The 144179-nt window shown below is 44.3% G+C and overlaps 1 long non-coding RNA gene across 2 annotated transcripts; it reads left to right on the top strand.

Annotated features, from left to right (window-relative positions):
• Positions 1 to 26439: 26439 nt before the first annotated feature.
• LOC142768591 (uncharacterized) lies at positions 26440 to 102729 on the top strand. Of its 2 annotated transcripts, none has more exons than XR_012885347.1 (4): positions 26440 to 26566; positions 96854 to 96942; positions 100486 to 100617; positions 102537 to 102729. It is a non-coding gene; the product is annotated as an uncharacterized LOC142768591 (long non-coding RNA). The 2 variants fall into 2 exon arrangements; XR_012885348.1 differs by lacking the exon at positions 26440 to 26566 and adding an exon at positions 27045 to 27155.
• Positions 102730 to 144179: the final 41450 nt, after the last annotated feature.

Below are 144179 nucleotides of genomic sequence, written 5' to 3'. Positions count from 1 at the left end.
GCCTTATGTATGGAACTTTGTCATTGTTAAGCGCAATTGGTTCATTTCGATCTTCTTGTTTTTCGCAATGTTTCGCGCAATCTCCTCTACAATGTCTTCAACAAATATAGTTGGCAAATAAAAAGAACTAATTCATCAACGAACATAAATCTCCCCTCAACCTACTCTTTCTTTAGTATGCGCCAGATGCATCTTTAATAGATCAGTGAATGTCTGCTCTGAGAAATTTCTGCCTAGATTAAGTAGCTCAAGAAAATTTTTCAAATTTTTCTTTGTGATATTTTTCAACGTCAATTTCAATTTTAGTTTACTTCCATCAGAATTAAGGAAGGAGGATAAAAACCTTTATCAGTACTAGCACCTCAACCTGTGTCGTGGTGCAACGAGAACAAAAAGTTGCGAACTTGCCGCAATATAGTGGACCACACCGATAGCTTGTGCACTTTTCCACAAGGAGTCCCGAGGTCATCTTTTTTTTTTGTTCTGTTTAGAAAGGCATATTCGGTCCATACAGGCTGAGCGCATTATCTCGTAGCTGGGCGCCAGCTCCGTAATTAACTAGAACATAACAGAGACGGCGGCCTTGCGGGTCACCGCAGAATAAGCCTTTGCCGGTTGATCAATGTTTTACGTTAATGAGGTATCGTGTAGGGTTATTGTGTGATAGGTATATGAAGAGTCTGTTTTTTTTTTTTGTTGTTCTGTCTTGTTTACATCATTGAATGCGTGACGTATTGCTTGCTAACTGAAAGTCTGGCTCAACAGATTGATTAATATGTGGGGTTATCTGGCTTACCAGAGGTCAGCCCCAAGATAACAGGTAATGAATTTTTGTGCATCCATTTTCGCGCACAACTGAACACTCGAGCACATTTCATGGGCGTCCGCTTATGAGTTATTCAGGAAGTCTCGACCTAATCAGCCTGGCTGTATGCATTTTGATTCTACCACAAAAAGCGCGATTCGTGACACGGAACCAGCTTTTCCTTGCTTCGTCACTTGTTTACGTCAAGATAAGAGAAGTGTCGCTGTAAAATGTACGTGCATGTACCGCACTCATTTTTACTATGTGACTGACACCCTCTAAGCTGTCCTTAGCAGCAGATCAGTGGCTTCCCCCTAAGTGAATAATAATCTTCACGCACAGCAAGCCATTCATCACTGGCAGATATCACGAGTAGAGATAAAAGAAATCCTGCCTTCTCCACGAAGTGGATAATGATGACTTGTGTGAAGCCAGAAAGCTAATGAGTCACCTACCTTATGCAGCTGCGCCGCATTTACGGTGGAGGCGGAAAAGCCTGAGCTCCCTGTACTTATACTTAGATGCACATTAAAAAGCCCAAAGTGGTCCAAAATTCCTGAGGCCTGCAATGCAGCGTCTACCATAAACATGTAGTGATTTCGGTATGACAAACACCAACAATTACTATTCAAACAAGTTAAGATATTTCATTCTGGCATAAAATTGCCTATTCTTTTCCTACCACCCTCCCTTTGCCTTTTCTCTCGCATTTTTTGTAATATCTTTTAATTTCTTGGAATTTCGTTGGCAGCTCAGGTTGACTCATGTATATGTGTCCCGTTTTGGGTATTGTATATTAGCTTCAACAGCAGTCCACGACTTGCGCCTGCTGCCATGTGTGTCCTGTGACATGTCTTGGCTGGAAAGCACGGTAGTTTGCCACCACTGCTGCCGAAATATATCAATTTACTATGGAAATATTTGCATTCCACTGACTGCTGCATCGTTACTTTCACAAGAGAGTACACACTGACCATCTAACAGATTGTTACCAAACGCGAGAAATTTGCGTGCAATATCACGTTATACTTGGCGAGAGAGAGAGAGAGAGAATAAACATTTATTAATAACAAATGCACACAGAGCCTTCATTGGGTGGGGCCCTCAGTCCAGGGCTCCATTGCCTTGCGCGTCCCTGCGAGCCCGCTGGATCAGCTGCTGCTGTTCCTGCTGGCGTAAGCTGAGAAAAGCAGACTCCCAAAAGGAAGGGGTGGGATTGGGAATGGGAGGAACGCCCTGTGGGGCAGAGCATTCCCACGTGGAGCGGTACACCGTCGGTACGGATCCACAGAAGGGGCAGTAAGAGGGGTAGAGAGTCGGATGAAAGCAATTTAGCATATAAAGGCAAGGAAATGAATTGGTCTGTAGTTGCCGCCAAGCGACAGCATCTGCTCTGTTAAGTGAAGGATGAGGGGAAGGATATTTATAACGGCCCTGTCGGTAGTACTCCAGCGTGGCCTTGTAGTTTAGTGGTTCTGTCGATGCGTCGTCTGGATTGGACAGCTCTTCCAATGGAGCCCGGCCGGTCAGCTCTTGGGCAACCGCATGAACGCGTTCATTACTATGGAGAGAGGCATGTACAGGAGTCCAGACGATACGCACAGGACGTAATGCAGACGGTGAGACAGAAGAGAGGATATTGTGTGTATGTGCAGCCACAAGTCCTTGAGCGAAAGCACGGCAAGCAGCTTGTGAATCTGTTACAATGGTGACAGGGGAGTCATGTGACAGTGTCGTAGCGTGAACAATTGCCAGAGCGAGAGCTCTCTCCTCTGCCAGACCACTGTCTGTAGTGCGAAGTGTGGCAGACGCCACAAGGGCGTCTGTGTCATCTGTCACGGCTAAACACATGGCTGACTTCTCTGGGTAGCGTGCTGCATCAGTGTAAAGTACTTGTAAGTCTGAGGTACCATCACCAAAGACGCGTGTCATAGCCTGAACTCGGGCACGTCGACGACCGGCGTGGCGGGAGGGATTCATAATGCGTGGAATCGGAGGCACTTGATGAGTGCGCGGACCGTAGAAGCAAGTTTATGTCGCGGAACTTGTGCGCGTTTTTGAGGAATCGGGTAGCCAAGACGAGACAGGATGGCGCAGCCCGGACGGGTCTGCCTGAGCCGTTGGAGCTGACTGTTGTGCTGGGCCTCGATGAGTTCGGTTATGGTGTTGTGGACTCCTAATTGAGGGAGGCGTTGTGTAGATGCGTGTGGAGGGAAGCCAATAGCCGCCTTCACAGCTATTCGTAGAAGGATGTCCATCTTTTTTATTTGAGCTAGCGTGAGACTGTGAAAGGGAAGATGATAGGTGAGCCGACTAACTATGAGTGGTTGTACTAAGCGGAGGACATCCTTCTCACAGAGGCCTCTCCTGCGATTGGTGATGCGTTGGATCATGTGTGTAATTTGAGTTATCTGCTGAGCCAGAAGGTGTGTAGTGTGCGAGGCCTTGCCGTTGGACTGAAGGTAGAGGCCTAAAATGCGAATTCGTGGTACCAGAGGAATAGGATGGCCATCAAGAAACAGCTAAATGTCAGGAGAATCAGCGGTTTTGCGGCGCCGCTTGTATACCAATAAGAACTGTGACTTATCCACTAGGCACGTAAGGCTGTCGGCAGCAGCATAGCCTTGTGCCACAGACACAGCTTCTTGTAGGGCGTCCTGAATGGTTCCGTCTGATCCTTTGGTTGCCCAAATTGTAATGTCATCTGCATAGATGGCATGCTGGATGTTGGGAACCTGTTGTAATAGGGAAGGGAGTTTAGCCATAACCACGTTGAACAAAGTGGGCGAGAGAACCGAGCCCTGTGGTGTTCCTCTGCCTGCGAGACGAATGATGTCCGAACGGAGGTCTCCAATCCCAATAGTGGCCATGCGGTCAGAAAGAAAGGACCGGACGTATTTGTAGATACGTGAGCCACACTGAGATGAAGTGAGATTGTCAAGAATAAGGTCGTGGGAGACGCTGTCAAAAGCACCCGTCATATCCAGGGCCAGAATATCTCGGACCTGCTTGAAGTGGGGCTATCTAACACGCCCTCCTTAAGCTGTAATAATACGTCCTGTGTAGAGATACCAGGACGGTAGCCGAATATTGTATCAGGAAAAAAGTGATTGTCTTCGAGAAATGGTTGTAGTCGAGAGAGGACAATGCGTTCAAAGAGTTTAGCTACACATGAAGTTAAGTATATAGGGCGAAGATTCGGGGGGGATAGCGGCCTGCCAGGCTTTGGAATAAGTATGATTTCTGCGTGTCGGCACTCCTGTGGTAGCGTGCCGTTTTTCCAATGTTCGTTGTAAAAAGCGGGTAAATATTCGATGGACTGGTAATATAAATTACGCAGAAGTGTGTACGTAATCTCGTCTGTACCGGGTGCTGTGTTGCGCTTACTGCTTTGCAAAGCTGCCCTAACCTCTGCTTCTGTTAGGGCAGCTTTATATACTCGGCGAAAAATGATAGGAACAAAGAAGATCAGACTCGAAAATTTTCAAAACAAATACGTGTTATGAAATCGTCGGACGAGATGTAAAGACACCAAAATGGCCAGCTTAGACCTGCTTCAGCTGCCTGAGAAGCGACACGGCAAAAAATTTGGTATTTTTGTCACGTTTGGCGATGTTGGATTGTGTGTATCACAACATGGATCAACAAACAATTCTCGCAAATTCGCGTCAAAAATAGTCCTCTAACTGTCCGATGATGAACGTCAAGAATATAGAGAAGATTAAAATGTGACCAGCGCAAAGCCCATGACATGTACAATCGGAGTGAAAAAAATTCCAACCACATAAGGAATACCGCACAAGAATTAAAGTGGTCATGACATGGTGAACCAGAAACTTGTTTTCAGCAAAAAACTAGTGGTTGAGTGTCTGTAATACAGGTATGAACAGTGGGCCGTAAAAGCATATTCGGGGTAAAAGAAGACGTAGAAGTGGCCAGCTCTAGAGCCCGCCCACCACTGGTGGCCGACATTTTGCTATAGCGCGTACGACCTGCAGAGTTCGTAGGAGTGGAAGAATTGCTTTCTACACTGCCGCTGCAAATCGTTCGATTTCACGTGCAGTTGACAATAGGACAATATATTTTGCTGGAATGCAGCCGCTAGTTCCACCAACTGCTTGTTACTTCACGGCTTGTGAGTGCGGTATAGCCTGACTCATAGGCCGCTCACGTGTTCATCTATTGTCCGAATATAAATGAAGTGCTTGAACAAATGCCCACGAAAAAACAACAGAAATCTGAGAAAAGTCACACAAGTAAACAAGCAAATTGAATAACACTGCACACAGCTTTGCGTATAGCTATGCAATGAGGTGCAAAACTATGGACAAAAACACAAGCACGACCAAGACAAGGAGGTTTCCTAGACACTTACTCGACCCAGACAACACCAACGCAGCATCGAGAGCCAAGACGACTAAGATGAAGCACCAATACAAGGCCAACATGAGAGTAATGGCCCCGCCGTGGTGGTCTAGTGGCTAAGGTACTCGGCTGCTGACCCGCAGGGCGCGGGTTCAAATCCCGGCTGCAGCGGCTGCATTTCCGATGGAGGCGGAAATGTTGTAGGCCCGTGGCTCAGATTTGGGTGCGCGTTAAAGATCCCCAGGTGGTCGAAATTTCCGGAGCCTTCCACTACGGCGTCTCTCATAATGAAATGGTGGCTTTGGGACGTTAAACGCTACATATCAATGAGAGTAATGGGAGAAGATCTTGTATAATTGTAGCTTGCGAAACCTCCGCACAAAAATCACAAGGAGTAAGAAGGCTCATTTAATGAAGATCTGGATATGAACTACTAAAAACAAGAAATAAGAGCTGCCTTGCTGAACCTCAAGACCAAAGTAATCACCGAGCCTGATAGGCTGTTGAAAATGATTCTCCGGAACCTAGACAGTCAGGTGACAAAGACCTCATAGATTACATCAACACGTGTTGGACGAACGGCAAAATACCAGAATAATGGAAAACGTCAGAAGTGGTCCTCATACCTAAGCCCGGAAAGCTGCGAGCCATTCAGCATATGGGGCCAATATATCTTACTTCGTGTGTCTGTAAAGTTAAGAAGCATGTTTTTCTTAAAAGGATCAACGGGCATATGGAAGCAACAAATGCGTATTCCAGCTCCATATTAGGCTTAAGATGAGGACTGTTGACCCAAAATGTTATGATTCGGATATAGCAACAAATTATTTACGTATTAGGAGGAGTGGTCCGCGCCATGCTAGGGTTACACTTTAAAAAAGCTTTCCCCAGTGCTCATCACTCGACCATAGCGCTCAATAACTTGAGTTCACCTGTTGCAAGGCAGCGTCAAACACTGACGTTTCACGCTAATGAAAAAAAAAAGCCAGCAGATCTCAGACATTTTGGAATTTGAGTTAAGGCAAAGCAGCAGCCAGCAAAAATTAAATTATGCTGTGCATATCATGCTTTCTATGTATGGACCTGTCAATTATGTTTTCATACAACCACGTCACGCAATACTAATTTTGGTGTGTATCAGCTAGCGAAAAAGTCGCCGAAGTCCCCTAAGAAATACTTCGCTTTAAAAAAAATAACGGGATTAAGGGCAGGACCCCGTCGTCTACATTTCAGAATCACTGTGTTGTGCGTACATGAAAGCAGAAGCCATCCATGCTGAACTGAGAAAATCGATTTCATCTCGTTATGCGAAAATCGAAACCGAGTACCATGCGACTCAGAGAAACTCAATTTTACTCGTCTTCTCTTGTTTATTTCAAGCTTCAGTGAAACATCTCCACGGGAAAGAAAATAGAGCCCGTACCAAAAATGTCCGGAGTTCCGTGGAGAGTTCAACCATAATTTATTGTTCATTCATTTTCTTTTAAAATCATACCCATAGCATTCCCCTTGATAAAAAATATAAAGAAAATAAGAACGTTTAGTAAGTTCTCGTGCTTCCGCTGCATTGCACTCTCCAAATCTCTCCTTTTGCGTTCCTCCTAGAGGAAAAAAGTGTCGCAACACCATCACGACTTCTGAAAGGCGACGTCTGCTGATGACACTCTATAAAGGTACAAATGCTAGTATGATGTCTCAGCAGAAAGGATACATGGCTGAGCATAGAACTGGTCTTAGAGTATGACACTGCGTTCCTGTGATTTGCAGACAGGTTGGTGGAGGCAGCCCACAAAGATTTGGCACATCAGTGCTACGTTCATGACAGCCAGTTTGCCCTAAGGGGATTCTTTCTTGGTGCTTTGTCTAAACTTCGCAATATGTGGCTGCTTGATGTTCACTCCATTCTCTTGGTTACTATTTTGAGAAGTAACAAACTGTGGCGCGGGCTGTATGCAATATTTTAGTAACTCGGCAGACATTCGTACGTCTGGCTCTGCCCTACCAAGAGTCTTGAAAGGCAGATGGAGCGTTCGAGTCCTCCGGCTGTCCTAGTATTCTACAAGTACTCACAAAACATTAAAATCATTAGTAGTATACTACAAAAGCCGCCATTATTTAAATACTGAAGGATTGTAAATTTGTTTAAAATGCTTAATCTCATCAAGAAATTCATGTTTACCATCTGCACTCACTTTGTAGAGTATTTCAAAGTTTTTTTCTTTTTTTCTGCTGATGAATGAAAGTTTTTCGTTGTTTCTTGGCAACTATTGCAGCAATGCATTGCTCTCATGATTGCGCAGCGGTCCTTTCGAACATCGATCCCTAAAATCATCGTGTTACTAGGCGCATTTTTGGGCCGTATATACCCTCGAGCCTAATAAATTACACAATTCAATTTCCCACAAAATGAATAAGATCAGCAAGTTGAGTGGCGTGCTGGCAACTTTTTGCAAAGTCACAGAGCTATGTAAAATTCTATAAGTAACTTTAGCAGTCTAAGAGCTCCAGAGCAAATCGGAATTCGTCGATAGATAAAGTTGAGAGAAACGCGATAAAACCTGAGCTAGTGATGCATGCTGATGCATAACATTGGATCATTAGTGCACAAAACTAATTCTGTCTTCAAAAATCTCAATAATGCAATCACTGTGCTAATTATAAGACGCCAGAAAGACCTTGCTAGGCTACCTGTGATTGTGAAAGCAGCAAAGACCCTGGTCATATTTGAGATTACATTACAGCATTGCTTCGCAATGTTTCAGCGAACCTGATTTGTTGAGGGTGCCCCTACGAAGCTGATATCTTCACATGCCAAAGGAGGCACATATGTGCTAAAAACCGTGGTTTCGCAAGGGCGACGTCATTTCGATGGCGCCCGGAATGAGTCACTCGCCGCCCAGAGAGTTATGTGTCGCAATATCAAGTACGTTCACTGAAACGAACGAGGGAGTGATGGTGTACAGAGCCTGGTACGCGCTGGCTATAAATCAAACATGCACTTTGAGTTGGGTCGGTGTCACATACGAAGTTTATTCATTCTGAAGAGGTACAGAGTTGTCCTCAACGTTTGACACTAATAGTGCTCTTACTCGAGAAAGGTTCAAAGAGTTACATTGATGTGAGAGACAGCGCCACTGCGTGTTGTCTGCGAATTGCAAAGCGCACAAGACTTGCATTTCAAACAGTACTGTTACGAAAGAAATGCTCGGCCGATAGTGTCTACACCCACTTTTTGTGCCGCCCAATAACTACTGGAAGTGATTGCTTAGCAGATCGCAGTTTCAGTAGGTGCTCTCTTTTTTCACCTAATTTTAAGTGAACCTCACGAATATCACATCCGTGTCCGTCGGTGATGGACGTGGACCCCCACGGACGTCCGCCAGTTACGGCGGCGTCGGCGGTGGCCACATCCAGGAAGCGTACAGGACTCTACAGCGACTACGACAGCGAGGGCACTCTTGTTTACTCAATGAGCAGCGAAGAGCCTTCTGACGACGACGATTTTAAGCTGGTGCTGAGCCGTAAAGCGAAGAGGCGGAACGTCAGGACATCTTCGTCATCGAGTACGTTGAACGACAGAGTGCCAAGGAGACCCGTGACAAACACTATCCTTTTTGTCCCTGAGGTACCGGATGGTAACATGAAGCGCCTCGACAGGCAATCTGTTTCGGTAATGCTGGAAGGACTCGTGCCAAACGAGATCACAGACATCAGAGTGAACACGCGTAAGAACGTATTGGCCATCGACGTTTTGCATGCTGTGGCACCTAATGTAATGCGCGACGTCAACCAGTTGGGGGGAATGAAAGTTCGCTCCTACATTCCTCTGAGCTCTAACGTCGTCACTGGAGTCATCTACGATGTGGATACTGCCATTCCCAGCTCCGAATTCGATGTTCTGGTCAAACCGGTAAATGAAGCCAGCGTCATCGCAAAAGTTGTCCGTTCGGGAAACTCACGCTGCTTGAAGATCATGTTCAAGGGCGACTCTCTTCCTTCACACGTAAAGGTGGACCATTTTCGGCATTCATTGCGACCTTTCATACCGAAGCTCTTACAGTGTTATAAGTGCATGAAGATGGGCCACGTGAGAAGCATATGCGGAAATAGAACGGTGTGTCCTCGTTACGCGGAAGCCGATTCTGCAGATGACTGCGAAGCAACTACCCTCAAATGCTCGAATTGTCATGGGTCACATGCAGCTTCGTCAAAAGAATGCCCCAAAATTCAAAGAGAAATAGCGGTATTGAAACAAATGGTCAGAGACAATTCGTCGCATCGAGACGCTGCCAGGACTGTCCGAAAGAGGCGTCATCGTCGCCGCAGTTCATCAAAGAATGCCGCAGACGCTGCATCGAAAGCACCACTCCACCACCCTTCTCTTCCACCGCCCTTGCCTCCCAGACCGAAGGCGGCCAGCGCGGTCAACAAACAAACGTGCAGCACTGTTGCAGATGAATCAGTTTGGCCTTCATTGCCGAAATCACAGCCACCTGCAAATCCCAAGCGCACATCGACAATCACATCACTCCAGCCAGCCGCTGACAAGCTGCCTGAGGAGGACACAGAAGTCATCAGAATGTTTCGAACACTGCTGGATGCCATGCGAAAGCTGTGCACCAGCCTGAAGTCTCCACTTGCTCAGAGTGCACTACAAGTACTGGATGCCCTAAGTCCAATATTTGCAAGTCTCCAGTAGCAACCACGGCTCGACCAATTTTCTCCCTCCGCAACGAGGTCCGACAAGCGTCGATAATGCAGTGGAACACGAGAGACCTGAGATCCCGCATCTCTTCGTTCCGTCGGTATATATTCAAGAATCATATTCCTATGATAGTTATATGTGAACCAAACGTGCAACAACCTCCTAAACTATCAGGGTATGAATTTTTCTTTTCTTCAACGTGCGAGAAACGCAGCAAGGTGGTTGTTTACATTCGCACAGATTACACATATGTGCATCATGCAGTTCAACCGCATGATGGCAATCAATATGTCTGCTTACGTGTTAAAAAGAAAAAGTGTCATTCACACTCATTGGTGTCTACATATCACTATCCGGATGGTTTGAACAAGACTGACTACGAGACATACTGACAACAACTACGGGCCCGTGGGTTTTAACTGGAGACTTCAACGCACATCACTTAATCTGGGGTAGTTTGACGATCAACGCTAAAGGAAGAAACCTCGTGTCATTCGCTTCCAAGCATGACCTATGTTTCCTAAATGATGGCAGTCCTGCATATCAGCGGGGCCTTACGTACAGCAGTTGCCTCGATTTGACTCTGGTATCCAGAAACTTCCGGTCGCAAGTGCACTGGTTTTCAGAAATCGAAATGCATGGGAGTGACCACATTCCAACTTATATGCGAATAAGGGGTCTTACTAACTCCTTTCCTAAGACCACAATAGAAAGAATTGATTGGTCCAAGTTTCAGCGACTCATGGAAAATATATGCCGTGAAGACCCTGACCAGAACTTGGAGGATGTCATCAAAGAGGCAATGAGAGAAGCTTCCTGTCTCCTCCCGTTCGCCGGCAAGCGTTCAGATTTCGACGTTGAACTGGAAAAACTGTGCGCGCTTCGCCGAAGGGCGGAAAGAAGATACAGGCGGACGAAAGAAATATGCGACTTGAGACTGGCACGATGCATACAGAAAAAAGTCCAACGACGTTTAGACAAACTTGAACAGGAACGCTGGAAATCATTCTGCGAATCATTGGATCCCCGAAAGCCGTTGTTACGCATCTGGAGCACTATTCGTGGCCTGCGCTCGACTCCCCAACAAAGACATCCTTTCATGGCTTTAGCCCTACATTCAGGCCACACCCAACTTGAAGTGGCAAATGAGTTTTGTACGCAAGTCGCTGGTGTGTCCGCCTTGTCCGCTGGCACCAATAGGAGTGTTGTTCCTGAACCCCGCATCTACGAAATGGACAATCTTTTCACTATAGAAGAACTTGACGCATCTTTGGCGGCTTCCCGACGATAATCTTCACCAGGACCCGATGGCATCACCTACGCCGCTCTAGCCAACCTTCAACAGGAGGCAAGGGGACAGTTGTTAAGCTATTACAACCACTCATGGCTGGCGGGCTATGTTCCCCAGGATTGGAAGATAAGTCGACTTGTGCCACTGCTCAAAGCAGGAAAGTCACCATTTGATTTGACATCATTTCGCCCTGTTGCCCTCGCAAGTTGCGTAGGAAAAGTCATGGAAAGGATGATTCATACACGCCTAGAATGGTACCTTGAGCGCTATAACGTATACCCAAACTGCATGACGGGTTTTCGGCGAGGTAGGTCATCTCTTGACAACGCGATTGATCTCACAACATTTATTCAGCAACAGAAGAGCCTCAAGCGCATACCACTGGCACTCTTCCTCGACGTCAAAGGGGCTTATCATAACGTAACTCATAAAGTCATCCTAGACTCGTTGGAAGCTGTTGAAATCGGTGGTCGGATGTTCCAATGGATCCAGGATTATTTGACGAGAAGGTCTTTTTTTGTACAAACCTCAGATGGACCTACCACCAGTTACTATAACTCCAGTGGCGTCCCTCAGGGCGCCGTATTAAGTTCCACTTTATTTAACCTCGTGATGGTAGGACTTCGTGAAATATTGCCAAGTGCCATCCTCATATCCATATATGCTGACGATATTTGTCTATGGACTTCGGCTGTAACTCGTCTACAAGTACGTGCAAGAGTCCAGCAGGCTGCCACCCTGACATGCTCATATCTCCGCATGCAAGGTCTTTCCGTCTCAACGGAGAAATGTGCATTGGTCGCGTTTACCCGCAGAGCCATGACACAATACCCCGTTACCATCAATGGACAAAATATTTCATACCAGAAGAACCATTGCTTCCTGGGTGTGATTATTGACATCGACCTTTCGTGGAGTTCTCACTGCAATTACCTGAAAAGAAGGCTAACTTCCATTGTCCATAAAATGCTGTTCCTCTGCGGAAAATCTTGGGGCGCATCGATAAGGTCAATGATGCAGCTATACAGGGCACTGTTTCTGGGATTTTTGCGCTACAGCTTGCCGTTACTGACAAGCACGTGCAAGACGAACATCCGCACTCTCGAAAGTCTGCAAGGACAAGCACTACGCGTGTGCTTAGGATTGCCGCTATGCACGTCAACCTACGGGGCAATTATGTTCGCAAGAGAGCATCCAATTAGAACATACATCACCACTGACAATTTGAGAGCCCACATAAGACACCTCTGCCGAGTTCCTGGTCACCATGTTGCAGTGTTGCCACTTGAAAGACCACACGCGATCTTTTCAAAGAATATTTCTGCCCATAGAGAATGCCTCCATTTTGGCTTCACTCCCGCAACAAGACCAGCGTCACCCCCGTGGTGCCTACAACAACCACAGGTGTGCCTCAATAATCCGGGAATAACGAACAAGAGCCATCATTCAACAGTGGTCCTACGACAGGTGACATTGTCGCTACTCAATGACAAATACGGCCAGAAGACCCACATTTACACCGATAGATCGGTCTTGGCTAACAGCTCCACAGGTGCTGTTGTAATCCCAGCGTACCAGGTCACTATAAAGCTCAAACTGTCGCATAGGACAACATCTACAGCAGTGGAGCTTGCCGCCTTAGGTGCTGCTATACTTTACACCGCGGAAGCCCGACCTCAAAAACGGGCTGTGTTCTGTGACTCCAAGGCATCCCTTCAGAGCTTGCAATCAGCTTTACGACAGAGGGAGCATAAACAACTAGTGAATGAAATAAGAGAAGTGATTCACGAAGTTTTATCGAAAGGACATGACTTGGTGTTCCAGTGGTTACCGGCACATTGTGGTATTGTCGGTAATGACCTTGCTGATAATGCTGCCCGATCCGCCCACGCGGACGCCCAGACAACCCCGATTCCATTGTCGAGAACCGACGCTGCAAGGGGCCTTCACTCGTTCGCTAATACCATGTCGGAAACTTGGCTGAGTGACCCCAGTGTCAGGAACCGCCGCTTACACAAATTGGACCCATCGAGAAAGGTTCAAGTTCCATCGGACCTCTCCCACCAGGATGCAACTTTACTGTGCCGCCTGTGGTTAGGAGTAGCTTTTACAAATGCGCACTCCTTTCGCATAGGAATGGCGGACAGCTCCCGATGTGAATCGTGCGACACTGACGAGACAATAGAACGTCTACTGTGTTCATGTGAACGTTTCGCGAGCGAACGCAACTTGCTACGCGAAACGTTGGAGACACTAGACAGTAGACCTTTTTCCGAAGAGAAGATACTTGGCTCATGGCTCTACGCGTCGCTGGCCAGCAAAGCGACGCGGGCATTGCTAAGTTTTCTAAAGACGACCGGACTACGTGACCGCTTATAAGCGTGCAATGGACAAAGTCACATCTACACACACGTTGGCCTTCACTTCTTTCTCTCTTCTCCTTTAATCCCCTCACCCCTTCCCCCAGTGCGGGGTAGCAAACGGGACGTGCGTGTGGTTGACCTCCCTGCCTTTCATTTCTTCTCTTCCTCCTTCTCCTCCTCCTTCTCCTCCAATAAGTACTGATGACTGGTTTTTCAGCGGAAAAGAAAGCTTCAAAACACAGGGATGTCTTAATTAGAATAATTAATACGTATTCATAAAACAGAACAAAACAATCTAAAAAAGGGTGTTCAATTTGAACATTTCAAATATCGAGAGGAATGTGCTCAATATATAACTAGAGTCTCGGCAGGTACTCTCTATACTTAGAATACGTGCGCACACATCTTGTACACGCACGGTTAAGCATGCGAAACGGAGGAAACGTGCGGGAAGATCCCAACAGGTGGAAAACTGAACAAGACAATACGCTTCTCCTAAATGTCGTTTTTTATGTTCAGTCTTGAGCGTTTTCTAATTAAAGCACCCTAATGAAGCAGATAGCTCATCAAACTAATATACAGTCTGAAAAAAATTATATGTTTAAAAGTTTTGTATGAAATTTGTCCTCTTCGCAGTTACCATGTGGTCATCGCATGAATAGTAACATGGAAAAACATTACCCCAATTCTACTGATAAATAACGTGCATCGCCCCATACCGACTCTTGTGTTATTAACGCGATTGCGTTATTAACCATTGTTACTAATATTGCCAACATTTATGTCCTATTCATTCATAATATTATCATCTATAAAGCATTACGCTGCTCAAATTGTAGTTTTGCTGCCTCTTACCATATGTCGACGCGAAATTTTTATTAGCTTATAAAAATATGGCAACCACCACAGACACAGACTGCCAGAGCCGTTAAAAACATTATTTTTCCTCGCTTTCTACTCAATTACATTGCTTCCGTTTCGCTTGGCAACAACTCGCACTCCTCAAAACGGCTAGCATCTGTTTAGACCAAACATAGTTTAGTCTAAACAATGTTTATACTAAACCTGGACGAGTACTTTGTTTAGAATAAACTTGACGAGTACTAACTTGACATTGCTTATTAGGGAGAGGACAATAGAAAGATCTTCGTGAAGTGGAACCTGTGCAGTTCCCGCTGAAAGCGGAGTTAACTAAAATGTTCGCAACTGAGCAAGCAGCATAGGCACGTCGTCATAAAAAAAGAGCACATAAACTTAGACATAGGTGGGCTTAACGACTTATCTGCACTACAACCACTGCACGCAACTTATATTTTTTTCTTTACATTTTCACTATAATTACGTTTATGTGTTACGACGATTCAACCTTATAATATGTGTGTTCAGTAAAAAGAATAACGTAAAGCAATTTATTTGCAACAATCTCGACGTTGATGTTTACCTTTTTACAGCGTTATTTTTGAGGGTATTGCCATGTTTCCGAGTGTTACTGAAGTTGTATTTACTAATTAGGCACACAAGTGTCAGAACACTTATTACAGGGGAAAATAGTTGATACGTATGACTTGTATATGTTGAGTTAGAAAAGTTATCGCAACAAGATGCTAGAGTTGTGGTTAGGGCTTTACTTGTTGTGACCGGAACAGCGCAAGACAACACTCTGCCCTAATATATTTCGATGTAAACCTTCAATATACCACACAGTGCGAGACTTCCCAATGACTACGACCGCCACACGACAAAAAAAATATGACACTCTGAATGGGTCCGGCAATGACTAGAGGATCGAAATTGAATGCTGCAACAAGCACACTCCTTGATAATTCAGCTGCGTGACTATCGGTCCTAGATATGTGAACACCCCCAAAATGTCGAAAAAACAATCATTCGAACTTGGGAAAGCAAGCAAGCAGGAACGAAAACTTCTTTCCGCAGCAATAATGAAAACATTTTGGTGGGTCGCACAGATCCCGTAAGGTTTAGACCACCAAAAACCGCATCAGTCATTTCATTGCGTCATCATGACACACCTACTGCATAAAGTTGTCTAAACTTCGTTTTTATTTTCAAGCTAAGTGCACATCATCGTCTGAAAACGTGTCTTCCACGCAGAGGGCCAAGCGTCACATGAGTGAGATCAGGTGTAAATCTACTTAAGAATTAATAATATACCATACACAGCCCAACAAAATCACACAGCCCACAACAACGTAAATTGCCAACTCGTCATGGAGTTAGTGGCAGCTTAGTACGCCGCGCTATCTGTGGCTGTCCCCCCATCGTGTGCACCGAATTACCTGAAAGTGAAACCCAGTCCGCCGAGGTGGAGCAGTGGTTATTGTGCTCGGCTGTCCACTGCGAGGTCGTTAGTTCGATCGCATAGGTGGTGGTCACATTTCGACATAATCCTAATGCTATAATCTTGTGTACGATTGCAGTGAGTGACAAAGAACACTAAGTGTTTGAATTATTCGGAGTCCTTCACTGTGGCGTCACTCGTAGTTATATCGTGCTTTTGCAAAGCGAAAACTCACATAATATTGTTATTCAAGTGTAGCGCAATACTGTGACCACGAACCATTCATACAAAAGCCTTAACGATCACCCACTCTTATAACTACACGCATTTTCATCATTCATGTCGAACCGACACTAGCGTATGCTATCGCTCTACTTTCGCGGATTGAATACTGAATTCAGTTACTCTTTCGAGCGCACTTCCTTTACATTCGTATTAGTGCCACTCTTCCTTGAACAAGGTACAAAAGAAAACAGGCAACAAACTGTCGTATTTTTCTTTTAGCCCCCCAAGAGACACCAGAATGTTCTCAGGCGCGTACGCATGCGTTCATTAATCTTCATGGTCCCCCAACCTATCGACCGAAAGGTAAACAACCAAGTCGCAAATCCTCGTCGGTGTCCTGCCACCCAGACACGTACCAAAAGTATTCACTCCAGGTGGCATTTGCTACCATTGCAGCTTCAGATAATTAGGAAGGAGCAAACAGGATCAATATTGGATCATACCTCATCCGCAACCCTTTCCTCCCGAGACTACTGCAAACTTGCAGCAGGACGTTTCCGAGAATTCCGAGACAGTTGCGTGCATCACAGCCAGGATGCCATTTTGGAAGTCATTTCAGAAGACAGCACTAGAATTGATAACGGTGACATATTTGTCAAAGATTAAACAGAGGTATGCACAGCGCATTTCTACACCACTTGAAAGGAGACAGGAAACATTCTATAGGTTGCCGAACGCACGAAGAAAATCTTCAAGTTTCAGACGAGTTAATTTAGTATCTTATTCCACAAAATCACTTCCTGCTTGTAGGGAGAAGTATGATTCTTGACATTTTGATAAAAATTACCACCTTCCTTGAAGTCGAACTTCCCTAACACACGAGGGAGTCCGAAGACGATTGTACTCCAGCATTTTGTTGACATCGGTGAGGTGCACTTTTATATATATACTTTATGCACTATACTGTTTACATTTTTTCTAGCACAAAAAGATTTGAAACACATGAAACGAGAAATGAATAAAAGCCACATGCGTGCATGCAAAGGTTATCATTTATCGAGCACATCTCTTGAGTGTCACCTGGAGATTGTCATTGCTTCTCAAGTCTCACCCTGTGTAGTTTACCCGCTCCTAAATCCCATAGTTCTATTAAATCTCCTTTGGGACATAGCGTCCCTCGTGCCTGAATATGCAATTACCTGCTATCACTTGACGTCAGTAATAATGTCTAACAAAAAACACCTAAATAATGCGAGCTACACAATTGTTGTGGTGTTTATGTCTTCAAACATTTGGGCTAGTGAAGTACAGTAAGCGAGTTTTCAGATTGATACGCTAAAAGAAAACAACAGCAAAGGAAGCGAGTAAATGATTATGATGAGGCGAAGTTGTGTGCCTCAAATCGGAGATTGCGGCCTTCTATTTTGTTTGTTCTGGTTAGCAGCCACATGATAAACATTTTTCTCATAATATAATAATAATAATAATAATAATAATAATAATAAATATTATTAATACATCAATATCCTTGATAACGTTAATAAATAATATCATTGACAATACTAACAATAATATGTCAAGGATATAACGTCCCAGAAGTACCGTATGATTATGAGAGACGCCGTAGTAGAGGCGTCCGGAAATTTTGACCTCTTGGAGTTTTTTTTTAACATGGACCCTATTAACCAGGGCCTATAGAGGTTTCAACTTCAACGAAAATGCAGCGGCCACAGCCAATATTCCACCCCACGATCTTCGCGTTAGCAGTCGAGTACCTTAACCACTAGACCACCGCAACAGTTTGTTTGATTGTTTGATTTCCTTTGCTTTGTTTTTCACAGATGTTTCGGGTTACTATGTACATTACATCTACTGTAGACGCCGGGCAGAGGATACTGAATGAAGGGACATTTTGCGGCGCGCAATGACTTCACCCCTGAAACTTCAGTGAAGATTACGACACTGCTAAATAGTATAGCCAAGCGCTGGAACAACGCCAACTGCATTGGACGTTTAGCTTTCCGCACTCGTAGCAATGTCACTGTTTCAGGGGTTTGACGAGGGCACTCTAAGTTCATACCAGAAAGAACATCCACGTCATATTATCCCGAGAGCGTTATAAATGGCAGAATATTATTCAGCATCGATCACTTTTCGAAGAAGAAACAAGTTGATAGAAAACGTAACTGATTATCTCGAGACTCAGTAGACGTGCCCTGTGGGTGGCGGTAATGGCTGGCACGCATGTAGCAATCTGCTTTCCTCGTGTTGACAATCGAAGACATTTCAAGCATAGTGGCATCTCTGCGGAATCACCATGAGGAAAGCCTCTGCTTATTAAACAAACGACGTATTGTTTTCTTAATAGTATGCACCAACACGTCCACTCACGCAATTCTATAAATACCAGTGATTTTAAATTAGGGTTGCATACGATGAGTATGACTCGCTTTGCAACATAGCCGGCCAAGATAATGTGGAGTTACAACGAAATCAATTGGGTATCCAAAGTTTCTGTGTGTCACTTAGCAAATAAAGTTTCGAAAAACATCAGTACTCACCCAACCATTGAGGGCGGTACAACTGCCTAATAAATATTCAAAGTTTGAATGTGAACAGAACCCAAGCACGCGCTACCCATTCTCTTGATCCATTAAAGAAAACCACAAGGAGGCCTATCCTGCAGCTATGAATTTTACGCAGTAGACTGCTGTACTATTACAAGGTAACGGTTATTACAGGACAGGACAAATTTGCCTATTCGTGCAACCGTTTGGGCACCATTAATTTATTCTACGCAGAAAATATACATTGCAACTGCGTCTACACACCTCTTGCAATCGAGCATTCAATATTGAAAGCTCTTAAAAAAAACGTATTGTCAGCAAGTTTAGCATTAACTAGTATTCAAACATATGCTATTGCTTAATCGATACACCGGTAGATAAGTGCCTAATCGATTCACCGGGAGATAGTTCTCTCATTACAGTGTTTTGGCAGAAAAAGAGAATCAAAATAGCTAAATAAATTGAAAATGCAGAAGAGCTTTCCCGAAGACAATAAAAATTAGTCCTCAACACACGTAGCACAAAGGGAGACTTCTCTAAACCTGTGTCATTATTTTGTCGGATAGATACGGGACCGAGGAGAAATTGTCATCCGCTTATTCGTATTGAACAGCCGTAAGGGAAGAATATTGTATTTAGCACCATCGACCGGCCGCTTAATTAGCTAACGCGTATGTCTAGACCGAACGACTTTTTGAATTTTGAACCTTAGTGACTACGCTGTATACGGCATAGCTGAGGACGAGTGCACTGTGACATTGGACTAAAGGGAGGCTACAAGAATGCCGATGTGTGAGGACAGGCAGAAAACAAAACGGTTGGTACTAGTATTGCAGTTTTACCCTTCGCGAAGATAAGTAACTAAAGAAATCGGTAGTAATGACTGATATGATTGATATTTGGCGTCTAAGGTTTCAAAACCATCATATGTATATCATAGACGCCGTAGTGGAGGACTCCGGAACTTCGACCACCTGGGGTTCTTTAGCATGCACCTGAATCTGAGCACATGGGCCTACAGCACTTTTGCCTCCATCGGAAATGCAGCCACCACTGCCATGAAATAAATGAGTAGTGCAATACCCTCGTACGTATCTAATATGCGGTGGCTGGTTGCTCTAATCGGAAAAGAGGTCTATGGATTTCACTTCAGAAGCCGTGACTTCTTTTGCAGGAGCTGTACACGGAGTTGTAAGAGAGGCCATCCGTGTAGTTATTGGAGCCTCGAAGCATTCGCTCAATGATCAAAAGAATGTTCTCTTTAAAAACGGTAGATAGAACCACATATCCTCAACTCGTTTATTTTTCTTTTTGCTGCTCCCTGTTTCTAGTGCAAGAAAATGGAGTTTTAGTCTGCACCGTCTGCGAGGGGCACTTTGTTTGGGGAGGAGGGTCATCAATTATCCTGGAACGTTTTATTATATATATATATATATATATATATATATATAATATATATATATATATATATATATACGCTGAGAAAGCCGGAAAGAGAGGGGCGGGAAAAATATCAGGAGAAAGTAGACACGGATAGAGCCAACCCAAACAAGATAGCTTGTTCCTTCGCCAATCCCCGCCTACGCCACAGGGCAGCAGCTCGGTCTGCACGTGTTCTTTTCATTCGGGCTGAAGGCGGCCAACTACGGATAAAAGAGCCAAGATTGGATGAACTAATCACGTGTGCTTAGTATATCCTCTTCTCAGAACCCCGTCGGCTACGCGCGATGTAAACATGAATTGTACATGCAAGCCCGATGGGCAAGCCACCGCGTGTGTCAGTTTTTGAGAGAAAAAAAAAAAAGAAAATTTTGAGCACACCGCTTTTTCACCGACCTAATAAATCCAGCAAAAAAAAAACTCTGTACTACGAAGGGCTCAGGAAGAGAACAAAAAGAAAATGACAGTCGCTCTCTGTAAGGAGTTCTGGCGCAGTTTTCACTGACACGCATTTCCGGATAATATTCATGACGCCTTCCCGTGTTTGTATAGCAAGTTATACATGCATGTAATGCATGTACAGACTTTTTATGGTGATGGAATACCAGACCTTAGCAGAGATAGGAAAGTATTCTGGTGTACAGATATCGAAAGGCATGCGTTCGAAGCATCAAACACAGGGATTGAGATACATTTATCTGAAAGGTAACAGAATATTTCAGAGATACTTCGGACAAACCAGATAATAAGATCAAGGATTACAATTACAGGAATACAGACACTGATATACATGCTTTTTCCAGGGATGCTAATGCTTTGTATAAACATTAACAATTACTAATTATAATAAAAAACTTGAGAAAATAATGCATTTAATAACACTGATTTACAAACTTCATCTATTCTGCTGAGAAGATTTCTACGTAAGCTGCGCTTTCCCAACCACACCTATTCGGTTAAGCTGTCGTCTCAATAACGTCGATACGGCTTAAACGCAACATCCGTGAACTCACGAAATGCTTTCTATTGAAAAAAATTAGGGGTGCTTCACCTGATTTGAGACATGGCGAATTTTATCGGAGGCACTCAGAAATACGACTCACGATCTTATAACGTGAGGTTTCTCAGACGCTTGACCTTACGGGTCATTCTTCGCGCATGGAAAACCTTTTGCTATACCTACCCTGTGTCAGCGACGAGAGGGCCCGTTTGCTTAGCATAGCAGAGAAAAGTAATTTTTTTTCCTAACAGCACGATGGCTCTTTTCCGACAAAAAAGGAAGTAATGACATACCAGCGGAGTAGCCAGTACTGTGATACAATCAACACATTATGGAATTATTTCGCATTGAGATAGAAACATGAAGGAATACAAGACAACCGTATTTTTGTAGTACGAAGCCACAAAAGTTTCACACATCTGATTTCCAATAAAAACACCTTCTTCAAATGTGTCATGATAGAGAGGTACTGATACTCAAAAGTATCACTGCGATATTACTGCGATACTAACTACTCAGTCGTGCAATTTATGCGGTCATGCAAAATACAAATCACTGAATAATTGTCTCGGAATAGACAAATACATGCGGTATGTGGTCATGAAGCGAAAATAAAAAAAGTACCTCAGACTGTCTTATGGACGTAGTTCTTCGACTGTAGTGTACGTTCACATAAGAATTGTATTTTTAGGAGACGGCCAAGCTCTTGGCCAGGGAACATTTCCAGTTAGAGAGAGATTTGTTGAAAGCCTTGAAAAGAAAGACCTACTTTTCTTATTGCTTCTCGCTAAAACACCTCTTGAATTCAATTTTTTTTTGTGGGGGGGATGGGCCCAGGTTACTTGGGCACCCACCCTCCTGGCCTTGCCATACACATCATTTCTGGAAAGATTTTACCCGCCACGCAGGGGAAACAATGAGGTGCAACTGTAAGCGCTCAACAACGTAAGTCATCCAATGAGGACTCGAGTTATGCCCAAGTGTCAGAGAACGCTAAAATAATAATATAACAATGCAACGTACTGGTCTTTTACGTTCCAAAACAAAGATAAAATTACGAAGCACGCCGCATAGGTGAACATCAATGATATTTTTTTTAACGCGCACTCGTATCACACAGAAGGCAAGTCTACTGAAATGCGACCACTAAAGGATGCAGTTATGTCGCGACTTTCGAGGCAGCAGCAGAGCACTGTAACTACTTTGTCACCCAGGCGAACCTGAGTAAATGAAGGCAGGGAAATTACGTAGAGGAACTCTTTGGTTGTGTGACTTCTACTTCAGAGAAGGAAAGAGGACATGAAACGATGAAAGAGGAGAACAGTCTGTGATGACACTACAAAACAGTCAGTAAAGCTTGCTACTTTATTCCGGCAGGTCACCCCTAAACTCCGTGATTTATCCCAAAAGATAGGAGTTAAACAATATACGTTTTAAACAGGACGAAACAACAACGTATCTGCAGTGTGATGCATTTCGATTGATGTTCTAACCGTCTTTAGGTTGTGGTCAGCGTCGGAGATCGCGCCTCCGCACCCCCCCCCCCCCATAACATAAACCACTGGAGGTTGTTCAAGACGTACACATAAGCCTGGTGTAAGAGATAACAAATAGAGGAAGGTTGCCCCTCAAAAAGTGAAAAAAAAACCCTCTACAACGTCATAGATCAGATGCTCATCATGGTATGTACAAGCAGCGCTAACTTTGTACATGATCGGAATGTATTGTAATATCTTTCGCTCGCAGTTAAGGTGTCCAGAATCCGGATGCTGACCAGAAAGCTCGAGCCGTATCGGTTGCACATACATCAAAGGCAGCAAAGTGCTAGATGCCAGCATACTCTGGTATATCAGTCCACGTTAAATTTCATTAGCTGGCCAAATTTTCGAAGCCCTTCTCTCTCGCGAGAAGCAATAAATCATAACGAGTGTAATTTTGTTACATGGCCCTCACAAAAAAGGTTGTTTGGCCTGTCTTACACTCATATCTAGGGTTTTCCCATGTAAAACAAGAAGTATAATGTTATGTTCGCCTACAATATTATTGTTATTATTAATTTTATTATTGTCGTTGTTGTTGCTGTAAAGTAAGTTAGTTCTACCATTTCTTCAGTGTATTGCCGTTACCCTCCTAGCATTGTACCATACCCAGTGAGAACGTGTTGAATGTATGAATTGAATCATTGTAGGAATGAATGGACGTCTCCACCCGCATGACTGATTCAGACACAAAGACAATGAAGAAAAAGCTATAATTATAGCCTTTTATAGACGGCACACGTTTGATTTGAACCGATTTCTTCGCACCCTGAAAATTTTGAATCGTATTCTAGCGCTCAGTGTTTTATTGAACATAGCGGAAGATTTTTTCGTAACCGACGCAAAGCACTCGTTTTCATCCTAGGCTTAACTGCGTGAGCAAACTCCTTTCTGGGATAAGTTCAAAGGCAGGAGAGCAAGAAAGAAATGCGTCTCAGTCACAGGCGCTCCACTAAGAACGAAAATGCGTCATGTAATTGACGGATCTTCTTTATACGCACAAACACACACAGACACACAATAGAGAGAGAGAGAGAGAGATTTCACCAGAGTTCCAAAGTCAATAGCCCAATAGATCCACGAATTCAGACCGAAGTGAAGGGCTCTTAGGACAATATAAGTTGAGCCTTTCTTACTTTCTCTTCAGCTAAACGTGGCTCAGACTTGCATAACAAAAGCTATCTATGTCGATGCTTGCAGGGGCCCTAAAAAACAGAATTTCATGCCTCTCATATGCGCGGGCTTCGAAGGAGCCCTTGTTTTCGGGTTCAACACTCTCGTCCTTAATCCGCGCTCATGAAACCTGAAGAATGAGAAAATAAAAAGACCATCCTGAGTGTTTTGTTTGTTTCCATTTTTGTAAAAAGAGAGCTTTTAAACAGAACTTGCCTTTTGCTTCACTTTAGTTAACACTAAAACATATCCAGACCCGAATGTGTAAGTTGGAAATGTAATATCTTATCTCACAAGAGAATGAAAGTCTATTGAATGAATATTCATCAATTCCATATGATGCACTCTCATTTCTTTTCAACAATAGGTGTTGTGACGTCTGTGTTAATTGGAAGCAGGGAGATTTTTAAGACAAGCGTAAATTATGTTCAAATGTAACTGGCCCATCTCCCATGTAAAATTGATGGCTAAATTAGTTTCGTTTCCATTTAATTCAATTACTGGCATGCCTATGCGACAGCCTCAAGTATAGCATTACCATTTCTGATCTAAGTATGATAGACAAATAATTACAGTGACCAAAACATTTCTCAGTCGCTGTTGATCACTAATTTTAACAGCGTGCAAATTGAACACGTAGTTTTAAGAGTGAATAATGAAATATGAGACTATACTAAGGCTACAACTAAGACAATAAGCCTGTATATATTATACCATGGTTTCAATTAGCCAGCAACACGTTGTAGGGGCGTATGCTGCTTGCAAATCACAGGTCATCATGCGAACAAAACACACACACACACACACACATTTATATATATATATATATATATATATATATATATATATATATATATATATATATATGTATACTTTTTTGTGATGACCATTAGAGATTGGAACCGGCTGCAAGACAAGCAAGTGTGCTGTATAAACGAAGAATTGTTTTATTTCAGTCTGTAACCCCCCTGCTGTAACGCCTTTTTGAGCAAAGCGGGGCACTCACCGAATAAAATAAAGAAATATATATATATATATATATATATATATATATATATATATATATATATATATATATACATATATATATATATATATATATATATATATACATACATACATATATATATATATATACATACATACATATATATATATATATATATATACATACATACATATATATATATATATATATATATATATATATATATATATATATATATATATGAAATCGTAAGGAACGTAACGAATGATTATTCTATGAATTTTGCCCATAGATATACAAGTCTGTTAGTAAAGGGGCTTAAAATAAAATATACGTGCGACTACTGCACATCCACAAGTGTCGGCCACTAAACAAGGTTTTAAAGAATTAGCTTTGCCTGTTTGAAGCTGTTTCTGCTTATATGAGTCCGTTTTGTAGGTGATCCCATTGGATTAGCATACACATTGCCGTAATACAATTCAGCTCGATTAAAAAAAACGGATTGCAGATAACAGCAGAACTCCGATGGTGTTGACAAGCGATAATCCCTTGTACTGTACTCTTTTTCTGTAAATGTTTCACTATACGTGTATTAGAGAAGTCGTCGAGGTGATCGTCACAGGTATATATCAATATCGCATCAAGACTCGTGGTTCTATCGCGTCTGTTGCTTCGGTTTTAAAGGGGTGAAAGACAAATCTTTAGGTAGTTGCTTGGTCATCATAAAGCAATAGCAGTGCACCATTTTCGAAGCCCGTCTAAAGGAACTTTTTGTCTGCCCTTTTGAAGTCTGCGCTGCATTTGCCTTAGGATGAACAGATGAAAGCCGTCAATACTAAATAGTTTTTTGTCTCAACGACCCCTTAGTCTTAATGTGGTATGTGCCGCATTGTGTTCTCCCATAGCTAAACTCAATTCCATTTACATAGTTTACCAGAGAAAGCTGTGCAAGCAAATGATGTATACATGATTTTTTGGTATTTTTAGACAGGTAAAATGTCCAATATAATTTCGCTTGTTAGTTGGCCATTGTTATATGTTTGTGCTTGGAGTAATTGATTGTGCCATTTCTGTGACGACCCTCAAAAGAGGTTTAGCTTATGATTAAATAATAAAATAAATATCGAAATGAATTAGCCGGCACATTAAGGGAACCTGAGGTTAAAAGTGCCCTTCTCAGGTATGTATATAAAAACGTTATTAATATCCTACAGAGTGCGTCTCATCACGCAACCAGCCGCTCCAATGTATATGCACCAAAAAGTCACACCACTCGGCCACATCGTCAGCCTGCTGGATAGCCCAGAGTTGGTCGACCAGAAGGGCTCTATACAGAGTTGGTCGGCCAGAAGGGCTCATCCAACGTGGCAGAGTCGTTAGACTCAAGTGTCACCGGGCACACAGCCAGAGCATGTGTTCTGACGTGGACGGTCAAAACAAATTATGAGTGTGCCACCTTATGATTGCACCGTTATTGCTAGCAGAGTTGAAGCTAACAAAGATAACATTGTTTGAATGACAGCAATACTGTCACGTAATTAGTCGCGTGCGAGCTGCCTCGGGCTAAAAATTAAGGCTGAAACGACTGGCCACGTCAACAGCTCACTCAAACTGGTCTGACAGGCTCGGCGACAGCAACTTCCCGAAATATGTCGCTTGCTCGAAGCAATTCAGTGCACGCTCACTCGGGGAACTAATTAGGAACAGACACGCGCTACTCGCACGCTTTCGAAACGAGAAAAGCTAAACAAATGCAGCTTCGTTAACAGCACACAAGGCTCATGCAAGCGGTCCTCCGGCGCTTTTGGTAAGTGTTTTCGAGCAGTGTTTACTTTGAATGGTGACGTGGAGCGCATTTTAGGCGCGTTTACGGAGTCGCCTCTTGAGTCGACGGATTGATTGATTGATATGTGGGGTTTAACGTCCCAAAACCACTCTATGATTATGAGAGACGCCGTAGTGGAGGGCTCCGGAAATTTAGACCACCTGGGGTTCTTTAATTGAGTCGACGGAGTTATTTTTCCTTATTTTTCTTAACACGTCGCAGATGTTGCTACAAAATTACATCCCGCGGATGACAACGTGCATCGATAACAGAGCGGCACACCTTTTGATGGTAACTGCATACGTACGTCGAGCTAAACTGGCTTCGCAATTAGCAACTCAAGGCAATGTATTCAAGTTGCTCTCATTTCAGGCATCGCACTTACGATTATGACAGTAGGAGAGGGTTTTTTCAGCCGGCTTCCCTGGGTCGGTCGTCGTGTCTTTTGCCGAGCCGCTTTTAAGAAGATCAAGCCAGGCGACTCAAAACATGGTGTGAGGTCCCTGGTGGACACGCAGAGACCAGAAGCAGTTCCGTTGATGCACGAAGTCAGACATTGCCTGAAAAAAAGGTAGCTAGTCATTTTTACGTGCTGTTGGTTTTCTTGGTCCCGAAGGAGTCTATCTACCGAGTGGTCTCATCATAATGTTGGAGAAAAAAGATAGCTCTTCAAGATAGCATGAAAAACGTTTTGTTGAGCTTGACAACAAGGGCGTATAGGAGACTACACTGTCCTCGGGTAAAACGTTCATCGGCCAAACAGGGCGCTGCCTGAAGAGCCGACTGAGGGAACACGAAAGAAATCTTAAAAATGAAAGGAGAATTCACCTCGTTGACCACGGCATGACATGCTCGCATTGTGAACCGTGATTCTGGTTTGGAAAACTCTTACATGGAAGTACGTGAAAAATGCCTCGCGTTCTGTTATACGAAAATACTTTATTTTAGGTCCAGCAGTTGACTTAGGGTGAGGTGTAGGAAACGGTGATGCCCTCCAGTCCCTTCCCAAGCTCCGTCGATAATGATAACGGCGTTGGAAACATTTTGTTTTTGATCAGGAAAGCAAGGGAGGGGTGTGTAAGTGACACTTCCACTTTTTCTGTACAGTAGTGAAGTTTAATTTTTATTTTGCGCCTTGTTTGAGTTCACTTTTCGTTTTTATCTACAGTTGTTGTTGTGATGATGCCCCTGCGCAGTATGTTAATGTGTGAAGGCGTGCATCTGCCTTCAATAAAATCAGTGTGTACCAGAGCTCATCTCTTTCTTCCTGTATAATTGGTTCAGTTGCGCAACTCAGAATGGTTTTTATGTCAAAACACCAAGTCGCCCACAGACAACTCTTTTAAAGTATTTGGAGAGCCGAATATGACGACAGCAACGTGATGTACTCTAAAAAAACGGAAGAAATGAAGCACTCGTTTTTTTTTTGTTTCAAATAAGGAAGTACTTCGTGTGCCGACAGTTCAGGCACCTTATTTACGACGTTGCTTCAGACTGCGGCGCAGCGCCTTAACGCAGAACGCTACTTTCTTTTCTGTGGTATGTTCATAATGTTACTCTTATTTGTTTCTTTTTTTCTTGTTGTCAAATCTAGCGCTAATTGCTCGTTCTTCGGTGCCGCTGACGCTAAGGGCTCAACTGTCAAAGGATCACCCTGTAATGACACGATTTCAGCGAGGCAGCGTGAAGCTCCACTGTTTTTTCTCCGCGCGAAACGTATACGATCACGACGTCCGGGACGACGAGCGGCTTATGAACGGCTCTCTTTCTTGCTTGTTTTCAACTGCGGTGTGCTAGAGAAGTGTTTATCGGCAACACGGTTCTCCCAAATTAACGCGTGAACATTTAATAAAACCCACCTCTCCCGTTTCCCCCTCCCCCCCCCACCCAATTGCGGCTTTGACAAGGCACTTGCGATGAGGTATAACAAAGCACTTTCGATAAAAAAAGAAAACAGAAACGCTTTTTTCTCGACACTGAGGCGCCATTTCAAACACCTTCCATCGCCTCCTTACGGAAACGCTTTACACATTCTCAACTCCTTTTCAGCAAAAAAGTGACTAAGGCTTCCTCGGAAACGAGTTGCTTTCACGTGCGAATGCTTCTGTATTCAGAGTTCAGTGACAGTGTGCTGTTGAATACAACTTGGTTTTCGATTCTTTAAAAATGCGCTTTTTCGAGGGCAAGCTGTTTTTGAATTATTCAAAGAATGGTTGGAAGACACCTGACGTACGTTTAGTGTAATTTTTCTGTATTTTTATTTTTCTGTGTTGCTGCACTTAGTTGCATTTAGTTCGCGACTGTACCTCTTCTGTCTCTATTTATGGTGGGTTTGATTTTTGCTTCTAAGTGCCGGCCTGTCCAAGAGCAGTGGCCGCTTCATTGTTGGGAAGCTAAGCACAGTACTACTTCAATGAGAACATTTAAAAAAACGGAAAAAAACGCCATAAACAGAAATTTTTCACCACGTTAACAGACATTCGAAGTAAAAATTTACGCTTACTTAGAAACGCTTGTCGGGGAACCAGTTGCTAAAAAACCTTAAACTGGGCTAGAGTCGGGACATCAGAGCAGGAGGATAGAGGGCAATCACAGCGTTCATCTTGTTTTTTTCTATACCAGCGTTCCGTCTGTATCCCATTCGAAGCTTTCATAACGCCTACTGAAGCGTGCCCAATATGATATCATACGGGGTTTCGACACACTGTAACAAAAATATTCAGTTATGTCAATAGTTTCTGCTTATCGCTATTGCCCACAGCTACGTACAAAGCAGAATCTATCACTGAAACGAAGCTCTAAAGAAGAGAAGAAAAACGAGAAAAAAGGGAAGGCAGTGAGGTTAACCAGATGCTAATGTCCGGTATGCTACCCTACACTGGGGTTTGGGAATTTTTACGCATGCAGAATTACGATCCCTTCATCCTAGGTTAAGCTTACGGCTCCCAACAAAACTACGACGAGGTGACGCTACTGTTCTGTGCAAATTATGGTTGGGCGCCGCGTTTACCTGTGAGTACGTGTCTCGCATAGGGATGGCCGAGAACGCCCCCCATTTACATTTCGGAGATGAAGAGACAATTCGACACGTTCTATGTGATTGCCCGTGTTATAATCTACAAAGACAGTACCTTTCTAATACATTCGACAAGTTAGGTGACTAGCCGCTGTCAGAAAGAAGTATACTGCGCCATGGACTCATCCCTCATTATTACAGAAGGCCGTGCAAGCGCTATTGGGCTTCTTGCGAACTACTCACCTGTCGGAAGAACTCTGAGTGGATTAGTTTTGTGAACTTCTGTGTCCGCGTTTCACTCTTATTTATTCACCTATTTCTCATTTTTACGCTTTGAAAGTATTGATCTAAGTTTATCCGAAGAATGAAAAATGATGTGCCACCTCGACCCGATGTGCGTGCCAAGGTATGAAAACTATTCAAAGTTGGATGACAAAATGTTGATTACCGCGTAAAGAATGACATAGTATTGTGAAATACATACCAGTAGAACATATGTCCTCTGAAACGCTGACAAAATCTAGGTTTCGTGCATATGATGAGCATGTGGAGTACATACTTGCGTTGGAACGCCAAACATCAATAACTTTGCCGTGAGTAAATTTTACTTGGAGAATGCAGCAGAAAAGCAGTCCCTATACTAACGACTGGTTCTTCGATGTCACCTTAGAGCACCTCAAACAACTCGATGTGAAGATATGTGAACTACAGCGTTGAATCGTATGGCACACACCCACACCATGAGGCCAGGTTTTCACTCGGGACTCACTCGCTGAGCCAGACCTCTCACAAAAGCTGGAAGTGTATCTACGTTGCAATTTGGGAGGCTAACATACGAACCGTTTCTTTCAAACCTGACAAGTTTAACAAGTAAGGGAGCTGACAATACTTTTTTATTACGTTTCCTGCGAATCTCCGTAGTTATCAGTAGAAAAACGAGCAAATATTCCACTCTTAGAACGCACAAAACGTGTTATGTGTCTTCTTGCGCACTGCTGATTAGAGCGAGCAGTACAATCTAGTCTATCAGAACGTGAATCGGTGTTTGTGAGGAAATGTTTCAAAATACTGCATGGTGGAAGAAATATGCACAAAAAATGAAGGTCGCAAAAAGTGCCATCTAGCAGGTCAGTATATACGACTGATAACTCCGAGAGTTTATATACAATAAGAAACATATGAAGTACTCGCGAGAAGAATAATAATAATAATAGTAGTAATAATAACAAATATGAGATACGTCGTAATGCCGGGCTCCAGCAATTTCGTCCACCAGGGGTTCTTCAACATACGCCCAAATATGAACACACAGGCCAACAGCATTTTCGCCTCCATCGATAACGCAGCCGCCACTGCCGCAATTTGTTCCCACGACCTACAGGTCAGCAGCCAAGTGTCTTAGTCACAGACTACCATGGCGCGGCACGCGACAAACTTAGAAACTAAAAATAAGCTTGAAAAAAATACAGCGTTTATGGACAAGAGCTTAACATTGCAGCATAACCCGCAACGGTTTTGTAAAAAAACAGATAGGTTGCCATGCGTAAACCACATTGCTGGCTTAGGTTCAGTTATTCTTTGGTGCATGGCGATAATAAACCTCTTTCTCATGGAAATATAGTTACCAGCAGTTTGCGAGGGTACTAACTCCTACCCCCCAAGTTTTACGAGCAAGAACAGTGATATGTATATTTTGTGTAATCTGTTGCTCTTCAGCATACAATAACATCGCACAGCACACAGATCTTTAGGATTTTGCCTCCATCGAAATTCGACTGCTATGGCTTCGATCTAACTTGTGACTTTCGGATCAGCAGTCGATTGCAGTACTCGCCCTGCTCCAGGGGTGAATAAACTTGATTTGCCAGTCAGCGCTCTTCATATACACTTTGTGATTCGCGTAAATTTGTTTGAGTCTCAACTGCAGTTAATTGTAATGAAATTTCTTAACGCTCAGAGAATATGGAAGAGAAAGATTTTCGTGAAACGGGCAAAGTAGCGTGACCAACCATCATATACTGAAAGAATGAGTATGGGCCAGAGAAGGTGCATAAAAAAAGTGTCGTGTTCAGAAATCAGTCATTGGCATTCATCAGTTATTTTTCTTTTTATTTTTCTTAAAGACTCCGGGGTTCTCTGGTACTATTACGCGTTACCTTGAGCGAAGTGGCGCAGCAACTCAAATGACTAAACACTGGGCGGCACGCACATTGAAAGCAAAAGAAGTGCTGCCGATGACAGGGAAAAAGCTCGACTTTACAGGTGACTTCCGAGAACTGCTTGATTCACGGCGTTCTTAAGCCGGTTCCAACAAGCGCGATCAATACGCGCTCGTCGCAGGACACGTACGAACCGCTGGCACGCTTTAGCGCACAAAGCAAAAGCTATACGTTGAGGTTTTCACCGTGCACCTGGTTCGCGGAAGAGCTGGGAAGTCCGGGGTCGGTCTCTTGAAACGCACCTGGCGTCGACTGGGGCGTTGTCTTTTGACGCTGGAATTACGAAATTAGTGGAAGGCTTACGTTCACGCTTGACAGCACTTCTTCGTTTCGAATGATGAAATGGCAAACGCGATGAGGATAACTACCCGATGCTCCTTTTCACACCCCTAATTGTCATCTTAGGAGTTATTTTTACTCAATACTGTCGCACTAAAAGATGGAGTAGAATGCAGAAAAACGCAGTCCGTTGAAACGAACGAACGAAATGATTTCAATATTAGCTTCGAAGGTTGTAGTCAAATGGCACTAGTTAGTCTTTCTCGCTACTAATAGAAATTTATTTGTGACAATTAGGGGTCCCATATTTCGGACATGAAGCTTCCAGAGGGCCCGTATGTCTTATATTCACTGTGATCATCATACACTGACACTGGTTACTAAATATTCACAGATATATTTAATTAGGGGCAGCAGAACTGACCGAATAAAATAGCAAGTGTGAGAGTGAATCGGCTGTAAATGATAACATACCTCATGATTTTTTCCGGAAATTGTAGGTCTTGCAGATGCTTAGGATGGGAGCTTCAGTTGAGCTAGAACTCGATGAAGTCTAACTCTACCGCAGTTTGTTATTCGATGTCTAGCCCACCCTCGACCTCATAGAGGTCAAAAATAAGTGTTCGCCTTTCTCTGCTTTGAGCATATAGTTTCAAACATTCCTGTCAGAAAATTTTCTTCATGTTCCAAGCATTGTGCTAGTCAATTTTCATGCCATGCAGACAGCGAGTAGAAGCCTACGGCATTTTAGGGGAGAAGTTTCAAAGGGTCGAGCCTTGTCCCTCCGACGTCCTTTGTCCTGGCTTGGACGTGCTGGAAGCAGCGGCCGGGAACACGCCCGTAGAAAAGGAAAGCGGTAATTGCGCGTGCGCTCGTGGCAAGCTGTTTATTTTGGTGTGGCGCTCCAAGAGCTATAAAGCACGCTTGCTCCCGGCTGACGCTTTTGTGTTCATGGAGTGTACTTCGTTAAGAATGAAGACAGGACGGCTTGCAGCGCGGCTGCGCGGGAACTCAGTCCAGAGTTTTGGGCTCGCAGAGCGGCTGCAGCATGGCAGCCCAGACAAGCGTGGATCTAGACTTGCGGGTTCGCGAAGCTGCAGTGATGTGGGAGTGCCCAGGACAGTAGAGAACACCACAACCCTTTCATCGAAGCTCCTTGGCGCTCTGTGGAGCGCCGCTTTTGTCGACCAAACCAGGGCAACCCAGCACTACCGTGAGGCGGTGTCGGGGCAAGTCCTGGACGGTCCCTCACAGGACGCCTAGGCCCGGCCCCCTAAACCTGCGAATTTATTCAATGACGTTTATTCCTCTTCCTCCCCCTCATTTGGGAAGTAGAATCCACCCACAAAGTTATGAAAACCAACAATGATCAATCAAGCAACGCTACTACAAAATTGCATTTCATGATTATACTTTAATCACACGCTATTACTATACTTTAGACTATTTTCTGGTTATCTGTATATTACATTAACTCATCCCGATATATACTACTGCGTTTACAAGTGAACTCATCGTGAGAAGTAATGACCTCTCTCAGCTCTTCTTTATAACTGCGTTATTTGACCATGTTCCCGCTTCTCTACGTGAAGCAGAAACATGGTCAAATGGTGGTGGTGATTTTGCTACTCTATATAGCAGTGAAATTACCACCTTGCCAACTACTTGGGATGCAAACACATGCTGAAAAATATTTCACAGCTATAATTCAGAAGCCTACAGCAGCTCCGTCATGTGCAATTTCCTATCATTGAATTTTCCCTATTCTTCCTTGCAATTCTTTTTTACTGTTATTTATAGTCGTTCTGCTGCAGTCTTTTTAGGCCTGAACACCGCTATCATGGATTGCAACAATGCGCTGCCGTCCGGTCGTTACAACCAGTTACTTGGTAATACGCCTGCTGCAGCCTACTCACGCGCAATCATTTGTCTTTGCTCTTTCTCAGCGCATGACATCGTTTCGTCTTTCGCCATTAGTTGATCGATATTTGGAGTTTAACGTCCCAAAACCACTATATGACTATGAGAGACGCCGTAGTGGAAGGCTCCGGAAATTTCGACCACCTGGGGTTCTTTAACGTGCACCCAAATCTGAGCACACGGGCCTACAACATTTCCGCCTCCATCGGAAATGCAGCCGCCGCAGCCGGGATTTGATCTTGCAACCTGCGGGTCAGCAGCCGAGTACCTTATCCCCTAGACCACCGCAGCGGGGCATCTTTCGCCATTTAGGCTGTTTATTTCGCCTCACCAAGCCATATATCATCGCCAGGTCCAATAAACAGCAAAAAAGTTAAAGTAACCTGTACGCATCGCATTCGTTTGGATTTAGGGAAGCATCAAAATGAGAGTAAACTGACTAAAAAAATTTCAGCACATCTAGGAAGTGAATGATGATGATTGAGGTAAAGCGTCCGTAAGTCCGTCCATGGTTCCATCCGTCCGTTCATTCTTAACCTTAATGTAACGGTTAGTTCATAACCATAAAATTCTCACGGCTTTCCGAGACGATGCTGGAGGGGAGAGGGGGAGGAAAGGCGCTTAATATACGCTTAATATGCGCCGCGTGTACGCATACGTGACGCTGAGAGCTACGAACGGGTTATGAACGCCTCTCTTGTTTACTTTCTCTGGAGATTGTTCGCAAAATATTTATTCAAAAACCGTGAACTGCGAGAATGAGGGCGTAAAATTATTCAAATCCCACTTCCCGTCTCGTAAGTCAGCTGCGAAATATTGAGCAAACACGGCGTGGCAAGCAATTTGCCTGAATAGCTTCCGTTTTCATTGTGACGATGACCCAGAATTTTCACCAGCTTTTATCGCCTCATTACGGAAACTATATATGTTTCCTCGACTCACCGTTGCAGAGAAGTGCCTGAGGGTTGCTCGCCAAAGAGCTTATACCGTATCAAAATTTTTCTGGCGTTCAAACTTCAGTAATGTGCTATGGAGTATTCCTCGGTTTCGTTTTGTTTATTATGACATTTCAGAAAACAAAGCGGTCCTAGTATAAACAAACTACTTACTAAAGAACGCGATAATGAGGTCCTGCTTTTTTTCTATGTTAAGTTTCCTTGATTATCAGACTTCCCAAGCTGATGTTGTCTTGCGATATTAGCTTGTATGTGCGTATTTATGATGCTTCATCGTCTTTTTTTTAGTGTCTGCTGGTCCAAGGCTTAGCGGGTTGGTTGCTGAGAATATAATATTTGTCACACAGATTTGATTCCCTTTCTGGGCAGATCTCACTCAGCACAGAACAAATGAAAAAAAAAGAAAATAACTTGCGCATCTAATTACATTCTGGGCATTTAGTTTACCCATTCTCTTCATCTATACATTATCATCGTTATCATGTGTTGCTCATGCATCCTGATCGTTGTCGCGTAGGATCATCATCTTGGTTCGTTCATCGTAGCTGTGGGCTGCTGGTTCCTCAGGCCTAATAAAGGTCTTCTAAACAAAGATTTCATACGTGGTGGAGGGTGCTATTTGATCCCTCGTCGTCATCTAGCCCGCTATACCCCCTGGAGCTTACATCAGGTCGCCGCTTGGGCCAGGTGTCCGGAAATATGTCGCAGTAAGATGAGGTTGGTGCTGCAACCATTCCCACTCCGCCACCGCGTTCCACGCCTTCTCCCGTCATTAACAGCCTCCAGCGTGAGCCCCATTCCTTCGCTGGTATGCGCAGCGAAGATGTGGAGGAGTAGCTGGGTGATTTCGAACGTGATGATGCCGCTAACCGGTGGAATAACACCTAAAAACTCGCTCACGTCTCATTCTACCTCACGGGTGTCGCGAAGGCCTGGTTCATCAACCAGCTCATCGACATTCCAACACAGTACTGCAACTTCTCCAGCGCGCCCTTACAATTTTATTTCAGTCACAGTTGAGGGAGTGGACATTGATGCCTTGGTGGACACTGGGGCTACGTTTTCTGTTAATTGCGCTAATTTGTGTGCCCGTCTTCAAAAAGTCATGACGCCTTATGATGGACCAGTACTGGTTGCAGCCAAGGGAACAACGATTCGCGCTTCCACTCTCTGTATTGCCCGTGTGCTAATCAACGACATTCTTCACCATATAGAATTTGCTGTGCTATCCCCGTGCTCCCTTCAACTCATTCTAGGCTGGGATTTTCTTTCCTCTGCGTCTGCGGCTATTTGTTGTGCACAACGTGTAGTCCATCTTACTGACACAGACCACTTGCTCAGCAATGAAACCTACAGGCCACTTCGACTCACCGCTGCTGTAGACATCAAGCTACTACCACACGAAGAGCAATTAGTCTCAGTTTTGTCCAACGACGTCGACTCTGGTGACATTTTGGTCACTCCGTCGCCCAGATGCCTTATTCATTAAAGGCATAGCTCTCACATCCGGTGTGACTTGCTTCAACAATGAATCAGCTGTCCTCGCTGCTACGAACACCACATCAGATGAAATTTTTACTGCCGCGGGGCACTACTGTCGTCTGCGTTGCTGATCTGGAGCATGTTTACGTTGTGCCTCTTACACCTGTCTCCTCTAAAGGTCATTCTGTTGATCATGCTGCTTCCTCGGCCTTTACAGCAGCCATCAACAGAAACTTGGCAAACTCACAGAAGCAGCAGCTGCTTGATTTGTTGATAACACATGCAAATTCTTTTCTACTCTAATCATCCACCCTGGGCCAGACTATACCGCTACAGCACATCGTATTCAGACCGGCGGAACATCCGATGTGCACCGTCGTCCGTACCGTGTCTATGTAGCCGAACGAAAAATCATTGAGGAAAACGTAGACGATATGCTGCAACGGGCAATAATCCGACCCTCATCCGTTCCTTGGTCGTCTCCTATCGCTCTGGTGCGTAAAAATGGTTCACTACGATTTCGCGTTGATTACCCGGCACTCAATAACATCACCAGAAAGAACGTATACCCTAAGCCTTGCACCGACGACGCCCTCGTTTTCTCACAAGGTGCTGAATTCTTTTCAAGCCTCGACTTGCGTTCCGGCTATTGGCAAATCCCCATGCACGAAGATGATAAAGAAAAAACTGCGTTTGCAACATCATATGGCCTATACGAATTCATTGTTATGCCGTTCGGTCTATGCAATGCGCCCGCGACTTTTGAGCGCACGATTGACATCATGCTGCGTGGCCTGGAATGGAAGACTTGGCTATGTTACCTCGATAACATTGTTGTCTTTTGATCGACGTGTTTTCTCGACATTTGCAACGCTTGGAGGAGGTCCTCAGTTGTCTTGCCGGCACTGGCTTTCAAATTAACGCCTAGGAGTGCCATTTCGCCAGCAGATCTACCAAGGTCCTCAATCATGTCGACAGCAAGGATAGAATTCGTCTAGACCCCGATAAAACTGCTGCGGTGCTTTGCTTCCCTCGCCCTGACAAACCGAAAGATTGGCGAAGTTTCGTTGGTGTCACCTCCTACTTTCGGCGATTCATATGAAACTTCACCTCCATAGCTGCACCGCTCCATAAGCTACTTTCTTCTGGTATGCCCTTTGAGTCGTCTCAGGAATGTGAATCGGCTTTCGACATATTGAAGAGTGCCCCAATGACATACCCTCTACTTTCTCATTTTCACGGTGATGCAGCGACCTTTCTGCACACAGGAGCAATCGGGCATGGTTTAGGAGCCGTGCTCCTGCAACGCGACAACTCTTCGAGAGAGCGAGTCGTTGCATACGCCAGCCGCGTCCTCTCTGCAGCCTAGAGGAACTACACGATCATTGAGCAGGAGTGCCTCGCCATCCTTTGGTCAGTGCAGAAATTTCTTCCCTATCTGCACTGCCGCCATTTCAGCATTGTGGCCAACCATCACGCTTTATGTTGGCTTTCGACGCTCAAGAACTCTCCGGGACGCCTTGGCCGCTGGATTCTACGCCTCCAAGAGTATGATTTCGATATCATATTACAAGTGTGACAGATGTGACAATATACAAGTGTGACAATATACAAGTGTGACAAAAAGCATAGTGACGCTGACGCTTTTTTTCGCTGCCCACTACCAGCAGCTCCACTCAGCGTTTCCACAATTACTTTGCACAACACACCCTCGGAGTCCACGTCTATGCCGATTCGTGTCTCACCTCTGTAGACCGGCTGCCTTTGAACGACCACCACGATTTTTCTTCTCGACAGCTGGCTGACTCATGCTGTCGCCGTAATATAGGCTACCTCACTGGCAGTTCCCGTCGACCTAATGCGAGGCTCCGTCGCCAACTCTCGTTATTCAAGCGGGACAACTCGGTGCTGTACCACAAAATTTACCATCCTGACGGTCAGCGCTGGGTTCCCGTTCTACACCGATTGCTTCGGTCCGAAGTCCTTAGAGCGCTTCATGACGATTCGACTGCTGGTCACTGGTCACTTTGGTTTCTATAAAACCTGCGATCACCTGAGAAGTCGGTTTTATTGGCCATTCATTACCACTAGCGTAGCTCGGCACGTCGGGTCCTGCACTGCCTGCCAATCTAGAAAACTACCAGCGTCTGCTCCCGCCGGTACACTACAGCCTCTTCCGTGCCCATCCACCCCAATCGAAGTTGTAGGCGTTGGTCTTTATGGCTCCCTTCTATTCAGTGATGCTGGAAACCGGTGGCTAGTAACAGCCGTTGGCCATTTGACATGCTACGCCGAGACAGCATCCGTCACTACTGGTTCAGCTTCTGAAATTGCCGTTTTCATACTCCTAGCCAATATACTGTGCCATGGTGCTCCACTTGTGTTGCTCAGTGACCGTGGAAGAGCTTTCCTTTCAAAACTAGTGAACGAACTTCTTCACGCCTCTGGCACAACTAACATGATTGCCTCTAGTTATCATCCCCAGACTAACGGCCTCACTGAGGGATTTCACCGCCCTCCTGCTGACACGATCACCACCTATATTCAACCAGGCCACAAAAACTGGGACTTAGTTCCACCATTCGGTACTTATGTCAACAATACGGCCATTCAGCGAACGACCGGATACTCACCATTTTACCTAGTTTAGGAATGCTCCCCTACTTCCTTCCTGGACGTCTCTTTCTTTACGTGCCACGCGAATTCTTCTCCATCCACTTCAGAGGGATACGTCCTACGACTGGAACAGTGACACCAACATGCTCGTATAAATACTGAAGCCTGACAGCAAGAGAAAAAGCTAGTTTACGTTGAATCTCATCATGCTGTATCCTTTCGACCTGGAAACGAAGTGCTCCTTTTGACGCCTATCCGCGCACCTGGTTTGTGCGACAAATTACAGCCATAGTTTATGGAGCCGTACACAGTTATTGAAGAGACTTCCCCGCGTGACGCCACTAGCAACCCTAGCAGATCGCCGTTATCGAACTATTGGGGTCGTCCATGTCTGCCGTATGAAGCCCTTCATGGGACGGTCGTTGTCCCCTTGACTTGCCACGGCCAGGCTGGCCGCTTAACGCGGGGGGAATTAGTGAGGGCATTTATTGTACCCATCCTCTTCATCTGTACATTATCCTTTTTATGTGTTGCTCATGCTTCCTCATAGTTGTTGCGTAGGTTCATCATCTTGGTTCGTTTTTCGTAGCTTTCGGTTGCTGGTTCCTCGGGCCTAATAAAGGTCTTCCAAACCAAGACTTCATATTATCAGCATATTAGTAACACGAGGCAATAACAGTTTACTGCTACCGACGCAAGTTTAGACATCGGTTGTGGCTCAAGTATTTACGTCTGGTTGTGCCTAGCGATTTGTACGCTCAATCTTTTAGGGGCCAAGTTCCTTATCGCGGGGTTTGTACGTCCCGTTGCCGTAGTGCGTAACCTGTGACACATAGCCGCATACCAGTGACACATACCCGCTCTCGGGCACATGCCGGCATATTCACATGTTACGAAAAACGAAACGTAGCATGGCGTCGTTATCACGCTCTCGTTGTTAGCAAAGCGCTGACCGCAGAAATGTGGTACATACTCTCGTTTAGTCCTTGGATTGTCCACTGGATGGCGGTATTTGTATATCATGAATATATGATAAAAAGAATTGAGATGACGGTACTTGAAGTATTCACTAGATGGACAGACGTACGCACGGACGGAGAGATGAACAGACAGACAGAGAGCTGCAAGGACGAATGGACGAACGGACGGACACACAGGCGGACACACGTATGGACGCACGAACAAACGCATGAACGGGCGCACGTACGGACGGATGGTCACATGGACGAAAGCACGGACGAATTGACGGACGCTTCACTCCCCTCATCAGTATTCATTCCATTTATATGCAGTGATTTTTGTTTAAATTGTTTTTTCTGTGAGGTTACGTATCTCGAGAGATGAAGTTCGTTTTTCCTCGGTGTCCTCAGCTCACTTGATTCCTCGATTGCATCCTCACGATGACGCCTGGCTTTCTTCTGACTCTCCAACGCACTTTCTGATTGATCATTGATAAGTGGGGTTTAACGTCCCAAAACTATTATGTGATTAGACGCCGTAGTGGAGGGCGCCAGAAATTTCGACCACTCGGGGTTTTTTCCAACTCACTTTCTATACATGTCGATAGAACCCAGCGAGCTAGCTTTTTCATATATACGATGGAAGGCTGGCTACCTTTTTGTTGTTGAAACGCTGTTTGAGTGGCTCGTCCTCTGACGTCATGTCAGTAGGCGTGGCGAAAGTCGCTGCGAAATGGCGAGATTACGGCCGATGTAGCTCTCGCTACGATATAATGGAATGCCTGGATTCTATGCGTTATAGAAGTAAATAATGCGTTCTCTTTTGTAGTTTTCATTGACCACTATTTCCTGTAGATTCCGGTAAAACAGCCCATACTACTGATTATCACTCACTCGGACAAGAAATTGTTTGCCCTGTATTTAACTGAATAAAAAATGGTTTTGTGGCTCGAAAGCACGATGTGTGCGTATATAGACGCGAAAGGGCTCTACAAAACTTTCGCGAAAGGGTGTTTACGTGACGCAGTTGGTTTATTACAAACAAACAGGCTTTAATACAAACAACACTGTGTCATGTACTCTGAAGACAAAGGTTATCCCAAGAGACCAAGTGAAGTACCAGAGAATATCTTGGAGGGTCATGACTATCTTACGTTGTGCAAAACAGTCTTGGCTTCTTTTGCTGCAGCAGGGCTTTTTGCCGTTGAGCCTCTTGATCCGCATTAAGTGAACCTATAGTCACTATGAGGTTCAAATATATACACAATAGGCAACTCAGGCACTAGTGTCTATGAGAACTGCAATGCACAGCACTTGAGCCGACAGTAGAACGAGGGACAGTACACTAGTTGGCCCATTCTTGCCTGGTGTAAACGTTGTTCTGGCTCTGTAGGGCCTGAATCCACTTTGCCGATGACGAAGTTCATTAAAGGTTCAGCAGTTAGGCTTCACCACCTTGACCTTTTCAGACTCACCATTTCAAATTCGTTCGCGAAGTTCACGATGATTACTTTTTTTTCATTTGAAGCAAAACCAAAATACTGCAATTAACATGCTGCATGTGTGTACGAAGCACGAAAACGTTGATACTGGGCAAACATTATGTTCTACCCATGATTCCCGTGGTGGCTGAAGAATGGCAGTGCCACAGCCTCCTTTGCTTCTTTCTAGGAAACTTCATGCCTAGCAGCAAATATAACGGTTCTTGCAGCGCATCTGATTTTGTAAGGAATCAAAGCTACGATTGGCGCGTCGTCGTGTGCTCAACAAGCGGAAATACGTCAGTATGCAACACCATGCCACAAATCACGAGCATGCCAACGAAGGAACGCTGTTTAGATTTTAAGGTAAGCCATACACCAAGTTAAGGTACCATACAGTTCAACAAACCATATCTGATGAATATTGTGTTCCTTCGCTAAGGAATAAAACGCCGCCGTCCGTTAAGCGGCCCACTTTTTACATCATTAAAACACTGCACACATTTCTTATATTTCCTATAGTATTTGGTATTTAGAAAGCATCTGCACGAACGTAGTAAATGTGTAAAGACATGCTTGAAAGACACAGCTCTGAGAACAAACGCAATCACGTTCTGTCAGGCTGTCATGGAAGCCGCAAACCTATGTCATTCACTGTTAATGCAGTGAGTATGTATGCACACTCGGCCAATGTGTGCTTAGAAAAGGTGGTTAACAAATTCGAGTACTTAGTACTCGACTATGGGGGAGCGTAAAGCCGTCCCTGGTGACTTCGGTTTCGTCTACTGTGAAGCAATGTGAAGAGTCGACAAGTATATAAAAAATGACTAATGAATGTGTTCGCTTACTGATCAACACATATAGGTCCGAGAAACTGCATTGAACGCTGAAAAAACTGCATGGGTATCCATTAATGTGTGAATGCAACCGCAAAAAAAGTTTTTAATGCTGTTACTCCAAACCTTCACTTTTTGCCGCATTAGAAGTTTTAGAAGTATTGCTGCGTGCCTCGACAGATTCTGCGAATTGCTCCTCAAAGCATATACTATCCACTCTGCCCACAAAAAGTCGAGTCATATGTAGCACTAATCCTCCATTTTCTCATATAGTCTTCCCCGCCGCGGTGGTCTAGTGGCTAAGGTACTCGGCTACTGACCTGCAGGTCGCGGGTTCGAATCCCTGCTGCGGCGGCTGCATTTTTGTTGGAGGCGGAAATGTTGTAGGCCCGTGTGCTCAGATTTGGGTGCACGTTAAAGAACCCCAGGCGGTCGAAATTTCTGGAGCTCTCCACTACGGCGTCTCTCATAATCATATGGTGGTTTTGGGACGTTAAACCCTACATATCAATCAATTAGCTCATATAGTCTGACCAGAATCATACGTTACATATTCATAAATACTTCAGTATTACTATGTTACTATGGCACACATGAGCGAGTAGCATTCACGCAATGTTTTTATTGAAATGTTTAAAAATAATTTATAATAGTGAGCTTTGTTTAATATAGGTACTGCGCTGCATACACTGATAGTGTTATTCATATTTACCTGAGACCCTTCAGTGATTACATTTATTAAAAGCGATCCACGAGAACGTTCATTCGCAATGCAGTCGCTAGCCCCGAAGCTCCCACATTTACAATTCGATTGTCAGTTCTAAATGTATCTGCTCGTTCTGGAAGCAGCTGAAGCAGTGCGTAATATTTGTCCCTCCTGAGCAACTTATATGAACCTACCACAGAAACTTGGCGTATATTGTATACTAACGATCTTTCAACTGAAGTAATGGTTTCATACTTCGTTTATTTTTTGGGTTACCTTTTTTTTTCACCATTTGGACTGCTTTGAGATTTGACTGTGCGCCTAACCTGTGCCCTCAACTTCTAAAGAATAGCCTAAATACAGACAACGCAAAATCATTGTGACGTACGTACGTATATAACATCTATTTATCCAAAATGATGTAAATAGTACATGGTCCTTGCACGTTTATCCTGAGCTTTTTCAATTCAATTCAGTTTATTCCGACATCACAGGAGACATTACAAAAGTCACAACAGTGATGCTGTGGGGCGAAAGCAAAAAGCCATTAAGGCTTGACGAAGGCTTTCGCACCATTTGACAACATAGCAACAGCAACAGCAGCATGAGATCATCAGTTATTATACAATATCAAAACATGTACTTCAAGGTCATGCCGATTTGCATTTTATTAACACGTTGAAAAACATTTACAGAACGGAGCAGTATAAATGGTTTATTGTAAGAAACTGTTTAAGGTTAGTGGCAGTAAGTAGCTCATCATCTGGCGACCATAGTTAGTACGTGTGTAAGGAATTTTCCAGTCATCGGTAGCTCGTGTGCTATAGGGGCAGGTATAGGGTGTCAAACGCGCTAAATCAGTAAGAAAAGAGTCGTGATTCTTTAAGGAAGTACGATATCGCTTCATTAAAATTGTATTGTATATCTCAGGCATTGGTTGTAAATTAAGGGCTTCGAAAATGGGTTTGGAATGTTCATCGCGAGGAACACCTGTAATTATGCGCACAGCCTTTTTCTGTAATCTATATATTCGGCCTAAGTTCTTTTCCGATGTGGTGCCCCATACTAGATAGCAATAGCTTAATGTAGATAAAAATAGCGAATTATATAGTAAGAGTTTAATTTTTTGTGGCAAGAGAAAACGTAAGCGCGATAAGATACCTACAGTACGAGAAAGTTTAGCATGGACAAACTCAGTCTGATCCTTCCATAGCATGTTTTCGTGGAAAAAAACTCCCAGAGTTTTCACTATCGGTTCAATCCTTATAGATTCTGAGCCAATCACTAATGATAAATCGCAGTTTACGGGCTTATTTATTGGACGAAAGAGCACAGATTTTGTTTTTGAGGTGTTTATAATTAGCGAATTTCTTATGCTCCAAATGTGCAGCAGTTTCAAGACACTATTTGCTTTGTCAACTAGTTTATGCAAATCGCAGTCTTTAAAAAATAAGCTGGTATCATCTGCATAAATAATAAATGTTGTATTGTTATCGATGTTTGTCAAGTCGTTCACATACAGATTAAAAAGCAGGGGACCCAGAATACTTCCTTGGGGCACGCCATGTGACAGTTTTTTAAAACTAGATGCGTAGCCATTTATATCTACTTTTTGCTGTCGGTATTTCAAATAGGTTTTTATGACACTTATAAAGTTCCCCCGAAAACCGTAGTGTTCTAGTTTTTTAATTAATGTAATGTGGTTGATTCTGTCAAATGCTTTTGAGAAATCTACAAAAATTCCAAGTGTATATATTTCCTTTTCAAATGCATCGAGTATGATTTCTTTTTGCATTAGTAGGGCAGTTTCTGTTGAGCGCTGCTTTGTGAAACCAAATTGAAAAGGCGTCATAATGTGGTGCTTGGTTAAGAATGACACTATTCGTTTATGTAACAACTTTTCAATTACTTTAGAAAATACAGGTAAAATAGAAATTGGTCTGTAATTGGTCATGCTATTTTTGTCACCACCTTTGAAAATAATAGAAACTTTGGCTATCTGAAGACGACTAGGAAACGTGCCCAATGAGAAGATTAAGTTAATGATGTATTCTAAAATAGGAGATATGACATGAATAACATGCTTAACTGGACGGATTTCCAGGCCGTCTACGTCACAACACCTGCTATTCTTTAGTGACATGAAATCTGCCGTAACCTCCTGTGTAGTCACTGGAAATAGAAATGCACTTTCGCCTACTTGCGAACCCATGAATCGCGCAAAATTATTGTCGTGTGAGCTCTCTCCAATAGAGGTAAAGAATTTATTGAAAGCTTCAGCAAGGTCATCACCAGTTAGAACGCGGTTGTCTACAATGAGTTTAGTCGGGTATGTGCTATCATCCGAGTGTGGGTGGAGCAACATGTTTAACTTTTTCCAGATGGCTTCGGACGTTTTGGTTTTTTCAGGGCTGAAAAGGTTGCTAAAATATTCAAGTTTGCTTTTCCTTAATAAGGAGTTTGTAGTATTTCTATGTTTTCTAAATGTCTTCAAGTCTTCTTTGTCTCTAGATATTAGAAATTTCTGGTAAAGTGCATTTTTTACTTTTATAGCTTGAAGGCATTCCGAAGTAATCCAAGGCTTTCTTGCCTTGCGTGGTCTGCGTTTTGCTTTGAGCGGAAAGCACTTGTTGTAGGCTTCACTAAAACGTTCGATGAAAACATTATACGCTGTGTCTGCATCAGTTTCACGGAAAACAGCGTCCCATTTTATCTTGGATATATATGCAGCGAACATATCAATTGTGCTAGGACATATGTACCGGAATGGGGTAGGCGGTGGCTTTGCATCCCTAAGTTGAAGCTTCTTTTGACTTAAAATTGAGTAAACAGGCAAATGGTCGCTAATATGTGTCTTTAGGACACCCGAGCAAAGAGGTGCACTTGTGCTATTTGTTATAATGACGTCGATAAGTGTGCAGGATTGGGCATGAAATCGAGTGGGGTGTTTTATAACATTTTTAAATGCGTTTGATTCCATGATATTGCAAAGTTCAAGACGTTGGGGGCTGGAAGTTAGCATATCAATGTTTAGGTCACCCCCGATAGTAAGATTGTAACCATTTTCATTGACCCACGACAGGAAAGTGTCTAAAAACGTAAAAAAGTTGCACATGTTACATTTGGGGGGGCGGTATACCACAGAAAAAATACCCGAAGAACATTTTACAGTCATAATCTCGTAATCGTCAGTAACCACAGAAAAAGCCTCGAGTATTTCACACTCAAACACATCTTTGACCAGGAGCATAACACCACCACCTAATTTATCACTGCGGTTCAAGAAATACGTGGCATAGCTAGGTATACGAAGAACGTCGGATTCATGGCGATACCAGGTTTCAGTAACCATGATGACGTCAAAGGAGAACTCAAACGATTCAAGCAGTATTGCTATCTCATCTGCCTTGTTTCTGGCTGATTGCGCATTTATATGAAGTTAGGAAATGTGGTGTTTTCTACCAGATACCAATAGGCTCAACTGGTGTGGCGTTAAGCAGTCTGCAGCCATTTTCTTTTTGCCCTGTTTTTCTTCTAGCTTTTTTTGCTAAAGGATGAAGCTCAACAAATTTAAACAATCTTTTCGAGATCGCTCTCAGTAGTTATCTGAAGCACCCTCGACTTCTCATCCTTTCGCGCAAAAATTTTGCCGCCTTTCGTCCAGGCAAATCGCCATTCGGCTTCCTTCTTGCGCGCTACAGTTTGTCCCAGTAGTTTTGTTAACTGTGAGCATAGGTGTTCATTGACGTAGACAAATGTCTTTCCTGGGAAACCAATATCAGCTGTCGTTAAGCGCAACTTTTTCGCCTTTTCCAGAACTGCGTCTCGCTTAGACCGGTTGTTGAACTGCACAACAATATGAGGGCAAGATGCATCCTTAGCAGTCACGCGATGGCAAATTTCTATGTCATCTTCTTTCACTGATTCGCCGACAGCTTCACCAATCTTCTGAACGACCCTGGTCAACCGTTCACCCTCCACGAAAGGAACATTTTTCACTTCAATATTTCGGTTTCGCGAGTACTGTTCTAGGGCGGTAGTCCTACGTTCATTGTTGAGAACGACCTGCTTCAGCTGACTGCAATCAGTCTTCAGAACATCATTTTGAGCCTTTAGCTCACCGTTTTCTTTTTCAAGCCGCGAGCACAGAGCCGAAATTTCTTCAAACTGCTTATTAAAAAAGTCTAGACTTGTTTTCACATCACGTATTTCCTTACGCAGCTCTCTCTCCAGGGCAGTCCGCATTTCGCGAAACTCTTGTTTCAACTCTTTAAAATGTTTTTCCATTTCGGCTGGCGACATCAAAAAACACTAAAAACACTATGGCAGCAGCAGCAGCAGCAGCAGAAAGCAACAGAACACTAAGGAAAGAAACAACGATAGTACTGACCTGTAAAAACAATATGCAATGGTTCAGTAGGCTGTGCGCAGATCCGCTGCTGCTGCCAAAGTGTGGTTCAGTACACCCGGAGATGCTCCGAGCTGAACAGCTATCCAGGTGGCGCTCACAGCGGGGCACAACAAAAACACGACCACGATGATCACAGCCGTGCCCTGATATGATACGGGGCGATGCGTCGAGGCTATTTGAAAGGTCAGCAGTCACTCCCACGATGACCACCGTATTTCCCTTGACACGGGGCAGTGCACCGACGACATGCGCTGCGCGTTGAAAAAAGCACACGCAGCGATGAAAAGCGATGTCAACCTCCAAAGCAGCTGGGACGTTCCGTCAAGAACCCACAGCAACAGCAGTGAAGAACTTTAGTACCTGTAAAAACAATATGCAATGGTTCAGTAGGCTGTGCGCAGATCCGCTGCTGCTGCCAAAGTGTGGTTCAGTACACCCGGAGATGCTCCGAGCTGAACAGCTATCCAGGTGGCGCTCACAGCGGGGCACAACAAAAACACGACCACGATGATCACAGCCGTGCCCTGATATGATACGGGGCGATGCGTCGAGGCTATTTGAAAGGTCAGCAGTCACTCCCACGATGACCACCGTATTTCCCTTGACACGGGGCAGTGCACCGACGACATGCGCTGTAAAAACAATATGCAATGGTTCAGTAGGCTGTGCGCAGATCCGCTGCTGCTGCCAAAGTGGTATGCACAGTGCCAAAAAACCTGTATGATAACTTGGTTTAAGAGAGTCATTAACCAAGTGGTCAATGTTAGACCAGCAACAAAGAGAACGAACAGCCTGGTACCCGTGAATTCCTTCTGTTTACGTACTGACTCGCACTGATTGCCTATGCAGCTCTTACCACCAATATTCATGGCAAATGCAGCTGCTCGCATTATTCATTGCATTTAAAAAATGACTGGCGGATGCACAGTCATTTTCAAGTGAGTATTTAGGGCTGCCAGTGCCCTGAATACTCACTTTGTTGAATGCTATAACAGCGATTCCTTTGAAAATCCCGGGTATGTAAGACCCGCTGTAACGAAACAATCTGTGCGAAATTCTTTTGTATTATTTCCTACGACTGCGGGCGAAGTTGGAAAGGTAATCAGTAGTTTTAAATGCAATGCAGCTGCACGATTTGATGGGATACTGGCATCTCCCATAAAATATGTATCGGATATCATATCTACAGCCTTTGCCCATATTATCAATAGAATGTTCGAATGCGGAATTTTTCTAAGCAAACTTAAAATAGCCCGTGTCTCTCCAATTCACAAAGGGGGTGCAGACAGTTCTGTAAACAATTTCCGACCTATTTCAATACTACCACTCTTCTCAAAACTTTTTGAGGCTGTAATTATTTTCCGACTAGAAGGTCTTCTAAATAAGTATGCTATAATTAGTACACCTCAGTATGGATTTTAAAAAGATAAATCATGTGAGGATGCACTCCTCAAAATAAAACATCAAATACTACAAAACATTGAAAATCGTTTATACACGGTCGGTTTATTCCTTGACCTCCGTAAAGAATTTGACAGTGTGAATCATGAAATACTGTTATCTAAACTTCATAGCTATGGGATACGCGGTACAACGTTAGATCTCATGCGAAGCTACTTAACGGATCGTTCTCAGTATGTTTCACTTAATCAGGTGACCTCTCCATATCTTATAGTACAGACTGGCGTATCGCAGGGATCCATACTTGGCCCGGTATTATTTAACATATACATCAATGATTTCCCAAGCGTTTCACCTACACCGAACATAGTCATGTATGCGGATGACACTAATCTTTTCTTTTCAAATTCATCCCTACAACAGATTGAAAAAGAAATTAATGATTATTCAGACTTATTATCTGATTGGCTGAAGTTAAAAGAACTTCAATAAAATGTCAGCAAAACTAAGTATATAATATGTAAACCGATAAATAAGCCGATGCCTGTCAAGATTACTGTTTTATTTAGAGGAGAGCAGATCGAACAGGTAACAACACAAAAGTTTTTGGGGGGATGGTTATAAGAAAATCTCTCTTGGGACAATCATATTAATAAACTCAGCAGCAACCTCAGTAATGTAGTAGGCTCTATGTATAAAATTAGTAGTCTGATACCACTAACACTAAAGAAGGCAATGTACTACACCCTCTTTCACTCAAAACTTAACTATTGTGCATTATTATGGCGAACAACAACAGCAAAAAATTACAACAAACTAATAAAATTGCAAAAAGGGCAATGCGAATTTTCGAAAAATATCACGGTAGACCGCGAGATTTACCAGCACACAATCTTTTTGAGAAACACTCGTTAATCAGTGCAAATAAAATTTACTATTATAGATTACTTTTGCACATAAAAAAGCACAGGCTCATTTTCAGTAGCCTGCCCGTTTCTCCCCCTCGATATCAATTACGCCACCAAACGAGAATGTGAACTTATGCGAACTAACTCAGGACCATGAGTATTGAACATCATATAGATTTTCATGCCCCCCGCTTTAAAAAAATTATAAAAAACTTTCTGTAACATTCCACGATAACGTATCAATAAAATATATCTGTTTATTTTTAACGTGCACCGCATATACAGTTTGTGCTACAATTTGAAAATTCACAATTTAATGTGTATAGGTATATTTTCTTGGAGTGTCTGTATGATATGTTTGTTTTCATTAAGAGTTTTCATGTATAATGTCACACAACGAGCGCTAAAAATGGGCGCGCCGCCAATTTGTCGCGACGAAACGCCGGAGTGGCGCCGCGAGGTCAAAAGAAAAAGAAAACAAACATCTAAAGGCTCCCCGGGGCGCGCACTCTCCCCTCGGAAGCGTGGCTTCGCCGATGAACCTCCTCGCCCCACATCGGCGGCCGAGATAGCTCGCGAAAGTTCTAGAACAAAAGGGGCGTGGTCATACCGAGTTGAGTCATCGGCCGCGGAGGGCATTCCAACCGTCTCGCCCTCTTCCCAGCCTTCGCTGCGTATCGCGCCGACGAAATGATGAGAACCTTCTGGAATGTCGCGCGCAAGGTATTTAACCGAGCAGCCGAGACGAGAGATGAGGAGAAGACGGAAGTTGCGCCAGAGTGCGAAAGGATCCCGCCGTGTAGTCGGCGAAGGTTTGTCCGTAGGGACGAAGCAGGAGATGAAGAGGATTTCCACCTGAGGGGTGAAGGCCCGAGCTACAGGCAAGAGAGTGTGTTTACCGCTATCGAGCGAAGACGCGTGGCGACAGCTGCGTGTGTGATGCCGACGTGTTCGGGCGAAGAAGTTTGAAGCTTGGAGAGTGGCCAATTGAAGGCGCGAGGTTTCCTGGAAGAGAAACTTCGAGGGCGCGGAACGACAACAACGCTGGACTTTGAGTGAGTGATTCTCGGAAGAGTATCATCCAGACTTTTGTTTCAAGAACTTTGGACTGGATAGGTTTCTATCTCTTTAGTCTTTAAGTGTCTTGGTTGTTCAATGCATGCGACTGCATTGTAGAGTGTATCGTTCGTCCGTTGTTTCGAGTGTGGCTGATTGTACTGTGTAGTGCGTTGTTTGATTGGTGACGTATTGTATGTAACTATTGTGGAGTGTGCATACGTGTATATTGTTTTTGATCTGCCGTTAATGAGAATATAATTTTGTTTGTTTATCAACTCTCGGCTCTGACTTGTTCTTTGGACCACAGCCGGCGTCCGCTGGCGCGCCAAAAAGGACCACTTCTAAATTGTCCACGCTTTCGTGGTGCGGTTCGGGGGGCCGATACTTCGACCCTTGGAATTAGCCCGGCGATTGCCTCTCTAATAAACGGGACATGTGTGACAAATGTCTACCTGTAATGCTTTATTTGCAGTGACAATTATGTACATGCATGTTTTGATTTTTCTGGTTGCTCTATTGTTTGTATACTCGCATCGCATGCAAACATGTACACGCATGCCGAATGCGCATGGGAGTAGGAGCCTCTCTCAGGCAATACGACCTTTAGCTCTTACTCCTCTTTCTGTATCAGAAAGAAATAAAATAAACTTCAAACTTCAAACAGTATGCATGACACTAAGTGCGATGAATAATAGCCTGATATACATCTTTCATCAAGTTATTGAAGCGGCTTTCACATGCCTGGGTGCGTATGTGTATGAGTGTTAGTATGTAATAATCATGAACATTCGCGCTCTCTACGTCCTAGAGAATAAATGTAAGGCTGCTGTAATTTCTGCAGAACATGTCTTTTTGTACAGGAAGGAAAGAAAGTTAGTTTAACAAGCGAGCTTGAGAAAATTGTGAGGGCTAGTGCCCGTCTAATTTGCGCAATACTCGGCATTTTTAGGGGTCTGCATAGGTGACATTTCTCTTCCAGCTCAAAATAACACGCAATTTGGTGGAAACGAAAAAGTAAATCTATTCTTCATATTGTCTTCAATCCATTGTTCCATCCTATGTTCTAAGGTGGTCGTAATTTATGGATATTTAAGAAAAATGAATCGGCATGCAGTACTTCCCACACAGTCTCTCAAGAGGGTGGGAAGCCATTTGTCATATTCTTGTGTGAATAATGATGTACTGGTAGTGAAACCTACTTGCACATACAATTATTTGGCCAGTTATTACACCAGAAAGGAAAACTATGTAATAGCAATAAAGATACAACTCTTGATTTGTGGGTAGGCAATATTAGTTATACGAGTTCTACATAATCAATTAAAAAAACATGCCAAGGATTGCACTCATTGTGAGATTTAATTTAGAACGTAGAGAAAAATTTGTTGCAGCCAACGCCTAGTATGGTAATGAGTGATGCCATACAGGGCCAATAAGTGTCTTTGTGTACTTTGAGCAGTTTTTCGTTCGCTCTGAATTTCGCAGGCATGTCAACTACAACCATATGTTGAACATAAGGTCGCCATATGTTCTGACGTAACTGTTACACTTCTATTAGCGCTTAGACTTCAACTTCATTACAAGGAAGTGTGTCCTACACTGCATTGATTTGCATACCACTATTAGCGGTGATTGGCGTGATTCTGATAACGTTGTAGCAGAAGCATAAGAAAAGCGCTAGACTCTTCTTTCTGCATTTTTTTTTCTTTATGGCATTTTCATGTGTATAGATACGTATACAATACGGTGCGTGACATTGGCGCCGACGCCCACGTCAACACCGGCGGTGAAATACAGCCGAGATTGCCTCTATAAATGATATCTCATTAAAAAAACGTGCAAATCGAAGCAACAATACACGCCATATGACAACAAAATTCCGTAGTGCTGTTGCGTTCCAATTGTCAATTGTTTTTTTTTTTGTCTTCTACGGTTTTCTAATAATGCCTCGCAGTATATACTGGCGGGTACTTATGGTTAGCCATACATGCACATACAAACTTTTCTCTCTATGGACAGCCCACTGTTGTACAATTTGCTTCACTGTTTCTTGCAAGCTCGTTGTTTGACTTGTACCTTCTATGAAAGCTGATGACAACTTTTCGAAGCCATTTCAACGCTTTTATCCATTATGCCGTTTTGTCGGCGCATTCCTCGAGTAGAAATATTATTGTTGACAAAATTCCCTATTTCCACTAACCTTATTGAAATTAAGTACCTTGATGTCGGAAACGTTTTTACCATAGCGCCCTTCCGTGAACACGTATTCTCCAGGGTTGTATACAAACACTTCTGCATCATCCCACTTGGCGAAATGGAGCGGCCCAGCAAATGTAGCAATCTCATGACCTTAAGCACCTAAGTCAATGCCGAACGGCGCTACGTCGAGCAAGATGAAAGACTCAGCCAGGGATCGGGAGTGGCCCAATCTGAGGAGATACCCCAAGCGCAATTAAGAACTCGCTGGTGGCTGACATTATGTTATACCACACGCACGAACTTGCACCAGAAACACACTTCCGAGAGCGACTGACGTGAAAGCGGCGCTTTTATCTCGTGCGAAATCCCCTGAGGCATTCTGCTCAGCATTTGTTTTATATTTTTGTAAAATAAAGAAGAATCTAAGGGAGCAGGCGATCTTACCCTCCGGTCCCCAAGCATTGTAGAGCGTTGTAACTCTCGGGATTAGGCGAATGTACGGTGTTCTGGTCCCATGAGAGACAACAATGCAGATACAAATCTCCGAGTTATCTTATGTAAGGATATTGCAGATGCACAAGAAATTATCCTATGGTGTTTGTAGTTGTCTTCCGTACCTGACAACAGTGCGGAACTGCGGCTTCATTAGGGTGCTTCTAAGGCACAGGTGAGCAGCTTATGCTTGGACTTAGCATTAGGTGCTTTGTTTCGTCTCTCTATTTTGGTGTATCTGTTATTTTGTCTAATGTCGGGGCTGCCGCAGCTAATGCTAGTGCGTGTCCTTACAGCGCACGCACATGAATGCAACTCGTCAAGTTCATTGACATAAAAAATTGAATAGAGATGCAGAGAAATACAATTTAAGAATATAATGAGTACGCATCAATAAGGACTACCCTTAATAAAATGTGTAGTTTAACCTCCCAAAACCACTTCATGTATATGACAGACGCCGTAATGGAGGACTGCGGAATTTTTAACCACCTGGGGTTTTTTAATGTGTACCTGAATCAAAATACAAGTGCGTCAAACATGTCCGCCTACTTAGGTTCATTGGGGCGACAACTAACACGTAGCAGGACACTTACACGTCGGGACAGATAGGCCTAGCCAACGCCTCCTCTAGAAAGATGCCTGAGGAATGGCTCACGCTCCCAGCGTAGTTGGCCTGCCTTCAGTTTTAAAGAAGCTCCGCGCGGTGGCGCTCGCGACCGACACTATTATCACGGCGACGGGCGGTACCAGCTGAGCGTTTTTCATCTGCGGCCCCTAGGGGCGCGTCAGTCGAAAGTTATTTGAGACCTGCAACTGTGCACCACTGGTTCGGAGGCTATCCAAAGTGTTGCGTTGTTGCACCGTCTACCACAAGTGACGCTAGCGACCGAGAACAGTTTCAAAATGAAGGAGGGAAAGAGTGTTGATTGATTGATTTATTGATTGATATGTGGGGTTTAACGTCCCAAAACCACTATATAATTATGAGAGACGCCGTAGTGGAGGGCTCCGGAAATTTAGACCACCTGGGGTTCTTTACCGTGCACCCAAATCTGACCACACGGGCCTACAACATTTCCGCCTCCATCGGAAATGCAGCCGCCGCAGTCGGGATTCGAACCCGCGCCCTGCGGGTCAGCAGCCGAGTACCTTAGCCACTAGACCACCGCGGCGGGGCGGGGGGAAAGAGTGCGGCAGCTGTTTTTTTTTTCTCATGCGGCAGGCATCTTCCTAGAGGAGGCGTTGGCCTAGCCTCTCCGCCATGTTGTTGTCCCGTTGGACTGCCCATAGTTGTGTACCTTAAATTGGACTCCATAGCACTGCATCCCACTTGGACAATGTAACGCCTTGGACCCGCAACGCAGGCCATCGAGCCAGTATTTTATTCAATTTTTATTCTAAGCACAACTTTCACGATCTATACACGAACACGTTGGCACGTGTAACTGTGCTACATCTATGAGTCAAATCACCGATAGCACGCTCCCGCGGGAAATGGCGCTATACCATTGTCTTCGGTCATGTGGGGGTCAGTTTGGGAGTGGTACGCCCTTTCTACGTACTGAGCTTGGTGGACCTTATTTTCAATAATAATAATACTACGTCTTCGGTATTCTGAGCATGCACAAAGTGTTGCGATTCGCTACGGCAATGGTGGTTATGGCAGACACGTCGAGGCCATAAAGCTTCTCACAATACTTACTAGAGGAAACTTTGGCGCGGGTGTCTATGGGAACTGCAACACACAGCGCTTCACCGAGCATGGGAATGATGGGTAGTGCACTCATTTGTCTAAACTTCGTACTTCTGACCTGCTTTTGACTCCGTGTGTGTTCGTGTGGCTTGAAGCTGTTTCTCATGAAACAAAAATTGGCAAAAGTTCAGCGATTGCGCACACCAGCCTATTTTTTTTTTTCATTACCTTTTCAAATCGGGTCACGAAGTTTAAAAGGGTTGAATCTTTCTTTCAAAACAAAATCGAAACACAGCAATATACGAAGCCACAAGTACGATTCGCCGCCCACAATTACGAAGACTAGGCAAATGTGTGTACTACCCATCATTCTCATGGTCGCTGAATGATCGCAGCGCCAGAGTGCCCTCTAGTTAATTTTGAGAAACTCTACGGTCGAGGCTACCTTAAAACGTTCTCCGACTCAAGAGTTTCAATGTGGGTACGTCAGATTACCTTGATAAGGTCAGTTGTACAACTAACGCAAGAGACACTGCACCATTAAACAGAAAGAGAAAGAAGCAGTTCATAACAATGTTTCACAAGAGTATAGTTAACTTACAGGTAAGAATATCATATGGTACTGTCGGACCATTAATGCTATAGTGCGCGACTTTCCCGCTTCGCTGACTTCACAGCGTTGCATGCGTTGGCTACACCCCACCGCGCACACAGTAGAGCACTTTGAAAGAGTTTCAACTTGGAGACTGGCTGGAAAGAATAATATATCTAGCAGCAAAGAACACGACTGGTGTATAATCAATTTAGAAATTGCAAAATGTATTGCATCATTCTTGTTGGCTCATTATTATGCTGTAATGCTGGTGGTCTCGACAACAAAGCGAGTACCGAAACATAGGGGGCTTTCTTTCATGCACGCTTTCTTTTGAAAAACATCACGTGGCTTTTCGTCGCGTGTCCCACAAACTACTGTGTAATGATTTAACCGAAGGTGCAATGCACTATGCAAAACGTGCGTCTTTTTCACGTTTATTTTGGGTGCAAAACGCTCGATGAAGCAAACACTGCGAAAAGAACATTCCATAATCTACCTTATCAGCGAAGCATTCCAGATGAATCGCATTAAAGAACTATTATACCCATACAAATAGGACTCTATCTTTGTCGTCAGACAAAAATATGACTCCCACCTGCGCTGCTGGCGGTAGCAGTAAAATCGAGGGCGTTGTTCATCAGTCAACTCCGCTCGATGACAAAATGTTACGTCCAGGTGCGTACATAGTTTTAGCACAAAGGAGCCAGTGGCGTGACGTAGTCACGTACGTACGGTCATTGCAAGGACATGGCCAGCAAAGAAATATTCACTTTACTCATGGCAGTTATGGTGTAGGCAAGCAGAAACACACTGGACATCACGTCAGTGCGATGGTTTTCATGACCAGAATTGTAGCGCAATGTGGCACAATACGATGAACTCAAAAGTGTGGGCAACATGACAGTTTTAAATTATTTTCATCGACTTAGAGAAGCCTTATAAAGCAAAAAAGGTGACCTATTCAATTCATTGTGCACATCAGCGACTATCACCCACTTGCTTTCCTGGGATGAGAAGTGCGAGTGTCAGATCTGCAGCAAAACAATTTATTGAGGGTGCGTATAAATTATACTTTATATATGTCAATAAACGTGTTTCCATACACGCAAGAATATACGGAAATGCAAAATTGAAAACTGTAACGAGGGGAAAGTTGAGGGAACATTGCGTAGAAAGTTTAAACCCGTCAACCCTGGCTACATCTATGGTCACAGGCTGAGGTTTCCTATTTACTGACTGGCCGATGTGCATTGAAATCAAACCAAACTTACCACGTGTTAGAATGGATGTAAACGTCGTTGTTTGTAATCACGATGTGGAATATTCTTCCTAAAAATTAAGTCCAGCTGTCTATAAATGTCTACAGCAACAGCCGATAAAAAGGGTAGTTGGCTATTCCACACAAGAGATAGCGGTCGGTGCTCCTACGTTCATGAGGTCGGGTAGCGTGACAGAGAACAAACAGAGAATTAAATTTTCCTTCCCACCATCTCACCCCTTAGCTGACATTACGTTGATATGCGATACCGTATCGTCATATATCGCAGAAGTGCGGCGAGTTGGGACCATGTTTGAACCCTCGACGATCAGAGTTGCAGTATTGCCCTGACGTTTTCGAATATAAATTTTATTGGAGCAACAGTACTGTAATTTTGAGCCTGCACAGTCGTCACCAAGGTTAACACGAACGCTCCGCAGGGTGTTCTGTAGCCGTTTGACGTCATCTCATCGTAGCGATAGACTCTTTTGCCGAGGTATTTATTACCCATGCATGCCAACATATTCTCAAAGCACACCGAGGTCTTACCTCGCCAACAGCGCCTAGCACTTCTCGATTGGCAACAGTCAAGCAAGGCCAGATCAAAGTTTGAAACCTTCGAGTAAAACTTGCTGTCGAGTGTACGCAGATAAGTTTCTGCAACGCTGGACGTATTTGGCACCCTTGAATAATTTCGCGAACCAGCTGTACTTGCACTTGCTCATTGTAATCATGGCATCGAAAAAAAAAGTGCGGGCTGCGGTTACCAGGCACTATTGGCCATGCAAGGTGCACACATAAGTATCGGTAGCATGAAAAGTCAAAATGTACGTGGGTTAGTGACGCGGGTTGAACTCCAATTGCTACGTACACTTTTTGACACACATCATGCACCATTTTTGCCACATTTTTAGAGCATCAGTTTCGATCTGGTAGGTTTCAGAATATTTCCTTCTACATTGCAATACACACGTCACATGATCATTTGAGATCACTGCGCAGAGGATCCTTGTGAAGCAGGAAACTTTGCAGTAACTTATGAATCCGGCTAATACAGAAAATTGTTGACTGACCTTGGGGTATAACGCGCATAGTTTTTCAAAGCGCTTCGAAACGTTCCCATATATAGTGTACATAAAATGAAGAAGTATTTATGAAAACATGCCATTGGTCCCTTTTTTTTTCGACATGGCAGAGCATCAAAATAATGCGCTTATGGCTCTCCGCAGTATTGCATAAAAAGAACTTCACGCAGCGAATGGGAACTGCGATTGGATTTCAAATTCTTAATCAATTATAAGATAAAAAAAGCTCCAATATTTTGCGCACCACACATGTTTTAATTGACCTTCAATTTGTTTAGGTGACATTCGTTCAGAATGGTATAGTGTCTTATCGGGCCCTTAAGACCCTACACACAGTTTTTTAGACTCAGTGGTCAAGTTGTGCTTACCCAACGCTCGTAGGCCGAGTGTTTCATCTTACTCACTTTTTCCTGGTGTCACTGGTCAAAAGATCAATAAAATCAAAAAGACTAAGATCTTCTTTCAGTTATCTTTCCAACTTGTACTGCAGCGAGAGACAAACACAAAAAGTGAAAAAAAAAAACACAAACGTAAGGTGTCAATAAAGAGCGAAAAATCTATGTCGATTCTACCTACCAGTTTTTAGCTACTTTTTCTCAAATATTTCCCTTTCTATTTTTATTATTGTATATGATAGGTCACAGTCGGCGTAGTGTTCAAAGATACTCGGCGAAATAACAGCTTTCGACGATCTGAAAGAAAATGGGTGATGAAACAAATTTAGTAGCGCTTGCCTCAATAATCTGCGCTTACAAAAAAAGGCGACGAGTTGCAAAATTGGATGTCGGGATGTGCTTAAACGTTAGCAGCGTGACGTTTAGCCGTTCAGCAAGTTTTTACCTTTCGTATATGTGAAGATTACCCAGTCTTTCATTTACTGCCACTGGCTTTTCCCAAAACTCTTGTCCAATTCTGGTCAAGTTCAAAGCGTCGAATAAATTATCGCACGTATTTTTAAGGATCAAACACAATATTCGAACTTGGAATTACACAGCTTCAATGTACATGCCAAGTAATTTCTAACTCTATCTTGGAACCGGTGCAGAGGAGTCCTAAGGTGTACTCAGAAATCCGCAGGTTAAAGGCGACTCTAATCTGGTCAACAAAGTGGAAACAATTTATTAATGCCTGCCCAGTCAGGAAATATTGCACGAAGACGGGAATCAAAACTGGCTGCCCCTGTGTTGATATGGGATAAGTTAGGTTCCACGGAGGAGCAAAAAAGACTTCTTACATATAACACAAAAATACTAAATGCAAGATACCTCTGGAACAACGTCTCATAAAGCAGTGAATGTGTGTGAACGTTGTTACCCAGGCGCTTCATTACAAGCGGCTAGTACAAATTTATCTGCTTATCTTGTTCAACCCATTAACACATAATTGTTTAACCAAACACTAGAGAATACACAAGCAGTTGTTGCATTAGATGCGAAGAACTTCTGTGAATAAAGTACCTTACTAACACATTTGAGGTCACCTTATTATTATTGTTTGTTTCGGTAGTGTGTTTCACAGTCGTGTTACACTTCACAAAAACTGGGCTGCTTTATTTCCTCCGTGAAGCGCAAGATACCCGTACGATGTGAACCACATATATATAGCAGCAAGTTAGCGAGTGTTGTGTTTTCAAGCAGCGCTGGCTGCAGGTGGCGTCAACGAGTGGTTTGTAGCCCAACGCTCGTTCATAAGGGGTATTGCAGCTCTCCTTCGCACACGGGCACACACACACACACACACACACACAAATCGAGAAGCTAGAAGTTGTTCTCGTGTACACCATATTTCGTTCGGATTGCCTAACTGTTCATTGACCGTTGTTAGGTGCAGTCGCAAGACAAAGAATAAAAGTTAACCGACCGCCATAAAAGCATCCTGAGAAAAGATAAATTATATATGTAAGAACTCATCAGATAAATTCAATTAACATGGATGTTTCTCAGTGACTACGGTTCTTCTATTATCAGTGCTGTCTGAAAACATTTTCCGCGGTCCTTAAAAAAACCCTATAATGACCCGATTGGATGTATTTCGGGCCACAAGTTGCTTCTGTAAGGCCTGAGTAAGCTAATAAACTCTAAAACAAGGCTGTCTTAAAAGATCTTGATTAGTACATTCACTATTTTCTTCTATGTCCACTGCGAACTGGAGCGCAAGTAATGTAATGAGACTGAAACACGTTCCTCACTAGCAATTTTTTGCGTAGTGCGAGTCAAAGAGCACACAATGCTGACGCTGACTGCACAGGAGTACGCGTGCTTCTTCTTCAAGTGTAAGCATTCGCAAAGCTACGCTGCAGCAGTAAAAGCACTATGTGCAGAAAGCACATAGTGGAACTCAATATAGGCATGCAAGAAGAGAACGAGAAATAATATAGTTTGGCAAGTACTAGATTACTAGGCGTTTTCAGTTTTGCTAGTCTCTCTGTTTACTGCCGTCTGAGTTTCTGTTCATTTTTATTAGAAATAAACATGTATATGCCCTCATAAAATAATAATATTTCTTTATCAGCACGTCGCGGTGAATTCACATTGATGACTGAGTGGAAATGGTACGTAAAAAGTTGTAGTCCAAAGGCTTGTCGCATGAACTTTTCTGAAGCACACTGTTTTCTTCCGTTCTACAACAAATGAATTCAAAGACAAACACAGCCGATGTGATACATTGGTTTTCTATTATCTTTGTTGACTGCAAAATTAAAAATATTTGAATTATGAACATAACATATATACGAACCTATGAAGTCTGGCTACCCTCCCTCTTTTTTTCTTGCTTTCAGTTACGGTTGAACGCATATGATACAAAATCTCTGCAACAAGATATCTGCTTTGAATATATGCAATGATACATTACAGGCTCAAGAAATACCACATATACTGGATCAAAATCATTTTACTCGATAAAATTTGTTGGTTTTTTCAACCTGAATATTATTCACATAATAAATCTGTTTCGCACAACTTTCAACCATGAGTATCTTTTAGAGTACATGTACTTTTGCATACAGTAGTTTTCTGGCGTTTCGCAGTTATTGAATTTCTCCCTTTGTATTGGGTGTACCAGCCAGTAAAGAAGTATTTGATAAACATTTATTTTAGGACGCGAAAATTGGCACCGGTTTTTGGATTCAAGGCTGGAAGCGACGTGAGATGTAGATTTTGACGATACGATGAGGAGCCCTTTTGCGCACAAATCGGCGAACGGTTTTTTATCGGTGGCTTATTTGACCTCTGTAATGACCATTTTTCCGTAATTATTAGGCTTTTCCAAAAGAGCCTCAGTTACAACCATAGCCCTTAAATACTGGAGAGTACTACCTTACATGCGCCTCGCGAAATCAGCTTCCCGAGATCCTTAGATTTTCGTGAAATACAACTTCTCGTCTACACTCTAAAAAAAAAAAAAGGGAGCGAGAATGGAGAAACGGGCTCCGTTCCTCCTTCGGCGCAGCGACTTCCTCCCTTTCGGGCGCTTTACCCGTCGCGCCCTCTCGCGGCAAGGACCAAAGAAGCAACGTTTCTCCTTCAGCGTTCAAGTTTCTCCTCAATCACGGGGGTCTTGCTCGCGCGAATGCGCACGCCAAGCCTATAGCCGGCCGCGGCCAGTCGCGAGCGATTGCTTTTACCTAAGATTGCTGTAAGCAATGCAGGAGTGACGTTTTCTTTTGTTTTATTAGTGTAGAGTAAAAGCCTCTCTTTTTTTTATCGTCAGGCACTCGCACGATGCTCCGCACACTTCCATGTGTGTCTCATGTTGTTTCATACTACCGATTTGTCACGAATACAAGGAGCTCTGCTTCCCAAGCAGTCTTGCTTTATCGATTACCTTAGAGTGTAAAAAAATAATGATTTTTTTCGGTGTCGACATACTTGGTAAGCCCACGCATTTTTAGTTTCGCACGGCACCAACAGCACTCGTGAATTCAACGAGGCGCGTAAAAAAGCATCACACTTAATTTTTCATCATTCTAGGAAACCTGATACCACTGTACACTCCATGCGTGAAAGTACGATCATATACAATTGATAGAGTTATACGTGCCACTACCGCCATATGGATGTTCTTTGCAGTTTACCCCCATTCGAATACGGCCGCCGTGGCCGGAAGTCGAACCTGCGTCCTCCAGCATAGTCACACGACACCCAATAAGGCTACGCTACCACGGCAGGTGAAAGCACAAAGGGAAACAGCCTGCGAAGTTTCACCGAGTGTTTATTCGCCAGGCTAGGTTACAACTATCAGAAACTTTTTAAACATCATCATAACTAAACTTTTGTGAAAAGTGAACCAATGACTTCTGTAGGTTAAACCAAATTCTGAATCGCATTCGTTTTGAATTGCCCATGCCAGCACTGAGAAGTAGAAAGGAATTATGCACGCGTGCAGTATGCCTTTCTCGTCCATGATTCTCCTTTGTCGTGAGAAACTCAACACAAAATGCACTTCTAGTAACAGCTGTGCACAGCAAGTAAGTACTAACGCTCACTCACCTTTGTGAAAACAGTATTCCGAATCCAGAGTAATAACCACCACAGCCGCAGCGCTAACAACAAAATTGTGGCACGCACAATAATTGCCAGTTGACTCGCGAGGCGAATCGCGAGAGGCATCTGAAACAGAAATGTATGCAGACACAACATTATATAAAGTTATAGTAAGCTTGCGCACTGCAGCGATAGTTCCTCCACTCGAGTATTAGAGCTGCCGCGCCGCCAACAGCCACTGTCATAGCTCACGAAAAAATACCGTCGGATGCGAGGTCATCGCTTAATTCTCTCGAAAGACCCACATTGTAACGTACGTATACACTGCTAGGACGGTCGTTACCGCATCACAAACCTTGTCATTGAAGGGCTAGTGGTGTACTGTATCCATGGCTAACGGTCACACTTGTGGTACGCACGTAAAAAGAATATAAGCAAACGTTAAGACGAAGCAACTAAACGAGGTCGACGTGACTACAGAACACCTACCACAACGGAGACAAAGTTTGGTCTGCATGCTGTGCCCTCTCCAAGTAACAAGAAGAAAAAGAAACGTGACCTCCGAAATGGCTAACGCGCGGCAAGTGTTTGCACTCTCGAAGGCTTCAAGAAAAAAAAAGTAACTGTGGCAGTGTTCAACAGATGGCGCAGCGTTCGGAATGCCGTGGGAAACTATGCAAGGCTTGGGGGTATCCGCCTTCGTGAAAACCTGATAAGCTCTAGTAATTATTCCGTTCATTATTGTGCAACCATTGATAAACTCGCGTTTGTCTTAGCATCAGATACAATATATTTACGTGTGCGCATGCCGTGATATTAATACGAAACGTAAAAAAAGTGTAAGAAATCCTACCTGTAACCTGTGCCACTATGGTCAGTCGAAATTCATTGCTATATAAGCTGGCGCGCTATTATAGTATGGTGTGAGTAAACACGTTGTAAAGGGATTCGTTGGTGTGAGTGGTTGATTGTGCTTTTGTTGCGTATTCGTTAGCGTATATGATAGCGTATATTTGTTGCGTACTATATGTGCAGTATGTGTGCATGTGTAGTTATATGCATTGCACCAGCGCATAGTTAGTCTTCCGGTGTCAGTGACAGTAATCCTCAATGGGCTGTGACGTAAATAATCCTGAATGGGCTGAGGCGTAAACAATCCGAAATGAAGCCGTGAAAGAGGGCACGACAATGTACCTCGCGGCAGGCAACTTTATTTTTTAAATTTTGTTCAGTCCCTCTAGATGGCGCCAGCTTCTACCTACTTCACCGATATGACGCTCTCACACCTCCAGCTACTTATATAACGTTGAACATCTGTCTATCAAAGCTGCAATACTGAGTCGCAATGGTTTCGCTGCGATCGAGTCAACGGTTTGGAGGCACATCTCGTGACCTGTGGACCCGTAAACGCATGGATAACCTCGCTACACTGTGAATCTGCGAGAAATGAATACAGCAAGCCTAGCATGCACTCTTCAGGTGAGGGCTCTGCAGTATATATCCGTGTCTATCGGAGTGAACGTGGCTTCGCTGACCGAACGAAAGGTACTTGCTCCGTCGTTCTCTTTCGCGGTGTGTTCACCGCCACAGGTTCGTCTGCTTGTTTTTATAATCATTTCGCACAATATCAAGCTCAGCGGGACTGTTTTTTGTAACTTTCAGTGCCGTGTACTCCTTATCAGTCGAGAATTGTTGCATTTGCTAAGCCTACTCGCTTCGCCGGGGGGCAGCCATGTTGATTTTCATAAGGAGGAACGTGTTTCTCCGTGGATGAGGGAGCAACGTTTCTCTATTTAAAGACGAACATTGGGGACATCGCCGTTTCTCCCTAAATGGAGAGCACGTCACTCCATTTTTTTTAAGAGTGTAAGTGTCAGATCTTTAGATCATGTTCATTTGCCTGCGCCTAATTTGCCTGGAGTGAGAAACAGCTCCATATATTCGCAAATACGACACTGAGGCCAACATTCCAGTGGCATAAACATGTGTTGAAAAAGTTTGCTCTCATCTTCCATAGACTTACGGGCACGTCACTCACGTTGGGCTTCCATCGATTCTGCAACCTTCTCGTTGCACACATTCCAAGCTTTTGGCTCCAGCATTGGCTTCTCCGTCACTTTTTTGTGCTAACGGTGCCGCACCCACTAGTCGTCAACGCTGACAATGTCAGTTAACAGCACACCTTGATTCCTTGCATTGGTGTAGGACGTCCGTCTGCTCCCTTCTTCATCTCCAGCGGACCACTGGTGAAACGTCGGATTTATCCCAGTTTTCTGGTACAAGTGATGAGCATGGTTTTCTTGTACATACCAAAGTTATTTTAGGCCGGCTTAAAAATCCTCAATGTTAAAAAAAACAGGGCGTGTTCATGACCTTCAGTGCTGTTTGTGACTGCTCAAAAAATCTGAGTGCTATAAGTTAGAGGCGACTTCGAGGCATGGGTGTGCATGGTGCTCTAGTACACTGAATCTTCGTTCTTCTGCTATTCGTGCACAGAGACCCAATACAGTTCCGGTGACGTCGTTATTAGATCGATAGAGGCTGTAAGTAGCCAGGGCGTCAAAACGCGAACAAATTAACGAGGTTAGAACAGTACAAATGCCTCTTCGTGGAACCTTGATATTTTTCAAGGGTTCATGTTTGCAAGCCCTGTCTTTTTTTTGTATTGAATACGCATAAACTAGCTCAGCTCTCGAATATTGATAGCAGGCCAACTACCGAGAGACTGTGATGTCATTTCACCATCTCAGCCGCCATGTTGGAGCCATGCTATGCTTGTATGATGTCGCGGGCAACGCATCGATACAGTGGCATTGAATTTCACGTAGGAATTCAGCAGCCTAGAAGACTTGTATTGCATACATGTTGTTGGCAAGGAATTGTTGGTCGACAGCATTTTCAGCTTGTCGAATCAGGCATATAAATATGATCACCGGCTTCCCACTGACTTAAGGACACAACAGTTTGTGAGCGGAGATTTTTAAATAAATGTTCGTAAGGAATGTAAATGTGAAAAATACATACTGAGGGCTTCCGTTGCTAGTTTCTTTATGTATTACTGAGCCTACGCTTTATATATAAAAATGAATGTTATTTCATTCATCCATTCACTCAAGCTGTGGTGGAATATGTTTACAGGGACTGTCCACTCAAGGAGAGATAAATCGCTTGGAAATAAAGCATGAGATGAATGGTAGAAGGAAAAGAGAAGGAAAGACATTTTAAAGTTCGTCATCTGGTCTAGTTACCTTCACTGCTCACTTGGTTGTTGGTGTTGCCTAAGTGTGTTATTCATATATACATATATACATATATACAATTTTACATATATGCAACCACATAGCTCTCAAACGCTCAATATCTATTCTGAGTAAAGCATTTCACCTCGGTTTTGAAAGATTTGCCTTCAGTCCGCACTCTTCACTAAAATCATGGCGATATCACTCGAACAGTGGCATGACGAGACAGGCGACTGATGTCGATAAGTAATACAGTGGCATTGCATGTGCAATCTCGTAAAGACGAGAGAGATATAAATATCAAATATGTGTTATGCACAGCTTTGACATATTTTCATCATTTTGTCATCAGTGTTTATGACTACAGGAAAAAGGATGAAAGTTCTGCTTTCTTTCGGAGTTTTCATCTTTTAACGGGAAACTGCTAACACTGCACGGCACATGGTAAACTAGAGAAACAGCGGTCCGCAAACAGACGACTGCTTGAAGACACGCTTTCAGACGTGGTGTTATTTTTCGCGTTCCCCGCTCATGAGCTGCGCTTCAGTTGTACTTGGCAACAATCCACGCTTCGGAACGCTGCCAGCATCTGCTTAGACTAAACCAATCGGGTAAGAACCAAGCACTAACCTGACGTTGCCAGTTAAGGAGACGATGAAGCAAGGACTCCCGGGAATTCCCGATGGGGCCTGTTAACGTCTTCTTGCAATAAAGAACTGCAATTAGGTATTCGCAAAGTAGCATGAATCCTGCTCTTTCTATACATATAAGAAAGCACGCCTAATTATAAAAGTATGGTTAGGCTGAAGAACTCTTCATCTGTAGGTGCGTAGGTGTGCAGTCATAAATCTCTTTATCTCCAATTCAGAAGTTACACGTATCCTCATTCTCTTGATGTGATTAGAAAAGGGATCACTGCTTAATTTGATATTTAAAAAAAGCACACGATGCACATTTTCAATTTATGAACACTGACAATCAAAATTAATTGCTTAGCTTACAACGTTCATATTGTTTGCTGCATGTGCAGTAATCTGTTACTTAAGTAGCCTCAAGTTATTGTTTGTAAAAACGCATTTCCGAAATTTATTCTCGCAAAGGATAGGTATATTGAAAAATTTCTAGAGCGTGTTTGGGAGAAAGGGAGCTGAAAGATAGCGTCAGCTAACGAGCTATTTTTACCATTTGATCTAGTTTATTTCCTGTATATCAAAAACACGTATCAATAATGAATAGTATTTGATATCACGATTCGAAAACCACATACATACCGATCTGCCAATCACTAAAAACTTCGCTCATGTATTGAAAAATTTTTGTTCGGCGATTATCTTTTAACTCAAGAGGGCAGCATGCGGTGCTTCCTGAAAGCAAACGGTCAAGACTACACCCGCCGGTGTACCTTACTCGAACAAAAGCTTATCTATAGAAATTACTGTAGGCGAAAAAATAATGAGAGCCTCATTTTACAATATCCTGAATGGCCAGCCGTAAAGTAAATTAAAAAAATGGCAGCATATCCACGGAGTGAATGATAGAGAATGGGGCGAAAAATTCGTCCGTCCATTCGTTCTTGCTTCCGTTCGTCCATGCGTCCGTCAGTGTGACCGTCCATGCGTCCATCAGCCCGTCCGTGCATGCGTCTGTTCGTGCGTCCGTCCCTGCGTTCGTCCATATAGCCGCCCCTGCGTCTGTTCATGCGTCCATCCATGCATCTGTCTATGTGTCCGTTCGTCCATCTATTCAACACTCCAAGTACCACCATCTCGCATCTTTTCATCATATATTCCCCATATAAAAGCACCGCCATCCAGCGGACATTCCAAGGACTAAACGAGAGGTGGCACACGCACACTTTCTTACGGCTTGCGCTTCGGGTCCACTTTCCACCTTTAACCACCTCGAGTTCATGGTATATACTAGTTCACTGTATTCATGGCACTGCGGCTGAACGCTCACTAAACATTTCGAAAACCAAGGAGGTTACGCCCAGCGAGTATGACGTAGCAAAATTTTTCAGTCAGATAGTGCTCAATGTACACGCCAATGGCTGCTAATGGGAAATGAGAGGCGGAGAATTCGGCTTTTACTTTCTTACGGCTTGCGCTTCGTATTTACTTCCCACCTTTAACCTCCTCGAGTTCATTCATGGTATATACAAGTTCATTGTATACATGGCACTGCGGCTCAATGCTCGCTAAACCTTTTTAAAGCTAAGGAGGTTACACCCAGCGAGTATAACGTAGCAAGCCTTTCTTGTCAGATAGCGCTGAATGTACATGCCAATGGCTGCTAATGGTGATCGCAGCCTGCGCGTTAACTAAAAGCCAAATGTTCCCCATTAGCAGCCATTGACATGTATATTGAGCACCATTTTTTATTGTTCAACAACGCGCAGAAGAAGTCTCTCACCGGCACCACCTTGAAGGTCAAAGTGTTATACTTGTTACATACTACGGGGGACAAACGGGTGCCGCTATAAGAAGCTTCGCCCCTAAAAAACATGTGATGAAGGCTGTCATGCGCGGGATGCGGGACGCTTCCGACGGGTCATCGTGCCGCTTGTTTGAGATCACTACTTCTTTACATAGTTTCGCAGTTCCCGTTTTCCGGGTATCAATGACGTTCAAATTACAGATCATGTGTGTAAATAGCGAACTAGTTGTGGAAGGCTAAGTCATTATGAATACAATGATTTGTTCAAGACAGAAATTTTATGGTATATCATAAGACACTAGAATGATGAATAGGGCCGTACTTTCGCCCAACGATATGACAGATATGTTCTTGCCCTGAACGAACAAAGACAGAAAAAAGAAAAGTAAAAGGCGGTCAAGTCTACTGGAAAGGATTCCGGTCGAGACCCTGCACTGAGTGATCTTCAAAGACCGATAGAAACGTGAGAATAACAGAGAAGAAAATCTGAAGGAGAAGAGAGATAGGGACAGTGAATTCGCTGCAGTGTGTGTAACCGCACTGCAAGCCAGAGGCGTTCACACAAGCCCGTTGTCCTCAAAACATCGGGAAAGCTTTCACTGCTTCGTGGGGCATTGACAGATGAGGACGACATGGTGATACTAGCACGATAGTGACATTTCCCTACAACTACCACTACATAAAGAAAAGCTTACCGCATCTTTACGGTATGATCAGTGCGTTGCCCTTCGAGATGCAAAGAACCAGGTAACTCCGTGGCCTCCAGGGCAGCGCGTCTGCTACGTGAATTTCGGTCACAGTGATGTGGTAGTCCCCAATATGGCCTGAAGGTCAGTAATTCGTATAGTGAGAAGCTGTAACGTAGCTGAGCCGATTGGTTTTTATAGCGTCACTATCAAGGCCTTTTAGAATGTTTTACGAATTCTTTATAGCCTGAACAAACCTCAACCACCCACACGGTGTTACTAGGCAAGCAGCTTGCCCTTACAACAAAAATTGTCGAAATTTATTTTCTAGAAGAAGGGAACTTTAGTACCTGAAAAAAGGTTCTCTGGTCTATAGGCACATGAGTTTGACGAGTTACATTAGAAGATAGCTACATCAAGCGGCTGTGGATTGATTCATTGATTTATATGTGAGGTTTAACATTCTGAAACCTCAATATGATTACGAGAGACGCCGTAGTGCAGGGCTCTGGAAATTTGGACCACCTGGGGTTCATCAACGTGCTGAGCACACGGGCCTGCAACATTTTCGCATCAATCGAAAATGACTCCGCCGCAGCCGCGATGATGACTCCGCCGCAGCCCGACCTTTAAGTGAACAGCCGAGTGCTTTAGCCACTACACCACTGCGTTGGGTCAAGCGACTGCTGCATGCTTCAGGTATATTGTCGCTAGGTGAAACTACCAGAATACAGGACGACGGTGCGACCAGAAAAAACGATGTGTGTATTAACAGAACAAAAGAGCAGCCGCTTCTACTTCTTCTTCTTCCTTGGAGGAACCGTGGGTGCGGTCCACGCTCATCACTTCATCGTACTCTGTCTTCTTTCCCGGCCTTTAGCCGTGACATTAGCCTCCCATTCAAGAAAGCATCGTCCCGATGCTTTATAATGAAAGCGGTTTGTACTCGTTGGAAACGCATGAGTTCATTCGGAGAAATAAGGCTTCAGGCGTACCACGTGCACAACTTCTGGAGCATACCTTTGACGCCTTGAAGAGTGCGCAGTATCAGGAACAACCTCATAATTAATGTCACTGAGACGTCGCAGAACTTTATAGCGACCGAAGTACCGTCTTAACAGTTTTTCTGAGAGGCCACGGCGCCGAATAGGTGTCCATATCTAAATTTTCTCTCCTGGCTCGTAGGAGACTGGTCGGTGACGAAGGTTGTACCGTCTTGAATCGTAGTCCTGCTGGCGACTAATACGTAGGCGTGCGAAATGTCGGGCTTCTTCGGCCAGCTGAGTGATATACTCAGCATCCGTTTCAGCGTCTTTGCACTCGTGCGGCAGCATAGCATCCAGCATAGTGGTGAGTTCACGACCATGAAGAAGGCAGAATGGCGTTGTTCTTGTTGTTTCTTGATGAGCCGTGTTATAGGCGAACGTGACATACGGCAAGATCTCGTCCCAGTTTTTATGCTCCACATCGACGTACATGCAGAGCATATCCGCTAGTGTCTTGTTGAGACGCTCCGTAAGACAATTCGCTTGCAGATGATACGCCGTTGTTCACCGGTGGGATGTGCCACTAAGTTTTAAAACTGTCTGTAATAGCTCGGCTGCGAATGCACTTCCCCTGTCAGTTATTACCACTGATGGAGCACCATTCCTCAGCACCACATTCTCTACGAAAAATCGGGCTCCTTCACTTGCCGTGCCCCTCTCCAAAGCCTTGGTTTCGGCGTAACGAGTGAGGTAGTCGGTGGCTACTATAATCCATCTGCGACCTGCTGATGAGGTTGGAAATGGGCCCAAAAGATCCATTCCGACTTGAGCAAATGGAGTAACAGGCACGTCAATAGGATGGAGGAGGCCTGCTGGTTTGACAGGTGGAACGTTTCTGCGCTGGTAATCAAGGCACGTCCGAACATAGTGTTGAACGGTCGCTTCAGTCTTGGCCAGTAGTATTTCTGCCTCACTTTGCACAACGTATGCGTGTAACCCAGGTGGCCGGATGTTGGTTCATCGGGGCATGCCTGTAATACTTCGCTCCTTAGAGATGTTGGGACGACGAGTAATTCGTCGTTTCCGTGTGGCGTGAAGTTCATCTTATACAGGACGTCGTTGCGCAAGCAAAATGACGAAAGCCCTATCGCAAACAGTCTAGGTACAGCTGAAGTGCGACCCTCTAAAAAACGTATTATGAGTTCTAGTTCGGGGTCGTCTCGTTGCAGCTGTGCGACAGTTGCCGTGTTTACAACTCCGACAAAGGCTGAATCGTCATCTTCTGCCGTCGCAGGTTCGTATGGCGCACGACAAAGGCAATCAGCGTCTGAATGTCGCTTCCCCGATCTCTAGACCACCGTCATGTCAAATTCTTGAAGCTTCACGCTCCAGCGCGCCCACCGTCCTGAAGGGTCTCTTAAATTCGTGAGCCAGCAGACGGAGTGATGGTCGCTGACAACATTAAAAGGACGACCATACAGGTATGGGCGGAATTTTATAACCGCCCACACTACCGCAAGGCACTCTTTTTCCGTAGTGGAATAATTTTCTTCCGCACGTGAAAGAGTTCTGCTCGCGTAAGCAATTACTCGTTCGGCGCCATCCTGCCACTGCACGAGTACAGCTCCTAAGCCGACATTCCTAGCGTCGGTGTGCACTGTTGTCGGTGCGTCATCATCAAAGTGTGCGAGGACTGGTGGCTTCTGAAGGCGTGCCGCAGCTCGTCGAATGATTTTTGCTGTTCTTCATTCCATACGAATGCGACATCTTTTCTGGTAAGGCGGGTCAACGGCGAGGCAATGCGCGAGAAGTTCTTAATGAAGCGTCGGTAGTAAGCACACAGTCCTAAAAACCGTGTGACCGCCTTTTTGTCAGTTGGCGCTGGAAAATTCGTTATGGCAGCTATTTTTTCAGTGTCAGGCCGCACACCTTCACTACTGACAAGATGCCCCAAAAACAGAAGCTCTTCGAAGCCGAAATGACATTTTTCCGGCTTAAGTGTTAGTCCGGCGGAACGGATAGCTTCAAATACTGAGTGCAGTCGCCTGACGTGTTCGTCGAATGTGGCAGAAAATACGATGACGTCATCTAAATACACTAAGCACGTCTTCCACTTGAGGCCTGATAGTACGGTGTCCATTAGCCGCTGAAACGTTGCCGGTGCTGAGCACAAGCCAAATGGAAGTACCTTAAATTCAAAAAGGCCATCAGGTGTCACGAAAGCTGTTTTCTCCCGGTTCCTTTCATCGACTTCTATCTGCCAATACCCACTCCTTAGATCCATCGACGAGAAATAACGCGCGTGACGTAGTCAATCGAGTGAATCGTCGATACGTGGAAGTGGGTAGACGTCTTTTTTGTCACCTAAATCAGCTTGCGGTAATCCACGCAGAAACGCAAGGTGCCGTCTTTTTTCTTCACTAATACAACCGGTGAAGCCCAAGGGCTTTTCGACGGCTGAATGACGTCGTCTTCAAGCATCTGTCGCACCTGCTTTTCGATGGCTTCACGTTCTCGCGGAGCTACCCGGTACAGGGTTTGCCTAATGGGTCTGGTCATGTCGTCCATTATAATTCGGTGTTTCGTCAGCGGCGTTTGACGGACCCTGGAAATCGAAGAGAAACAATCTTCAAACTTGTTAATAAGCTGCATTATACTTTGCTTCTGCGCCGTCAGCAAACATGGGCCAATATCAACAGATAGAGGTGCGGGGGTCAGATCAGTTGAATTATCTTTTTCAAGAGTTAGGCAGTCTGTCTTCTCGGCGAGCTCTTCCACGTACGCGACTGCCATGCACCTCGTTAGATCTCGGCGTTCAGAGCTGAAGTTCGTAACAAGGACGTGCGTGTGTTCGCATTTTATGCTTACGACGCCTCTTGCGATAGATAAACCATGGCTGAATAGCAGTGTTGGAATTTGCTCGGCGATGTTTTCAGAATCACTCGACGTGTCACATGTCACAGCCACGAGTGCACTCGACCGCGGTAGGATGGTCACGTCGTCTTCAAAGACACGCAAAGGCTAACGTCGCTGGTCTGTACAGGGCACATCAAAAACTTGATCTGGGGCCGTCCAAAACGTAACCGATCCCTCAGGAATGTTGATAATGGCACCGTATTCACGCAAGAAGTCCATGCCCAAGATCAGGTCTTTGCAGCACTCCGGTAAAATTACGAAAGTAGCGACAAAATTTGAACTGCCGATATTAATTCGAGCTGTACATTTGCCGGTCGGCGTCACCAATTGACCTCCTGTGGTTCTTATGTTGGGGCCCATCCATATTGTTCTCACTTTCTTTAGGCAGTCGGCAAGTTTACGGCTGATAATAGAGAAGTCCACACCAGTATCTACCATTGCTGTTATTGGGCGTCCGTCTATACAAATGTCTACATTGGCGCTTACGATTTCCGTTGATGTCGGTGACGTCGTATCGTCCTTGGTATCGTGCGTCGTACGATCCGTGGTATCATTCGTCGTATCGCGTCGTAGAGAAGATGTTGGGGGTGTGATAGCATCTCGACGGGCGGCAACCTTCCCCCCAAAGGTCGCAGCTGTTAGTTTCCCCGACGAGGGCTAGGAGATCTGCCCCGGACCACCTCGGAGTAACTGCGCTGCGGCGGCGAGTACGGTGCAGGTGAAGGAGAGCGGGGTCGACGATACGGCACTTCGGGTTGCTGTGCTTGCGGGCCTGCACTGCTGTAACGGCGGTTATCGAAATAGGCACAAGGGGAGGTTTGTAGAAAGTTGTGATGTCTTCGGTCACGGTACGGGCAATTGCGGAAAATATCGCCGGCTTCTCCGCAATAAAAGCAAAGTGGTCGACGGTCGACGGTGCGCCACAAGTCCGTCTTATGGATGAATGGTTGACTGGTGGGCATACCTTGCGACCAAGATGCAGGTGTCGGCGGAGTGTACATCAGCGCCGTTTGCATAGGCACGTTGGACTGTGGATACGGCTGCGGCGGATTGGGAGCTGGGGCCCACGGCTTGTTGTAAGGCCCTTGGCTCACGTCACGATAAGCCAGTGGTGACGAGTTGTACGACACTGGTCGACAACTGCTGTCCGTCGACACAGGGTCGACGGACAGCTGATGCGTAGCCTACAGACAGCTGGTCTGAGAGCGATTCGGGCAACGAAAATGCCTGGCGGAGTTCTTGCCGCACAACTTCTGCAACACAAGCCATGGTATTTTCTTGCGGAGTCACAAGGAGGTTTCGGATCTCCTCCCGAAGGACCTCACGAATGAGTTCCCGCAGAGAACACTCACTACCGGCCCTCAAAGCAGAGAGGCTGGAAGATGTTTTGTTTGGTTGGTCATGGTATCGGCGCCGTTGCTGTAGTGCTCGTTCGATTGTTGTAGCCTCTTTGACGAATTCCACTACGCTTGTTGGTGGGTTGCGTAGGAGACCGGCAAACAGCTCTTCCTTGACGCCCCTCATCAGATGTCGAAGTTTTTTACCTTCAGGCATCTTGGGGTTGGCCCGGTGAAATAGGCGGGCCATGTCTTCCGCAAACATGGCGACGCTCTCGTTTGGTTTCTGTATGCGTGCCTCGATGAGCTGCAGAGCAGAATCACGGCGGTCGATGTTTGCGAATGTCCCGAGAATTTGCTGCCGAAATTCCTCCCACGAAGACAGCGTTGACTCGTGGTTCTCGTACCACGTACGAGCGCCGTCTGCCAAAGCAAAGTAGACGCGCGATAGCTTTTGTTCAGTGGGCCAGCGGTTGGCTTTGGCGACTCGCTCATACTGGGCTAACCAGTCCTCGACGTCTTCATAAGCCTCACCGTGGAAGGTCTCAGGAATTAGAGGCTGATCAACAGTAAGCTGTGAAAGCCCTCCGGTAGCCATTTCTCCTGGTACGGTGTGTTGCTGCAGAAGTTCGAGTGGGATCGCCTCGGGACTAAGGCCTCGCTGTCGGCGACTGTAGCGGTGAACAGGAGTATCCACTGCAGGAACGGATTGCGGTGGTGGACTCGATGTGCTAGGGCGCGGAGTTGTCTCAAGCATCAGTTGGAGAAGTTCAGCACCTCCACCAATGTCGCTAGGTGAAAATAACAGAATACAGGACGACGGTGCGACCAGAAAAAACGAGGCCTGTATTAACAGAACAAAAGAGCAGCCGCTTCGACTTCTTCTTCCTCGGAGGAACCGTGGGTGCTGTCCACGCTCATCACTTCATCGTCCTCTGTCCTCTTTCCCGGCCTTTAGCCGTGACAATATACTACACTCAACACCAACAATTAGTTCAGTGATGTGGATATTACGCCACGGCGCCTTAGATGTACGCGTACGCGTGAACGAACGTGTCATGCGGCTTTACGTTTTGCCGCACTCTTGTAGTCTGGAACTGTCGTCGATACGCCATGCTGCATTTCTGTGACGTAGTCAATGCAAAGCTTTGGCTTGGAATGGCGACCGAGAGTACAGTAGGCCTATCAAATTTATAATTGCGACCTGACTATGGGAACCAATCGGCGTGCTCTATTTTTACAAGTAATCAGTCTGCAATCATCCGTAACTATCACGTTCGTGAAAAGCATATGGAATACTGCGAAGGGGCTCTGTCATGTTGTATATCACGTAAGATGCGCTGTGAAAACCAACCTGGGCATCAGCTCGGCTGTGCATTGTGACTGCCTCCATGTCGCCCACAATTGGCCGTGAGCCAACCGGTCGCTCGATCAGCGAAGGTTGTCCGCGGAGATGATCTGCGACTTCCCACTACTAGACAAATATCTCGGCACTGCTCAGCGACGCCTCCAAAAAAGCATCTGTGTTGCTGCCAACGATCGTAATTTTATGTCGAACGCTTTGATTGATATGTAGGGTTTAACGTCCCAAAATCGCTATAAGATTAGACACAACTTAGTTGGGCGTATATAACGAGCCTACGTAGTGACACGATACGTTGCGTTCACTGCATGCGAAGCGCTCAACGACACTTTGAGTTCACCGTATTGACCATATTGCCGCCAAGCGTATTGCGGATAGTGTTACGCATGCCGATACCGCCGGCACGCGGCCTTATCGTGGTCCAGGATGCACCGCGATTCATCTGCGAAGATCGTGGCCTGCACGTTGACCACTCGTTGATTACGAGATAGCCCCAGATTCTACGACGACTGTATTTCAGATGGTGAACGCGTCATACAATCCAGTGGGGCGTTCTGTTCCCCGACGGCCGTCGAACACGCTGTCCGCCACCCGTTTAGCCAACGTGTATATTTTTCTTTAGTTGGCACAAGTCCGCCAAAAAAACAGATCCCATTCTATTTCTACGAGCCTCCGGGTCTCCTGTCTTCGGGCTACCCTCACTCTTACGTGACATCTGGTGGAAGTGCGGGGTATGCACAAGAACCACCTTAAAACAGCCACTGCAGAGAACGAGGACGCCGAAGACACCGATACTCGAAGCAGCCGCCACCTCCGAAACCTGCCACCTGAGCTGGGCCTGCTACCAGACTCCACGCGACCACGAAAGGACACTTCCACAGCCACCATGAGCAACCCGCAGTCACCCAACCCTGTCATTCTGCAGCAGCCGCGGGTGCCCCCAACTTTGCATGGTTATGCCGCTGAAGACACAAAAGAATGGCTCGACCAATTCGAGCGCGTGGCTACCATAAACAGGTGGGATGAAGAAATGAAGCTTCAATACGTTTAATTTTGCCTGGACGGCCCCACCAAAACGTGACATGAAAACCATGACACCACACTGACGACCCGGGAATTTCTGAATAATGAGGTGCTCAGGACCTTCACCAGCATCATGCGAAAAGAAAGGGCCCAGCTGCTGCTGATAGGCCCAAGAAAGGCATCATCGTCTTCATGGCTTGTTGGTGCGCCGACAGGGGCTCTTGAAAGGCAGTCTGGGCCGGAGTGCTTACGACGAGCCGTGTAAACTACCTTCACGTCAAACCCCTGAGGCTGTAGGCTCCATTGTGCGAGGCGGCCAGAAGGGTCTTTCAAACTGGCCAACCCGCACAACACATGATGGTCCATTACAACATTGAAGGGTCTGAAATACAAGTATGGGTGGAATTTAGAAGTGGCCAATACTATCGCAAGACACTCCTTCCCAGACGTGGACACGGTGTAAGAGGTATTTTTTTAGGTGAGCGAACGGCGCGGGCTAGCAGCTCGCGGGCAAGGGGAGACGTTGTTCTCCTTCAGCGGCGCGCCAAGAGAGGGCGCTAGCAACTCGCGCCCGCCCGCGCTCGCCTCATCTCGTTTTGTCAGTGCTCTCCGTTCCTGTGTGCGCGTCATTTCTACTGTTTCTGCGACGTTTTTTTGCCGGTTTGACGTGCTGTGCTCAAGAACTGAACTGTGCTCAAGAACTAAAAACTCATTCAAGAGCATTCGCGATGGGAAAGTGCCTTGTTCCGTTTTGCAAAACGTGGTATAAGTCGTGCAAGGAAACGTATTCGCTTTTCACGCCGCCGAACGAACCATCGAGGCTCGAAGAATGGAGACGTGCAATACCTCGAAAGGACCGCGTGCTTCAAAGGATGGACAGAGTCTGCGAGAAGCATTTCGCCCCGAATTTCATCATGAAGACTTGGTCTGCGGAAATAGACGGCCATGTGCTGATGTCTGGAAAAAGAAGAGCCGGCTTAGCGAAAGACGCTGTACCGTCGATTTTCGAAGGGGCACAAAGATACCTCTCCAAGAAGACCGAAAGCCCTCGCAAGCAAGTGAAGCGACAAGCCCATCGTGTAGCCCCTTCAACAAGCACTTCTCGCAGTGGAAGCAGCACTGAGCCCATGCCGACGTCGCCTGGTGAGATCTCTAGCGCTTCAGGAGTAAGCGCTGAAATGCCCTTTGACAGCAGCACTGTGACAGCAGCACGCGTGCTCTACGCAAATGCCTCACGTGACTTATCTTTTGGAGAGCTTTTTAACTCGACGCCTGGCATTAGCCTACCACAATCTTCGTGGGCTGTGCATCGCACTGACGCGGAAGGCGTGAGGGACATCGTCTTTATAGACGCTGCGATGACACACAGAACAAGCGACGGCTCTTCGCTGGTGTTCAATCGAAAGGCGTTGCATGTGAAGGGTGACATGACTGTGCAGGCCTACGTCTTCGGCAAGCGAGTAGGTACTGCTGCTTTGGGCTTAAATCCGTCAGTCTCAACTGTATAGGAACTGGATACTGTGCTCAGCGTCATGAACAGCACTAGCGTGTGTTGCGGAGGGCCGAATTTAAAGGATTTCCCTGGTGTCGCTCCTGAGTGTGCTTTTGTAGACTGCCAGGGGAACTGAAGACACAACAGGTGCCTTTTAGTTCCACCCAGTGGAACCATCTGTCAGTTCTGCAGCGGCCTTGCTGATACATTGCGAATACATGCCAGTCGTCGAGCTGCAAGAGCCAAACAGGATCGACCATTAAAGCGCATCAGGTTACAAGTAGCCCCTGCTCAAAAACAGAAGGTCCACGCTTTGAGGCGAGCAAACTATGCACTCCAAATACCACGAGCACGACTCGCAAGAAGGAATAAGCTCCTGTTAGAGCAGTTGCAAGCTTCTAGGAAGGAACTTACACAGCTGCAGGAAGAAGACGTCTCTGAAAAATCAAAGGGCCTCAACTTGCCACCAGCGCAGCTTCTTCTGTTAGAAGAGTGCATATCGGCCGCAATGTGCACCTCAAAAACAAACAGGTGGTATACGGATGACTGGCTCCTGTTGTGTCTTCTTCTGAACATCCGCAGCCCAGCTACATACGCTTTTCTGCGCACTAATGACGTGCTGCCCTGTCCATGCGTCACTACGATGAGAAAGTACATAAGCATGGTTGGCCTCAAGTGTGGCTTTGATGAAAACTTTTTCAAAGCATAAAGATGAAGATTTCCTCTAAGCCACAGTTTCAGCGTAGAGGGATGCTGATATTTGACGAAATTCAAGTAAGAAAGGAAATATCTGTCCATTCAAAAACGATGACATACACTGGCCTCGTTGATCATGGAGAAACAAAGAATCAGAGTAGTGAGCTCGCAGATCACGGCCTGGTTTTCGCTTTTGCCCCGTTGGGCGAGAACTATTTACAGCCCGTAGCAATGTTTGCGTCCAAAGGACCGACTAAGGGGACTCTTTTGGCGCAGCTTTTGATTCAGTGCATCGTGAAACTTGAGCAGGCCGGAGTGTTCGTTGACGGCGTTTTGTGCGATGGAGCATCCACCAACCGCTCCATGTGGAAGCAGCTTGGGATCAGCGGCGCACTGGGCAGCGTGGTGAATGCATTCGAGAACCCACTGGACACTTCAAGCAAGGTGTATATCCTATCTGACAACCCTCACCTTTTCAAGTGCATTAGGAATCGACTATACGACAAGAAGGTATTGATGAAAGATGGCAAGCTCATTAGATGGTCATGCCATGATGCCCTGTTCGTTGCAGACAGCAAGCACTGTGGTGAACTTCGAGTGTGCCCAAAAATAACGTATAATCACGTAAACCCATCTAAGATGCTGAAAATGAGAGTTAAGCTTCCAACACAGATTTTTAGTAACTACGCGTAGCTAACGGGAAAATGTTTTACGCACAGAAAGGCGCACCACGTCTAACTAAGGCCGAGCCGACATTCCAGCTTACCCTTTTTTTAAATGACCTCTTTGATGCAATGAACCAGCGTTTCCCTGCAGAAGGCCTAAAACTGGGATGCAAAGATTTTTCTGTCCTAGAAGCTGCATCTGTGTGGCTAGACTCTTGGGAGACCAAGGTCGTGAAAGGTGAGATGTTCAAAGACGTTTTTTTTTTTTGACGCAGTCAACTGCTGAAGGCTTACGTGTAACAATTAAGTCGGTGCGGGGGCTTTCAGTTTACCTACTGAAAGAGTGCGGTTTCAAGTATGTTCTAACAGCAAAAATGAATCAAGACTCGTTGGAATGTTTTTTGGTATCGTCACGCAAGCTGGAGGGCAGAACGAACACCCTACACTTCCCACGTTCCTTCAGCTATAACACATGCTGAGCCTGTATTCCTTGCTAAAGACACCACAGTTCGGCAACTCCACAACTACTGGAAACAAGCAAGCTTCTGTTGTCACCTAGGCGGATTTAAGAAATATTTACAGTGATCCATCCTTGCAACACCCTGCCAAATTAGATCAACTGAAAGAAAAACTTGACGGCCTGATTGAAGAAGGAAGCTGGGAGTGCGAAGACCTCTTCGACTTCGACGACTCAGACGAAACAGTAGTTGACTGCATCGTCTACTACGTCACAGGATTCGTATCCCGGAAGGTTGGCAGCTGCACATGCTGCACCAGTTGCAAAGAGGCTCTTGCGGGAAAAAAAGGCACTGTAAATGTCCCTGAAGCCGACCTAGTGAACTGCAAAACAAAGGGCTGGCTGACACACCCAAACATGCATCTCTTCGAACTTTTCAAATCACTGAAGAGCATTTTGTAAAACATGCTAGTGACCGAGATGTATACGACAAAACCATTGATGCTGTGCTGGAGAATCACAACTTTATGTTTCCATGCAGTGCTCACAAAGAAGAAATGCTGGCAAAGCTGTTGCATTATTACGTGTGCCTGCGCATGCAGCAGTACTGCAGGCAATTGAAAAAGAAGAACGAAACAAACAGCCAATATTTGCGAAAAATGTCAAAGCTTGTTTGAAACAATCGATTGTCTGAGCGTGCAGACTTGCGAAAAATGTCAAAGCATGTTTGACACCTAATGTCGGGACGAGTGCAGTACCGCTTTTATAACCTTCATTCGCGTATAAGTTTAGGTGTACTCAGTTTGTATGTTTCACTGTTATTGTTTTGAGAACGCTGCTAATAGTTAAATAAATGGTGAAGAAACAAGAAAACATGTGTTGAATAAATTACAATGGCTACTTTAGAGGATAGAAAAATGTTGGTGTTGTTTTTCGATTGTGGTTTCAGGTAGAGTTTACCGTAAAAGCTGACAGGAGTGTCATGTTAGACAACCTTATGACTGCTAAAAGATAGAGGATCGAACTTCAAAAAATCGATTATTATCTAATGTCTTGTTCCTGCCGTGCTGTCCATTCAATGTTGTTGCAATTTCTCTAAATAAAATTAAAAAACAAGTAGCAGCAGTTGTCTCTAGAATACGATGAAACTTGTGCAACCACGCCACACGCTGGGGCCAATGTGACGTCTACTCAATCGCAGTTCGTCATAGCTGTACGGGTAGGTGCAGCGGCTATTAAGGAGTGCAAGCAAAGATTCGCTTGATTCGCAGATGAACTCCCAATGTTCGCTCACTGGAACGATATATTTTTCATTCGTCGCGCCGCGGCTGCGTTCGCACCAGCGTGCACACGCAGCGTAGCCGATTGAGCGGGCCGCAATCACTTTCGCCATCTATCGGCCGGCCCCCGAAGGAGAACTTTACGTCGACGCACTGGGCGGCGGCGCTCTCTCACCTAATAAACCTCTTACACTGTGGACGTGGAATAGTTCACTTCTGCTTTTGACAGTGAGCGGCTTATATACGCGATGACGCGCTCGCAGCCCTTATGCTTATGAACGAGAATGGCACCTAAGCCGATGCTGCTGGCGTCTGTATGTATCTCAGTTTCGGCATTTTCATCAAAGTGACCCAGCACCCGCGGCGACTGTAAACGTTGTTTAAGCTCTTTGAATGCCTCACGTTGCGCAGCTTTCCAGTTGAAAGGGGCGTCCGACTTGGTGAGCTGTGTCAAAGGGTCAGCAATCTGTGAGAAGTTCTTGACGAACCGCTGGTAATAGGCACACAGTCCTGAGAATCGGCACACTTCTCTCTTATCTTGCGGCTGAGGAAACTGTGCGATAGCGGCTGTCTTTTCAGGGTCTGGTCGTGCGCCATCTTTGCTTATAAAATGGCCAAGGAACTGTAGGCAAAATGGCATTTTTCTTGCTTCAATGTCAGCCCTGATGACTTAATTGCGTCCAGTACCGTCCGGAGCCTTTTCAGGTCGTCGCAGAAGTTGGAGGCGAAGATGACCACATCGTCCAGGTATACGAGACATATTTGCCACTTGCGTCCTGCCAGCACTGTGTCCATTAGACGCTGGAAGGTTGCTGGAGCGGAACAAAGTTCAAATGTCATCACTTTAAACTCATACAATCCATCCGCCGTTATTTCGCCCCATACAAAGTCATCCGTCAAGTGGGTGAAGTGGACTATGAAGTGGTCGCTGATGGGGCTAGCTCATCCCAACGACGCCGCGCACAAGAAGCGGTACACGTCGCCCGTTTAAAGCCCTATCATGCGCGCTAAAAGACGCTCCCTGTTTGCATCTCATGTTTTTTTTTATGTGCGCGTGATTCGTGCTTGTTTGCCATTCACCTTCGCACAGGTTGTACTTTTGTTTTTGTTTTATTTTAAACAAAGCATCAGGTCGATGCTTACGTTGAGGAGGGGAGCAATGCCGCGAAGCGTATTCCGGATAGTGTTACGCACGCCGACACCGCCGGCACGCGGCCTTATCGTGGTCCAGGATGCACCGCGCTTCATCTGCGAAGATTGTGGCCTGCACGTCGACCATTCGTTGATTACGAGATAGCCCCAGATTCTACGACGACTATATCTTGGATAGTGGATGCGCCTTGCAATCCAGTGGGGCATTCTGTTCTCCGACGGCCGTCGAACACACTGTCCGCCACCCGCTAAGCCGATGTGTATATTTTCCTTTAGTGGGCGCAAGTCCACCAAGTAAACGGATTCCCTTCTATTTCTACGAGCCTCCCAGTCTCCTGTCTTCGGGCTACCCTCACTCTTACGTGACAATATCAAGATACGTTTGGTTCAACTGGACGTATGCCCTTAAAAATAAAGCAGCTTTTGGGTGCATTTTAGCGCCCTCCTGCGGTAGCAGCGCAACATTGTTTCTCAAAATAAAATATACTGGTTTGTGGCGGACTTTGTTGCTCTCTGCGTTCAACACCGTCACTGCCGTTTAGCTATCTGGTTTCTATATCAATCAAAATATCGCGAGAGTGTCAGAACGCGTACGCTTCGCCTCGTCACGTTTACGCACACCGCTTTTTTTTGTGCGTACACTGCACATTTCTGGAATTGATGCCTTACGTACTGCATTAGCGCAGTTCTCTCCCGTGGCATTGATGCGTATGCGTGGGCTCGTCATAGAGAAACATACTTACATAAAGAGCGGACACTGTCGTAGGGCCCTGCGGCCCAGCTACTGTGCTGCCTTCAGCGCCACGAGTGGCTGGTCAGACCCAATAATTTCTTTTGCATAAATAAAATAACAAATCTTTCTCTTTCCGATGCGGAGATTGGAACCTGAACCCGTAACTTCATCCTAAGAAAGCAAGTGTCTTTAGGACTAGGCTACACACTCATCCGTGCACGCAAGGAGTAACTCTACAGCACATCTAAATCACATGAATTTATACCCTATGAGCAAAATAAATACAGAGAAACAACACTTTCTAGTCAAACTTTACCGATTTTTGTGTTAAAGCATTAAACGTCCTCAGTGCGACACGTTGTAAAGCGGATGTGGAAAGTTGCACAATTCACTAAAGTTTATTCTTTTCAAAAATTTGATGCCAACTAATTTTTCATTGACCTCCTGAGGCGGCTGTTATATGCCGTGACAAAAGAGGGGAAACGACCATGGGTGCGCCATCTAGCGGTCGGTCTGAGCCTATCTTGCTAGGCCACGAAGATGCTCGAGTGGCCACTCTTTATATAGTATGTTTCTCTATGGGCTCGTTACGTAAGCCCGACTAAAGGTGTATATTATGAGAGACGCCATATTGGAGGGCTCCGAAAATTTCGACCACCTGGGGTTCCTTACCGTGCTCCCAAATCTGAGCACATGGGCCTACAGCACTTCCGCTTCCATCGGAAATACAGCCGCCGCAGCCGGGATTCGATCCAGTGACGTGCGGGTCAGCAGCCGAGTACCTTAGCCACTACACCACTGCGGCGGGGCATGTGGAATGCTCTAAATGTAACCCAAGAGATGGCCGTCTTCTCGCTAACTCGCAAGCAGCAGTCTAGGCAGCGGTCCCGCTTTCGCTCGTTCTTCTGCTCATTGGTCCCGGTTCACATGCACACAGTCGGCTGTGGCTGCTGGTGGGCTAACTGAAGTTGTATGAAGCCGCTAATAGAAAATTCACCGACATCTTTGCGGGACGCCGGTGTGACAGCTGCGGCTGAAGTACTTGAGCCATTGCGCAGTGCCACTCAGGCCGTTTTGCTGTTTCAAGCCTTCGGTTGGTTAATGCCTCCATCAACATTTTTAAATGCGGAGCATTTTTTAGCGAACTGCGGTGACTTTTAGAAAGCCTATCTACTTAGCTGCAAACGGCTTTTAGCTCCCCTGGCCACCTTGACAATGGTATGATCACCATAATTGGTATGGCATAACATGACTAAATGACAAGCTTATTTGACTAATTACGACATGAAAATCACGACATATATGTCATTATTGTCTTAATTTACCTTTCATGGTCTTGCTGCTCTTGCGGTAGTTTCGTTCGCATGGCATTTTGCAAAACTGGTATGATATGACATGACTGCATGGCGAACATAAGTTACAGACTTTAACGTGAAAATCATGATAGCCATGTCATAAAATTTATGTACACGCCACGCTCATGGGTCGCTCGCAGTAGTTTCGTATGCTTCACATATACCAAATCAGGTATAACAGAACGTGAATTGATGACGACGGTAAATGACTGGTATAACGCTCATGGGTCGCTCGCAGTAGTTTCGTATGCTTCACATATACCAAATCAGGTATAACGGAACTTGAATTGATGACGACGGTAAATGACTGGTGCAATTGTTATCATCATGAGATGCGGGTCATGTAAGAACATCCCTACACGCCACGCCATGCATATCATGATAATCATGATATGCATGGTTTGTAAAACATCTCTACAAGCTACGCTCATAGCATACTCATAGCCGTTTCGCTAGCTTCACATATCCCAAATTAGATATCGCATTACGTTTATAGAAAACGAAGGTATATGACACGTCCAAACATGATAATGATGACATGCGTGTGATGCAGAACATCACTACATGCTACGCTCATAGTGTGTTCGTGGCCGTTTCGCTAGCCCCACATATCATGTCACGTGATAATAAATTTGCTTTCACTTGACGTGAATAGACGACGACGATAAATGACAGACAGACCCAAGCATGGTAATCATGACATGGAAATTTTCCACGGCATAGTTCCCGTCCGCCTCGTAACTATATGCTGATTTTAAAGTGACATGTCAAACTTCCTCAATCGTGCTTCACATATCATGGATTCTCACGCTACCTGGGATCCGCCTTGTTGTTTTTATTTCGCCTTCCACTTATTTTTCATGTTTGTGCCCTTCATTCTTTGCCCTGTGGGACTAACTATTTGCTAAATGTTTGTGATTTGCAGAACGCCGCCGTAGCCGACAACATGCAGGCATTTGTGTGCTCTGACGCGTGCAATGCGAGTAATTTATCATTTCTGTAGAAGCGGTTTCAGAAAGGGAACTGGACGAGATATGACAACGTGGGTGGACCTCATTGAAGATTTAACTGTGAATGCACTGAATGAAAGCAGAAATTTTTTATATATGCAGAAAAATAACTCATTTACTTGGCGCACCACCGTCTTTGGTTGGCGCACTCCCTGCGAATGGAGAAAAGCTTACATGACTAAATATTGTGCGCGCAGTCGCCAACTCTTTTTTGTCAACTGGACGTGTCATCATCATTTGTATAACCTCGTTATTTGTAGATATCATCATAAGGGCGTGTCAGCTACAGCTCGCCTCAAATAAAGCAATATCTCATAGGAATAGTGTGAGCGCGGCCACTATATAATTTTAGCGTGTTCTCTCCCACGTCATTTGCTAGCCGCCACGTAGAAAAAACACGTTATATATGAATGGTAATAGCCAGTGTCTAGATATCAATACATAATGTGAATTTCGGATGAAAATATCTTCCGCATAGAGTAGTTCAGTGGACCGACTCCTCTTGGGTGAGGCAGCTATGGAGACATCGTTGTGGTGTGAATGTAAGAAAGAAATGTTGCTTCATTCAGAGGATCTGCGCGGAATTACAGTTAGTTTCTAGGAAATAGTGCATGGGTAGCAGCTACTAAACGGGTGCCATCAGTCCATTAACAGAATAATAATTGAGGCGGCGCCATTAATCCCCGAAGAGATAAACTACACACGCCGTTAACAACACGTTGCTTTTAGTTTGTAAGTTTATACAGCGTGTACTAATCACACAGCACACAAGAAAGTAAACGGGCGACAAAACAAAGGCAGTTCCTGCCAAAGGTGCCATGCTTCTCTTCCTAACTGAAGCGATTGCGTGGAGTAGGTTTCTGTTAAAGTGGGTTTGCAGAAAGTGTTTGTTTCATCTTTGCAAGTGTGTTTGCATGTAGAGTACCACGCACATCAACTGCCCATATAAATGGCTTAATCACCCCTCTTCGAAGTGTTCTTTTCCTTATTTCTTTCGTCGTTTTTGTTCGATCGCCTTTAGTTCGTGTTATCGCTGAAATGAGCGGATTTGAAGCAAATTTCACTCGTGTTTAGCGCAGTATCACTTTAACTAAAGTTGCATTAGCGACGTAGTAGGAAAACTCAGGTCAAAAAAGAAGAAAGAAACATGCTCACCTTTCATGTTTCAGTGCCATGAGAGACACCGAAATCGCTTCAGGCATGTGCGCACACGTTCATTGTTCTTCATTGCCAGCTAATTTAGCTACCTGGAGGTAAACAGGCGAGTCGCGAATCCTCATATTTGCCATGCCAGCCACACACAAGCCTGAATTTTCCGCTGCGGGCGTCTTTTGCGACCATAGCAGTAATGGCCGAATAAAGAAATGCAAGAACAATATTACGCGTCTCCTCAAGCCTTTTTCTCGTACGAGCTGCTGCAGACTAGCGTCAGAAAGTCTCTCCTAGTATGTGAACACTATTCGTGCAGCGCAGTTTGCATACTGCCACGAGAATTCTTTTTGTTGATACTACTAGAATTCCCGAAGGTCCTCTATTTGTAAATGTGCGTAATGAAGTAGCCACAGTGCATTACCTAATTGCCTTTTGCGGTGGTAATAAACATTCTTTTATCAGAATAGATGGATATATAGCGATCTAGGCTCCTGCATCTAACACTTTGCACCACAGTGCAGCTTCACTTTTTTTGAGTATGACCTATCACAGCGTATGCTAAAGACACTACTTCGTTCATGTGATCTTCAAAAACATAGTGGAAGAAGAACAGAAGTCAGGTAAGTACCAACATTTTCTGTTCATAGTAGGGGAGTTACCATCTGAAGAGGGTTGCAGATCGAATCAAGGAATGATATCTTCTTTTTTTTTTACCAGGACGAAGATTATGTGCATGATGTTAAAGTAGAAATTCAAATATCAGCCCAAAGCTTAGCCCATTTTTTTTTTTCATTTTTCCTAGCAGTTCAGCATGTTAGAGTCATGCCTGGATCTGCTGTCGTTTCATTTAAGTTCTACTTTCGTTTCTTGGAAAAATAAGCCTTTCCTACAGCGATCTGGAATATGATTGAGCTCATCAGTTGCACCTATTCTTAGTGCAATATTTTTGAGTAAATTTGACAGGGGAATCGAGCAGCACATTTCTGGAATCGATAAACATGTTTTCAGGTGTGTGGATGGCTTCCTGATATTCACGCATGGCATTGATCTTTCCCGAGAGGTCCTGAACGTGGTAAAGGTGTTTAAGGAAAGTAGCATGGACCTTGAGTTTACTACCGAGCGGCCTAAAAATAACGAGTTGCAATTCTTGGATTTAAAATTAGAGCTTGGTAGGGAACACATTTGCTGGTATTATCAACCAAGAAGTGCCAAGCCAGTAATAGATAACGCGTCTGGGCACTCCAACTTGGTAAACAGGTGGATAGTGAAATTTCTTATTATGTCCACTTTGCAGAAATTGTGTGGGCATCTAATCAATGAAAGTTTCAGGAGTCAGGTGGAAATATTCCAGAAGGCGGGCTACCCGAAGCAGTTATTTTTCTCAGTGTGCACGGTCCTAGCCAGAGAAATGACGGGCAGAAAACGAAGATCTATTTCGGAGAGAGAGAAGCGAGAGAAAATGGCTCTCATTCCATACGTGCACAAGTTGGCACACAACTTAAAGCACGTTGGAAATAGATACAGCGTAGCCATGAAGTTTTCGGCAAAAACCAAACTTGCAAGCTCATGTCCACGCATTATTAAGCCCATGGGTTCGAAAGCTTGCTCCGTAGAACACAGAAACATGTTCGTGAAGTGCGTAAAAAGAGTAGTATACATGACGTCCTTTTCATTGGGGAAAAGTCTACAATAACCAGTCAAGAAGATGCGTGAACGACCGCTTTGGAGAACATCGCGTATCTGTTAAGGCATCGGGCAAAAGTCATCTTGCAGATCACTGCAGTAGCTGCGGATGTTGTCCTGTGTTTAAAGAAACAGATATATTATTTCGACACAAGGATCAGCTAACACGTGAGATGGTGGAATCTTACCACATCCGAAAGAGGGGACATGACTGTGTTAGTCAAGCTACGATTGTGCTGCATGATAAAGAGTACGCGTATTGGGACACCTAGTACTTGTAAAATAGAACAAATGATACATAATATGTACAATTTTTGTAATCCTGAAAAGAGAGGTTTCTGTTGCACCCTGTTCTGATGCACCTGCGCGAAAGACTATGTATCCGCTTTAAATACCTTTTCTGATGAATAAACCTTCAGTTGGGAGAACAAGCGCTGTCCTTTTCAGCCTCTTCTGTCCGTCCGTTTTTTAGTGTACTTAAACAAATTTTTCAATTATGTATGTCCTTCGAACGTGCGGCAAGGGAGCACACAGACCAAGAAGTGTGGCTGCTAAATCTTGTTGTAGCCCCTAGGCGTGACAGTTCTGAATGTGTAAGATAGCAACCGAAGAAACTTGTCGGCTAGCGTTCTGTGTAGCTTGGCTATCCCAAGATAGATTCTGAAGTCTCCACCTACACTGGTGAGATACAGCTTGTTGATGTCTGTAGGGTGACCAAGTGCTACGCGTACCAGTCTTCTTGGCTTTCTCCTGTACATGAGGCACATACTTTGCTTTCGTTTCTACATCTCGCTCGTCTCAGTGCTTTTCTGGACTTTTCGCTGCAGTTGTGGGGTATATTGCCCCGTACGGTGCGGTAATAGATGTACAACCTCACGAGGTGACGTCAGACTCCGGTTCGACCGCGGCCACTACCTCGAGGAAGCGAGGAAACACTTACAGTGAGAGCAATGACACTGAGCTGTACTCCGCATCTTGCGACGAGTCTTCAGACGACGGCTTTGAACCGGTCTTGCACCGCAAGGCCAAGCGACGGATCATCAATCCATCGCCGGTGTCAAGTACAGCCACCGTGAAAACGGCGCCCCAGCGATGACCCCATTCCATCCTGTTCGTGCCAAAGAACGCTACCGAAAGTCTGCATGCTCTGAACAGGCAAGCGCTTTCGCTTTATTTCCCGAACACTGTGCCGAAGGAGATTAAAGACGTACGGCCTAATACAAGAAGAAACATCCTGACTGTCGATGTTGTGCACCCGAGTGTGCTGAGCACGCTGCAATAAGTAACACAACTGGGAAACATTGCAGTTAGGTCCAACATACTAGCCGATTGTGCGACCACATCAGGAGTCATTTACGACATTAACACGAAAATCCCAAACGCAGACCTTCCAATACTTATAAAACCAGCGAGCCAAGACAACGTCATTGTCAGCGTTGAACGGCTTGGTAACACACGCTGTTTGAGAGTAACGTTCAAAGGTGACTGTCTTCCCGCATACGTGAAGGTTGGCCACTTTCATCAACAAGTTCGACTGTTTATTCCTATACCCGTACAATGCTTCAATTGTCAGAAGATCAGCCATGTAAAGGATGTTTGCAGGAGCTAGCAGCGTGCCCCCGGTGCGCCGAACCACACGCGGAAGACAACTGTAGCGCTACCACACTGAAGTGTCCTAACTGTTAGGGTGCTCAAAAGGCTTCTTCGAAAGAATGTCCGCACATAAAGAAAAAATTTTCTTTTCTGAAGCAAATGGTACGAGACAGCTCAACCCACAAAGAAGCTGCTGACAAAATCCGGCGAAGACGACGTCGCCGTCAAAGGTCTTCACGTCGAACAGCGCCACCTTCAGGCTATAAGTCGACGCATCAGGAAAGATCGCCAGATGCAGTTTCCAGCACGGCAAACACAAACGTTGGAAAAGAGCAAAGGGGCAGGCAAGTCTCTACAGAAGAGTGGCCTCCACTTACGCGTACACAACGCTCAGAAGAGCCGCAGCAGAAGCCGTCTTCTTCAGAGCAAGCTGCTGCAATGGAGGACTTGCGGAACACCGATGAGCAAGTGATAGCTCTTTTGCGACCCCTAATTAACGCCATTCGCTTGTTGTTATGCAACATGTACACACCATCAGCAAGAAGTGCATTGTAATTACTGGATGCTTTGAGTCCAGTACTCGCAGCGCTTGAGGAAATAATGGCTCACCAGCCACTGTCTCTCAGAGAAGAGGTCCGAAAGGCAGGGATTATTCAATGGAATGCCCGGGGACTGAGGTAAAGCATCGCCGATTTCCGTCGGTTCGTCTACACCAATATGTTCCCCATCATTGTCATCTGTGAGCCAAATTTGCAGAAAGAAATCAGACTTTCTGGTAATGAGTCATTCATGTCGTCTACAACTGCGGACAATAGCAAATTCAGATGTTTATTCGCCGCGACCTCACCTACATCCATCACTCAGTGTCACCCCATGACGACAATTAATATATAAGTATAACAGTGAAAAGGAGACTTACCATCACGGTTGTGGGTGCCTACCTCTTGCGGTCAAGCCGTTTTGACCATACCAGACTACAAGGTATCCTGTCAGCAACTTCTCACCCATGCATAATAATTGGTGACTTCAACGTCCATAATACAATCTGGGGAAGTTTGAAGACCAATGTTAAAGGGAGAAAGTTGGTGTCTTTCGCCTCCGACAACCAACTTTTCTTGCTAAATGATGGCAGTCCAACGTTCCTACGTGGTTCAAGGTATAGCAGCTGCCTTGACCTGGCCTTTGTCTCACGAGGCCTCGTTAGGCAGACTGAGTGATTTCCAGACATAGAAACGCACGCAAGTGACCACAATCCCACTTACGTCCAAATCAAAGGATTGTCCCATGCTAAGATACGCGATAGTGTTCAGAGAGTGAACTGGTTGAAATTTCAATCTCGCATGGAAGAGCGATGCGAAGCAAACATATCCCTCGACATAGAGGAGATAATTAAAAGCACAATACACGATACTACGTGTATCCTCACTTGCTTTCCCAAAGTAACAGAATTTGACATTGAGCTAGAACGACTTCGAGCAATCCGACGGCGTGCTGAACGAAGATACCGACGCAAGGAGGCAATAGAAGACTTATGGATTGCTCGACGTATACAAAAGAAGATTCAGCGCCGGATAAATAATCTCGAGTCACAACGCTGGACTGTTTTTGTGAGTCACTTGACCCACGAAAACCTTTATCCCAATTGTGGAAGATGGTACGAGGTCTCCGCACAAAACCCACTCAGTGGTCACCATTCAGGGCTCTCTCACATTCTGAACAGAGACGCGGCATTGACGTGGCAGAAGGCTTCTGTGCCAGAGTATCTGGGCCACTCGCAGTGCCCAATAGCCTGTTGCCCTCGACTTATTGTCCACAAACACTGGATTCCCGCATGAATATGCCTTTTTCAATTGTGGAGCTTAGAGCAGCACTAGCTTTGTGTGGACGCACGTCGGCACCAGGGCCCGATAGAATTTCTTATAGGGCCTTGTGTTATCTGGGTGAACACGCGATAATCCTCCTTTTGGAGTTGTACAACAAATCCTGGCAAGATGGAACGCCCCCGACAAGCTGGAAGACAAGTCGCCTAGTTCCGCTTCTGAAACCAGGCAAGTCACCGTTGGAGCTCTCATCTTATCGTCCGATCGCACTGGCTAGTTGTGTAGGCAAAGTTATGGAGAGGATGATCCTGGGACACCTGGAGTGGTTCTTGGAGTGTAACATCTACACAGATGCCATGGCAGAATTTCGGCGTCGTCGAGCATCGATTGACAACGTAGTCGAGCTGGTCACTTACGTTCAACATGAGAAAGGCCGTAAGCGTGTCTGCGCATCTTTGTTCCTAGACATTACAGGGGCGTATGACAACGTTAAGCATGAAGCTGTTCTTACCGCTCTCGAAGATATAGGAGTAGGTGGTCGGATGTATCACTGGATACGTAGTTATTTGTCAAGGCGATTCTTCTTTGTCAGCACTGAAGACGGTCCAACCTCTCCACATTACAGCCACCATGGCGTCCACCAGGGTGGCGTACTCAGCCCTGTGCTGTTCAATCTTACCTTGATTGCTCCCACTGAGCATCTGACAAGCACGGTCAGGCTATCAATGTACGCAGATGATATCTGCGATTGGGCATCGGCTGTTCCACGCCTGCAGTTACGAGGGAGAATTCAAAAAGCTGCCACTGAAACATTACGCTACGTACGAAATCGAGGCTTGGAAATTTCTTCCGAGAAATGCGCTTTCGTAGCTTTTACACAAAAGCCTATGGATAAGTACACTATAAGCATCAATGGTCAAACTGTACCATACGTTCGATCGCACAAGTTTTTGGGTGTCATAATTGACAGGAATCTATCAGGGAGTGATCACGTTTCGCACATGAAGAAACGGTTCATGGACATCTGTAATATACTGAAGTTCTTTGCAGGGAAGACTTGGGGAATGTCTTCCAGTGCAATGCTACAGCTGTACAGAGTACTTTTTCCTGGTTTTCTGCGGTACAGTTTACCGGCATTGACCAATGCAAGCAAAACAAGCCTTCGAACGCTACACAGTGTTCAGTCCCAGGCACTCCGGATTCGCCTCGGCTTGCCTCGTAGTGCGTCGACAATGGCTACTATAGGTATCGCCGGTGACCACCTCATCACAACACATATCGACGTTGAGGCACTCAGGACACATATAAGGCATATTGCTCGGACACCCTGCCACCACCTAGCCTCTTTTCCAGCAGATAGACCATGTTCGTCATTTTGCCAAACGGTCACCACACATCGCGAATCTCTGCAAACATGCTGCACACCCGCCGCCAGGCCTCCGACTCATCCCTGGTGCCTGACTCGGGCTAACATCAGGGCAACTATACCTGGCATCCAGAAAAAAAGCAGATATGTCGTCACCTGCTCTAAGACAGTTTGCTCTGCTCTTGGTATACGAGACGTATCAAGGCTGTATACACGTATACACCGACGGCTCTGTTTTACAGAAGAGTTCAACGGCATCATTTGTTATACCGATAAAAGACACGGCAAGAAAATTCGAGACCTCCCACCTTACGACATCGACGGGAGCAGAGCTCACAGCTCTTCGTGCCGCATTGCAATTCATCAACGACCAACAGCCACAAAATGGACAATTTTCAGTTACTCAAAGGCGGCACTGCAATCCCTTCTATCACCTTTACGCCACGGCCCGTACGAACAGCTGGTATTTGAGATTGCAGAAAAGACTCACCAACGCATTAAGGAAGGACATGAAATAGCCTTTCAATGGCTTCCAAGACATTGTGGAACAATTGGCAATGAACGGGTCGATCGAGCTGCCCGTTCTGCCCATACTGAAAGCGATGAAATATCAATTCCACTTTCCAGAACTGGCGCTGCACGGAAACTCCGCACGCTTGCTCCCAAGCGCACCTCGTCATAATGGTACGAGTCACATTTCATCCATGCACGGTTAGGTACTTTAGACCCAACTCTCAGTCTTCGAATTCTTCTGAAATCACACCCGACGAGACGCTACTATGCTGTGCAGATTATGGTTGTGCGTCGCATTTACCAATGCGTACGCGTTCAGCATAGGAATGGCTGACACTGCTGCATGCGACCACTGTGGCAGTGATGAAACAACTTGGCACATTCTGTGTGAATGCCCACAATACTGCTTCCAGAGACAGTCACTCTGTAATGAACTAGATGAACTGAACAACCAGCCTCTTTCCGAAGAAAGAATCCTGCGCTGCCGACAGGACTTTATGTCGCAGAAGAAGGCTGTGAAGGCGCTCCTGTGCTTCTTGCGTTCAACAGGCCTGTCCAAACGACTGCGATCAGAACTCCCTGAATGTGTGCGCATGTGGTTTTTTTTCTAATTTATTTTATATCTCTCTATATCTATCCTCTTTCCGACCCTTTTCCCCACAACCGTACTGGGTAGCAAACCTATTCGTCTAGGCTAACCTCCCTGTCTCTTCCTTTTATTTATTTCTCTCTCTTTTGCTTTCGTTTCACAGTCGTACCTGCTGTACGTGTTGGTGGGGCCTGTCCAATGCCATTGCAACGTGCTTGTGCACGCGACGAGGTCACCTACGGCGACGCTGCTTAACGCAGGGCATGCGCCCGAAAGTCGCGCTCTATAAAGCTTTCAAAACTTGGCAACGGATGATGCCTACATTATAATTTTTTTTTCATTGAGGAAGGTTTATAAGGTTACTCAGAACATTGCGAATAGTCATGTATTTAAAACAAGCCGCTTTTGTGTCTGAGTGTTGCGTTTCGCCTTGCTTTTTTTGTAACACTTTTAATTAATGTCATTCATGGCTGATGTTATGGTCTTCAGTTATCTTTTCCTACCACGCTGAATTCGACGTCAAATTTATGAAGCCTTGTTTCATTAGCAATTCAAGTGAGGATTGCGCAAGTGCTTCATCGATCCAATACTTAGATTGTGAATTTCAGTATCTTTCCAGATGAGGCCCGCAAATCAACATGCTATTCACCAGTTTTTTGTATGTGCATTCTTTTTGTTCTCACCTTCCCCTTATAGCGTATATATTCCCTCTTTCTCAGCAATAAAGTTTGCTGTAAGTACATGCTCTATTCAATCTTTCCTCATTTCTTCAAATATTCTGAACACTATAAAAGGAGCTCTTCCTTGTAAAAAGTGTAGTTCTTATCAGCTCAAGAATACACCTTGCTCTAGCAATTACAAGCCATAGTCTAAACAAAGGTAACTTCTCACATAAAATTCGACATGTAGTCACCACTTCAAGTAAGTGCCGGCATACCACAAGGTGATAGTTGTGTGGCCTATTTACATTCCGACTTTCACCAAGGTTGTATATCTTTGTCAAAACCTTGGAACAAACCATGTTCTGAAAAAAATATGAAGTACTGCTTTGCTGATCGAAGCGTTACTTTGAATCAAATCTAAAATCAACAGTGAAGCTAAACCTGTCTTTGTAATGTGAGGATGGTTTACTTGAAACCGCGATTTGAAACCAAGAGATGGTAGAGCTACAACATGGAGGTCAATAAAGTAAGTGCAGTTAGTTTATGGGCCAGCAAATGGAGCTTTGTTCACCAGTATCAAGCTATGCGAGAAAGATAGTGATACCTCCTCTCAAACACGACGATTTCGAAAGCTCGCACTCCCGAAACGTGCTTGGCGGAATCACCACTTTTTTTTATGGTACCATGATGAGCTTTTTCTCTAGATCCAAATTGAATGAACAGTTGTTTTATCCCAAAACGAAACAAAGAAATCAGTCCTACCGGATATTAAAGCTGCAAGAATTGACTCTTAGTCGCAAACATACAGGTAAGCTTCGGCAACATAAGGCTTACACTAGAAGGGTAAAAATGAAGCAATAGGAAGAACGAGGAAGGTGTGAGTTGAGCTCGTCAAGCGCAAATATTGAAGACTGTTGGCTATAAAGTATTCTACGCAAAAAAGGTGCTTCTCGCATACCATTGCGTCAGCCAAAGCAGCAATAAGAATGGAGTAAGAATGGCAATAAATGTGCAACTGCTTCGCTGAACGTTACCGCTCTGCGCAAATACCACTAGTGGAGAAGCCTTCCATTGAGTGTCTATATTCCGTACGGCAGATAGACAATGAGAACAAATGGTCTCTTGTCTAGGCGTAATGATCAGCAGTAAAAGAAACATATTTTGGGGCGGCTATCGACCGGCGACTTAATTAGCCGGTGCAGCTGTCCGGACCAGATGACGTTTGAAACCTGGAACGTGGCGGAGGCTCCCTCTTATGCGCAGGCGAGCAAAAGTGCGGCAGTCCCTTAACAGTAATGTCTTCTTACGAAGCTTTTTGGCGCTTTATGCAATTCCTAACTGTCCGCTATGGAAGTGTGACTCGTATGGTGTTCTCATTTCAGAGAGTAGTAAAAACGTGCACGTATAAAAAGAAATGACGTCGGGAAATAGAAACCATTTTTGCACTTCCAATACCTTTCACAAAAATGATCATCCGTGCTTTTGGAGTGACTGAAGATTTTCAAAAATAATTTAGTATTTCAGGTTCCTGGCTTAGAATATCGACGAGAAGATAATCATAGAGACAAAATTGTTGCTGACTGAGCACTTCATCTCACTGCTTGTACTGGTACATGTAGAAAAACGGTGAAAAGGAAAAAGAGAAAAGACCAGAATAATGTGATAGATATGTGGGGTTATGATTATGAGAAATATAATTAAGAGGGATGTTGTAGCGGAGGGCTCCGGAAATTTAGACCACCTTGGTTTCTTTAACGTGCACACAAATCTGAGCACACGAGCCTATAGCATTTTTGCCTCCATCAAAAATGCCGCCGCCACAGCCAGGATTCGATCCCACGACCTGCGGGTCAACAGCCGAGTATCTTAGCCAGAAGACCACCACGACAACGCGTGAAGACCGGGTTGTTTTCCAGTTCAGTATAATATACAAGTGTAAACCGGGCTTTACCAGGCTTCGTGGGACCTCAACATGCATAACTTAAAAACCATTTATTTATTTCACAGGAGCTGTTCGTGAAACTGGTATTTTTTGGTCTTCGCCACAAAAAAATATCGGAGTGCCCTACAGCTGATTTGATGAACCTTATATTGAGGTATGTATATAATTTTTGCTTTGACAGAGTAGGCTTCGAGCTGTCAATCATATACTTCATATGTTTCAGAAAGTGTACATAGAGCATGAACAAGATTTACTTTTCATATTGCAGTGTATTACTTAAGGTTTTCTTTACAATCGCAATTTTTGTATTGCTAGTGTAATTTAAATTTTACCAGTTCAGTTCGATTCTGCTCACACCTATTTTCCTGCCTAGCTCCTATTTTTCCACATTCATTTATTTCTAAAACAAGTAAACAAAGTGGACAAGTTACAAGAGTGCTTAAAAGTATGCTAGACCACGCTTGAAAAAAAAAGTGATCCTAGACCACCATGCCCACCTACGTGCTCCTGAAAAGATTTGGTTAAAGAGTAGTACACTATGAACTTGCTAAAAACAGAAACATTATTGCCGTTTCAACCTTCAGGAAGGAGCTCTGATAAGGCAGCAACCTCAAAGCTTCCTCTTGTCAGGAGACGCCACGTCGCATTTTTATGGAGGGCCCGGGAGCAGAAGACTTGTGGTGCTGCCAAGAAAAACATCCACGGTGAACGTCGGTGAATGCTCGCTTATTCGAGGAATGGCGAGGTCGAATAACCATATTTCAAAGCACTGAAATAACAAGCACGGAAAAGAATCGTATGCCAGCGCATGGGATAAAAAAGGGGGGAAAGTGCACGCTCGATCAAAGATCCTTAAAACAAAATCTCGTCCACGCGAAGCGGTCACGTGTAGCTTCTCATTCAAGGGGGTGATATACACGGCTAGCCAAAACTGTAAAAAAAATGACCAAGAACGCTTCTTAATTGTAGAACCTGTGAAATGAGTAATTACGAAAAATTTTCTCGATAGCTCCGGCTGCTGAAACAATGGGTTAAAACAGACGTTTGGTTCATACCTATAGGGGGACATAGCGTGTGAGATAACGCTGTGTACCCATGGGGTACCATTGCATGATAAGACAAGCAGAATCGCTCGCTAGTGACATCTCAAGTTTCCTTGGGAGGATGGTTGAGTAATTAGGAAGTATATTTCCTACATGCATAGGCGTGCACTGTGGCTGATTGCTCTATTTGCAAGTGAAAAGAGGCAAATAAATTTGACTTCAGGAACAACAAACTTTTTTTTCGATTGACACAGAATAGAAAAAAAGCAGTCGCATAGTGAAAACAGCGTACGCAAATTCGGTCTATGAAAAAAAAACATCAATTCTCTGAAAAACTGACATCTTTTTCTTTTTTAGTGCTCTTCCCGCTAGCCCAGAGCAAGAACATTGAGTTCTACCCTGTGCCACATGCAAACGGCACTTCAGCGGTAGAACGTCGTTGCTTCCCGAGAAAAACATTATTATCAAAAACAAAAACAAAGAGAAGAACTAGGAAAAGTCGTGATGAAGTATATAAAGGAATGCTCATGTGGACAACGCGAACTCGAAGTCTTGTTCTTTTGCCCACGATGCACACGCTAGGGCGGCAGCCCAACCTATGTGGCGTCTTTTTGTTCGGGGTGAATGCGGTCGACATTGAACAAAAGAACCAGACTGATTGAACAGATCACGTCCCCTAAATCAATCCTCCCTTCAAAGCCCGGTCAATGGCGCGCTGCGTACGCAATACGTACGCCGGCCGTATGGGACGGCAGCCGTGTTACTCGTTTTCCGTATACGTGAAAACACAGCTTTGTCATTCAGTACGCGTTCACAAATTAACACGTGGAAATACTTTCGTGCACATGCGTATTGCTTTTTATCAATCAGCTATATAGTTCCAGCCATCGGTTTACTGATAAAAATGAGTAGGCACTGACAAAGTCACTGCACTAGCATATCGTCACTTGCGCAAGAAAATACACCATATTCAATCAAATGCGCGCGTTCTTGTGGAACATTCTAGTCGATATAAAATATTTTGCATGTCAACTAGTAGAAAAAGCGAGAAACAGCTCTGAGGTTCGGCGATAACAGCTAATAAACTACTGATGTAGTCGGTGGTGTGCCCATAGGACCGGAGCCAGCCAAAGTGTCAGGAAGATGACGAGCGGAGTTGATAGAGCTGTTGACATAGTCGTTTCTTCACATCATTTATAGGTTCAAGGTAGCGTAATACTACAATGATTATGGTAGATTGCTTCGGGCATCTCGGCGCTAATGTTTTAAAGTCCAAGTTTTCCCGAAATTCTTTGCAGGAGAAAAAACTGAGTTCAGGTTTGAAACTTCAAACTTCCACACTTCCACGATACACCTACTTTCCCCATATGAGAGTCGTCCCCTATTCCGAGGATGCGCTGAGCCCTCGAAATGCATCTGTGGTGCGCCACAATGAAATTATTCTTGACTTGCCGTGCTCTGAAGCTAAATAAGAGTGCACGTGCTACGTGTCCTTGCCGTTGGCATGCAAAATCTGGCGACAAACCACCTTTTCCAGCAGCGTCTATCACTATAGTAACGCACACTTCAGCAATGCGAGCGTCTCTTCCTGACTTCAGCTTGGGTTTCCTATGAGGGAAGTATACGACGCTACATGACTTACGAAACATACGCATGAGTGAAACAATCGACAAGGTGCAGCGCCGCATTCGCAATTCTTACTTCTACCAACGTTAAGCGGGTCACACGTACGTTCATTGCAAATATGTCTTTGTTAGCGTCGGATACGTGAAAACGCTGTACTCTTAGGAAAACTCCCCGAGCTACATGGGGAAAAAAGGCACGGTGGCTCTGGCCGCAACAGCAGCGTTATCGAAGGATCAAAACATTCACTCTCTGCCTTTATATTTAGACGGAAACGTACAGGACACAGCAGTTTTATGCTTCGTTGCGGGCTGCCTTGTTTCGAAGGTCAGACATCAACTCAAGAAAGTTGCTAACAGGCATGCTGTCCCCTTGGTGTCCTCCACGGCCAACAATATCTCAAAGTTGTGCTCCCGCACATGAGCTACAGTAGCAAACGTGGGTGCCAAATAAAACACAGTATCTTCCTCATTTCCTACATGAACTGTGTGGTATACTCCATACTTCTATTATGTGCCAAGTTCTACGTTGAGCATACGGGAAGATGCATAGTTGAACATCTTAACGAACATGATTAAAAACTAGCTAACAAAGTAGGTCAAGGGGCACATTTTTGAGGCTCATTTGAATTCCTGCATTGAGTTGGCACCGTGATTTAATGATGCGCTGTTTCTAGGCAGAAGCACGAATGAAGACGTGCAGCTTCCTTTGAGACTAGATCACATTCAGAAAAGCGTAGCTGATTGTATCAGCGACACCTCAGTTTCTTTGCGTGCCACGGCATATGAATCTTCTGAGCACATCTTAGGATATTGTGCTTTACGTGTGGAAGATGAAACTACGCGTGTGTATTCAGGTGTTGCGGTGTGATATAACATGAAATTTTATAAGTTAGTACGTATACAAGGCTAACCTGTGCATGCGCATACAATGTATATGGGTTTTGACATATTTATTTATTTTTGTTACCTCAAAGGCCCCGGTATAGGGGCTTTACGTGAGGGGTGGTCAAAAACAAATTAACACAACAGATGTTTGACAAGTCCTCCTTTGAAGACTACCGAGCTGGAGTGTGGCATGGCACCGGCAGAGAGAACGTTCCAGCCTTTGGGCGTCAGCACGAAAAAAGACAATGAGTGAGCTACGGTCCGAGCATGAGGCGGGTGAGCAAATTTGGTGCGATGCTCTGAGAATAATAAAGCAGTTGTTAATTTCGCATTAATCTGTTTCTTTCCTCACGTCCTTTTAATTTTCAAATTTTCGGTGTTGTTTGCGCTTAAGAAGTTCTCTTTTTATTTGGCTGTGTACAAACTAGACCCAACGCAAGTATTACAGCAAATTAGAGCTTCAAATTCTCTAGCTTCTTTTGTTCTGTTTGTTCTTTTTCACTGAACTGTTATATTTCGCTAATAATGCCCATGCATGAAAAAGCCAACGTTCATAAGTTTTACACATATATTATTCGAGCAGCCATTCCTGGACCTACGTGACACACTCCAGAACTGCTCATGTACTTCTTCCAATGTAGAGCCCAATGTAAGTTCAATGTATAGTTGGAAGCCAACATTCGTAGCCGAGAATTTCGTAGCAGTTTTACGAGCAAACATGGCATGCCCACAACAGTTCACCTTTGCGCGATTGAACTCACAACAGCAAAAGAAGCAATCAATGGAAACTTAAAGATGGTTTCTTCAGGACCACATAAAACTTTACATCAAGATAGTGGAATGCTGGTGCTAGATAACATCGAAATATATTAGTGAACGAGGCAGACGGAAGGAAATCACTTCACACGAGAGACGCTCACTCACAACTGCAGTTTTATATTGAAAAAAAAATTGCACGAGAACAACGATGCACTCAGGCTCAACCAACTATAACCGAGAAACGTCACCTCAACAAAACGAAACTCTTCCAAAATGTTTCGTTTTTCTCCTTCAACTACTTAAAAGTACACTTCATTATCACTTAGCGCAACGAAGGGAACACTGATGCACGCACTCGCATTCGCCCTAATCTGCTCTGCTTCCATGATTTCTCTGGTCAGTCTGAGATAGATTTGCTCCGAACACTCGTGCTGCCAAACTGCGGATTGCACCCACAATCATGTCATTCCTCTAAAGCGGTTTCCTTCTTTCTAGCTTGCGCGCTCCTAGATTGTCGCAAAATTTAGTACCTCCCTACCTACTGCAGCCAAGTGACTCATCGCATTTCCACATAATGCGCTACCGATCTGAAAATGCAATCACTACTAAAGAACACTGTGCGATTGAAAACTGCTAATGGCTTCTGGAAGGAGCAGCCAAGCAACAGCGATATTCTTTCAGTAATTCTCGTGTAAATTTTCCGAGTTGACTGAAAAGTGGGTTTTCTGGTTTTGTTAAATCTGCAGTGGTATATATATATATATATGTGACAGATTTGACGCGTTGGGCTACAGTGAAGTCGATGTGAAGGTGGTTGTGACTAAAGCATACCAATGTCATCATGTTTAGAAACGACAAGTTTGTAATACAGGTTCATTTTCAAACTGAACTTATTAGAAGAAAGGCATATGAGGGAACTCAGTCGTATAAATCGCATATATGCTTGCTCTTGCAGAGGCGCCACGAAAAGCAGAAACCGTAGTACAAAACACAGTTGTTCCTATACAATGCATTCGCTGTACAGAACATTCAGTGAGGATTGGCTGACGAGGTCATCTATTATTCTAGTACCAAAGCGTAATACACATCCAAATCATCACCGTTACATCGGTGATGAATTCAGTATTAAAAATTCATAAGCTAATAGAAACCAAAACTCTCTTTATTTTTTTGTAGCCGCTATTCAGTCATTTCCAGTATTATTTAAGTACACTTCTGTGGTCCTCAAGAGTCCCAATTATGTTACGATGAGACGTGGTTCCGGCAAGGACGCGTATACTCAAACGTTGTGTAAACTAAGCTTGCGTTCTGAAAGAGGATTGTCTAAATAAACGTGATGAGAACATTCACCATTTTCTTCTATATCCAGTGTGAACAAGAGTGCAAGTAATTCACTTACGTACCAACACATTGCCCACAAAAACTTTTTTTTGCAGGATTGCTGGACAAACAACCAAACATGCTTACGACGGCAGGACGAGAGGCACCTGAGTTGCTATTTGGGAGCGCCTTCTACCCAAGTGAAGCTGACGCACTTGAAACGCTATGGGCAGAGAGCACAGAATGAAGCTCGATTGGCTCACTCAATGAAAGGGAGAAAATAAATGAAGGAGCCGGAATATCAGATTACTGGGCACGTCCGAATTACCTTATTTTTCTGTGCTGTCTGCCATCTCTTTTTGCTATTTTCATTCTCGATAAGCGTGTTTATGTATTCAAGGAATATATATATGTTTTTGAGCACTCCGACATGAGGTTGTTTAAAAGACTTGGCATGCAGCTTTTGCAAAACGTGCTGCTTGTCACTATATTACACAATTGAGTATCCAGATACCGACTGCGTATGGGCTATGTGAATGTTTGGGCAATGTAGGCTCTCTGAAAACTGGCAAAACTGTTTTAGGTGAAAGAAAATTGTATGTCAACTCGAGGTACTCTTTTTTTTCAAAATGTTATGGTTACAACACACACAGTACAAAATGTCTGCAATGAAGTATATCTTCTTCATATCAATGTAAATAAAAGTAACTAGCACATGAAAGGTAACGTGGGGAGATGGAGAAACAAAAGTGAAAGTATAGTAGCTTGTAAAGAGTTTCGCTCCGGTATTATAGACGGAGTAATATGCGTACCCCGATGGTGCCTTCATATTAATATTAGCCAACACTATAATTTAACGTGCATAACATTGATTGTATAAAAACGTTATAGTATTTCCAAAGAGCAATGCGGTCAACTTGGTGAATGTGCCAAATAAATATGAAAGAGTTCGATTATATTTCACAAAGTAAAATGTTATGTCGCTTGTTGACATCAGGGTTAAGTAGACCCACATGTAGTTCTTGCCGACACAATCAAAAAATTTCTGTGTCGAAAACTTGACGCACGCTTCCTCATCGATCCTTGATAAGATTGTTATTCATCTTTTGTTTTCACGCCACTGTGGCTACTTCCAAGGACTTTTAATCACGACTGTCATTTACTGCTTGGCGCAGTCTCACTTGTATGCGCAACGGAGTCCTTTTTTTTTATTTCGTATTTAAACTTGTTCACGTATTTTAAGCTTTTTTTTAATGCTAAATGATTGGATTTTAATTACTTCAGCTCGATTGAATCACCTCCATGTGATTGGATGGTCGTAAAATTCCCAAATACACTAAAACATGAGTACCGCAAACTTTTTAAACACCGCAAGTGATCAAGACTGTTTACACCGTATTATATAAAACAAGCCGAAATAGTACATGAAGAGAGAGAGAAATACAGAGGAAAGACGGGGAGGTTAACCAAGCTTGGCTTGGTTCAAATATCACAGGGTTTATTACAACTTACATAAGCTGACAAAGTATAGCACCACCTCGCCCAAATTTCTGAGCTGGAAATGCAATGGCATGAGAAGGTAAGTGACCATACGCACAGGTGGTAGATGCTAGAAAAAAAAGTGTTCGTAAACAGTGGAATCGAAGTAAAAGAAATCGGTTCCCTGAATGAAGTTCAGTTGCAGAAGGGCTTAAATGCGCATGCTGTAACATATTTCTGGTGAGAAAAACTGCGGAATATTTGCTTGCAGAAAAAGAAAAATACACATCAAAAGTAAAGTTGGTTTTTATTTTACTAATTCTGTAAGTTATTTGCTGCCTAAACAAATAAAACAGCAGCAAAGGTGTGGACAAACACGCGACGATTTTTTGTATCCATGGAAACTTATTTTTACATCATATTTGAATATTTGCACATCGTACTGTTGCGAACGCCTCGGGAAATCATGCGTGCTCCAACAAATCCATCAGTGCCAGCTACCTCAATTCATCGCTCGTTGTTTATCCACATGCTTCAGTATTCTAGCTAATGAACATCATATTTCACATTACTCTTGGGGAAATGAAAACGCTTCTCATCCGAACACTTAAATGCCACGTTTTTTCTTGTTCTGTACGTCTGAATTCGCCACTCAATTTTCGGTAAGGTATTCTATATATATGTTTATTACGGCCTTAATGTCAAAAACAAGAACGCGGAGAAATATAATTAAATTTTTTCCCGGTTTTGGGGTCTAGGTGGATCATATATTCATATACATGTTTTTGGTACTCTATAAAGTGATTTCTGCTAGCGCACATCGAGAAAAATTATTCTAGCTCATGGATTTACGAAGGTTTTTCTTTTCATTATTTCTGCAGAAGCATCACCTAATTACATCGACATGTCGGATGCAGACTTCCCAGTGATAAATTTCTTGTGTTTGTGAGTACATGCGTGACAATTTTTGGCGTCTCTCTAAAGCGCACAACTGCAAATAAAACTAGAACTAAGGCCCCCTCTACCAGGGTGCATCTGGACAGCTGGAGATGTGCTCGGCGAGGCGGAATTGAGAATGGCATTATAGATTTATTGATTCTATTCCACAACACACTGCGTGTCACGAAGGTTTAGAGGTTGCGTGCGAATTCTCTTCTTCTCACCCAGAAATATGTACCTATTGATTTACGCATTATTATTTTTCTTGCCATAATAAGCCAAGCCACAATGAAGCCATGAAAAAGCTGAAAGAGATACCGCTTGAAAAAAAAAACGTGAAAGTATGTTGAAGCATGGATGCAACTTTCTAATTAATAAAAAAATTCCGCTTTCACATAATAGAGTGTTTTTTTATGTGTACGATGGTGAAATATGGCGTGGGAGAGAATCGTTCCTGTTTTATGAGCTCTACTTTTCATCAATGAATATAACGCCCACAGGCAGCAAAGCGTATGCACACTCTGAAAAAAAAAAACGTATACACAAAGACAAATGACATCCGCGTACACAATTAGAACTTCGCGCAATAAGAAAATGGACGACACCGAGACGCAGAAAAAGATGTGGGTGTGACATGTGCAGCGCAGTGCAGTGATTGCATTATGAAAAGTAGGAACGTAATATATAGAAGGTAGGAGTGCAATTATGGCTTTCGTTGGGAGCACATCGTGTTTCTTCATTCAACAACAATGAAAAAGCAACCGTCAAGAGAACGCACTACACCAGTTGGCCCGAAAGGCAAAATACTGTACCGTCGCTCACATTGTACAGGCATAAGCGATGTAATATGGGAACAAGTTCTTCCAAAGAAACAGTGGCGCAAATTCGATACATCTTGTGTATAGTGAGTTGTTTTTATTTCCTTCGCTGAACTAATCACATTTACCTTAACATGTCTGCTTGGGTACACACCGATATCTGGTGTTAAGCGTTAAGTATCACTCCCTTTCATACGTCTCAACGTATTAGTTAAATGAAAGTCGTTTTGACGCAGCGTTGGAAGAGAAATTTTTCTAAGCCTGGTGGCCGCTGCTGAATATTTCAGTGACAGTATCCCACCGCGTACCTTTGTTACTTCTCGAACATGCATAATAGGCTCATAACAGACTTAGCAATTTAAAAACGTGTTTAAGTAGTTCAGTGTCAGCAGCCGTTGTCACGCGACTGGAAGCTGCATTAATTTAGGTTTTTGACGTGTTTCATGGGGAATTAATGGACCCCTTGGAAAAGAGAGATACAATGTAAGCCTACGCTTAACATGATTACTAACGTGTGGCGCTGCTCTGTTCGTTTCCTACGTACACGCTGCTGTTTTGCAAAACATATACACACACCGTTCAATGATTTCCTGTGCAATAGCGCTGTCTCTACTTTTTCAACCTTTTGTACCACTTTCTACAAAATATATGAGTCCGCTACCAGCCTAAGTCAGCACAAGAAACGTTTTTCCAATTGATTTCCGCCGACCACATAGCCGCCAGAAAAAAAGGAACTGATATTTCATCTTCCTAGCCTACTGAATACGTGATTCAGATTCTGCTCCAATTTCCACGATAGATGATTTAACGATGGCGAGAATATTAGGTTTTCTTTTCTATAGGACGCACCTGCTTTGATGTAGCCGCAAGCGCGTATTGCTTTTTCTCAAGGAAAATAAGAGAAAATCTTTTCTCAGAACTCCAAAAGCAAATTTAAATATTACCTTCCTCAAGGTGGTGTGCTGTCTCTTACAGCCAGCTTTTCGTACCCCACAAGTTCTGTATAATGGACCGAAAAGAAGGCACAAGGCTTTGCCCATTCAACTCTCTTTATATATTTTTTTTTGGTTTTCAGTCCTACCCCTGTAGAAATGCGAACAAATGAGCAGAAGGAATGCGGAAGGTCTAACAAATACGACTAATTCCTCTTGGTTTTATTATTTCCAACTTTTGAGCGATAGACAACGTAATAACTCACTTATTTCTACAAGTAAAAGGAACAATGCATCACTGTAGTCGCCGATTCAAATGTTACAACATCCGCATTATACTGCTCATTCATGATTGCTCCTGCTTTTTCAACTTTTCTTCTACAAAATAACTAAATTTCGTTTTGCCCATCTCTTCATTAGGACAAAACGTGCGGTAGTTTCCTCTAATTTCTTATCCGTAGATACGGATACCCTCTTACCCTCCACTACGTAGAGGTATGCTCGGTCCTGAAAATTCAAGCGCTGGGTCTATTAGTCTTGGGTGGATCGTGTTAATAATGTTGTCTTTTTTTATTACTGAGCTGATTTTCCATGGAATTTATTTTGTAAACTTACCAACGTCCTTTTTTGAAACATGAACGTTGACTCTCGTTTCTACTGTATAGTTTATTTTTCTTTATATTTAATTTATTATTTGCCGAAACAAATATAGAGGATCCACGAAGGAAGAAATTCCAAACACCTCAAGACTGCGGGGGACTCTTATGGCGGCGAGAAATAATACATTCACAAAAATAACGTCTGAAAGTCCTTCAGTCACTCGGTATTTCAAGACAGGAAAATAATTGCGCCCTGTAAAAAAAATAAAGTGTAGCTGTGGACACGTAACCATGCACAGAATAACACAATAACTGAAGGAAATATGAATTCCAAGAAATATTCCATGTGGAATGGCTTTTGTCAAACATAAGAGTCAAGTACTTTGCCTGACCTTCTTTTCACTACCACGCAGACCTCGGTCCTATTTAGTAGCCTTCATGCTCGCCATCAGCCTGACGTAACAGCTGTTATTATACTGCATGTAGTGCACATCTTGTGATACAAAAATTACTAATGCATCAGATAACGAAGAGCATTGCCTGGAATTAGAAAGAGATAGATTAGCTCTTTCGTTTATACGAGATTTACTTTGTAAATTTAGGGCAGTGGTGAATTGCAAGATCGGCATGGCTGTATTTTATTGTCACAGGCACGCTGTGACATGGCTAATATGAATATAAGCCTGCCATTGCAAAGATCTAACGCAAGTACACATGATGATTTGGTGCACTTTTCGCTGGATACAATTATGTTTTTCTGTGGACGGCATAAAATCAGCTTTTTACAGTATGCCTCCGGCAGGTTTTGACGAAGCTACAGGACAGCCTACAATAATCTTTATAGGTATTTCTAGCGCTGCAGCTTCTCTCCTTCCTAAGGATTCGCTTCCTTCGATGTGCTGAAAAGTAAGTAAGTGTTCGTGCCCCGTAGTGACAGATCGGGAGAACGGCATATTCTCTGAGGTACTGGCGAATGCTCAAAGCAGACTTTGGTTCCGCCTGGAAGAGGGACGTTCCCAAATAAAGCGCTGGCGTAAATACACCACATGGAGTTGATTCACGTGCAATATCCATGGTGCACGATTCAGCCGAGTCTCTGGCTACCTTTGCGGTTACATTAACGCCTTGCTTTTCGCTGCAGGCTCTCGTGCGAATGTGATTTCGTCACATACCGAGGAAGGCACATACACGCAGACTAGCATGATTTCGCAAAGAGGACGTTGCTTTGATCGTGCTCTTATTGCGTCACTCGCAGCCTACACAGTTATGTAACGCAATACTGATTACATTGACTGCGACGAACGAAGGAGCAAGGACATACAGAGCGTGTGGCATGCAGGATGTAGATCAAATATGTGTGTTCATTGAGTTAGGCAACTGGGGCTACCAAAGTTCATATATTGCGGACAGGTACAACGTCGTGCTCATCTTCTGACAGTAATGCGGGTGCTAGTGCAAGATGAAAAGGTAAAAGGCTTCTTCAAAGTGCCAGATAACGGTACTGCATGTCGGGCACGATTCTCAGGGCCCAATTACAGAATTGGTACTTCTGAAAACATTGTTACATAAAGAATGTTCGGGCATCAGCGTTTCAGCCGGTAGTGTGTCAGGCAGAACAATTATCTTAACAGGCTTGCCAGTAGCGTAGAAGTACTTTCGCACCCCTCAGTTTGTTATTCAGACTGTAGAATCAGGTTCCTGAGCAAAACATTTATAAAAACAACAGCGTTATTGGTTACGAACTTGTTTAGAATATCTTTATATGATTCTTAAAGGAAAAAGAAGAAAAAAGTTAGCCCCCTAACTGTCTGCATCAGAGTGTGACACCTCAACAGTAGCTCGCAAGGAATGGGGGTAAGGAGGGATTAAAAAGATAGGATTAAAAGTTATATATGGAGGAAGGAGAGAGCGAGGCGCAGGGACAGTGAGCGACGGAAGTAAAGAGAAGATAGGAAAGGTTGACATGGTCGCAGGAGTCCGAGGACGCCCCGCCGCGGTGATCTAGTGGCTAGGGTACTCGGCTGCTGACGCGCAGGTCGCGGGATCAAATCCCGGTGGCGGCGGCTGCATTTCAGATGGAGGCGGAAATGCTGTAGGCCCGTGTGCTCAGATTTGGGCGCACGTTAAAGAACGCCAGGCGGTCGAAATTTCCGGAGCCCTACACTATGGCATCTCTCATAATCGTATGGTGATTTTGGGACGTTAAACCCTACATATCAATCAATCAAAGGAGTTCGAGGACGGGGCACAACTCAGTGAGAGCTCATGTCGGCGGCAGGAGATGGCGTAGGGGGAACCCAGTCGGCCAGTGGTGCGTTGTCGTCTGAGATCGCGGGGGCGCAACTGGTCGTCACGCAATCCAGAGAGCGAGTCCCGTGTGGAGTATCGATAGGCATCAGCGCCAGGTATCAGTAATGTTGCGGCATTTACCCAAGTTATGAAATATAACCACGCACCTAATATTTTTTTACGTTTAGATAAATATAAGTTTAGGACGCATACAATCTTGGAAGCGAAGTGTCTAGGAAGCAAACATATTTCCAGCAATCTAAACCTGTTTTCTGTTTTAATTGATTATTTGTAACTCAGTATTGAACCACATGGTTCACCAACACACAATATATCAGCTCAATTACACTGCAAAAATATATCATATCTGACTTGTCATCTCGATACGTTCTTTTTTTCACGATTAAAATTTTATGAATGTACTCAGTCAGAGTCGCAGAGCAGCTACTCAAGCAATATCCGCTATTACGAACAAATTTGAACGACGTGCACAACGGAACACAACGCAAGCTCGTCAAGCACGCAAAAGAAACCAGATTAAGGAAGGCACCACAGCTGCTAACAAAAATAGCATGCTAGTCTGTATAATTCGATTATTCCAGTCAATTGCCTTTCTCTCAATCGTAGTCCAATTCAGTGCACATCATCTATTCGTACATATTGCCTCACGACCTCATTGGTGTATAACTACACATTTCTGCTTTTTGCTTTCTTTATCGCTCACGTCAGATCCAAAATACCGTGGGCTATTGCTGAGGCACACGTATTGAGAACGACTTAGCCACGTTTTTCACGGTAACACTTTCATTGCACTTGTACTAATGACACAATTCCAAGAACCGTTTACCAAGATGGTTGAGTAAAACCGAGTTGTATTTGCCTCTGAAGACCCAAAAGAGACGTTGAAATTTATTCACGTGCATATATTATTCTTTATTACGACCTAACTTAGCGACCTAGAGGTATTGGGTCAGTCACAAATCCTCGTCTGCTTCGTTCCGGTCACAAATGTAGCCGAAAATTTTGCTCCGGACATCTTTTGCAAACTGTGCGGCTTGAGGTTGTAAGAAAAAAAAAGAGCCCTACCACATTACGTGTCTTCGCAAAGCGTTTCATCATACAGTTGTTGCACTCTAGTGTCACAGATTTCTCGGTTGCTTCCCGATACTTGCGTGAAGCACAGCTCTCATGCTGTAGTAAGATTCGTTTCAAGCAGAAGATAGTGCAAGGATCAATGGGGGCTTTCTATCCATAAACGCATGCACCGAACTGTGCATATATACTATGTGTAAATCGCGTCAAAGATTCAACAGAAGCATGCAGGTTTTGACCACATTCACAAACAGCGTTTTAGGCAACCTGAGCCAATATTTGATTCTACAAGGTAGCGGTAGCTTCACTTTTCATACCCCAAAAAATGGTTTATTGTGGCCTCTTGAAAATGAACACACCGCTTTGATGCAATCTTCTAGAACACGTGCGAAGGAGGTCGGAGGTACCGGATGTCCCGGCATTTTATGTTCATCATGAACATGAAATGCTTATACGAATATTTTTTTTTCTTTTTTTTCTTTTTTGCTATGAGTAAGTCACTATAACTACTGTATAACTAAGGAAATTTAGAAACTTTTGTACTATTCATTCTCACCAGGAACATGTCGATATATGTAAAGTCGCATTTTGAGTGTAACTTGAGTGTTTAACTATTTTAAAGGTAAAGCACGACTGGCAAACAGTTGATATGAAGAACGAACAAAAGTCACACACATACGTTCAAGAACACTAGCACCACTTGCGCCATAGTCTTCTTTATCAGTGAACCGTTGCGATTTCACGTGGACCTACTTGCTATTGTAACCTGCTTGTAACCTACTATTGTAACCTGCGAACCGCTAATATAAAAACCCGTTCTATCGAATTCGCAGTGAGCACGTACAACGCGGTTGTAACCGTATAAGATAACAATTAAATCTATCACTTCACCCTTCATTTCTGGTGAAATCAACGAAGTCACAGTCAGACAGCAAAGTCTTGTTGTAGTTTGTTGAGTTTCAGAAATTTACGGTAGTGTGTCTACAGGACGCATTTTTCTTTACGAAGACAGACATCGAAAATGAAACAAGCTCTGCAAGAAATGGTGAGTTATTGGTGTAAGTGCGAAGAGCTTTTTCAGTTGCTTATGTTCGAAGCGTACACTGCCTCTCCTATATTTTAATCATTTATGCAATGTCTTCTGTTTACCTCTCCTTATCCGTTACTTTTGCGTTCTGCCTCACGTTCCTTTAGCCTTTCGCGAATGTACTCTTTTTCCATAGTGGGCAGCGCACAAAAGGAAACACACAAGAGAAGGAATCAGGACAAGCGCTGGTCTAACAACTGAAAGTTTTATTTGAAAGAAAGCATATATATACATGTGTACACAGAAAATCAAGTGCTACGCAAGATTACTTCCGATCAATGAAACCAATCTCCTGTTCAGATAAAGAAACAGATGGCTGGCTAACGCAAATGCCAACACTCTTCGCCATGTGGTAAGCCTCAGCAATCTCACGTGTCCTTTGATTATGATGGCGGTCGATGATTGCGGTTTGCTCAACAGAAGGAATACAACCGCAATCGCGGCAATGGCTGGCGAGGTGAGACAGAACCCCACCCTTTAAAGAATTTTCATGCTCCCGTAGCCTAATATTAATACATCTACCGGTCTGTCCTATGCAGACACTCCCGCACGAGCAAGGAATTTTATAGACTACCCCGGTCGAACATGCGGTATACTTCTTAACGTGCTTGATTGAACAAGTGTTATCAACCGCCCTCGTAATTCCCTTAACGCGTCTATGAATCTTGCCACATAAGCTACCCAATTTATTCCCACTTGAAAAAACAACGTCAACCCCATACTGCCCCCCAACTTTCTTTAATCTATGTGAAATGGAATGTACATAGGGAATCACTGCAAAACGCTTTTGCTCGCGTTGAGAGGTTGCTGGTTGGTTGGTGGGCTGCGCGTTACTATTTACTTTCTTTAGCAAACGCTCGGAAGCAGAAACGAGAAAGGCGGTGGGAAAACCCGCTGTCTTAAGCCGATCACACTGATTACGAAAGCTTTCCTCTGTGGTATGGAAACAAGATTTTGCGACAGCTGCGTGAAGGCATGAAGTGACTATACCATTTTTTACCAGTTTAGAATGAGCAGATTTAAAGTTTAGGAGGGGTTTAGCCGACCTGGGAGCGTATAACCAACAGACATGCGCATCCTGGAATCGCAATGTTAGGTCAAGGAACTGAAGCTCATTCTTTTCATTGGGAACTTCACACGTAAACTGAAGACCCTGCCCCCTTTCCCTAAATGCCTTGAGAATGTTCACCTTATCATGTAAGCTACTAACACTATCCAAAAAAACCAAGTAATCATCCACATACCTAAATATACGAGTCCCCCAACCCTCAAAATCTCTTTCTAGATCGCGATCAATTCTACTCAACAATATGTCACTTAGGACCGGGGCAACTCTGGAACCTATGCATACACCTGAGGCCTGAACAAACAAATCCCCTTGCCAAGAAACAAAAGTAGAATCAAGATAAAAACGAAGAAGTTCAAGGAAACTTTGAACAGAAATACCACATTTGTCAACAAACCGCGTTTCTTCATTTAGTTCAGTGATAGTTTCCTTAACACATAGTAACAGAAAATTATGCGGCAGTGAGTAGAACAGGTCCTGAACATCGACACTGAAGGCAGACTTTTTTTCCCAAAGGTTCTGATTACCCAAGAAATCAACAACCTGTAGTGAATTCCTAACCAAGAATGGATCCACTAAATTCAACGAGCTGAGGTGGGTTTGCAAGTAGCCCGAGACAACGTGTTGCCACGAGCCACGCTCCGACACAATTGCCCGAAAGGGTACATCGGGTTTATGCGTCTTGGCGGAGAAGAACACCTGCAACTCCAGGCTTTTTGAACTCTTCGCCAAGGACCTCAGTCGTTCAAGCTTTAGGTCTGACAATAATGCCAATGCCTTCTTCTTAACAGAAGCCGGCTTACAAGTGACTGGTTTGAAGTTTTTTTGCATTGCTTGAACAGCCTTATCCTGAAACATGCCCGCGGGCATCACGACGAAGGATCCTTCCTTATCTGACACCAAAAGCCGCAAATCACTTGCGGCAAAAGAGTTTACTAAGCGTCGCGACTGGCCATCTCGACTGAATCTCGTACTGCACTTGGAAACCACATCAATACACTGTTTCAAACAAAAGGATCGGTTAGGCTCAGAAACCTGGTTAGCAACGGAATGAGTCATTGCCAATTTTTCCGTGGCGGTGAGCTTTGGTTCAAAGGCAAATTTGGGACCAAGCCCCAGAAATTCCTGGTCATATTCTTCAATGTGGGCACCTCCAAGAAGCACAACCCGACCTGTACCTTTTTTCGCCTTCGGTCGTGGTGGTAGCGTCACCAGCACAGCCCTCCAAAGGTACTCAGTCGCCGCGACCGTGGCCGAGCACCAATCAGCGTAGAGTCGCCGCTTCCGACGGTCGTCGCCTTCAGCACCACAGCATACCCGCAAACAGCTTCTGAAGAACCGCGCCTGCCGCCACCACTCCGAGCGCAGAAGTCGGCACACTCTCCTAACATGACTGGGGGACGGCTGTAGCCAACCGCACAGCCCCTGAAGATCCGGGGGACACTGTGAGATCCTGGCATACCACGAAGCAGTCCGTGCACGGCAGATGCAAACGGCGATGACTGAAGAAATGGCAGATGCGTCCATGAAATTGACGTATTGACACAAAAGAGAGCCCGAAGAACTAGCAATAAACTGTTGTAGAACCGAAAGGCGGGCGAGTTGGAACTTATCCATAGTGGGCAGCGCACAAAAGGAAACACACAAGAGAAGGAATCAGGACAAGCGCTGGTCTAACAACTGAAAGTTTTATTTGAAAGAAAGCATATATATACATGTGTACACAGAAAATCAAGTGCTACGCAAGATTACTTCCGATCAATGAAACCAATCTCCTGTTCAGATAAAGAAACAGATGGCTGGCTAACGCAAATGCCAACACTCTTCGCCATGTGGTAAGCCTCAGCAATCTCACGTGTCCTTTGATTATGATGGCGGTCGATGATTGCGGTTTGCTCAAAAGAAGGAATACAACCGCAATCGCGGCAATGGCTGGCGAGGTGAGACAGAACCCCACCCTTTAAAGAATTTTCATGCTCCCGTAGCCTAATATTAATACATCTACCGGTCTGTCCTATGCAGACACTCCCGCACGAGCAAGGAATTTTATAGACTACCCCGGTCGAACATGCGGTATACTTCTTAACGTGCTTGATTGAACAAGTGTTATCAACCGCCCTCGTAATTCCCTTAACGCGTCTATGAATCTTGCCACATAAGCTACCCAATTTATTCCCACTTGAAAAAACAACGTCAACCCCATACATCTTCAGGGGCTGTGCGGTTGGCTACAGCCGTCCCCCAGTCATGTTAGGAGAGTGTGCCGACTTCTGCGCTCGGAGTGGTGGCGGCAGGCGCGGTTCTTCAGAAGCTGTTTGCGGGTATGCTGTGGTGCTGAAGGCGACGACCGTCGGAAGCGGCGACTCTACGCTGATTGGTGCTCGGCCACGGTCGCGGCGACTGAGTACCTTTGGAGGGCTGTGCTGGTGACGCTACCACCACGACCGAAGGCGAAAAAAGGTACAGGTCGGGTTGTGCTTCTTGGAGGTGCCCACATTGAAGAATATGACCAGGAATTTCTGGGGCTTGGTCCCAAATTTGCCTTTGAACCAAAGCTCACCGCCACGGAAAAATTGGCAATGACTCATTCCGTTGCTAACCAGGTTTCTGAGCCTAACCGATCCTTTTGTTTGAAACAGTGTATTGATGAGGTTTCCAAGTGCAGTACGAGATTCAGTCGAGATGGCCAGTCGCGACGCTTAGTAAACTCTTTTGCCGCAAGTGATTTGCGGCTTTTGGTGTCAGATAAGGAAGGATCCTTCGTCGTGATGCCCGCGGGCATGTTTCAGGATAAGGCTGTTCAAGCAATGCAAAAAAACTTCAAACCAGTCACTTGTAAGCCGGCTTCTGTTAAGAAGAATGCATTGGCATTATTGTCAGACCTAAAGCTTGAACGACTGAGGTCCTTGGCGAAGAGTTCAAAAAGCCTGGAGTTGCAGGTGTTCTTCTCCGCCAAGACGCATAAACCCGATGTACCCTTTCGGGCAATTGTGTCGGAGCGTGGCTCGTGGCAACACGTTGTCTCGGGCTACTTGCAAACCCACCTCAGCTCGTTGAATTTAGTGGATCCATTCTTGGTTAGGAATTCACTACAGGTTGTTGATTTCTTGGGTAATCAGAACCTTTGGGAAAAAAAGTCTGCCTTCAGTGTCGATGTTCAGGACCTGTTCTACTCACTGCCGCATAATTTTCTGTTACTATGTGTTAAGGAAACTATCACTGAACTAAATGAAGAAACGCGGTTTGTTGACAAATGTGGTATTTCTGTTCAAAGTTTCCTTGAACTTCTTCGTTTTTATCTTGATTCTACTTTTGTTTCTTGGCAAGGGGATTTGTTTGTTCAGGCCTCAGGTGTATGCATAGGTTCCAGAGTTGCCCCGGTCCTAAGTGACATATTGTTGAGTAGAATTGATCGCGATCTAGAAAGAGATTTTGAGGGTTGGGGGACTCGTATATTTAGGTATGTGGATGATTACTTGGTTTTTTTGGATAGTGTTAGTAGCTTACATGATAAGGTGAACATTCTCAAGGCATTTAGGGAAAGGGGGCAGGGTCTTCAGTTTACGTGTGAAGTTCCCAATGAAAAGAATGAGCTTCAGTTCCTTGACCTAACATTGCGATTCCAGGATGCGCATGTCTGTTGGTTATACGCTCCCAGGTCGGCTAAACCCCTCCTAAACTTTAAATCTGCTCATTCTAAACTGGTAAAAAATGGTATAGTCACTTCATGCCTTCACGCAGCTGTCGCAAAATCTTGTTTCCATACCACAGAGGAAAGCTTTCGTAATCAGTGTGATCGGCTTAAGACAGCGGGTTTTCCCACCGCCTTTCTCGTTTCTGCTTCCGAGCGTTTGCTAAAGAAAGTAAATAGTAACGCGCAGCCCACCAACCAACCAGCAACCTCTCAACGCGAGCAAAAGCGTTTTGCAGTGATTCCCTATGTACATTCCATTTCACATAGATTAAAGAAAGTTGGGGGGCAGTATGGGGTTGACGTTGTTTTTTCAAGTGGGAATAAATTGGGTAGCTTATGTGGCAAGATTCATAGACGCGTTAAGGGAATTACGAGGGCGGTTGATAACACTTGTTCAATCAAGCACGTTAAGAAGTATACCGCATGTTCGACCGGGGTAGTCTATAAAATTCCTTGCTCGTGCGGGAGTGTCTGCATAGGACAGACCGGTAGATGTATTAATATTAGGCTACGGGAGCATGAAAATTCTTTAAAGGGTGGGGTTCTGTCTCACCTCGCCAGCCATTGCCGCGATTGCGGTTGTATTCCTTCTTTTGAGCAAACCGCAATCATCGACCGCCATCATAATCAAAGGACACGTGAGATTGCTGAGGCTTACCACATGGCGAAGAGTGTTGGCATTTGCGTTAGCCAGCCATCTGTTTCTTTATCTGAACAGGAGATTGGTTTCATTGATCGGAAGTAATCTTGCGTAGCACTTGATTTTCTGTGTACACATGTATATATATGCTTTCTTTCAAATAAAACTTTCAGTTGTTAGACCAGCGCTTGTCCTGATTCCTTCTCTTGTGTGTTTCCTTTTGTGCGCTGCCCACTATGGATAAGTTCCAACTCGCCCGCCTTTCGGTTGTACTCTTTTTGTCACATGCGTTCGATAAACTCATATATATCGGTTTAGTTTTACTAAACAGATGTATGTTATGTATATTAGAAGTTTCACGATAAAGAGAGATACGGATATAAGAAATATTATTGTTCAAGTTATCATGTAACTAAGACAGTGAAAAATTGAAACCTTTGAACGCCATTCCTTGATAGAAGTTGGCATCACTTACTAGCTATCATCAGCCTAAGTTCATTCAAAATTAACCTGTCGTGCTGAATCTAACAAAGCCGCCCTACTGCGGGCATCAGCGATCAGGCGTTTCTTGTGCTGCATACTTAAATTTCGATATTCGTGAAACACCTCACTGAACGAAGCTTCTGCTTATCAAAATAAAAATAACAATGTATTCGCAAGAATCTCCGTCTGCGAACTGATTCAAGCAGATGTATCTGCAGCGGCGAGATGAAACCTGTGTTTGTGTAGGCAACGGCTTATTTGTTCCTAACCGCAAGCTTCACTCAATATGTTGTGGAGCTACATGAAAGAGATGTAATCGAAGTTAACGCTTATTAGTCAGAACATAATTTTTAAATGCGAAGCAATTCTTAGCGAACTTGAGCGAATTTAGTCTATCTATCTATCTATCTATCTATCTATCTATCTATCTATCTATCTATCTATCTGTCTATCTATCTATCTATCTATCTATCTATCTATCTATCTATCTATCTATCTATCTATCTATCTATCTATCTATCTATCTATCTATCTAACTATCTATCTATCTATCAATCTACCTTTTAGCTCTCCTGGCCGTTTCGACAATGGTAACGATACCAAGGTTGGTACGGCATAACATGACTGTATGAAGAACATATTTGACTAGTCATAACTTGAAAATCATCACATGTATGTCACGAATGTCATTATTTAAGTGTCCTTCACCTGCAGCTCGTGCGGTGGTTTCGTTCACATGGCATGTTGCAAAGCTGTTGTTGTATGGCATGATTGCGTGGCGAACACAAGCGACAGACCCTATAAGATGAAAATCATGACATGCGTGTCACGTAACATAACTTTATGCCACGCTCATGATGCGCTTGCGGCCGTTTCTCTAGCGTCACAAATACCACATTTGATATTACAGCACGTGAATGAATGACGAATGTATGTGACTGGTGCAAACATGATAATCATCAGATGTGTGTCATGTAACAACATGACTACATACCATGCTCATGATGCACTGGTGGCCGTTTCGCTAGCTTAACTTATACCATATTTGGTATTACGGGACGTGAATGGATAATGAGGGTATGATACTGGTGCAAATGTGCTAAACATCAGATGCCTGTTATGTAACAACAAGACTACATGCTAAGCTCATGATGCGCTCGTGGCCGTTTCGCTAGCTTCACATGTACAAAATTTGTCATTACGCGACGCGAATGGACGACATAGATAAATGACACATCCGAACATGATAATCAAGACATGCGTGTCATCTCACAACATGACTACATGCCACGCTGATGATGCGCTCACGGCCGTTTCGCCAGCTTCACATATGCAAATTTTGCTATAACGTGATGCCAATGGAGGACGAAGGTATGCGAGTGGTACAAACATGATAATCATGAGATGCGTGTCGTGTGAAAACATGAATACATGCCACAGTGAAGGCGCCAATACATTGCGACGTGAAGCGGTGCGCGTGCTCGCCGACGTTCATTTCGTCGCGTCACGCCGGCGTTGCCACCACGCCAGGTGCTGGTCCCGCCATGGAAGCATGCGTGTTTCAGCACGTCCGGCGTCCCCCTGTCACGAAAAGAGGGAGACGCAATGTTGTCTGGGTGACGCATCAGCGCGGAATGCAGCATGTCGCATTTCGCGCAGGTTGCCGTCGGGCTGCGCCGACGGACGCTGCCCCGCCATGGTGGTCTAGTGGCTAAGGTACTCGGCTGCTGACCCGCAGGTCGCGGGTTCGAATCCCAGCTGTGGCGGCTGCATTTCCGATGGAGGCGGAAATGTTGTAGGCCCGTGTACTCAGATTTGGGTGCACGTTAAAGAACCCCAGGTGGTCAAAATCTCCGGAGCCCTCCACTACGGCGTCTCTCATAATCATATGGTGGTTTTGGGACGTTAAACCCCACAAATCAATCAATCAATCGGACAGACGCTGGTTGCACCTGGCGTCAGACTATAGAGTGCTCGTGTTTTGCTATCGTAGCGCGGCTGTGCCCAGCGTGCGCGCGCGTAAACGCTACATTGGAGTACATTGGACCCTTCATGATGTGCTCGCGGCCATTTCGCTAGCTCCACGTATACCAAATTCGGCGTTACGTGACGTAAATCGATGACGAAATATGTGACTGCTGCATACATGATAATCCTGGCACGCGTGTCATAAAAGAACATGACAACATACCACGCTCATGGCGTGCTCGTGGCCGTTTCGCTAGCAACACTAAATTTGGTATCCCGTGACGTAAGTAGATGACGAAAATAAACGACACATCCAAACATGATAATTATGACATGGAAGTGAAGTCATGTACGGCATCATTTACAACAACCACGTAACGTTGTGCTGATTTTAAAGTGACATATCAACATTTCTCATTCGTGTTTCGCATACCAGCGAACCCCACTGTACGTAGGATCTGGCAGTTTTTTTTTTCTAAACAGGTATCACAAGTAAGACCGTCCTATTTAATGAGTATTCTGCGCATATCTCAGCAGTGGTGGTATCTTGCATTCAGGGTCGTTATTCTATGGGACAAATCGGGAAGCACGAAGAAATGCTATTTCGCTTGGTTAAATGATGATTGATATGGGGGGTTTAACGTCCCAAAACCACCATTTGATTAAGAGAGACGCCGTAGTGGGAGGCTCCGGAAATTTCGACCACCTGGGGTTCTTTAACGTGCACCCAAATCTGAGCACACGGGCCTACAACATTTCCACCTTCATCGGAAATGAAGACGCCACAGCCGGGATTCAAACTCGCGACCTGCGTGTCAGTAGCCTAGTACCTTAGCCACTAGACTACCGCGGCGGGGCTCTTTCGCTTGGTTGTAATGAACAACAGTAAAGAAAATAACTATCAATTAAAGCGCACGAAGGCAGACATGAAGAGAGGACAAGCGCTCTCTCGCAACTAAACTGTTTATTAGAAAGGGCAGAATATATATACAGGCAACTGAAAACATGCATATCCGACTAGCCCAACTTTCGATTCTGTTTAAAGAAAGTAATACTTGTAGCGACATCGATTGGCAGCCTAGTTACCTAGCACAGCTATTCAGACCAAATGACATCTGAATTTGGGAGCATGGTGGTGGACTCTCTCAACAATTTAAAGGAGGATGAGTGTAGAGTGGGAGTGGCAGTGACTTAAAGTATTGTGTCTGCAAGAGCCTTTCGCGCTTCATGGTACGTCCGTACTCTCATATTTGAAAGAACCACTCGAGCAATGTTCTCAATGATTATAAATATTAGAAACACAAGCTCGGAAAGTAGACGTCATCGGAGAATTGAAATCTGTTTGCGCCATCAGCTTCCTTGACAATAGCGCTTATCACTGCTTGTCCTGACACTCCAGATTTTTATTAACCCTTCAATACATCAAATGCCTGAAGTACAAATACCGCAATAACGATTGGCATATACAAGGTCAGTGGAAATTTTGTATGCTGTCTAAATCATTATACTTGTCCGCTGCATCATTTGCGGTAGCATTTGGGCAAAATGGCTTTGAAACCTAACCACAACACTATACAAAATATTCGTATCCTAAAATGTCAAGTACAGGCAAGATACAACAAAAAATATTGTATTCGGTACGATTCTTTCCAAAGGTAGCCTGGTATTTTTCGATACATTCATTGATTTGATATTAAAAACCTATTTAATGAAGCAGCCAGCGCTAATGCGCAAAAATATTCATTCGAGAATTTCTGAAGTACGACAATCTTTATTTATTTTAGCAAAATGTGTTTTCTTCCTAGGATATATGTTTTTGTTGATTGACGCCTCTTAGATAAATGTCAAAGCAAATAATAGAGGTTTGTCTGGCGTCTTAATGTGATAGCCTCTCGACTGTGAACTCAAAGATCCCAGGATCAAGTCCCGGTTACGGCGACTACATTTTCGATGGGCGCGGAATCGCTTGAGGCTCGTGTACAATAATTCATGCGTGTGGTAAAGAACTCCACGCGACCGAAATTTCCAAAAACCTTCATTTCGTTGTCCTTCAAGTTTTTTCGTGAAGTTAGGACGTAACACCCCCCCCCCCCCAAATATAATTTACATTAGAGCTCTATATAGTTGAGCTTTGTACTTGTTTTTGTTTCACATGTCTTTATATCTCAGTTTGACATTTGCTTGGAATTGACAATTACTTGAAATGCTTGACATTTTTATTTAATCTGAAAAGTGTCGCTATTCTACTTGCTCTAATCACCTTCTGGTTGCCATCTACATAAAAGAACGTAAATAAGGAGCCTACGCATCATGACTTAAGTACCGCTATGAAGTGTTACTCTCAGTAAACATATTGCAGTTCTAGAAATACCTTACCGCTGTACATGCGTATGGTAGCAACAATGCTTATGCGTAATGCGAGTATAGGCCGCTTTATTCTCTGCCTTGCAATAGAGAGTTTTCTCTTTTTTAAGCTGATTTTTCTTACATATAAGTAAATGGCAGAACGGCTGAGAAAGCGTGATTTGCAGCTGATTTCTCTATTTGCAATAGAATAGGGGCCTACACATTGTTCTGAAAAGCAGCTGACTTTTTCGAAAGGATTCATTCACGTACGTGAAAGGGCGCCCGTAAAGTAACGGTCACCTGGACACATTTCGTCATAAAAGCATATAAAAATGTCACCGAAATGCGGGAGGAAGAATCAAATATTCACATTTGATTTCTTTTGCTTTATTAGCCTGAGTTCCAGTCTACACCTCCTAGGAGTGGCACGTCGAGCGCACCAGGTCATTCTTTTTCAAAGGAATATATGACAGAATAATTTCATTGTAAGAGATCAGAAAAGCAATACATACCCAAACAAAAAAAAATTGGCCCCGTGTCTATGTGTTTCACTGCAAATGTCGTCGAAAGACTAAAGTCTTGCATCTGGAGGAAGTGAACAAAACGTTCATTTGATGTTCTGTGCGAGAAAATTGGTGAATTGTATTCTGGAATCGATGCGTTAGAGAGTTTCAATCCGTGCAGCGAAGGGACACGAGAGCATCGAGGCAAGTTAGACACGAGCGCCATCAAACGAAGGAAGGCGTGCGCACCCACGAAGAAAGATGCGTGCTTGTTTCGCAGGCAATAAGGTGTAGAACGCAAAGTCATGGGCAGGTGCCACAAAAGTGTTGTCTTAGCAAAGCGTGAGAAATACGTGCCTTTTTGAGCATCGCGTTGCACTGTCAGCGCTGTGTGATAAACGCTACGGTCTTTAGAATTACTTATGTGTGCGTTCTCTAGTATAGAGACACACATACGAAATATCGACGTGTTGTTATGGTGCCTCAGATATGCGAATTATTTGCTTCTTATTTGACAATCACACAAGTATGAATGCTTGATTTTGAGCAATATTGGTGGGCGCTGCGGATGGGGTTGGCCATTTGGGGTATCATTTGGGGTATTGTTACGGCGGACAAACACACAAATGTACAGATACAGTTAGACAGATAGAGAGAACAAAATTTTGGCGCCGAAGGTCCCCAAGAAAGACAATCGTAGGGATGCGTGTGTGGCCCACACAGACACGATGGCTCCTTCGTTCACCCGCGCCACAAACGCTAGGTAGCAGCAGCCGACCTATACTTATTCTTTTTATTTGCACTGAAAACGGTCAATGACGCACAAAAGAACCAAGATTGAACGAACTGACGTTGCTTCCCTAATCAATGATTTTTTCAGAACACCATCGACGGGACCCTGTATACACAGGACTTGCCTCCGCCGACCACATGGTCCTCCTGATGTGTCCTTCACTTTCTAAAATACCGCTCTAGCACTGCGCAATATCGCCGTCGGAATCTTTCGTGCAAAAAGAGGCTGCTAGGGTGGAGAGCTTCGGAAGACCAAAATGAAAGTGGTACTTTGAAAGTGGTACTTTGGGGGGGGGGGGGGAGGAGGCTAATGTGGAGGTTGGTTGTGCAAGTTATTTCGTCTGATTGTGTTTACGCGCCTGCTTTTTGTATTGGAGCACCTGCTTCGCATTGAGTAGGCAAGTGCTACATGTGCATTTCGCATAAGCAAATTCAATGAACGGTGGTAGTAATATTTCATTTTCGTATTATTTTAACCACACAAAAGTGATCTTTGTTGATCTTTCCGCAATATCAAAATAATAATTGGACCTACGTTACCATTTGCTCTTAATAAAATGTATCTAAGTCTGGTATTTGGATATATATTTTTAAATATGCTTTTTAAATACTGACGAAGAACTTATTTATTTATGTCAATCTAAATACACAGACTGTATAGGCAATTAATGATCAAATGACCTAAACGTCGATATGTGATTGCATATTCAACTTATTTAGTATTTTGATATTGCTATATTCTACGTCGTGACCAAGCAGGTGGGCACTCACACATGCCATTACCTTGCATTAGTGAAAAATACATTTAACAATTTAGCTGTACTTTACTTACACTAAACCAACGTGACTGTCAGGTGACATGCCACCATACACTGAAGCTAATGCAAAAGGTCAACGAGTGACTGAAGGTTAAGCAGCGCGAACCTCCAGTTAGCTACCCTGTACATAGAAAGAGGGAGAAAGGGTGATAAAAAACAGTAAACTAGTCGTTGACCACACAACGAAGAAGGCAGTTTATTGGTGCCTTCAAACCCTTTTTCAAGCAACCATGGAATGAACTCTCTGGAAAAGCTTATTGGCTCACGAATTAAACGGCATGAGAATTTTAAAACTCCGCCTAGTGCGAGTGGAGTTACAAAGATTCGTCGCATGATGCAATTGTATTCTCTCATCTCTCGTCCCAACGAAAGCGCTGGAAGCTAAGCGCAGGGAGGGATGGCCGGCGCAAAGAAAAACGTCACGCGTGCCTGGTTACCTTGAGCACCTTTTCCTTTTTTTTTTCTTCGAATGCGTGGCTTTCTCAGTGTTAGCGCGCATGCGTGGACAAGTCATGGTTTCCCGTGGTAATCTCTGTAACGACCAAGCGCACCATGTTCAAATCAGCCAATGGGTGATCGATCCACGGGCTTAGTGCGAGTGATTTTGGGGCTTATTCGGTGATTTGTCGATAGGAGAGAAAGCAATTTTTAACTGACTTTTATCCAGGCTGCGTGCTGTGCTATAGTATTTAACTCGCGTGTTGTCGTGGAGCCTCTACTACCGATAGGCAGCATTTTCTGAGCATTCTCAAAAAGTGTTGCAGGGTCCCTTTAATGTTTTGTTCAAAGGTAGGAGAATCCAAAACGCGCTAAAGTAGCGCACGCTTTTTTAACGTCATTCATTATTTGGACAAGTAACCGGTTTCCTCCTAGTAATTGATGTGTGGGGTTTAACGTCCCAAAACCACCATACGATTATGAGATACGCCTGGTTTCCTTCTAATAAAAGGGGGGGGGGGAATGGACGAGTGTATTTAGGATGTGCAGTATTCCTTTTTTTTGGTATTTGCTAGTCATAAAAGCATAGAACGAAGTAAATCTACAACGACATGAGATACTGCCAGGAGGGTGTTTATAAGCTTCACAGGAATTCGAAGCCGCAGTTAACAACCGCTTGGTTGATTAGCGAACGCTGGCGCTCGTGCTACACCGTACAGCATCCGTTTACGCTCGGTAGACTTCATGCTTGCTGTAATCCGTTCTTCGTTCCCGAAACTTCGTTGCCGTTTAATCCAAGCTGCTCCCATCATTTCTCTTCGCCGTAATAACCAACAAAAAGTCACAGTCCACCATTGCAACACAGTAACATGTATGCCCAGTCATATCTCCCAAGAAGTTGTAAAGAATGGAATTCCCTGCCTGCATCAATAACAAGCATCAATGAAACCATTCAATTTAAGAATGTCCTTAAAACAATGGTTACCTAATTACCCCCTGTATGTTTGTTTAACAGTTTCCTTGTATTGCTTTGTGCCTTCACTATGTAATAAAAATAAAATTAGTGTTATCATTTGCTTTATTATGATGTGAGTTAGGAGTAATAATCTTTGAACCCCAATTCGTGACAACATTTTTATGCCATTTGCTTTGTATTCCTTGTTTTTTTAATTGTTGTGGATGCCCTTCCCCTCTGAAATGTACTGTGTACCCTGAGGGTAAAATAAATAAATAAATAAATAAATAATTTAGGTGTTTGTCAGGGCGTGTTGACTCCGACATGAAGTTTCTCCATGTGTTTTTCTTTTGTGGCGTATTTTCAAGGCTTTCTATTGTGCACAACAGGCAAGCACTCAAAACGCTTTTTCGAAGCACGCTTCTTAGAAAACTCATTAAGTGGGCAAAGGCTTCTGCTAGGTGAACCCCTGTTGCTTCTCTGTTGAACGAAAGCCAAAAAGTTTTGAAAAGGGCTCTTGAAACGTTGCCTCGGAGAGCTAACACTGCCTCAAAGTAATCACAGCAATCCTCATCGGATCGACCGACAATGCGGAATGCGACGTCTGCTGCACCAAAGAAGAAATCGACCATCCGATATGCCATTGCCCTCGATTTACCTCTGAAAGACAGAAACTTTCGGACGCATTGCGACAATTGGACAATCGGCCACTATCTGTGCAGATGAAACTGGAACACCGTCTTCGCCTTTCGTTGGCTCAAAAAGCAGTCAAAGCTGTCTTGTGCTTTTTGAGGACTACAGGCCTACGTGACCACCTTTAAGTTTTGTGTAGTGCCACCGCTGCATACGCGCCAGTCGATTGACTGACAATCCTCCTTTTTTTGTCTTTTTTTCTCTCTCTTTTCTTATCTTTCCTCTCTCTCTCTCATCTTTATGCCCCCTTCCTATTCCCCCAGCGTAGGGTAGCAAACCGGGCATGTGCCTGGTTAACCTCCCTGCCTTCCCTCTTTGTTTATCCCTTATCTATCTCTTTTCGAGAAATGCGTGAGAATCAGTGGTAAAGTAAGTTTTATTTTATTAAAACTATAACTTCAAACAATACATAATTATAGTCAATGGGGCTAAGTATGTTCATATCGTTTTGTTCTACGGTGCCAGCCCCAGCTAGCCCGAACCACATCCAGCCAGCGAGCTAGCGCGATGCGCGTGCGCGCACGTGTGTGTGTGTAACGACCATGGCAATGCGTCTTTGAGATGTGAGAAGCACTTACTGATATGTTGTCGTGTCATGTATATTTAAAGGTTCCTTCAGCAACAATCAATCATTGAATCAGTCCCATTATGAGGAAGTGGTGTTTATTCAGCGAGGCTCGAGCTAAGTCACACTGATGATGACATTTACAGATGACGAAGATCTAGACGTGGTGATATTTCTTATTTATTTATTTATTTATATTTAATACCTCAAGGGCTTAATTCAAGGGGTGTTACATGAGGGGTAGACAGTTCACAAACAGATGTCTTGCTCGATGACTTCTTTGAAATGGGCGATGCTGGAGTTGTGCACGACATCAGCAGGAAGATTGTTCCAATCCATTGATGTTTGCGCAAAAAATGAAGAGTGATGGGCAGTGGTATGCAAACTAGGTGTATAAACCACTTTGGAATGGCTGATACGGCATGAAAGACGATGAGCTGGAACGATAACATGGTTTAGGTGCAATGCATGATAAAATTTATGATACAAACACAGTCTTGAAACTTTACGGCGCAAAGCTAAGTTAACCATGTTAGCACGAGATTTTAGCTCGGCTACGCTACTGTGATAGGATTAGTCCGAATAAATGAATATGGCTGCGCGATTTTGGATAGACTCAAGTGCTTTAGTTAGGGTGATTTGATGGGTATTTCAGATGGCACATGCATATTCTAGCTTCGAGCTGACTAGTGTTAGATATGTTAAAAGTTCAACAGAAAGCGGGGCTAGTCGTAGGTTTCTTCGGAGATAGCCAAGAACGCGGTTTGAGTCATTAGTGATGTTCATTATGTGGGATGACCAGGTGAGATGTGAAGTTAGAGTGATAACGAGGTATTTACATGAAGTAGATGCTACTTCAGAATCAAACAGAAAGTTTTTTTTTTTTTGAGGAATAAGTTTGCCGGTGATGGAAAGAAATGGCACAGGTTTTCTTTATGTTAAGGGACATCAGCCAGTTTTCGCACCAAGATTGAATCAAAGAAAGATCAGATTGTAAGATAACAGTGTCGCTTTCATTCTATACGGGACGATAAATGACACAGTCGTCTGCGAATAGACGAATGTTAGAATCTAAGTTATCGGGTAGGTCATTAATATAGATTAGGAATAGCAGAGGACCAAGGACAGTGCCTAGAGGTACACCGGAGGTTACAGCGGATAGGGAGGAGTAATGGTTGTTAGCACAAACGAGCTGCTTACGGTTAGTCAAGAAGTCACATATCAAATTAAAAACAAGACAATTAAGGTTAAGACGTGAAAGCTTCAAGAATAATATATTAGGGGGAACATTGTCGAAGGCTTTTTCCAAATCAATGAAAATGGCGTTACAGGTATCTTAAATTCCAGGCTAGAGCTTATGTCAGTAACGAACAGGGCGAGTTCAGTGTTACATGAAAGTCCTTTTCGAAAACCGTGTTGGTTAGGGTAAAAGAAATATACTGAACGTAAGAAATGTACTATGTGGGAAATGTAAAGAGAGTGAAAATTCGTTCGCTTGTCGCACTCACACTATACTGTACGTACCCATGAACAGGAGGGAAAGGAAAGGCAGGCATGTTAACCAGTCCATACTTACAGGTACGCTACCCTTATTAGGGGACAGGATGAGGGAGTTTGAAAATAGAGAGGGAGGAGAGAGGAGAACATGCACACTCAAAGTCATAAGTCGTGGTAATCCTAACACTATTAGTATGCAAGCTGTGGTCTTAACGTGGCCAGGAACAACTATAAGGCATTTTTGCTTGCGCAACCAAAAATAACAATTGAGTTTAAAGAAGTCAGTCATTAGAAAAAATTAATTCAAATAAAAATGAAAAAAGCAAAAAGCCAAGTGAACAGACAATGGAAAGAATAAAAAATTGGCAGCATATCCACGGAGTAAATTATGAAGAGTGGGGCGAAGCATTCGTCCGTTCATTCGTTCTTGCTTCCGTCCGTCCATGCGTCCGTCTGTGTGACCGTTCATGAGTCCATCAGCCCGTGAGTGCGTGCGTCTGTTCGTCCGTCCGCCCCTGCGTTCGTCCATGCGTCCATCCATGCATCTGTCTGTGTATCTGTTCGTCCATCTATTCAACACTCCAAGTACCACCATCTCGCATCTTTTCATCATATATTCCTCATATAGCAGCACCTCCATCCAGCGTACATTCCAAGCACTAAACGAGAGGTGGCACATGCACACTTTCTTACAGCTTGCACTTCGGGTCTACTTCTCACCTATAAACACCTCACGTTCATGGTATATACTTGTTCACTGTATTCATGGCACCGCGGCTCTACGCTTGCTAAAACATTTCTAAAACCAAGGAGGTTACGCCCAGCGAGTATAACGTAGCAACCTTTTCCTGTCAGATGGCGCTAAATGTACATGCTAATGGCTGCTAATGAGGATTGCAGCGTGCGCGTTAACTAAAAGCCCAATGCTCCTGTCTTTCATTTCCAGTAGCAACCATTGGCATGTACATTGAGCACTATTTTTTATTGTTCAACAACGCACAGAAGAAATCCCTCACGGGCACCACCTTCGAGGTCAAAATGTTATACTTGTTACATACTACATCGGTGTCACAGAACGAGCGCTAAAAATGAGCGCGCCGCCAAATTCTTGCGACAACGGGCGGAAGAAACGCCGCGAGGTCAAAAAGAAAAAAAAAGAAGAAAAAACAAGCATCCAGGGCTCCCCGGGCGCGCGACGCCTCTCCTCTCGGAAGCGGCGAAGCGATGAACCTCCTCACCCCACAGCGGCGGCCGAGCAAGCCCGCGATTTTTCCAGAACGAACGGGGCGGGGTCACACCCGAGTGAATCATCCTCCGGAGAGGGCAGTCGAACCGTCTCGTGCCTCTCCCCAGCTTTCGCTGCGTATCGCGCCGACGAAATGACGAGAAATTTCTCGAAGGTGGCGCGGAAGGTATTTAATCGAGCAGCCGAGACGAGAAGGAAGGAGAAGACGGAAAGTTAGCGCCGGAGCGCGTAGGAATTCCTTCGTGTAGTCGGCGAAGGTTCTGCCCGTAGTGACAGAACAGGAGGAGACGGAAGTGAGCGCCAGAGTGCGTAGAGAGTCCGCCGTGTAGTCGGCGAAGTTTTTGGTCCGTAGGGACGGCTCGAGCTACAGGCAAGAGCGTGGGTTTACCGCTATCGAGCGAAGACGCGGGCAACAGCTGCGTGTGGGAAGCCGACGGATTTCCGGCGAAGAAGTTGAAGTTTGAAGAGTGGCCAATTGAAGACGGGAGGTTTCCTAGAAGAGAAACTTCGGCGAGGTCTCCTGGAAGAGAAACATCGAGGGCGGCGGAACGACAACGACGCTGGACTTTGAGTGAGTGATTCTAGGAAGAGTATCATTCAGACTTTTGTTCCAAGGACTTTGGACTGAATAGGTTTTATATCTCTTTAGTCTTTGAGTGTCTTGGTTGTACAATGCATGCGACTGCATTGTAGTGCGTATTGTTGTCTGTGTCCGTTGTTTCAAGTGTGGTTAATTGTACTGTGTAGTACGTTGTCTGTTTGGTGACGTATTGTATGTAACTAGTGTGGAGTGTGCATTTTTGTGTATTATTTTCGATCTGCCATTATTGGGAATATAATTTGTTTGTTTATCAACTCTCGGCTCTGTCTTGTTCTTTGGGCCACAGCCGGCGTCCGCTGGCGCACCAATAAGGACCACTTCTAAATTGTCCACGCTTTCGTGGTGCGGTTCGGGGGGCCGATACTTCGGCTCTTGGAATTAGCCCGGCGATCGCCTCCCTAATTAACGGGACCGGTGTGACAATTAATCTGGCGTCCGCGAAACAGGACCTTTTGGTGCACAGTGTGTCCAAAGTAGTGAGAAAGAGCCTCGAGTGTTGATAGTGCTATCGGAACGATTTTGTGTGTTGTTCAGTGTTCTCGTTGACGAGTGCAGTGGAGTGTTCCGATAGACTGAGTGAGGCAGATACTTTTTGCACGCGGCAAGGTTTTATTTGCGAGACACGATGGATCTCGAAAAGTTAGTTGCTCTTGGTGAGAAGATGGGTCTTTCTGGTGCCGAACTACGGAAGTGGGTAAGCCAGAAGGAGAAAGAGGCAGCGGAAAGGGCCAGGGAAGAAAAAGCAGCTGAGTTGGAACGAGAGAGGTTGGCGGCTGAGAGGGCCAAGGAAGAAAAAGCAGCTGAGTTGGAGAGAGAGAAGCTGGCAGCCGAAAGGGCGAGAGAAGAAAGAGAAGCGAGGGAGCGACAACTGAAAGAAGAAAGAGAAGCGGAGATGGCTGAAAGGGAACGGCAGCGGCAGCACGAAATTGAACTCGAGCGGCTCCGTTTGCTACAGCGAAGCGAAACTCCCGTTTAAGCTAGAGTCGAAAGCAGCGAACGGGAGGATCATGGCTTCCGCTTGAACCCAAGCAAGTTGCTCGTGGCGTTTGATGAAAGGAAGGACGACCTTGACGCGTACCTTCACCGATTTGAGACGATTGCGAAGAGCCAGAATTGGCCAGAACATCAATGGGCAACTGCCTTGAGTACTTGCTTGAGTGGTGAAGCGCTCAGTGTGTACGGTAGGCTGACGCCGACCGATGCAGCCAACTATGCAAAGGTGAAAGCTGCTTTGTTGAAGCGATTTAGATTCACTGTGGAAGGATTCCGGGACAGATTTCGGACAGGAAAGCCAGCAGACGGTGAGACGGCTACGCAATATGCCGCCCGACTTTGCCATTATTTCGACAGGTGGATTGAACTTTCAGGGACAGCGCAGGAGTACGATGAGCTTAGAGAGCTCCTAATTAGAGAACAATTTCTTACTAGTTGCCACCCAAGCCTGTCACTGTACTTAAAAGAGAGGAAGGCTGACTGACTTGAAGACATGCTTGAATTGGCTGATCAATTCTTGGAAGCGCAAGGTGGCACTAATTTGGCCAAGGTAAAGAAGGAGTGTCCCGATGATTCGAAGATATTGGCTCCCGAAGAAAAGAAGCGTGCACCAGAGAGCATTCAGCGATGTTTTCTGTGTAACTGAGTGGGTCATCGCGCGAAAAACTGTCGAACGATCTTTACGAGCCCTACGGTAGTGAAATGTTTTAAGTGTGGTCAGACTGGGCACAAAGCAGATGCATGTCGAAACGGAGCGAGTCAAACTCACCAGGTATCATGTGTGCAAGCAGCACCGAAATGCGATAATAATGCCGTCACAGACGGATTCGTAGAATTGAAAAATGGGGAAAAAATTCCTATTGTCGGTGCTGTAATGTCAAAACAGCCAACCGGTGTTACGAAAGGAATGCCAGCGCGGCATGGAAAAGTTGCGGGCAAAAAAGTTACGGTGTTAAGAGATACCGGCAGCTCCACTGTTATCGTTCGGAGAAATTTGGTACGGGAAAGTGAGTTGACAGGCAGAACGAAACCGGTTTGCCTAATTGACCGTACGGTCCGGATGCTTCCCGAAGCAGAAATTGAGGTTGAAATCCCGTACTTCAGCGGGAAGGTTACTGCGTTATGCATGACGACCCCCCTGTATGACCTTGTCATCGGAAACATCGACGGGGCGCGAGGGCCAAGTGATCCAGAATGTTTGGGAGAAGACCCGAAGATAGAGCCCTTGCCAACACAGCGGCCGCGAGATACCGTGGAGGAGCATCCCGTGACGGGTCTCACTAGAGCCCAAGGTGAAGCTGCGGCGCAAGAGACAGCGAAGGAGAAGACGATCGTGTCGAATAAGTTCACGGGCCGAGCAACCGGACTTACGTCGGCACGACTTCAACCGACCGACTGTGTAAAGGAGACGGAGTTGGCCAGCCGGGAAAAATGTAGAGGCATGATCAAGCGGGTAAATAAACAGACAGGACCCGTCGAATGTAATGACGCGTTAACGGTGTCGGAAGAGACAACGATGGCTGAGACGACGCCTCAGATATCGTCGTTGGAAAGGGCTCGCCGAAAAGGAACGTGGAAACACAAGAAGAGATCGAGCGAGCACCGCAAAAAGGGGCGCAAGCGCTGCTCGAAGTACGCAGGATAAGTGCTGAGGTCAAAGCAGAATGTGTTTGGCAGTGTTGAGTGCCATATGTTGTGTTAATGTTGTGTTATCCTGTGTCACAAGTGTCGAAGTGTTGTGCTGTGATGTGATGTATAGTATTGTACCATTGTTGTAGTGAGAGAACTTTGTACATTTGTATTATTGGGAATGTGTGATGGAGTGTTGTACTCATGTGCCTGTGGTTATATTTCATGTGTTGTGGAATTGAACTACAATGTAACATTGTATTGCGTGAATGTGACGTGTCACGAGCGACGGATTGTGTTACAGTCTGTGAGAGTGTGTGGTGACTGTTCGCGCTCGTTTGTGTGGTTTGAATATTATGAGATAATATTCTTAAAGTGGGGGGCAGTGTCACAGAACAAGCGCTAAAAATGAGCGCGCCGCCAAATTCTTGCGACAACGGGCGGAAGAAACGCCGCGAGGTCAAAAAGAAAAAAAAGAAGAAAAAACAAGCATCCAGGGCTCCCCGGGCGCGCGACGCCTCTCCTCTCGGAAGCGGCGAAGCGATGAACCTCCTCACCCCACAGCGGCGGCCGAGCAAGCCCGCGATTTTTCCAGAACGAACGGGGCGGGGTCAGACCGAGTGAATCATCCTCCAGAGAGGGCAGTCGAACCGTCTCGTGCCTCTCCCCAGCTTTCGCTGCGTATCGCGCCGACGAAATGACGAGAAATTTCTCGAAGGTGGCGCGGAAGGTATTTAATCGAGCAGCCGAGACGAGAAGGAAGGAGAAGACGAAAAGTTAGCGCCGGAGCGCGTAGGAATTCCGCCGTGTACTCGGCGAAGGTTCTGCCCGTAGTGACAGAACAGGAGGAGACGGAAGTGAGCGCCAGAGTGCGTAGAGAGTCCGCCGTGTAGTCGGCGAAGTTTTTGGTCCGTAGGGACGGCTCGAGCTACAGGCAAGAGCGTGGGTTTACCGCTATCGAGCGAAGACGCGGGCAACAGCTGCGTGTGGGAAGCCGACGGATTTCCGGCGAAGAAGTTGAAGTTTGAAGAGTGGCCAATTGAAGACGGGAGGTTTCCTAGAAGAGAAACTTCGGCGAGGTTTCCTGGAAGAGAAACATCGAGGGCGGCGGAACGACAACGACGCTGGACTTTGAGTGAGTGATTCTAGGAAGAGTATCATTCAGACTTTTGTTCCAATGACTTTGGACTGAATAGGTTTTATATCTCTTTAGTCTTTGAGTGTCTTGGTTGTACAATGCATGCGACTGCATTGTAGTGCGTATTGTTGTCTGTGTCCGTTGTTTCAAGTGTGGTTAATTGTACTGTGTAGTACGTTGTCTGTTTGGTGACGTATTGTATGTAACTAGTGTGGAGTGTGCATTTTTGTGTATTATTTTCGATCTGCCATTATTGGGAATATAAATTGTTTGTTTATCAACTCTCGGCTCTGTCTTGTTCTTTGGGCCACAGCCGGCGTCCGCTGGCGCACCAATAAGGACCACTTCTAAATTGTCCACGCTTTCGTGGTGCGGTTCGGGGGGCCGATACTTCGGCTCTTGGAATTAGCCCGGCGATCGCCTCCCTAATTAACGGGACCGGTGTGACAATCGGCTACAAGGGACGAATAGGTGCCGCTATAAGGAGCTTCGCCCCTAAAAGGGTAGACCAGAACCATTAATTTAGAGATAAAAATAATGCGGAATAGTAAAAAATAGATACTGACTTTACTATTTATTATTGTAAGTATTAAACTATTACCAGCTGCAGTGATTCCAATTAGGAAATTCTAATTGAGTTTCTCTTATGGCGATGTATGACGCTTGGGACCATAATGAACACTCATAATAGCCCAAAAGAGGCAACAAACTGTTCACAAGCAAATGAAAATATGGTGGAATATCCTTTGCAGCGGCGTACACAACTGTCTCCGTGCCCTTTCGAGAGGACTACAATGCCACGAGTGCGGTGCTTCAATCGCAAAAACAAAATGAAGCTTTTTTTTTCTTCTAATTTTTTTCTTCCCTGAAGAAACCATGTTGTCGACGACGGCTCTTGCACCTTATTTCGGACGCTACTTGAGCGGCCAACGCAGTGCGTTAGTGCACAACAATGCATTACAATTTCTCTAGTTCTGTTTTTTTTCTTATGTTTTTGTGTACTCTTTCCCTACCTTTGCCGCTCTTGCACTTAGCCCTGATTGCTCTTCCCCGGTGCAGCTAACACTACAAGGACACAGCCGTCCGGGGCGCCCTCCTGCAATGACGCACGTCCTCCGACTCAGCTTAAGGCTTGGTCGTTTTCCTTTGAGTGCAATGTTTACACGTACACGACGTTCAGAACGAACGGGTCTCTAACGGTACTGCTTTCTTTCACGTTTTTTTTTTACCTGGAATAAGCTTCGAAGTGTTCAAGCAAAACTTCGTTTCCGTGAATTCTCGCAGAAAGCTTTAATAACATCCCCCGCCCGACTATCGAGTTTGACAAAATGCATATAGTGAGGAACTATCACGAGCAAAACAGAATAAAACAAGACAGCGTTTTTCGCGACGACGAGCCGGAATTCTCGCTAAACGTTTATTGCCTCATCACAGATACTCTTAACGCAGTCAAAACTTCTTTCAAGCAAATGAGCGGTTAAGAGTTCCTCGTGAACGATCTTCTCCGTGTATAATCTATCTGGTACTAAAAGTTCAGTGATGTTTTCTTAAATGGTCCTATGTTTCAATTTCCTTAAAATGAGAATTTGCATATTTAAACAGCTTCCAATATATTTCGATGCATTAAAGAATGAACGTGATATCTTTTTTAGAAGTTTACTTTGTCGTTTTTTTACCTTTTGGTATTCTGTTCTTCACTTACCTGCATTTGTTCGGCAACATACAAATGCACGTACTCGTGTTGCATTCTTCTTTGTGCGTGTCCGGGGAAGGGTGATCGATCTGCACACGCCCTATGTTGAGTGGTTGGCTTAGTTAAATTTAACCTCAATTCCACCATTTCCATCCTCAACAACAGCACGTTAAAGTTTGGGGAGGGGGAAGGGGCTAACAAATAAATAAATAAGCTATAATAAATGCTACTATGCACCTAGTTTCTTTCTATGTCACTAGGGCTGGACAATATTCATTCGATCATAGAAAAGCAGTTCATTGTGACGTCTTGCTTATTTTTCGCATGTTCAGTAAAAGTACGTAGTTTCTCTCTTTTATATTTCGACACGCGCGATGGCTGGCTGAACCATACAACAATGTCTCTAACATCACTCACCTGGAGCCGGAAAAGTTCTCTGCTTACCTTATCTAAAAACTATTTACCACATCGATCCATCACGCCTATGTAGGAAGACGTGCTTTGAAACTAGCTCACAAAAGAGTGGTTTTGTGGCAGAGCCGATTTATTTACGGCCAGAGATTACATCGGCGTGCAAACAATCAGAGGCCAAGCGTTGAAGAAATAAGGCTGGCACAAGTGCACGTGGTAAGCTTGTGTTATACCATTTTCGACAATTCTTTTATGCGCTTTTCTCGTGACGCCTCTGTTACGTTGAGCGAAATTTGCAGAGTATCTGCCATTACAGTCTTTTGCAATCGTGTACAGTTGCACGTGGCAGCTCCACGCAGCGGCAACAATGAGCTTGGTTGTACTGCACCATATTTGTAACTTATGAGGAAGCGCTTATAGTCAGAAAAAAAATTTTAAAACTGTTGGTGTTGGGGTCAAATATCACCAATATATGAAGGGTGACACAGACGGCTCTGATTTCTGGCTAGCAAAACAATAGCCAGCGCCATGTTAAATTGATCTGAAATGCTTGTAGATATGTTTCGCGGTCTCCGGCACATTCAAGATGTGTTTAGCTATGTCTGCGCTAACATTATGTGAGCCCAGAAAAAGATTATTGGTCTTTAGAACACATCAAAAACTGCAACAAGAGTGAGTACAGTGAATACAGCTGCTATAAAACGCAGTTTATCGACACTGAGAAGAGTGAAAACGTATTTGAGGAACCGGAAGGCTAAGGAGCGGCTTGATGGTCCAGCCCTAACGCCCATTCACCGGATGTCAATCAGTGTCGACGAAGTTATCGCTGTGTATGCGGAAAAACCGTGACGCATTTTAATTGCAGCGTGAACTGCTCTCTTCGGCGAGGCTACATGCTCGTTTTTTTTTCTTCTGCATTGACCTTTACTATTTAATAAACCCATTAGCAATGCCCTTCTTTAAAATTGCCTGCTAAAATGAATGTTAACGTTCCGCCTCTTTTGTGTCAGGGAAGCATCTGGGATTTAGTTCTTTGTTCTCTAATAAAACTGTTTTGGTGGATATGTGTGTTCTTTTTTTTAGTTCATCCCATAAAATAGCTCCCGTTATTCTCGCAGGCCTGTTTTAAGATAAAGTATGAGAAGTTTGGAAGAGAAAGCGTTCGGTTTTTTTTTTTGTCTCACATGCGTAAATGGACGACTGGTTTCCTTGTATTCTCCCTTCTCTTTATTTATGTCACTCATTTTTTAAGTTAATCATTTTGCATGAGACTTCTTTGTCGAGATTATTTAGTGGGAGAACAATCTCTCCGGTGCACAAGCGCTAGTCTTGCTGCAATGTCACAATTTGCTTTCCATAGCTGATGAACTCCCTTCTTGTGCTGCATTACACTTTGTTCTAAATTTATTCCAACAAATTAGCTCCTTCTACATTGCCGGGCAATTTTCTTTCCATCTGCCATGAAAAGATTTCCGAAAAGTTAGGCCTTGCCCCTCCCTTCGAAGAAAAAAAAAATCCTAGCTACGTGCCTTTTTGCGTGCGTGCGTGCGTGTGGAAGGGGTTGGATGGATACGCAGAAGAACAGCCATTGGTTCACGCATGGGTGCATGATTATTTGTAATTTATTGTTTTTACGAGCTTAAAACACGCTGAGGTGCAAGGAGGAAATACCGCCTTTTTTTATTTTCGTTCCCTGCTGGGTAAAACTGGCGACCATGAAATGCGCGCACAATTTTCGCATGGCTGCCTGAATGTATAAAAAAAACTATTTATTCTGCACCAGTTTTATGTAAAAGTAGATTAAGCAATTGAAACTGCTTTGTTAGGTATGGTACAAGAGTTTAACATTTGTAGACAGTTACTTAGTAATCGTTGATGATGAAGCTGCATTAAAAAGAAGTGTGGATGTCATAAGAATACTCAAACAAAGATATCTTGAATTTATTTTTGCTTGAAATTTTTTATAAATTAGTGTATTTCAATTCATTATCCCTGCTTCAAATTTGGCCAAGATTATTTGTGCTTGACATTCAGTCTGAGATAACTGAATCCTTGTTTAACTACTCTTCTGATCACAGCGAAGTGGTCAATAATGCAACTGCTCTTTCTAGCATTAGGTTCATTCACCTTGGATTACGTTTATGCCCCCAAAACCCATCACCATTGCAGAAGTGTGTGTTCACTCAATTATTCGGAGATTGCTCAAGCATGCAGCAAACTCAGACTTAATAAGGCGTTGATGTGGATTGAACTTGCTGACCTTACGAGTCACTAATCATAATTGAGATTGGGCAATGGGAGCTTGCGGAATCTCACGCTTCTCTTCGTTAGCAACGATGATGGCAGAGCCCTAGCGGTACCTCTCTAAGCCCACTTTTATGCATTTTACTGTTTCTTCGATCACAACTGCAATACTTCGTCGTTACGTTCCAAATTGTCGTGTGAGTTAGGGATACTGTACTAATAATTAGCAAGTGAAAGGAGTAGTAGCAGTTAATTCTTTGTTTAGAAGAGTGCTTTAATGACAAACGAGATAATTATACGGCGCTGCCCAATCGTTCCCTCTTCCAGGTGACACATCCTCTATTCGATCATTTGCGAACATTGCATAAATTCTCCATGCCCATTCGCGCATACAGACCACTTCGAAGGAGTGACGATATCATTTCGCGAGTGTAGAAACAATGATTGCACTATGAGAAATTATTTTCTGGGGTATAAATACTTTCTAATTACGAACTAAAAAGACTGCGTCATTCCTGCAGTTTATTTGCTATGGTAGATTCATGGTCATCATGAGCGTGGAGGCGAGTTTGACTGATTTAACGCACTATTTTCAATTTTTAGCTCTAGCAATCTTTAGGTAACCTTGTGCCCCACATTGTCGCTTGTCTTGTGCATTATATGCTCAGATGGTTACATTGGCTGTTCGATTCATCTTCCATAACTCACGGTCCTTTTGACGACGTTCCACGTACGTGCAACGTACTCATTCAGGCGAAGCCCACTACAGGTACACTGTGACATCGAACTGCGCAGTGAAGCGTCCCTAATGGCACGCATTATGCAACTATTCTTCCAAGATACATAGGCATCCCTGCTTCTGTCGAAGCAAAAGCCTGACTCTCAACTCCGGTGCTCACGGCAACAATGGAACAGAGCATGTTGTGCGTTGCTCAGGCTCGCTCGATGGCAAACTGTCACGTCTTCTGGCTAGCCATGTTTTCACAGCCGGCTCGGCTCATTGATTCCGCAAAGGACCCTCTGGCGTGACTGAGTCACGTATCTACTGTCGGTGCGAATCGCAAGGCCAGAACAAGCGCGGCCGTTGTGGCGGCCACTGCAGCGAATGTATGAAGAAAAGCACTGCTCGTTGTGTTAGTTCCAGCGTTTTCACAACAAGGATTGTAGCACGCTGGGAGAACACACGGTAAAATCGTGTGATCGCGGATGCTAGCTCTAAGAAAGTTAGCATCCACGATCACAACAACAACAACAACAACTACAACAAGCTTTATTACTGAAAATCTTTTCCCACAGCTTGTGCTTGAATGGTAAAAATAAAAAAGCGAAATAAATCCAAAGTATAATTTTTTACTTATTTTGAAAATAAAACAAGCTGGAACAATTATTTCGGTATAACCTGTTTGCTTTTGTGCTTGATGACTAGATCGTTGTTTTATTTCAGCACTATATTGAACTGTATGTGCTCCCTCAAGTGGGCCCGTAATTCTATCTTCCGTCCCTCTCTCCTACACATTTTCTCTCTTTTATATCTTTCTATGCTGAAGGTCTGAACAAGACACCGGATGTGTCCGCTTGCTTCCTTCGGCACATCCTCGTTTTCTTCTTTCCGCATCACTTCTTTCAAAGTACAAAACGAAGAGCCCTCTTCGAAGGTCGACCCGCAGATCGCGGAATAGAATCCCGGCTGTGGCGGCTTCATTTTCGAAAGAGACGAAAATGCTTGAGTCCCATGTGCTTAGATTTATGTCTACGTTAAAGAACCCCAGATGGTCGAAATTTCCGAAGGTCTCCACTAGGGCGTCTCTCGTAATCATATAGTGAATTTGGGACGTTAAACCTCAAGTATAATTATTATTATTAGTTCTTTCCCGCACTGTAGGCACTGTAGGGTAGCCAATTAGACGTGCGTCTGGTTAACCTCGCCACCTTTTCTAGCATTTCTATACGTCTTTCTTCTCTATTATACATATATATATATATATATATATATATATAAATATATTTATATATATATATATATATATATATATATATATATATATATAACAGGACAACACGTCACATCTTCATAAAGAGTCTTGTTTAGACTCGGCCCCCTTGACAACAATAATGATGTGATGATACAAATAGTAGTTCGATGAAGATCATACAGATTCCGCTGATGAAGGAAGCAAAATTCGTTACGCAAAAGTGTAAAACGCGAACGTGATACATGCATCAAATATCAGGCATGTTTAACACGTATGTTATATTCCATAAACCTCGCCTGTCCAACGGTTTGCGGTGCTTGGAAAACGAGTATTTTTGCTTTTGCTGTTTGTACTTCACTTTTCACCTCCTAACGCCAAAATGTTTGCAACCTGCGGCATATGGTAACGGCAACAAACACAGCCCTGCCCAGATAGATAACCGCCTGTAGAAGCACGTTCAGAACTCACGTAGGTTTATACCCTTCCCTCACGTCTACATCACATCAGTTGTACTTGGCAACGATTCACTCTTCCACGCTGCATGCGTTTACCTATAATAAACTAACCTTGAAGCACCTAAGTACTGAATAGCACGTTGCTATTTAAAGTGACGAGAAAAGAAGCCCCCTCGGTAAATACAGTCTAAGAAGTTCCTGCTGCAATAATTACTCAAAGTGAGTTCGCAACTGAGGCCGCAATATGAAATCAAAACAAATCGAGCTTTATTTTCACCATGAATAAGCTTACAGGCTGAGAACAACCGAATAAATTGTAGGTGCTTCTCTAAAAAGGGCGCACAAACTCGAATTAGGGTCAGCTGCTACACTCCTCAGCGTGACACTAATAAATGTAGACTTTCATGGACTGTTCAACATTTTTGAACTTCTATATTGCCACGAGCAAAATATCGCAGACAGCCAGGAGTTCACGTCTTTAGCAAAACCAGACCAAAAAGCAGCGATCCCTTCTTCCTTCACTTTGAAGCGAGTGTATGCCACAGCGAAAGGCTCATTCACATTGAGCGGTGGCATTATTCTCTATCCCTAAAAGGCATTCTCTCTACCCAAAAAGAAACAAAAGCGTGAAAATACAAAAAAAATATCCATTGTCTGAGAAGTGACTCAACGTTCAATTGACGATGCCAGAAACATGGCTTGACCTTGAAACATGCACTACATCACTATGTGGAAACCGATGGGGATGTCTTGGGCTGTCTTCTGGGAGAACCTTGTAAGTGACGTGATTGGGAAGGCGTAGAACCTTCAATGGGACAAAGTAGCGCCACAGCAACTTTTCTGATCGGCCACGTTATCTGAATTGGGTCCACACCTAGGCTTCACTATCTCGTTTGAAGGTAATTGTTCGGTGGTGAAGGTTGTAGCGGCGTGCGTCTGCAGTTCCGCGAGTCTGAATATGGCGCTGCCTGAGTTGACAGGCCTCCTCAGAGCATTGAGCGAACAAGGCAGCGTCTGCGTTGAACATGCCTATAGGCTGTCGAGAAGAGCATTGTACCGGGTATTTTAGTGACCTCTTTGAGCCAACCACCTCTTTCATGCAAACTACACTCACACGACCGCGACATGGCTTTCAGACACGTGTGGCACTGTACTCGTTTCGGTGTATATGGACAAACCCGCTTCACGTTCCATGGCAAAGTGTTTGCCTCTGCGTAGGCATCCTCACGCAACAAAAGTAACTTACCCAGGCGTGATCTTTGCACGACTTACCCAGACATGATACATGGACGACTTTGGCGTGATCACTTCTTTCCTTGGAAAGCATCGAAAGATCGGCAGAAGGAATGACGATGTCCACATCGTATAGTACACCATTCGCTATGATATTGCTCATTCAATATGACGATGGCGGCCAAGACATTCCTCTTACATCCTTAATATTGTTTGGTGCCAAAGACTCAAGTTTTCTTAATATGGTCAGTAAATTCAGGTACCTGTGGTTATCCACTACTGTTACTATCACGACTACCACCACCACTACTATTACTACTACTACTACTACTAATAGTAGTAGTAGTACTAGTACTACTACATACGTCGCGGACGCATGACCCACGACATAAAGAGCTTCGCCCCTGAAAAAACGTGCATGTTTGGCGTCGATGTACTCTCGTTTTTTCAAGGAAGGATGAGCTAAACCAAATAAATGCGAAGCACTAAGTCAAAAAATTGAAAAACAAGTGTAGAAAAATGCGGGTATGTAGCGTTCTGGGTGACCAACGTCATGGCACGCGAGTATGACGCTCTTGAAGAAACAAAATGAAATCAAAGCTGAATCAGTCATTCACAGCTCCCGTTCGCACTTCTTTTTCTGTATTTTCAAGCGATTAAGGCCTGCTGAAACTATCACAATCATCTGCTTTAGTGTTCAAGCGTTCTTGCTTTATTCATTAAATCATCTCCTTTTTTCTTCCTTACTTTTCTGTGCCCCTCACCCTTCTTCTGTGCAGGGTAGCACACCAGAAAATGTCCTTCAAGGTAAATATCCTGCCTCGCACATAACATTTCTCTTTGTTTCCGGAGGTTGGAATGCTCGAGAAAGGAAACAACAAGTATCGCTAGCGAAAAGCTACAGACAGACAGACTGAACAAATGCATGGTGCAGAAAATCTTTCAATACAACACGTGCCACTCGCGTTGCGAGTCTACAACACGAGCAACTCTGAGGGCTTTGCAGTTGCTGCAAGCAACCGGACTAAGTGACAAAACTCTGATTGTTTGTATACATGTTGCTATCAGCACTGAGACGATGATCCACTGCCCATGCATTTGAAGAATATGCGGCAATCCGTGCCACCCGTACACGAAGACCGCAGAGCTCCGTACGGCCTTCCTTGCACTCCTAAGTAATTGTGAATTTTGTTTTTTTTTAAGAAAACAGTCTGCTCATTAAATTGGATCCTTCCACATTACCGGCCCATCCCTAAAATACTGGTTTGTCCAGGGTTGTATGTACGCTTTTACGAGCTTTTCATAGGGGCGAAACACCTTACGATCTCACAATATTGGTGCAGTCGCTATAGTCTGCAGTAGATGTAGAGCCGGTGCGTGCGAAATTTTTGAGGGCAGCGAAAGGATAATCAAAAAGCTTCTAACAAAAAAATTGAAAGTCTAGAAGTACGATAGAAAACCAATATTTAACCACTCATCAGTCAAAGCACACAACAGAAAAAAACGTTAACAAGAAGAAAATAAAAGTGCCTGAACAAGAACTACATATAAGGCCACAATTCAGGATCCGGTGCGCACTGTTTCTTGAGACCATCATTTAATTCAATGATGTTTTGTGATTGGTGAACATAAATTTGAATGTAGCTGTCAAGCGGTGATGCCTTTGGCGAGCCACGGGACGGCTTTCAGCTCTCCCATAGTAGAGTACTAAGTACTCTAAATCGTTAACTACTTTTTCTAAACAAATTGCTGACGAATAATATAGAGATACCTTGCGACCTACATTATTTTTAGTGGGATGGCTCAGTGCTCAGTTGCGAGGCTGTATAGCCTTTGGCAAAACCTATGTGAGGCCGTAACTGCAAATCGCCGCCAGCGTGCTTTGTGGCCAATACTGGGAAGAATGAGACGAGAGATCCTTGCGTTGCCCTCTTAGGAGCTTTTCTTCCTCGGGGAGCGCAATGTTCTGTGGCATTGGTCGTGCCCTTTCGTCAATGCTAAACACGAAATGGTAAAACTCATTTTTCTACCGACGTGGTGCTAAGCATTGCCCGTTGAGTAGTTATTCATGATTCCGTTTGTAAGCAATTGTGTTTCATTGTATCCATTGTGTCGTTACACCGTTCATTGTATCATAATTTCGCATAAATTCTTGTGTACACGTATGCCAACAATGTCATGTATGTTACAGCAACGATGTCTTTCTTTCAACGTAGTGATGTTGGTCGTGGTACATAGATCTGTCGAAGTATATGTGCCCATTACTGGAATGCTATGGAGTTTAAAACATTAGGGACGTCAATTCACACTCTACCTTGGGCGCTTACGCCCTGGAATGCTATGGAATTTTTGTTTTTTGTACATAGTGTAAATAAACTTTTCTGAACACATAAATCACTGACGATTATTATAAAGGTACCTTGCGACCTACTGTTTTTTTAGCGGGTCGA

This window comes from Rhipicephalus microplus, chromosome 8, assembly GCF_043290135.1.
Source record: "Rhipicephalus microplus isolate Deutch F79 chromosome 8, USDA_Rmic, whole genome shotgun sequence".
Classification (NCBI taxonomy): Eukaryota; Metazoa; Arthropoda; class Arachnida; order Ixodida; family Ixodidae; genus Rhipicephalus; species Rhipicephalus microplus.
The sequence above is the reverse complement of the archived record's forward strand: the minus strand, read 5'-3'. Positions and strand labels throughout refer to the sequence as shown.